The sequence below is a fragment of the Trichosurus vulpecula genome, chromosome 4 (genome assembly GCF_011100635.1).
Source record: "Trichosurus vulpecula isolate mTriVul1 chromosome 4, mTriVul1.pri, whole genome shotgun sequence".
NCBI lineage: Eukaryota > Metazoa > Chordata > Mammalia > Diprotodontia > Phalangeridae > Trichosurus > Trichosurus vulpecula.
This window is the reverse complement of record NC_050576.1, coordinates 16,692,634-16,824,371: the sequence shown is the minus strand read 5'-3', so window position 1 is coordinate 16,824,371 and position 131,738 is coordinate 16,692,634. Positions and strand designations below refer to the sequence as shown.

Genomic DNA, 131,738 nt, shown 5'->3' with positions numbered 1-131,738 from the left:
TGGGATACAGTTTGCTATAAAAAAGCCTGTAAAGTGACATTTAGTTCTACCAAATCAAATAACTTCCCATAATTGGCAAATAATAAGTACAACGGAACCTTCTATTCCCTATGTTGTTCAAGTAAATGTGAGACAGTAAAGATGTGGGCCATTGTTGACATCAGTTGTGGTTGTTTGCTTGCTCTTTACTCATAGAGCATCGTCATAGAGGATGCTCATCATTCATGGATAGATGACTCTCATTAAGATTTTGTACAGATGGAAGAGTAGGCATATAGGTTGGTAGTTATGATATTCTCTTGCTCACAATTTTTTGAGTGTTAGTAAGATTCCAGATTTGTCCAACATTTGGTATTTTCTCCTTGAGATACCTTCTATATCAGACCCTCAGTGACTTTATAATTGTTATCACCTCCACTATGGATCTCCTCTGAATATGTGCTCCAATGTGGTTGATTTTTCCATTTTTGTACTCTTTTCTGCCGTTTTTACATTCTCTATGAACACTGCAGGGTTTAGTCAAAATGTTTTTAATGGATATTTTCCATTCTTTTCTTCTGTTTGTAACCTTTCCATTTTTATCTTAGAATGCCCATTGGGATGATGGGGCTTAGTTGGCTCTCTTGTCAAGCTTTCTTTCAATTGATTTTTATGTTCTATTGTTTCTCTCTGCTTTATGGGATTATATTGCTTATAATCTTCCATCATCTTTCTTCATAAGATTTTACAGACAAGTTTACATTTGTACTTGGTATTGCCTTTGGCAGACATCTTCTTTTTTTTTTGTTTAGTAAGTCAGATGCTTGCTAAGACACTTTCTGAACTCATTTTTGTCCCCTTGTTATGGCAATTACTCTCTATTGGTTGAACTTATGGATAAAGCAATTATACTTAGTATTGATGTCATTTCTCTCATCCATTTCCCACTTTTGATTTTTTGTAACATTTGAATATTCATGGTTAATGTGTGTCACATTATTTTTTTAAAGTATTTTTAATCAGTAGTTTTTCAAACAAATTCTGATTTTAGCCCTGAGAAGTTGATGATCTATGAATAAATAGCTGCTGATTCAGGGATAACTTCTCAGCAATAATAAATATTTTCCTGTCTGTTAAAATGTAACCAACATTCTTCATGATTTTTGGGGGGTTTGCTTTATCTTTTTTTGAGGAAAGTGTTCATGATATAGACATATGAGGCTTCTCTATAATCTTCAACTCTTTAGCTTTTCTTATTTCTTTCTCCTGAACCATACTTTCACACATAATTCTCCTTATTCCCACCTTTTCCAAACTTTGCACTGAAATCACTGAGTATTTGAACATATATTGATTTAATTTGGAGGGTCGCTAAAAGTTTGTAATAGAATTTGTCTATGTTGATTTAATTTGGAGGGTCTTTAGGAGTTTATAATAAAATTTCTTTATCACTTTGTCTTCAGCAACTGATGTTGGTGCAAAAGTTGCAGCATTTTTTGAAAATACTTATCATTATTACTCAATACACGATGACCAAATATTCCATGAAATAACATTATGGGCATCCTTTTATTTAGCAGCAACTTTCTTCTTCCTTTTAGCTTTATTTATAGGAAGAATGTTAAGACTGGTATGATTCAGAGCCTCCACCAATATGTTTGTTAATTGGTCATTGGATGAGGTTATCATAATTAGAATACTGACAGCCACATGGAATGTTCTTGATGGTTTAACAGCCGTGTGATTCTTCCCATCCTCTCTCCTCTTTTCTGCCATGGTGTCACTATCACTGGTTACATAAGACCAAAGGACAAGCTTTATTTTTCTTCATTTCATGGGTTGCATACCCCCATCAGATGGCCAGCCTGTTGGTGATTTGCATCTCTGGAATTAGCTAGGTGGGTCCTTGTAAAAAGATGATCCGCTGAAGCCATACTCATAACCTTTCCAACAACACAGAAGGCTTCAGTGCTCCACTGGCATATCCCTTGTGAATCTGGGGGTGGAGGAGTCACCCCTATACCAAGGTAGGCACTAGAGTAGGATTTTGCAGAAGATCTTAGAAAAGCTGAAAGAAGTTGGGCAGCTGAAAAGGATCTCTTGTCAATTTGCCTTTTATTTACTAGTTTTAAACCCACAAATGAGAGGCAATATGATGTGATGTTTAGAGGACTGGATTCAGAGCCAGGAAGACGAGGTTTCTAGTCCTGCTTCTGATACATCCTGATTGGGAACCTCTCAGTGTTCTGGACAGCCATATATAGAGAAAGTGCTGAGCTACATTGACAGAAGAATCTTCCTCATATCAGTGACATCACACGTCCTATTCCTCTTCCCAATCAAACAAACAAAGAACTTGGAAAACATTGAAAAGGCTATGTCGCTAAGACCAAATAATGATCTGAATTCTTTTTCCGCCTTGGCTGCCCTGGCCATTATCACTAATCGATATTTTTGTAATGCTGAATGATAGTGAGCCATAGTTGGATCCAGAAGAAATAGAATGAGGGTAGTGATTCTTGAAAGAGAATGTAGTAAAGCTCCAGGGTTGCTGTCCTGCTACTTCGGCCTCCTTCCTCCACCTGACCTTCGGGGTGGCAGAGCTAAGCTGCCACATCCCCTGAGGGCTGTAGAGTTAGGGTTAGCCCTGATGAGTTAGAGGCCATTTTTTCTAAATGCCCCCAACAAGGTTCTCCCCACCTTTTTTGCTAGGTGATATCAATTAGTCAGCTAGAATGAGTTAACTTTAAGAAAAGGGGTATTGACTAAGGTGGAACTTAGTAAAAAGAGTTGGTACAAAACACCCCCCCAAAAATGGGTACACATTGTCCCATAAATACATATGGACTCCCAGGGAAAGCAGACCAAAATTTAGCACATATGGTAAGGCTGTAACTCCTGGTTCCCAAAGACCTTAATTTGTACTTCGTGGGGTACTCATGAAGCTTTCCTTAGTTATGGTGTAGCTTTTATTCGGGGTATTTGTTGAGCTGTAAGTCTGTATCCAGTCTGTCCTTGGCTCACAATGTAGACATTGCCAATTAGAAATATCTGGGGATATCACTAATATATTGATGGTAAGAAAATAGGAATTCTCCCTGACCTCTAAGGTTCATGAGATCCCCCTCTGGCCAAGTTATGAGATGGTGACTGAGACTAAGACCAGGTGGATCTGCCAAGCATTGTGCTTTCCTCCTACCTGCTCCAACCCCCCACCAATCAATTCTTTCTTATGGTTTTAGCTTCTTTCTGTTTGAATCTCTTTTGGACCTGAATTTTCTTGTCGCTTTATAGACAACCCACAAGTATAACCAAATTTCCTTGGTTCAGTCAGTAAGAATTCTCTTTACCGCCCTGCCCCCACCTCTGCCCATGTCTGTTCCAGGGCCAGGGTGAACATCTCAAATTGTTTTAGCTGGTCCTCATACAGCATGGTCTCCCATCTGCTCATTGTGATGGTTGCTCTCCTCTAGATATTCCCTGGTTTATCAATGTCTTTTCTAAAATGACACCCCCCAGAACTGAACACAATACTCCAGATGTTGACCAAAGGAGACCAGCTCCAATGCTCTCATTTTATAGATGAAGGCCCAGAGAAGAATGAGGCCTAGAAAAGTTTGATGATTTGGCTTTTCATAGCAACCAAGTGAGGGGCAATCTCGAAACATGTAGGGAGTAGGTGAGTGTGCAGCAGACCCAGTAGGTCAATCAAGAAGTCAACCTTGGCTCATTCCATGGAGAAATTCTATGTATAGCTGGACTAGGGCCAAGAACATAGCTAGCCCCAAAAGATTCAATAGGAATAGGTAGGGCCCTCATGGAGCCAAGGGGGAGCTCCGAAACTAAGTCCATAGTTTCTAATTATCTAATTATTCTAATTAAGTAAGCAGGAAGATTTGCCCCCATAGTGACACATTCTCTTCCTGTAGATCCTAAGGAGTGCTTCCCCAGGAAGTCTTCAGTCCCATGAGAGTACTCTACCACAAGTTCTGTCAGATGGCTAGCCTAAGGCCCCAGGGACCCTCTCTACTGTAAATGGGGCCAGGCAGGTTTAGGCTGGAAGGTTTCATCAATAAATATCTGAAAATGAGCCTGGCATCAGTTCTGTTACACAGATGTGAAATTTGAGAGTAGAACTAGGCAAGTAACTGGGATCAATTACCAAAAAGTAAGTACCAAGAAATCTGACCAAAGGAATGGGTAAGAGTGTGTTGGGGGCCAGGATGTAAAAGCAGGTGAAAAGAGAGTCAGGGGATCCTTAACATAGTAGGCCGCTTGGGTACGATGAGAAGAAGTCACAGGCAGACATCAATGCTAGGGAGATAATGTAAGCAACAGAATCAGGGTCAAGAGGGCAGGTTGGGCCACCTAAAGAACCTGAGAGAACAGAAAGGTGAGCCAAGGTCACAGGATTTAAAGCTGCAAGGGGGCTTGGAGATCACCTGGGTTAGCTCCTTTATTTTATACATGAGCAAGCAACGGTCCAGGAAGGACAGACAGCTTGCTCGAGGTCAGATATCTAGTAAGAAAGCAATGAGGTAGAACATTAAGGAACAGCTGCTGGCCCAGAGGGCTTGGGATACTGTGCCCACTCCATCACCACTAAGAGAACCATCTGCTCTGAACCCACACAGGCCATCTGGACCAGCTTCAGCACTTGAGTGCCTGGCCTCTAATGAAAATCAGTCTAGGATTTCTTCTCTCATAATCTTTGGCTTGTTAAATTACCACCCTGGCACCCATGGGACAAATTATTTAAAGCTTAGGGTTAGGGTCACATCTAGGGTTTCCCCAAAGTGGGAGAAGAAAGATTCTTACAATACAAATTAGGTGTTCATTTACTATGCTTAAAAGGAATGCTAAATACTCAAGCAGGCATTTGACAAATACTTCAAACAAGATTCAATAACTTAATTTATAACTGCCATTACAGTCTGCTATGAGGTTGATATTTAAACCTCATCAGCTCATAAAAGAATCTGTGGGATCGCTGATTAGGCATTCTACATTTCACCGTGACTTTGCTCTGTCCAAACAACTTCTAGTACGTGTCTGTTGGGCCAGTCAGTGGTGGTCCTCTCTAACAGCACTGGGGTAATTCCCCTTGGTGCTCTTTAGCTCTGACCTTATGGGAGGCAGGATCTCTCAGACTCCTAAGGTCATATCCGTCTTGGAAGAGAAACTTAGTCCCTCAGCTCAGGGAAGTACAAACACAAGAGGGGCAGCCCAAACCTGGGTCAGGTTTCCCTAGGCAGGATGTGTAACTCAGCTGCGATATTGTGGAGGCCTCATGGAGGACCACGCAAGGGGAGGGAGCGAGTTGCTCTTCCACCAGCCTCTCTCTGAAAGTGCCTGGAGACAGTTTGGACATAATTCACGGCCAGCGTGGAAGAGAGAACTGATAGTGGTGTCTTTTCATCGTATGCTGAATCATCAGCTCTCCGGCCAAAAATAAAAATGGTGTCCTCTGTCAGGTCAAAGCCTTTTAGCCCTGAGTCGCACATGGTCAGAAGCAGGACCCAAAGTTCCCATGTGGACTCCTGGGGCCAGGGATGTCAGTTCTCTGCGGGCTCCCCATAGGAGCAAGAGGTCTCATGCCATGTCCCCTAGAGGTCAACTCAGCCTCTGCTACAGTAGGGTCAGAGCATCAGAGGTTGGGAGGTGGAGAGATCTCAGAGGCCATCTAATCCAGCCCTCTCATTACAGATAAGGAGGAGACTGAAGCACAGGGAGGTCAGGTGGCTGGCACACAATGGGTAATAAGTGGCAAAATAAGGATTTGAATTCAGGTCCTGTGACTCTAAGTTCAGCATTCTAAAGAATGAATGAGAATTTATATTGCCTTCTATGTGCCAGGCACTGTGCTAAGCCCTTTGTAACTATTATCTTCTTGGATCCTCACAACAACCCAGTTAGGTAGGTGCTGTTACATTTTACAGCTGAGGAAACTGAGGCATATTAGTGAAGTGACTTGGCCAGGGCAACATCGATATTAAGTATCTAAGGCTGGATTTGAGCTCAGTTCTTCCTGACTCCAGGCCCAGTACTCTTTACTGTGCTGTCTACTGGGAGTATGGAGCCTTGGATTTGAATCCTGCCCCCTATGCTCAAGGGTGTGCTTCTACATCATTCATTTTGTTTAGAACTAATCCTTCCCTTAATATACCCTCTCTCTAATTCCTTGCACCCTTATCCCCCTTTCCTTCTATTTTCCTGTTAAATGGGATGGATTTTTGAACCCGACAGTGTGTGCATGCATGTGCATGTGGGTGCATGTGTATTCTTCCTTCTTTCGACTAGCTCAGATGAGACGAGTATCAGCCACTCCTGTTTACCTTCTTCTTCTCGTTTGTATAGATGTCCATTTGTGCACCCCGGTTATGAGGTGATTTTCCGTAAGCTTCCTTTCTTTTTCCCCCAATATAATTCTCTTCCCTTTCCTTTCCATTGTTTTCTTAAGATTATCAAGACATAATAGGACCACTCCCAGGCCTTGTCTACTTTGACTCTTTCTATGAATACTGATGATGAGTGGGGTCAGAGGGATCACATGAACCATTTTCCCATATCTGAATGTAAGCAGTTTATCCTTGTTTAGTCCTTCATCATGCTTCATTCACATTTACCTTTCAATGCTTCTCTGTACTCCTGTGTTTCCACTGCAAAGTTTCTACACAGCTCTGGTCTTTTCATCAGGCATGTTTGAAAGTCCTCTATTTCATTAAAGATCCATTTCCACCCCCATCACTCCTTTGCATTATATTCAGTTTTGCTGGGTAAGTTATTCTTGCCTATAAGCCCATATCTTTTTCCTTCTGGGATGTTGTATTCCAAATTCTATCCTTCTTTATAATGGTGGCCACTAAATCATGTGTGATCCTGACTGTGACTCCTCCACTCTTGAATTCTTTCTTTCTGGCTGCTTGAAGTCATTTGTTCTTGACTGGGAAACAATGGATTTTGGCTCTGATATTTCTGGGAGATTTCATTTTGGCATTTCTTTTAGAAGGTGAACAGTAGATTCTTTTTGTTTCTACTTTGCCTTCTAGTTTTAGGAAATCTTGGTAGTTTTCTTTTAAGATTCCCTAAAATAGTATGTCTAGGTTACTTTTTTGGTCATGGCGTTTTGGTAGTCCAGTGATTCTTAAATTTTTTTCTCCTTCTCTTTTTCCAGGTGAGTTGTTTTTTCTATGAGATACTTTATATCTTCTTTCGTTTTTTGAGCCTTTTGGACTTATGTTTCTCATTGCCTCATGAAGTCATTGGCTTCTATTTGGTCCATTCTAATTTTCAAGGAATTTGTTATTTGAGAAAGGTTTCGTACCTCTCGTGCCAAGCTGTTAATTTCTTTTCCATTTTTTTCTCCTCTAGCTTTTGTCTCTTTTTAAGTTTCTCCTCTAGCACTCTCATTCCATTAAATTTTTAAAAAGCCATTTTAAATTCTTTTAAAAATACTCACTCCATCTCCTCCAGGAATTCTTGCTGAATTTGTGCCCCAACTGTGTTTTCTCTGAGGCTTTGCTCACAGACATTTTAGTCGTTCTCATCTTCTGGGTTTGCGCCTTGAGCGTCCCTGCCGCCATGATAGCTCATCATGGTAGGGTTCTTTTTTTGTTTGCCTAGTTTTCCAGTCTCCTTCTAGACTTTGCACTTGACATGGGGGCTGGGCTCTGCCACATTTCTGGAGGGAAGGCCTGGGGGGGTCCCGTTGCTGCTTCATGGGAGTATTGAATGTTGTCTCATTCCAGGATCCCAGGGACCCGCTGGGGATTTTCAAACCTTCTTCAGTGTTCCCAAAGAGGTCTGATCCAGGAGCAAATCTGATTGCTGTACCTCCCCTTCCCCCATTTGTGTTCTGCAAGTTCCTAACCTGGGTTTGGGTCTGTGAGAGCTTAAAGTTCTGCAGGACTCTGCCTCTATCAGTAAGATTGAAAGCTCAGTTGGCTGAAAGTGGCAGAATTGTAAGATACCCTTTGGTCTGGGTTTCCTGCCCTGGTTATTCCTCTGTAGGCTGGGATCTGAACCACATCACTGTTACTGCTGGCTTCTGAACTTCTTTTTTCTAGGTACGCTGCCCAGGATCTCTCTACCTTGGAAAGGTAACACAATTGCCTAGCTGTGCCATGTACAGGTCCCTTTCTTACTCTGCTCTGGATCTGTGTCCCAGGATTGGGTAGTAGGAAACAAGGACACCACTTGGCACCTGTCCTCATTGCAGAGCCCTAGTATGGGTTTACTGGTGCCCCAGTGGGGATCTGGGACCCCCTTTGTGTTAGTGTACAGATTCTTCCTGGGTATTGGCATGTTCTACACACCATTGTGGGCCTGCCCTGACTGTCACCAGTGTCTACAAACCTCTCTGTCTGTATTCTTGTGCCAACTTGGGTTGAACAATGGACTCAGGTGGAATCATATTCCCCTCTTCAAGGACTGAGTGAAATTCCCAAAAGGCCTTTCCTTTCCCCAACTTCTCCTCCCCATGCTTGTCCAGTAGCAGATGCTGCAATATATTCTGTTTACTTCTTTTACCTCTGTTTCCTGTATCTTTATTTTTACTTCACATATCGAAGAGCCAGGGGTTAACTGGAGATACACAGAAATATAAATTTGGGCAGAGATCCAAATTTCTGTTTGAATGTTAGGAAATTTTCCCCTCTGGGGGCTATGAGCTATTGTGATTATACCAATAACTATTCATTTGATATAAAGTCCATAAATAGCAAAGGACCAAGTGAAACAGAAGGCCTTCCCCCCGTCCCCCAGCACCCAAATGAGCTGCTGTAATAGAGAGTGCTTCTCTAGAGAGAAAGGAGGTCAGGATCCTAAATCATTTCCCAAGGAAAGGTTATATGCAAGACCTGAGAAAGATTCAGTTCTATCGCCGTCCAAGAGGAGGAAGGAGGAGAAAGGATCAAGTGCTGGCCAGCCGGTTCTACTCTCCACAGCAACACTCAGCACTATTATAGTTTGATGATGAAGTCATGGCTATTTTTCCCTCCACTGAACTTCATACAAACATTCCCCACCATGCTTCTTCCCTATGGTTCCTGGATTTCCTTATGACAGTATAGTTTCTTAATATATAAAGTTATACCAATATTTCCCTTTACCTATCCTTACTCTTTTAAAAAATTTTCATATTTTATTTTTCCCCAGTTACATGTATATTTTTAACTTTCGTTTTTAAAACTTTGAGTTCCATATTCTCTCCCTTCCTCCTTCCTCACCCTATTCTTTCTCTTTAGAAAAAAGTATACCCTTCCAAAGCCACATCTTGGTCATTGATTTGATCCCACTGAATCTCAATGATACCTGCCTCCTTTGGTTAGAACCTCTAGTTTTTATTGCATAAGCTTTGGGGAATTTACCTGTAGACATATAAGGCAAAGGGTTTTATTTCTGCCTACTTTCTTGAATTGTGTCTCCTATGAATTTTTGAGTGTCTCAAATATTATTAGTCTTTATTCACTATAACAACCCTATATAGTATTTAGTTTGGGTCTTAGATATGCAGTCTTTTCCTTAGTCTCTTCCATGACCTATGGGAACAGGTAGCATGGGATTCTCTTACCCTTCTCTCTCTTCAAAAGATCAGGAGGGTGAGCAGTGGGAAGTTAGGAGATACTTGGGTAAATGCTCCATAAGATAGGACACTTTACAGTTTTGTTGCAATTTTATTTTATTGTGTTAATTACACAATGTGACCAAAGAAAAATTAATTGCCTATGAATTACTTATATGATTGGTCAACAACAGGAAATTTCCTAGAGGTGGCATAGGGGCTAGTACCATAGAGATTTCCATATTTTAATAATCATTGGCCGTATTTCATAGCTAGATTTGTTCAGAACCCAGGTCAGTAAATATTTCTCTTTGCCCAGCTCTTTGAAGCTGAGGGGCTCAGCTGTGTAGCTTGGGCAGGCACCAAGCTAGCTGGGTTATTTTGCACCGAGTCAGGGCAGACAGGACCTTGGGATGGTGGTTGGAGTAGCATGCCATCTGCTGGGGAAAATTATAAATTAAACTCTCCTGCTGGTTAATGGTAAAGTGACATTCTTTCTTTGTATAGGTCTATAGAAGGCAAGATACTGACTACTGTGGCCTGCTCCCACCAGCACAGGGCCCCAGGTAACTCCTGCACATGCAGCTCATAAGGCAGCCACAAAAGAGATGGTAGCTGTTTCCTACACTCAGTTCCCAGGCCTGAACTTGAGGTCATAGGTCTTCTGCCCTGTCCACCTTCTTCCTTCCTCTTCTGGGTCGATCTGTTGCCTCTAAGCTCTTCTTTTGGCCTTTAGAGAAATCAAGGTCTTTCCTTCGTGGGGTTCTAGGTAGAGCCTTTCACCTTTTGGTTGCAGCTGCCCTGGGTTCAAGAGTCAAATCAACAAGTATTTATTAAGCTCTACTATGTGCCAGGTGCTGCGCTAAGCATTGGAGAGACACAGAAAAGAAAAAACAATATTTCCTGTCCTTGAGGAGCTCGCAGTCTAATGGTGGAAGGGGATGGCGGGGGGGGGGGGGGGGGTGGAAGGTGAAACCATGGAAACAATTATGAAAAGGCAAGATATAAAAAGATAAATGGAGATAATCATAACTAACTCCATCATCAACTTCAATCAATAAAGGAGCATTTCTTGACTTCCTCCCCTGTGTTGGGCAGTGGGAGTACAAACACAAAAGTGAAATAGCCCCCGACCCCAGGGAGCTTCAACTCTACCCCAGGACAAGACTTCTTAACCTGGGCTCCAAGAACCAACCCTTCCTCCCTCTCTCCCTCCCTCTCCCCCATTCCCTCCTTCCCTTTCTCTCTCTCCATTGATACAGATTTTACACATACTGTCCAACTCTCTGTGACCCCATTCAGGGTTTTCTTGACAGAGATGCTGGAGTGGTTTTGCCATTTCTTTCTCCAGCTCATTTTACAGATGAGGAAACTGAGGCAAACAGGGTGAAGTGACTTGCCCAGGGTCACACAGCTAGGAAGTGTCCGAGGCCACATTTGAACTCAGAAGAGGGATCTTCCTGACTCCAGGCTCAGTGTTCTACCCACTGCACCACCTAGCTGCCTTAAATAATATAACATATATAATATTGCATGTAGATTTATATATATATATATACATATATATATATATACTGTACATAAATTTGTATGGATTTTATAGGTCATATATTATACACATCATATATATAAAATCCATACAAATTTATATGTCTTAAAAAAGAAGTTTTATATATGTTATATATATATATATATATGAAACTATTTCAATACAGTTCATTTCCTTTGTAATCCTACGTATTTTATTTTATGTCTTTAAACACAATTCTGAGGAAGGCTCCATAGGTTTCACCAGACTCCAAAGAGTTCCATGACATAAAAAAAGATTAAGAACCCCTGTACTGAGATACACTATATTAAAAACAAATAAAATACAGTATAAATACAAAATAAGTGTACACTAATTGGAGGGTACTCTCAACAGGGGAACCAAAAAAGGCCTCTTAATTGGCTGAAAATTAAAGACTTACATAGGATAATAGAAAACGGCTCTATTTCCATCAAATACGTCTACATACCTGACAGAAATTTTAAGTTTAATGATATTAGTGGAGAATGATTCAACTTCCTAATTTCCTTTTGGAAATGACTTTGAGTTCTTGAGACAAATGATATTATGTATGTACAATGTATATACAACTAAGCAACAAATTCTCTTATGTTGAATGGATAGAGCCTGGGACATTATGGTTATTCAAATAGTTGGTTTTTTTTTTTTGTTTGTTTGTTTTGTAGAGGGGGAAGGCAGGGCAATTGCCCAAGGTCACACAGCTAGTAAGTGTGTCAAGTGTCTGAGGCTAGATTTGAACTCAGGTCCTCCTGACTCCAGGGCCAGTGCTGTACTCACTGCACCACCTAGCTGCTCTTTATTCAAATACTTGTTTACGGTGAATCATTAGTTATTGGCAGACTCTACCTAACCTGGTTAATTGGTCCATTGAAAATATAACATTTTAGGTGAAACAACATCATAGGGGGCAGTTATTTTCACAGTAATAATGTTATAAATGGGAGATAAGTTTATAGGCAATCACAGTTCCTAGGACAATGGTTTTAAATTTATCTTTACAGGAAGCTAAGTGTTTCAGAAGGAGCATGCAGCTGGGTGAGGGGGAGGTGGCTCTCTCATAGGCAACAAGCCTTGTGAACTTACCCGAGAATCCTTGAGGTTTGCAGTGTTCCAATGGGCATCTGTATAGTATGATTTGCGAAGTTCTTCAGATCTGTAGTGCCTGGGGATATCCTTAGCTCCCACGGCAGGGACAAAGGACAGCTCCTCCAGGCTCCATGCACAGTGTGGGTTTGCACCCCCTAACACTGTGGTGCAGGAGCTCCCGCTTATTCACTTACCATTAATAGTGGGAGAATACAATTAGTTCCAAACAAAGGCATTTCATTTTTTTTTTGGAGGGGGAAGGCAAGGCAGTTGGGGTTAAGTGACTTGCCCAAGGTCACACAGCTAGTAGGTGTCAGGTGTCTGAGGAATTTCTTGAAATTGCTCAATAAGAAAAGCACCAGTAAAATCTTTTCTAGCAACATTTCCCCCAGAAATCTAGAGCTCGTTCTCCAAAAAATTCATCCAGCCGCAGAGGAAGAGTGAGCACCCAAAGAGACCACATGCAGAGAGATGTCTACATGTAGGGAACATGTATGAGCCAGGTGCACACAGACAGGGTCACACGCATGGATGGCCATGGCCAGGGCAAACATGGTCAATGTCACATTTCCAAGGCTTCAGGGACCCTCCTGTCTTCTAGTGACATTGGAACACGCAACTTCTGCTCCCCGCTGGTCTCCACCAGATGTTGCCCTGTTGCTTCTAAATGCTGCTTGGCTCAAGTCTCTACTGGCTCCAGTTTGGCTGGGTTGGAATCCTTGACCTTTTCCTTGCGGGAGGGGCTGCCATGCTCCCAACTCCTCCATAGCTGAGAGCTCAGCTCTTTTATAAGATTAAGAAAAAAGTTTGCTTTGCCACCAGGAGAAGATTCCCCCCTCTTCCTCCCTCAGAGGCTCAGCTACTGCTCCTTCTTCATTTTTCCAGTGGGATCTTCCCAGCACCTGACACTAACCTCTTTAAAAAAAAATAGTGTTATTCCAGCTGCCCATGCTACTTCCCACCCTCCCCACCCTTGACCCCTTGTATTTGTACATGTTTTGCATATGTCTATATAACCATGGGGGCTGCTCCTGTGAGCAAGGCCAGGAGCCCTCTGCTCCTAGATCAATGGCAACCAGCCAGCCATGGCCTGGGAAAGCTCTTCTGAGCATAATCAGAGGCTTCTGAGCACTGCCCACTAGTCCCTCATAGTTTTAGTAAAGCCCCACCCCTAGGCTACTGCATCAGCCTCAGCCACATCACAGGAAGCCTGAGGGTGCAAATGTGTCCACAGACACAAGAGACACCTTTGTGATTCGCTCTACAGTGTATCTTTCTGGCTCAGTTTATGTGATACTCAGGGTTAAAGGAATCCTTAATCTATCACAAAAAAATTCATAGGGTCTTTCTCATTCTCTAATTGTCTTTGACCTCCACCCCCACACCCCTCCAGCTTGAACTGATGGAGAACATCTCTTATTCCTTTTTTGGGAAGGTTAGGCTCCATGTTACCATACATGTTGTTCTCCTATTAGAATGTAAAAGCTTTGAGAGTAAAGGCCATTTTGCTTTTGCCTTTGTATCTCCAGTGGCGGCACACAACAGATACTTAATTCTTATTAATTGATCTATGAATTGTTTCCTCTCCCTAGTCCAGGGTTTGGGCCCCTTGTTCAAGGACCTCACACACCTTGTGGTGATTATTCCATATACTTCCCATTTTCAGTCTTTGAAGGTTAGATTACAAACAGGCAAAAGCTATTTGCCTAATAATTACCAAATAGCTCTGGAGGTTTCTCAGTTTTTAAATCTCAAGTCATTTTAATTCTCCCATGTATTAGATAAGTGGGTAGAGAAAAAAGTGAGCCAGCAAGTCATTGTCCCTGCTACTTTCTCTCTGCCCTTTCAGAGGCAGATTTGGCCAAAGTCAGAAATGTTCTTTGCTCCACATTTGGACATCCGTTATCTCATTTGGACCTTATGACCACCATGTGAAGTGTTAGAAATATTGGGGTCATCTCCAGTTATCCTGATCTATATCTGGCCATTGGACCCAAATGGTGTGTTGGTAAACAAAATGGGCTCTTAGCACTCAGTTCAACCAAGTGCCCTTGAAGAGTTTGGCCTTTGTTTCTTTGATTAGATTTGGGAGTCCTTGGAGTCTTCTTTGCCTCAGGGAAGGGCCTAGTTTACACACGAGTTTGAGTGACATGTTTGGGACATCAGAGGCTTTTAGACCACATGGATTTAAGTCGCCTCTTTGTGAGGATTCTGGGTCACGTGGGTGAGTCGCATGTGTGACTCACCCTTGACCCTGAAAAAGATATAAAACCAGGGGTTGGCTTTCTCTTATTGGGAGCTCTTACCCACAGCAGTGGTGGTGCGCATGACTCTGGGACAGCCCTTGTTATGAGCTCCCGGGCTGAACCTAGATGTTGGTAACTATGAACTGTATTTGGTCTGTCTGTCGATGTTTGTAATTTGTTTGTATTTGTTCTGAAGTTCAGGGTGCTGGCTTTTTCCCCTGAACTAAGTGAATGGTATTTGTATGCTGAATTAAAGTAAGCTTGTCAACCCCTTAACATTGCTTTCCTTACTAAAGCAGATCAAAAGAACCTGGGCTTTTGCAGCATTCTTGTTGTTGGGCTTGTGTTGGTCTTTCACCCCCACAACAGCTGCTAGCCGGATTGTTGAAACAGATGGCTCTGGAGGAAAAAGTGAGGTTGGTGACTTTGCACAGTACTACCTTACCCAAGTCCAATTCAATTGCAAGTCATGTTATCATCTCCCTGATGTCATGGTCCTCTTCAATAACGAAGGACAAACCATTTTTGAGCTACAAATGTTATCCTTCCTAGTTTAGAGATGAGGAATTGGCACTCAGACTTGTTAAGTGATTTGGCCAGGGTCACACAAGAGCAATTGCTGGAGGAAGGATTCAGGGCCACCGATCTCTTCATTTTCCTCCTGTTTCTAAGCACAGCACACCTTCTATTATGCTTTACTGGCAGGGTTTGTTGTTGAGTAGTTTCAGTGTCTGATGATTCTTCATGACCCTATTTGGGGGTTTTCTTGGAGTGGTTTGCCATTCATTTTCTTTTCCAGATCATTTTATTGACAAGGAAACTGAGGCAGACAGAGATTAAATGACTTGCCCAGGGTCACACAGCTCCTGACTCCAGGCCCAGTGCCTTATCCACTTTGCCACCTGGGGAGCTGGTAGTGGAGAATAGGGTATTTCAGCTGCATAGCGCAACTTGGGGATCTGGAGGGTAGTAGCCACCAGCTTTTGCACAAGAGAGTGACATGAACAAGGTCTTTCAAAGGTGCTTGCTGAAACTAAGTCTAAAAGGTAAAGAATCCAGTAATATTCCAGAAGGCAGTTGGGAAGAGGGGCTACCTTGGTGTTTCCCTTGAGAATTCTCTGAGAGAAATTATTATTTTCTATTATATTAATAAACAGTTGTTAATTAGGATCCAGGTTTTTATTTCCTCCTTTAGGGCCCAGCCCCTGTAGAAAGTCAGTCTCTGAAGGACGAGATCTGTCTCTAATGGATGATTAGGATTGACCTAATCATTGGGGAACCCATTCCTCCAGGTTGGGCAGGATCACACCCAACTAGGAGACGGTTTTCTGTTTAGATGGTAAACAGAATCTAGATGAATCTTGCCCTTAGGGAATAAGCCCATGTCCTTGCACCCCTCCACTGGAGGTTAGGGTGACCCAGCACATGAAGGAATGAGTCTGGGAGGAAATGGATTCCTCTGTTCAGACCACTGGAGGTGGCTGAGTCTCATGTTCAAGCCACATTCTCAGCAGTAGGAGCCGAAGACTTTTAACCCACCTTCTCATTTAAATGTCCACCAATCAGGGTTAATTTCTCTTGTCAGGGGCATTCTTTTTCAAAACAATATTTAAGACATTCATTGTCTCTGTTAGGGGTCTTTGGTTACCAAGAAAAACCATTGACCATCAATTTATTGATTATTAGCTAGCCTAATTAATAAATTGATTATTAATTACCCAGAAACTGTCTCTTCGGCTTTTTGTTCATCACACCTGCAGCCTCTAATTTAAAATATTGTTAGAGATGAGGATTCACACATCAATTTGGATGTTGATTTTCAAATATATCTATTTCTCTATATCTATGCCTGTGTCTTTATGTATATTTATATCCATGTTTATATCTATTTCCCTTTTCAGTGGGTCACTGGATTTTTTTGTTTCCAGTTATTTACTCTTACAAAATAGCTATAAATACTATTTGCACAAAGAAGTTCTTTCTTTCCTTTCATGGCATCTTAGCATTGGGGAAAGAGTCCAGGAGCTATTAGTGTTCCCAGGCCCTGACGATATCACCTAAGTCTTCTGTCTAATAGCCAGCACTTATAAGAAAAAATACTGCACAGGGAAACACCACCTGGCTTAGGCTGAGCTTGAGCCAAGTTCTTTTCACATGTGATCAAAGTTTTGCCTTGAGACCCTATTTAAACTCCAGCTCAAGGGCAGCCGTAGCAAGGGACCAGGTTCCTCTGTTCCAACAGAAGTACCAGTTTACATAGAACAAATTCCTGGTGCCATCTGTGAAATTCCCAGGGAACTGACACATTCTGTTGGGTGGGATCCCAGGATGCAGACCCCATTCATGTCATCCTGTACTCAATTCATCTCCCCATGTTCCACCTCCAGGCAAAATCCCCAGTTCCAGAGACAGTGAGTGGTTGAGCTGGGACTCTAAGATCTTCTGACTGCAAACTTAGGTCCCCTGTACCCAATTCCTCAAGCTGTTTTTTTTTTTAAAATTTCAACTCTTACCCCTTTTCCTTTATGTTTTAGGAACTAAAAGAGGTGTGGGGTAGCCAGGTGGCCCAGTGGTTGGAGCACTGAGCCTGGAATCAATATAACCTGAGTTCAAATCTGGCCTCAGACACTTAGTAGCTGCATGAGCCTGGGCAAGTGTAGCCAGAATGGACTTTGTTTTCTTTGAATGACTCAGCTCGCCTCGTTGAGCTTCCCTGGACACTGGAGCTTGCTCTTCCGGGGCAGGACCAGAGCTTCCTGTGTGATGAGTCGTGGCGCTGGCTGAGGGGAGGTGTGTTAACGTGGTCTACGGCGGGGGAGGGGCCAAGTCAAGAACCAATCGGCCCTGGTCGTTCAGGCGGCGCTTGATGATGTCAAAAACTCTATAAGAGGGGAGAGGACAGCTTGAAGATCCTCCTTTCCTTTTCCGGTTGGAGCCAGAGACGCCTACAGCCGAAGCTGAGCTGCCGGTAGCAGAGCTGACTAGAGGCTAGTGGGTAATCTTCTTACCGTAGAGGGGAAGCATGTATACGATTTTGCCTTATACCATCTCGCTTCTCTGTGGCCTCCTGGTTACCCTTGTAAGGCGGACTTATTGGGCCTGGAAGCTTTTGATGAAAATATCAAAATGGGGATGCTGGTTTGTGGGCTTGTTATTGTGGAGTGTAAATACATGCTTTAGTTCTCCTGCCTTCTGCCTAGAGAATTCCTTATATCCTGCGGTTCCGGACCTTTTAGGCACATAAGAGATTCTCTTTGAAATCATAAATTCTGCCTTCCTAATATAGCAAGTTACCTAACCTCTGTTTTAATCCACTGGAGAAGCAAACCACTCCGGTATCTTTGCTAAGAAATCCCCCACAGACAGTATGGTCCATGGAGTCATGAAGAGTCAGACACAACTAAACAACAACAAAGACAGGCTGTATTCATCAATTCAGTGCCTGCGTGGGATCTGGGGCTGCTCTGATATAGGTGTCCCCATATCCCTTAGCATCTCTGTGCTGAGAGCTAACCAGGGAGCAAAGAGGAAAAGCTCCTCCCCTCCCTTCCCCCTACCTGGGTTTTCACCAAAGAGCTTTCAAGGGCTTAGTTTTAAAGTGACTTGGCAGGAGCAACTTTGTATGGGTCATTCATGCATTTCATGTGTGGTTTTGAATGTTTAAAGAATTAGAAAACAGTAAATTACAATTTGATCTGCATAGTTTATGTTTAACCTGTATCACACGTAATGTAATGCTTTTTGGGTCACTAGAAGGGACTTCTACTCAACATGCATTTTTTTCTTTTTCTTTTTAAAAAACTTTTATTGATATTTTTTGTTTCTTACATCACCATGATATTTTAAGTATTCCTTCCCATCTCCCTCTCAGAGAGCCATCTCATATGACAAATAATATTTCTAGGAGAGAAAAAAATCAGTGCAACTGATTGATACATGTGCAATGTCTAACACCTCAACAAGCATTTATTGACCACCCTCTCTGTGTAGGACATTGCAGCATGTAGACACTAAGGTTACATGAGAGATGAAACAGGTCTCGCCTTCAAGTAGCTTATAGTCTAAGGATGCCAAGAATACACAGAAACTCAAGGCCCCAGATTCTAAGTCTACATGGAGTTACTCCACTGTGGCTAAGGCAAAGTGCTTGTTATTAGTGACTCCTAGCTGATGGAACCCTGGGTAATGCACAACTTGCTGTGTTATTAGACACATTCTCTTCTTCCTCATTTCACCCTCCTGCTGATTTCTTGTTTCTCTCCTAAGTCTTTCTGAATTATCAGGGGTTTCTCTGATTTTGGAAGAGCTTTTTAATTCCAACTCAGGTTGTGTGAATGGCTAAGCTGGAAAACTCAAAGACCCCACTGGGGCCAGGGACACCGTCTTTGTCCATCCTGCCGCTGTCAGAATCTATTTTTAAAAGTCCATGGCGTAACTCACATCAACTTTAAAGTCATATTCAGGTTCATTTACACTATGGATAATTGAAAGGACTATTAAATATTTAGCATATTTATAAAGCTGCTCTAACAAATCACTAATAAAAGGATGAAAAAAAATGGAACCTACTTACTGCCAACTTTGAGCAATAGAAGACAAGTTAATTACAGGTTATGGGCATTAACTTTGAATCACTCCAAAGGCAGCGCTCTGTCTTGTTGCGTTAGGATTGTTTTTGTGTGTTCATATGAAATGCAGTAGATCATTTTAAATGAACTGAGATTTTAAATATTTACACGATTGTGCTGCATAATTTAGCACAAATTACTGGCTGCTTCCCCTAGATGACGTTTTCTATCTCTGGCCTCCAGGCCTTTGCTATCCCTGACTCTTCACCTCTGCCTTTCAGAACTCGGAGCTCTCCTCAAGGCTCAGGTCAAAGGTCCGCTCCTGCCAGAAGTCTCTCCTGATTTCTCGGTGGTTGGAGCTCTATCTTCCATCACTGATTTTGGATTTAGCTCCCGTTTGCTTATCTGTAAACGTGTTCTGTGTCTCTAGTTGAATGTAAGCCCCTTGAGGGCAGGAACTGTCATTCTCATCTTTGTGTCTGTGGCGCCTAGCACAGGGCCACTACTAGCAGGCATGTGAGAAATGCTTCCTGACCAAGAGCAGTTAGTTTGTGCAATAGCTAATGTTACTGACCAATTGGCCAATCAAAAAGCATTTCTTAAGGAACTCTTCTAGGCACTGGGCTTGGCCATGAGCGTACAAAGACAAAAGAGAAATGGCCTTTGACCTTATAGCGCTTACAATCTAGCTGGGGAGGGGGAGGGGACAATAGGTACACATAGAGATAGATGATGATGATGATGATGATGACGACAACTACGACTAGCATTTTGTTGTTATTTAGTCCCGAACGCTCTGTGATCCCATTTGGGGTTTTCTTGACAAAGACACTGGAGTGGTTGACCATTTCCTTCTCCAGCTCATTTTACAGATGAAGAAACTGAGGCAAACAGGGTTCCGTGACTTGCCCAGGGTCCCACGGCTAGTAGGCGTCTGAGGCCAGATTTGAACTCAGGAAGATGAGCCCTCCTGACCCCAGGCCTAGTGCTCTGTGCACTACGGCGCCCCCTAGCAGCCCCTCAAAAATGCCTTTACTAAAAGCTGATGAAGTCTACTGGCTGATTATTAAGGTGAAGAATCTCAGTAGGGGCTCAGAAGAACCTCAAAGTAGGAGCCCCTTGGGGATCTGCCCCGCAATTCTGAAGCATGGGTGTAAGTTTAGGGGGCTGGTGGGGAGGGGGCCGTGTAGGCAATATATTTTTCTCTCCCTTTCACCATTAAAAAAAATGCCTGCCCCCTCCTCCTGCATATTTGTCTACAAATATGTGCTCCATTCTACATCCTGGGATTTCCAATCTCAGTGAACAATCCCAAGGTCCTGGTGCCCTCCTGACTTCTTCCAGGGCTTGCTGGCTACTGGAGATGAGGCAGGGCCTGGCCGCGCTGCATGCTGGGCCTTGTAGTCCCTGAGTTGTTGGCGGTGCCGAACGACCTAGGTCGCGAGGCATGCTGGTGTTCGAAGTCAAGGCGCACTGCATGCTGGGCCTTTTAGTCTCTGTTGGTGCAGGCGAAGTGACTCCGTCACGGAGCATACTGGGACTTGAAGTCAGGGCGCACTGCCTGCTGGATCTTGGAGTCCTTGTATTGGTCCCGCCTTGGAGGGAACGAGCCTTCGCGGGGCATGCTGGGATTTGAAGTCAGGCCGTTTACAAAGGGACGACTTATTCGTCCTTCAGAAATACTTCGCTGGACCGGATTCTTTTGCTTGGGCAAGGGTATAAAGAATGGGATGAAATGGCCCAGGGAGGAAAGAAGGAAGGATGTGGGTGGGACCGTTGTCATGGCAGCAGTCCTAGAAGAGCGTCCCCCTAGTACCGGAAGGGGAAGTGTCGTCTGGAAGGTTGTCAGCCTTTCTGAGGAGCGAGGCTGGGAGGGGCGGAGCGAGGCCGGGAGGGGCGGAGCGAGGCCGGGAAGGGCGGGCCCCTCTGCATACGGTGGCCTGGAAGGTATTGCGAAAGGTATTGCGAAACGTGTTCTCTCTTCTGGAGAGCGCGGCAGGGAGGGCCCTTCTGTCTACGGTGGCTCGGAAGGCGTTGGTGAAGGGTGTCCGCTCCTCTGGGGAGCGAGGGCCGGAGGGGGCGGAGCGAGGCCTGGAGGGGCGGAGCGAGGCCTGGAGGGGCGGGCCCTTCTGCCTACGGTGGCCCGAAGGCGGTGGCTTCCTTAGGACAGACCGGTGGCTGAGAGGACCGTGGCGGCGGCGGTGGCGGGTTAGTGCCTCACTCTGTTCCTCTTCCCTGGGCCCCGGCCGCGCCCCTGAGGGGCAGACTCGGCCTCGCCAGGGCGGGCGAGGTTGGGGCTGAGGGAGGGAGTCGGCTTGGGAATTCCTGGACTCCAGTCCCCTCCCTTTTACGGATGGGGAAACTGAGGCCGGCGGGGGGGAGTGGCTTTCCCTAGGCCAGAGGCGGGATTTGAACCCAGGACCTCGCTTCGCCCTTTGGGTCCGGTCCTCAGACTTCCTGACTCCTCACTGCCTGGCGGGTTGGTGGCGGAGGAAGAAGCATTTATACGGCGCCTGCTGTGTGCCGGGCACCGGACTAAGCGCTTTACAGGCGTCGAGTAGGAACTGTTGTCCCCCTTCTAGAGATGAGGACACCGAGGCAGAGGGAGGGTCGGTGACTGGTCCAAGGACATCCAGCTAGCTGGTGGTGCCTGGAGCAGGACTTGAATTCAAGACTTCCTGCCCTGTGCTCCACCCTCCCACTCCCTCCCCCATCAGGTCATAGGGTGGGTGCAGATTGTGAGGCTGCAATTATTGAGCACCTGCTGAATGCTGAGGATTCCCCGCCCCTCCCCAGTCTCACGGGGGCTCGAGGCCATCCTTTGATAGACTGGGAAACTGAGGTCCAGGGATGGATCCCAAGAGGGGCCATGGGAGCTCCTGGGCATGGAGGGGCACTCCTCGGGATAAATGGGGAGGGGGTCTCAGGGCTTCTGGAGGGAGGGGGGGAGGAGGAAGAAGTGGTAGGCTGCCCCAGCGTGGTCAGAGCTGAGCCTTAGGAGAGGGGTGGGGGATGGGCTGGAGGGGGGCAGCATCTCGGCAGGGGCCACGGTCTGGGGTGGGGGCAGGGTCAGAGCAGAAGGGAAGGGGCCGAGGCTGGGGGGTGGGTGACCTCTGGCTGATTCGGGCTGTCCAGCATCCTCTGAAAACAGTCCAGAGACCCCCAATGCCCCTCCCCAGGACCCCTCCCTGTTCAGGGTCTTTGGGGACCCACGGCCTTGTCACTGTTACAGTTTCTGGTCTGGGCTGGCACCTCCTGGCTCCTCTGCACCTCGGGTCTTTACAACGTGGTGAGGACGCTAAGGGACTCACCCATGGTCCTACAGCCTTGGGCGGGAATGGGGAGTGGGTGGCCCAGGTAGTGCAGCCTCAGAGGCCCATCCCCTGCTCCTGCATGGGGGTGTGGGGCAGGGCTGGGAGATTGTGGGTTGCCATGTTGGAGGGCAGATTGGCCTTGTCTTCCTTGGCTCCTAATGTGAGCTCTCCTGAAGCAGGCCAGATCTGGTCATTTGAGAGTCTACAGGCAGAGGCTGGGCTGGTGGTAGGTGCCCTATGGTGGGTGTCTGGTCATCGCAGGTTTTTGGGCAGAGGCTGGGTTGGTGGTGGGTGCCCCATGGTGGGCATCCTGTGGTGGGCATCCAGTCATCACAGGTCTTCAGGTAGAGGCTGGGCTGGTGGTGGGCACCCCATGGTGGGCATCTGGTCATTGCAGGTCTTTGGGCAGAGGCTGGACTGGTGGTGGGCGCCCTGTGGTGGGCGTCTGGTCATTGCAGGTCTTCGGGCAGAGGCTGGGTGGCTGGTGGTGGGCTTCCCGTGGTGGGTTTCCTGTCATCATGGGTCTTCAAGCAGAGGCTGGGTGACCGCTTCTGGCAGAGGCTTGCGAGGGCTTTCCCATCCAGCTCCCATCAGGCTGGCTGGTTTCAGGGCCTCTGCCATCCCGAGGGTTTGGTCATGTCTGAGCCAGCGTTGGTGGTCTCTCCCTAAGCATGTTCTGTCCACGTATGATTTGGTGTTTCTGAGGTTTCTCCCTGGGGAACATGACCCTTCCTCCTCTGTCCTCCCATCTGTGCTTGTTCTTGGCCCAGAGTGCGAAGGAATGCCAGACTTCCCCGAGGTCCCCTCACCCTTCACAACACCCGCTCTCCTCCCTTCACGCCAACCCCTGTGCCTTGAAACCCTTTGGCTCTCATTCTTCTTCAATCTACAGGTGCTTAAGTGCCTACTGTGTGCCAGGCATGGTACTGAGCCAAACATTGGGGAAATGAAGATGAAAGCCACAGTCCCTGGAGTCCAGCTGGCAGAGACAGCGGGCATGTACCATGAGTGTACAGAAGAGATGGAAAGTCAGGGTGGTAGACTGAGTGGCAAGGGTGTGCCCTAGCATGAGGCTTAGCATGAAAGACTTCATTTGAGTCTGACAGTAAAGGAAGCTGACACTAGGAGGGGGTGCCTTCCAGGCACCAGGTCCAGCAGGGCAAAGACCTGAATTGGGAGAGGGGCCAGAATGGCAAGGGGGCCCCTAGGTCTGGTCTGGAGAGGGGAGGAAGAGATAGGGAGACCGGGAAGGGCAGAAGAGCTTCAGAGGAGTATCTGTTTAGATACCAGGGCAATGCTTGGGTTTATTGAGGAGGGGGTGACTTTGGCTGGATGGATGACGTGTGTGGGAGGGGCAGAGACCTGGGGTTAGAAGACCAAGGAGGAAGCTCTTGTGGGAATCCAGGCGAGCAGTGATGGTGGTCTGGGCCGAGCCAGGGTGAATGGGGCGAGTGCCGTGGATGGGTCATATTGGAGGGCTGTGGGGATGGACAAGGTTTGGCAGCTGATCGAGTGTGGAAAGGGAGGGGTCCAGGATGACACCAAGTTTGTAAGTCTGGGGGGCTGGAAGAGCTGTGGGACCTCTGACTGCCACGATGAGGTTGGGTAGTGGGAGGGCTTGGCGATGAAAAGATCAAGCTCTTTTGGGGGCTTGTGGAATTTGAGGTTCCTATGGAACGTCTCTGGGAGTGAACAGGAGGCTGTTGGTGATGTGGGGTCTGGGAGAATAGGGCCAGAGAGTCGGCCAGTGAGGTCACTGAGGGAGCGAGGGTAGTTAATAATTTAGGATGGAGAAGGGCGTGCTTCCGCTGGCTTGACTTGCTTGTGACCTGATTATAAAGGACGGCAGGGGCTAGAAGCGACTGGGAAATCCTGTCTTTGAAAGGCAAAGTCATTGTATTTGCTAAGTTACCTGCATTCTTCAAGGCCAAAGAAGGCTAGTAGATTCTTTAAAACTTTAGGGATTGTTTAAAATTAAGTAGAATTTTAAAAAATAAAAAATATCGTTTAGATTTAGTGCAATTTTCAAATTTGTGACCATTTTTCCTATTCTGCAAAATTGTTAGCGCATAGTTTAAAAATTAGAGATAATGTGAGCCAATATGTCATCCGTATGTTTCCCCCTCTGGCCCCCACCCACTCAGTCCCCCCAAACAGTTTTGATAAACACGTCACCGTGTCTCCACCCTTCCCGGGCTGGTTTCATATGCTTCCCCTTCACACGTTCCTGGCCCAGCGCCTGAGCCACCTTCTTGCTGTTCCCCTCACTCAGCCTTCCACAGTCACCTCTGTGCCTTTCCATTGGCTGTGCCCCCCGCCTGGAGCACAATCCCTCCTCACATCGGCCCCCGAGAATGCCAGGTTTCCTTCTGAGAGGACACGGCAGGCAGGGCCTCTCTTTCCCTCAAGGGATCACGGGGGTGCCCATCTTTCATCTCTGTGTGGGTTCAGATCCTGGCTCTGCTCTCGCTAGGTCTGTGCCCCTGGGTAAGAAGTATAACAGTGATGACGGTGAGGAGGCTGGTGATCTAGCTAGTAAGAGTCACCATTTGTAGAGTGCGTGAAGGTTGTCAAAGCAGTGACATTCATGATCCCTGCTGATCCTCGCGACAACCCTGAGGGTAGATGGCGTTTTTATCCCCATTTCATAGCTATGAGGACGCCCAGCTTGAGAGAAGTCGGGTGCCCTGCCCATAGGCACACAGCTCCTTCTGTTTCTTCATCTGTAAAACTGTAAAGTGAGGGCTTGGACTCCATAGACCCTGAGATCTCTTTCGGCTCTGAATCTGTGATCTGCTTTCCTCTTTTGTAGAGACAAAGACCGCACCGTCTTCAGCTCCTTAAAAATTATTAATTCTCTTAAAAATCCTCGATCAGTGCTTCTTTATTAATTAGATACTGCTGTTGTCCATTATCCATTTATGAGCTGAATAACGGGAGATCCTTATTCCTGCAGCCTAATTTGGAATTGAGAATATGCTGAATATGAAATCGATTCAGTCCTGTTTGATACATGGAATTCCAGTGTATTGTGACCTCTTTGGGAAATGTGGTTATTAAGAGGTACGGGTTCTTTTTTGGGTTTCCTTTCATTCATTCATTCAGTAAATAGTTTTTAAATACGTATAATCGGTGAACCACTGAGTTCCTTGTGTGAAGATGTATTAAATCCATTCCCAGCTTCTCAGCTTATAGTGTGTGATCTACATGACTAAGAACTTGGCCTGCAAACAACTCTGATGGGGGGGGGCAGAATGAAGGAATGGCACATCATTTATCAAGGGCATTCTGTGTGCCACTCACGGTGCCAAGGCCCAGTCCCTGGTCTCAGGGAGCTCCCATTCCAGTGGAAGGCTCAACAGCTAAGATGTTTCAGTGCAGGTCTGATGAACTGGTTCCTTAGGGTACAGCGGCATGGGAGGGGCTCAGGTATCTTCCTTAGTGTCATTTCTGATGTTAAATAACTTTTTAGGACCTGGGGGGTGAGAACATTCTTTTCTGGGTCTTTTGTGGCTGAAGTAATTCAGAAATAAGTCACTGGTACGGCTGTAGTACCAGGCAGTGTGTGAGTGCTGCATAAAAGCTTGAAGTGACAGAGGACTTCCCAGGCCTCGCTTCTAATAGGGAGAGACCTGGTGGGCCTTTGAGGAGGGGGTGGTATGGCCAATGCTAGGCATTCGAGGTAGTTATGGTTCATCAAATTGCCACGAGCACTGAATTAGCCAACAGTGAATCATTGCTCCTACAAGACAGAGAGGCTAGCTTCCTGCAAGCCTCGGGTCACAGTGTTTACTGGACAACCTCCCTCCAGATCAGTGAATTTCCTCTTCCTTTTTCTGGACGTCCCCTCTGCAGTGTTGATTCGTGAACATGGAACTCATGGCCAACAGTGCTACGACTCGTGCCTGAGCAAGCTTATTCAATGTGTGTTTTTTTCCGTAAGGCACCTTACAGCCTTCTAGGCGTGGTTACATGGAGGCCATTTTAAATAGCAAAATCACCCAAAAAGCACAAAAATGCAAAAAACATGGCATTAAATGGAGCATGGAAAGGACTCTTGCTTACAGTCAGAGAGATGAAACAAGGCAGAACGTGGTGGCTTTGGTAGGCCCCAGCTGGGATTACTCATGTCAGGTGACTCATCTTCTGCGCTGCATAAATACCGTGAAAGTACCTTGAGTATTGATATCGGGGTGAAAATACATTTTGGTGAGTCTATGAATCTGCAGGTTCAGAATCCGTGAATAGTGAAGGTTGTCTGCAGAGCCTTGGAGGATGGCGGGGCCTTTGGTTGTAGGAGATTGGTGAAGAGGGCCTTATAGGAGGAGACGATGGGATGAACAGAGGTTCACTCCTTCAGCCTCCACAGAGACTTGAATTCAGGGAAGTAGGTCTCATTCTTTTGCACTGGGGGATTTGGGTAGTGGTTCGATCTGTGTCACTGATGGGTTGAATTTTTTGTCCTTGTTTCTAGCTCACTTTCAGTGAATGTTGTATGTACAGTTGTTTTCTTTACAACACCTCTTGTAGATAGTGATAAAGAGATGGAACAGATATCGGAACTTGAAGTTTAGGGTTCTTACTGACTTTGGCACGCCAGAGACTGTTGGTTGTTCGGACGGCTTCCCCTTCCTTAGCCCATTTGGCTTTAGCTGAATGAAATGAGGGATGACACTGCAGGTTTTGGAATAGTTTCTTGAAGACACCAAACCTTCCAAATAGAATCAAACTGTTATTTTCCTTAGTGGTTATTTAGTTAATAGTGCATTAATGACGTGCTTTATAATTCTTCTTATTCCTTAAAGTTGCTCTTGTGAGGTTGTCATTTTCTGCATTTTATAGGTAGAAAAGCTAATCTCCTCCCAGGTCAAGAAGGAATCTCCTGGAGTGGGTGAGAATGTCCCCAGCTGCCCTTGGGAGGGCAGGTTCCAAGGGAACTTAAAAAACTGGCAGGCAGGATTGATGAGATGAGAAGCGTCCTGGAAGATTTTGTAGGATTAGAGAAGAGCAAATGTCATGGTTTTCAGAGAAGGGATGAGACTGGGATCTGTGACCTCTGCCAGTGAGCTGGATTTATAGCGATCCTTGCCCAGACCTGAGAATATGCTACTAAAGAGGTGGCTGGGGAACTCTTAGGGAAGGGAGTAATTGTCTCGAAAGCCAGAGAGTGTGTTATTCCAGCTTGACCTCACTTCCTTTTTGACAGGGTCACTGACCTGGTAGATTGGGGAACAGGGCAGCTATAATTTACCTTTATTTCAGCCAGGCAGAAATGTCGACTAGATTAGCCTCAGTTTTGGGTCTCAGGACCCTTCGACACTCTTAATTATTGAGGACCTCCACAAAGATGTTTTGATTAATAATATTTACCATCTTAGAAACGTAAACATTTTACTATTATTGTGAAACTAGTTTTGACCTCATGAACCCCCCGAAAGGGTTTTGGGGACTCCTGGGATCCTTTGACCACACTTTGAGAATCACTGGACTAGACAATACTGGGATCATAACATCATAGATCCTGAATCTGGAGACTGGATTTGACCTTGGGTCTTCCTAAAACAAGGCCCAGTGCACTATCCGCTGTATCACCTGACTGCTTGGTGACCCAGATCGATATCACAACCATGCGAGATAAAAGTAAAACTGAGGATGTTTGGCCTAGGGAAGGCCTACCAAAAAGACGTGACTGTTATCTTCAGATATTTGAAGAGATGTTAAATAAATAAGAGATAGATTTGTCCTCAAACCCAGAGGTTAAAATTAGAACTAATGGGTAGAAGTTATAGGGTAGAAGAATAATTTCCCAAGATTTGAAGTTTCTAACTTTTGTTGCCTTGTCAGATAGTGAGCTCCCTGTGACTGGAGGTATTCCATCATGGGCTGGGGTGTTGTAGAAGGGATTCATATGTACGACAAGGTCCCTTCTAGTTCAGTCTTTTATTTCAAATGACCAGCCTCATCTGTATAATGAAAACCCCTGAGGTCCCTGTCAGCTCTCGAAGTATGGGCCTCTGACTTGGCTGAAACGTCCAGTGCGACCTGAGAGATGGCCTTCTCAGTAGTGATGGAATTGAAAGCCAGATCAAGGAGTGAGGCGATAGTGGGCACTCGGCTTGTTCAAGCATTGGCTGTTGCTTGGCTGTCAGGGACCCAGCAGCTAGTGTTCTTATCCTTGGAAAGTGTGGGGAAGCTGGTTTTTGAACATAGAGATCTCTCCTCAGTAGACTCGCTGCTTCTGCCCTCACAATGGCAGCTTCCTGCACGATGTCGAGACAACCTCTGCTGCTCATCCCGAGCTGGCGTGGCATTGGCCTGCTGCCATCTGAGTTCCAGCCTGGCTAAATCGGAGACCCATTGCCAAATGTATTGTTGGCTGCTGCAGCTCCTCAGCTCTATCTCTGAAGTCACAGTGGGGCTGGGGTCTGCTTCCGGAGAGAGAGGATGCACAAGGAAGCCCCAGGTGTTTTAAGTGCCCTCATTTGGTGTGTGTGTTATTTAGAAATTGTAGAGGTTCTCTTTAACTGAGCCTTCATAAAAGCTCAAATTTCCATGATGCCCCAAGGGTTATAAAGCACTGTGCTTACCACAGCCTGTGAGATGGATGGTACAAGGTGATTTGTGCCCAAGTGGGGAGACTGAGCCAGTTCAGTGTTGGAGTCTATGTCTTCTGAGGCTGATGTTCTTTCCACTGCTCCTTGTTCTCATCATGCCAGGCACCAATGTGGCCAAAGGATTAGGAATGTTCAGTGTGGAAGAAGGTCAGAAAGTAGAGAACCATGCCTGCAGATTTGTGCAGGGTTCTAAGATAAACATCGACATTTTCCATCAGCTTCCTTGAGCTTGATGGAGGTAGTTTTAGGATAAGTAAAAGGAAACTCATCTTGAGGCAGAAGCGAGCAAACATTGAATTTAATACCCCAGGTTGCCGTGCAAGATGAAGATTTAAGTGGCCTGAAGAGGGCTTGCAGAGCTGGATGGATTCTTAATGAGGCAGTGAGGTGAAGTTAGGGGGGTTGGGTTGTGTTCTCAGAACGGCATCGTCCAGCATTGCTACCACACTCTCCTCCCAAATGTGGCAAACACCCCTTGGATTCTGCCTGCCTGCCCCACCCAGTCCTATTAATAATAATGAGCTGGCATTTGGAGAGCCCTTTAAGGTTTGCAAAGTGAGCATCACCTACGTGGTCTCACTGGATTCTGGCTCCCTCAAGACCTGGCCCTGAAGATGCTCTCAAGGCCTCAGCGAACTCACTTCTACGGACCTCTTCTGTAAAGATTTACTTGGTGATTCCTGCTGAGCGAGCAGCAAGGGGCATGGTAAGATGGCAGAGTAGTATGTGTAGCACCAGGAGCCCTGGATTCCAAGCAGAACTCGGCCTCAAGACAGCCATGTAACATCAGAGAAGTTGACCTATGAGACCTCCATTTCCTCATTTGTGAAACAAGGATGTTGATATCTGGTTGTGTCCAAAGTTTCTTCCAGTTCTAAAATTCTCTGATAGCGTCTCAGACTCACAGAATTTCAACTTTGGAAGAGACCTCAGGGAGAGCCAGTGTCACCTATATTTGAACAGAAACCTCTCTGCCACATATTAGCCTTGTCTGAAGAGCTCTCGTTGAGAGGCAGCCCCCAGCCTCCCCAGGCAGCCTGCTGTGGTGCTCTAGGCTCCCCCCACCCTTGCCTTCCATACAGCTCACCGAGCGCTTCTCATTAACCTGCCGTTATTGTTAATGATCATTTTCTGTGTTTGCCTTCTTTCTATCTAGACTAAGTTTCTTGAGGAGAAGCATTGGGCTTTAAATACTTTAAACAAAAATTCTCCTTCAGGGCGTACCTAGTGCCCTCCACATGGGAGGTGGGCAGTAAATGACTCGGCTGGATGGCTGTGGTGAGAACGCACCCTGAGTTGTGTGATGTGAACAAGTCTTTTCATCTCTCTGAACTCCAGTCTCCTTGTCTGTAAAATGAGGACAGTCCTTGTGGTACTGACTTTATTAAGGTTGTTGTGGCAGTCAGATGAGATGATGTATGTAAACTCTTGTAGACTTTAGTGCTGTGTAACTGTCAGATACTCCCTGATCCATGATGGCGGTCCTCCTAGAAAGACTGTTGTGGTGAAGGCCACCTTCACTGAAAGGATTCATTTGAGTAGATGGAGGTCCCTCTCCCTCCATCTGCAATCTGGGTGGGTCCCCCACAGAGCTAAGCTCATCGGAGCTTCTTGGTGTCCAAGGATGTGCTCACCCGCCTTCTCAGATGATTAAAATTTCTGCATCAAACCAGAAGAAATATTACTTTTCTTTGAAAGAGAATATTGATAAAACTTAGCTAAGACAGCCAAATCTTAGCCTCTCTCTAAATGATTGTATTATTTAAATCGTTTTTATTACCTTTTATCTCAGTGTCCCTACACTGATAAGATTACAGGTCTGTGGAAAGCGTCCAAGTTTTCTTTCTTGTTAGTGTTCCTTAGGGTATCGACTTCATTGTATGTTTCATGTGGCACAAAGAATCCCTGCCCCTAAGGATTAGTTGGATTTGATGGATCGTGATTTCATCAATATGGAAATCACAGCCCTTTTGTGCCTTACCATGTGCGATTCCTATCTCTGTATTTCCCTGAATCCCTTTTACGGTATTGAGCCAACACACTAGAGAGGCCTTTGTCCGGCTCTTTTTATATCATCAAGGAGGCAACTTGGACTTTTCTCTTGTTGTCTCTAATTGTCAGCGAAAGATCAGCCCACCTACTTTTCTGGGTCTACAGGTCATAATACTATCTTTTTTTTTTTTTAAAACCACTTTTTCCCACCAGGCTGAAAATGCACTCATGGGGCCACTCCCACTGCCAATTGGCACAGAAGTTTTGATCACTGTATTTGACGTGGGCCAGTTTGTCCCTCCTTAGGCAACCCGGTGGCTTCCTACCCTCCTGGGCACTGCTGTCAGACTTGCTGTAGACACTGTATCAGCTTTCCCTACAGCTCAGAACTCCTGAAGGCTCCCAAAGGCCATGCCTGCTATGTGTGCATTCTTGTCTTTTGTAGCCCTTAAGGGTTGTCGTCCTTGATATCATGAGTTTTCACCTTGCTGGTTGTTCTTTCTGCCTCATGTCCCTTCCCGCACCATCCATCTTGTACTCAGGCACCAAAGTGATCATCCTAAAGCCATACCTTCCCCCTCTTAATAAGCTCCCAGGGGCTTCCTATTGCCTCCAGGGTCACATACAAATTTTCCATTTGCAATTCAAAGCTTAGCTTTCCAGGCTTATCATACTTTTATCCTTTCTGTGCTCTGGGATCCAGTGACTGGGACCTGTGTCCCTCCAACAAGACCCTCCATCTCCTCTTCTGGTCATTTTCTCTGACTGCCCTTCAGGTCTCCCTTTCTGCCTTCTGGTGGTTTCCCTGGCTTACTTCAAGTCCCAGCTAAAACCCCACCTTCTGCAAGAAGCCTTTCTTGCTCCCCCTTGATCTTGGTGCCTAACTTCTGTTAATTATCTCCAATTTGTCCTGTAGATGTTCTTTGTCCATGTTGCATGTTGATCTCCCCATTAGACTGGGAGCTCCTTGAGAACATGTTCTAGTTTTTGCCTTGCCTGGCTCTCAGTACACGGCCTGGCCCACAGTAGCCACTCAATAAATGCTTGTTGACTGACTTTTTAAATGGCTGGAACACTCTTATTTTGTACTGCTGTGAATTTTACCGGGGGAACTTTGTAGTGTTGGGTGCAGTTAGTATAATGTTGAGTATGGATAGGAGCATTAGAAGAGCTTTACCATTGATAGTGAATCCTAATATCCTGACACTGTGAGTAGCATGCATTCTGTGACGTTATGACTGAGCACATTTTCCCTTTTTACACCCAACTTGAAGTCAGCGTTCACTTATTTGCTGACTTACATCAGTTTTGAAGGCTGGGATACTTTTATTAAGTTTGGGAGGCAGGTTGGTAGAGAAGCATCTCCAAGGCTTAGTTTTTTTTTCTACTGCATCAAATGCGTAACAAAGCAGTGAGAGAACCGGTAGACCTGGTGAGATCTTTAACTCTGTACCTTTGTTGGTCATGTGACTGTAAACACGTGAACTATAGGAAATCCCCACAGCGGCCTGCGTGTTCCCTATCATTTTCATCCAGGACACTCTGGCTGGTTATGCTGACCATTCTCACAAGGGTTTTACAGCTGTTCTCAAGAGACAGACATATGGCTTGGTAGCCTTTATGGCTTTCATAAAACAGCATTTGCAGGTACTGTTTTTGTCATCTCTGTTTTTCAGATGAGGACATCAAGGCTCCAGAAAGCACAATGATCTTCCCGGAGTCATGCAGCCATTAAGCGTTGGGTCAGGGTGTGGATCTGGATCTTTCTGGACTCTTCCATTTGGTGCGTTCCCATGACATCTTCTGCCTGCTTTGGGACTGACAGTAAAGACAGGCCTCAGTTCCTTGGTTAGTGAACGTGTGACCTTGTTCGTTGTTGGGAAAACAGTCCATGTTAAGAGTTCCAAAAATTAAATCACTATTTGAAGGCTCTCTAAAAATCACATGGCTCCTAGGGCCTCTGACCTTTCTCCTGCTGCTTTGTCCCTGTCACAGTGGACACGAAGGGTCAAGGCCCTTTTTGACTTTTGCCTCTTTCAGAGCATCCTTGGCCTTCACAGCACCTGGGGCCAAATTTCTTGGTGACAAAATTTAGTGAGGCTGTTGCTTGGACAGGGGATGCTGTCTATCTTTGGCACCATCCTCGAGGCCTTCGGTTCAGTCTACCAAGTGTTTAAGTGTTTGCCATATACTAAGCACCAAGAATAGGAAGGTGAAAGAGACAGGACCTTCATTCTCCTGGCGCGTCACCCCTTCCATCCTGTTAGAACCTGCCGGAGACGGCGTTCCACAGGTGTAACCTTTGTCCATGGGGATTTCTAACCAGCATTTATTTCCTTATTTTTATTATAAGAAATTTAAATATTGAAACTTAAATGCAGGATAAGAAGAGGAAAAAAAGCATATCGTACACACAGCAGAACATGAGGGAGGATTCAAGATATACAGCAATAAGTTTCCATTTCATGAAAGCCTGTTACAAATACCACGCATTGTGTTGAGAGCTGTCCATCTTTTCTTTGCTTCCTTGTTGGTTTTCTTTTGTTCTCTGTTTCCCTTTTCTTAGAAAGTTTTCACACTGATTTGTCTGTCTTGTCCTCACTCTTCATCCTGTTCCTTGTCAGAGACTCCCAGTCATCAACTTCCTGACTGGAAGCTTTAGTTTGCTAATTGCCCGTGTAGTGTAGATGAGAAAAGAAAGGAATAATGTTAGTGATCTTTCCTTATTTTTCTCGAATGGAAATTCCTCATTAGCACCCCCATGGTGCCCCTTGTTTGCAATTTGATTTTTTTTGGAGTAGGTTGTTCTTCAGGGTTTGCACGGTAGTCAGAAAGGGTTCTGGACTGAAAATTTTTAGATATCAGTTTAATAGGTAAGGGACAGGTCAGAAGATTGTCAGATGTGGAAGAATGTAGCATGACACAGAGTAGAAAAAGAAGGTAATTGGCATTTCTGGAAACAATCAACCATGGGGGCTGAAGGCCTTCAAGGTCGGGAGAGGAATTGACATTTGTTACTAAAAATGCAAGCATGCAGAAAGGGTTCCAGCGGATATAAAACTTTGTGGCAGAATTCACCGTATATTTTATTTGAGCGTGTAGCTAAAAGCACATCAGAAATTCTAGATCAATATCTATATTTCACCTTGCCATGGAATACCGTTGGGGAGTGTGCTTAAAGCAGTAGCAAGTCCCGGAAGTCTGCAGTGTTTCATGTCCATTGTGCTAGGTGACTGAGAACTGGCGGGTAGAATTAGGGCCTCCTGCCTTCAACTCCAGGGGCCGTGATAAGGAGGGCATAGACCCAGCTCCTAAAAGGTTAGTCTGTCAAGGGGTTTGGCTCGGCATTAAATCTTAAATGGAGGAAACCTCCTGTCTCCTACTACCAGAAGAAAAAGCTGATTTCCTTCTCCTGGTCCTCAAGGACGTTGCCTTGAACACCCTACACACTGATCGATTCCTAATTTACTGACTCCCTTAATGGGTGGTTGTCATTAGAAAACTGATTCTATAAAAATGGGCCCAAGCACTGATTTCCATATCAAATTTTCCAGCTGGAGTCTCTGGCTCCTCCTTGGAGTCGATTCCGCTTCCTGGCTCTCTAATGATAAGGTTTGAGGAGTCAGCACTTAGCTGGCTGCCTTCTCTGTCAGTGCTGAGGCAAGAGAGAATCCAGTTTGCTCAGCTCTAACTGCACGATCTTCTGCTTAAAAACAGAGTTGTCAGAACGTAAATGTGGCTCTGTGCGGCGAGCAAAGAGGACAAAGATGAGATGTGGCTATTTTAGTTGATAAGAGTTTTTGAAGTGCGCATTACCAAAGGTGTCCTTGATCCTCTGCTTCTTCTTATTATTTTAAGACGGGAATGTCACTACAATTGTGGAGAGTTCTGGCACAGTGATGCTTCCTGTGAAGTAATTTGGAAATTGTGAACAATATGCCTTACATTCTTTTCAGGTTATTTTAGGTCTACACTGCACAAAATGGACTAAAGCCTTGGCAGTTATGAAATCAGCTTGGTCAGTGTATCAAGTCCAGCCAGATAATTTAGATGCTAAAAGACTGAAATTGAGTAGATAATGGTCAGTCAGATCCTTACTTTGTGATTTATAAGCAAAACAAGTTAAAGATAGGGTAGACATTTGGAAGGAAGTTCTCAGGGCTCAGCCTGAGTTTGGAATTTTGTAATGAGACCATCCTCCTTGCCGTGTAGATGACTGTGGTTTCTTTTGTACTTGCTGTATTCAGCTCAGCTGCTTTTAATGGAAGATAGTGGTCGCCTTGAGGGACTTTTCTTAACTTCATCTCCAAATAAAGATAAAGGAAATGCAGTAAGAGGCGAAGTGTGTGAGTTACAGCAGTAACTCCTTCCAGATTCTACCACATTTCTTCTAAAATGAAACAAAAGTGGTGGATCATCAAGTATTCTGTGTCACTTTGTTTGACCAGAGTGTCCTTAATTGAGGAACTTGAGTTTTCCACATGACTGCACCATTGAACCACATATCTTTAAATGTTAGGAGAATACCATTTTTGTCGTTAAAAAGAGGGAAGAAGCCCCTCTGTCTCAGCAATTTTTCTTTTTCCACAGCTTGGTTAGAAATTTTTGAATGCAATATTGTCATAAAATATTTTCTTAATAACAGTTCTAGAGTAATGATTTGTATATAGTTATAATTTGGCATGCTTAAGCAATGGGACATATCTCTTTTTAAAACTATTGCAATTTCCTGTGTTTGTTGACTAAAGATATGCCCATAGTGTTGAGAGGACACCTGTTTAGTTCTAAGTCATTGACTCTCAGCTTTAGGATTTTCAGAAGAGTTAATTTCTTTCTGCTGGGAAAATAAAGTAGGAAGTTTCACTTAGCCTTCTTAGAGTGAGTTGGAGTTAGAGTTCTGTTGCAGGAGACCTGGTTTGTACTGAATTACCAGTTACCAGAATGGCTGCTGTGTTTCCTTAGCTTGGCTTTTCAGGTGGAATATTACAGGCTTACATAAAGTTTGCAGGGTAAACCATTGTGGTCCTCTTACTTAGCATAGCCAAATACATGTACGTAACAGAGCCAAAAGAATTTGTTTTGGATTGATGGCTAGTCACATTACTACCGAAATGTAGGGCTGGACATTTTCTTTGATCCTCATGACCTCTCAAAGCTCCAAAGTAGGAATTACGCACAAGAGATAAAACAATTTCAGCTACCTCTGGGGTCTAGGATAGCCAAAACCCTAATGATACAGCAGTCTAATGAACGAAGAGCAGAGAAGGTTAGGCTCTAATCTCTAGCACACATATGCCCTAACCCCTCATCCACCACCCCCCATAGTTCAGCAGGTCTGCACAAGTGGGTTTGCAACAGAACTCAGTTCTGTCCTCTCCCTCTCCCCGTTGCTGTCCTCACCACCCCCCCTCCCCAGCTAAATGCTAGGGAAACAGAAAGAGGCAAAAGACAGTCCCTGCCCTCAAGGGGCTGCAAAGATTTCTGGAGACAGAAAATTCATTTAAAGACCTTGAGCATAAGTAGATAAACCATTAGGGAAAATGCAAATAACAGAAGGGAATAGGGCCTCCAGATCAGCTAAAAGACTCGAGACATTTCTGAATAAATATTGCAGTGTAACAACTCAGGAGGCAGCAGACCCTGTGGATTCCTAAGAGAGCATGGAACCACATCGGGATGTTGCTGAATGGTTTAAAAGAGAAATAAGAATTGTAAAACCAGGATTTATGACCTGCATAACAGAAATACTTGGCAGAACAGAATAACTTGAATCCACAGTGGCAAGTCTCACTAAAGAAGCAAAAGGGAGAAAAAATCAATTGGGAATTCAAATACACAGAAGTGAAGGACACTTGAAGAAGAGAAGCAAAAAACAAGAATGCAAAGCTAAAACATGATCTCTGCTAGCAAAACATATTGGTCTCAAAGACAGGATACATAGAGACATTTGAGGACTGTAGGTCTCCCAGAAGAACACATCAGGTCAAAAATCTGAACATCCCAATGCAAGATATAATGTGCCAATCAAAAAAAATCCACAGATTGCCTCCAGAATAAAACAAACCTTTGTGTTGCAAACTTTAAGACACAGAGTGGTTAAACTGAACAGTTCTTCTGACACACAACAAGTCCTGCAAATGTTTTGGAGAAATTCCCTCAAATGTAGAAGAAAGAAAACTTGCATAACACAAGACTCTTCTGTACCCAAGAGAACTGTGGGAGGATTTGGAATAATGTGTTCTGAAGTTCAAGAAGCATTCCAAGGTGACAAGGTGACTGCAAACCTGAACCTAACTGTTAATGAACAAAGATGAATGTTAAATAAAACGAGGCATTTGAAGTGTTCCTAGAAAGAAAATGAAGCCTAAATACGTTATTTGCTTTTCAAACACCCCAAACAATGGAATACGAGAGAGGTGAACGATTCACTTTAGTAAAAAATTTTTAAGCGTCTACTATGTGCCAGGCTCTGTGTCAATCACTAGGGATATAAAAATAGACAAAAGACAGTGTCTCCCTCAAGGAGCTTACAATCTAATGAAGGAGACAACAAGCAAAGAAATATATACAAAACAGGCTATGTACGGGATAAAAGCAAAATAGTTAAAGGGAAAGCACTGGAATTAAGAAGGGTTAGGTAGGGCTTCCTGTAGAACATGGGGTTTCAGTTGGGTCTTCAAGGAAGCCAAGGAGGTCAATAGTTGGAGTAGAAGAAGGAAAGCATTCCAGGCCCAGAGGAGAGCCAGAGAAAATGCCCAGATCTGAGAGGCGGAGCATCCTGTTGATGGAACATCCTGAAGGCCAGGGTCACTGGATTGAAGAGTACGTGTGGGATATAAGGCATAAGAAATTTAGAAAGATGGGAGGGGGCTAGGTGATGAAGGGCTTTGGATGCCCTTCACACAGCGACCAAGGACAACAACCAAATAAGAGAGAGACCGTTGAGAGAAGTCTTCATAAAAGTACACAAGGAGATGAGGGTTGAAAGCAAAAGCCAAATGGAAATGATGGTATAGAAATAGGCTTGAACTATCATGAACTAAGCCCCTTGCTTACTGGTGAATCAGCGTTTTTGTGAGAGGGGACAGGAAAGATGAGAGGGGAGGAGGTTGTGATAGAACTTAATGAAGCCAAAGTTTGACAGTGCAGGGAAAATAACTCCTGTTTCTCAGGAAGAAGAGAACCCACAAGAAAATGAGTGAGGAGGCAAAGGAGGGATTGAAACAGGAAGAAAGAAGAAGGGTCATCTTGATCCAGTGGTGGGAGGGGATACCATTGATGAATGTCAAGGGAAATGGGGGCCTTAACAATGAGTGTAGCCTTCAGGGATCTTGTGCTTACAGAGGCTGCCTCAGGTAGAGAAGAGTGGGTAGGCATGGACCTAGAGAGGAAACTTAATGGCAAATGGAGAAAAAAATGATGATGGGGAAGGAAAAGATTGATAATGATGTATATTATCATGGGATGTAGGAGAATTCCTGTCATAAGACAATATCCTTTCTATCACCTGCAGGAATTAGTGTTTCTAAGAGTGAAGCACAACAGAAAGTAGGACCCGGGGGCAAAATCTATAGGATGGTATCATGGAAACTGTTTAGAAGAGGTACGAACTCAGAATTGGGACCTTAGAAGCTTTAATTCTATGGGGAATGAAGAGATCAAAGAAGGAATAAATAAGCATAATGACCATAAATCCATGAATAAAAGTCTAGAATAGACAGAAAGGAAAGAATGAAGAGCATGGAGTGGAATGGAAGAGAAAGGAATCCTTTTTTAAGGAAAAGGTCCAGAAAATTAAATTAAGAAAAAATTTAATGAGCACAAAGAGTTGAAAGGGAGGAGAGGAAGGGACATATTACTTCACTACTTACCTGGAAGGAGGTAAAAAAGGGGGAAGAATTAATTAGACACAAAGAAGAAAGAAATGTGAGCTAATAAGCTAAGCAAAACTAGAAAACTAGGGAAAGGTGAATGGGACTTGAGGATGAAGGAAAGGGAGCAGTGGAAATAGGCTTGCCTTAAGGTAGACTAAGCTAAACTGATGAAAGAGACAAAGTACTATGTTTTCAGAGGAAAAGGAAAACTCTTAATTTGGAAAAAATAATCAACCAATATTCAAGGTAAATGGAGAAAAATCTAAACCCAGCTCGCATAACTTTAAATGTGAATGGACTTAACAATCCAATAAAATGAAAAAAATAAAGATTGGATAAGAAAAGAAAACAAAGCCCTATATTCTGTTGCTTACAAGGAACATTTTAATGAAACCCCAAGATACACATAATAAAAATGAGGAGTGGGAAAAATTATATTATGCATCCGATAAATCCAAAAAAGCAAGAGTTGCAATTCTGCTATCAGACAGAGCAAAAACAAATATTCACAACTAAAAGGGATAAGCAAGGAAATTACATTTTGCTGAAAGGAAGAATGGACAACAAATGAGGACGAATACTAATATTAAACTTACATGCTACAAATGCCTTAGCATCTAAATTTTTAAAAGAAAGAACAAAAAGGCGCAGAGTAATGTAATTGTGGTAGGAAGTTTCAGTGTCCCTCTCTCAGTACTGGTCAAGTTTAAAAGAAAGTGAAACAAAGGGAAAAATATGGAATTGAACAAATTGGTGGAGAAACTAGAGCTAAAATGGGACAGTTAAAGAATATATAGCTTAGTACCATGTGGAACTTTTGCAGAAATTGACTCTGATTAGGGCACAGAGATATTGCAAGCAAATTTAAAAGGTAGAACTAGTAAACATATCCATTACAGGCTCTAATTATAATTAAAAATAGTAATTGGCTCAGGGAACATAAACAAAAGACAGACCCAAATGGAAACTTAACAATGAAATCCTAAATAATGAATAAGTCAAAAAACAAATAGGAATAATAATTATGTTAAAGAGAATGATAATGATGGAAGAATATACAGAGTTTTGGGGTTGTAGCTAAAACAGTCCTTGGGAAAAAGCATAGCTCTACAAACAGATATTAGCAAAATAGAAAAAGAACGGATTAATTAACTGGATAACCTAAAATAAGCACCAAACTGGAGATGTTAAAAATTATAGGGGAAATAAATTGTAAACCAAAAAACTATAGGAAGAAGTAAAACCAAAACCTGATTCTTTGAAAAGACTAATGAAGTTCGTAAACCTTTAACCAATAAAAAAACGACAAAGATCAGATCAATAAAATGGCAGACAAGGTGAATGGACTTAATGCTCCAATAAAATGAAAATGTTATATACTAACAAGACCAAGAACACAACTTAGAGGACTACCTTAAAAATATAAAACACTTTAGCTAAGAGAAAACCAAGCAGAGGTCTTAAGTAATCCAGGCTCAGAAAAGGAAAACTAGCTATGAAGGACCACCAGAGTGGGGAATCAAAGCTCCCCTTCCTGATGCATTGACAGTAGAATCCTTTTAAAGAGCAGGTAGTACCAGTGCTATACAAGTCACTCTCAAAAATTGAGAAAGAAAGCGCTGCACTAGATTCCTCTTATGAGACAAAGATAGCCCTGATACCCAGACCGAGGAAAGACAAAACACAGTATCATGAATGAATATTGATTTAAAATATTTAAACAAAATTCTATCAAACAGGCTACGGTGATTCATTCCAGAAATCATTCATCGTGGCCAACTTAGATTTATACTAGTGATCCAAGGACAGTTCAACATTAGGAAAATGATCAACGTAATTGTATTAAAAAGGAAAAAAATCTAAAACTACGCGATTATCTCAATAGATACAGAAAAAGCCTTTAACAAAATACAGCCCTCATTTATGATAAAAACCCTACATAATGTAGGCATAGAGGGACCTTTTTTATATTTAATTTTTTTATTTTTAGTTTACAACACTCAGTTCCACAGGTTTTTGAGTTCCAAATTTTCTTCCCCTCCCCCCAAGACGGCATGGAATCTGATATATGTTCTATATGTACCCTTGCATTAAACATTTACACAATAGTCAAGTCGTAAAGAAGAACCATGATCAATGGAGTGAGTCATGAGAAAGAAGAAACAAAACCCCCCAAAAGATATAGAAAACAAAAGAGAGAGCAGATAGTTTCCTTCAGTCTGCACTCATACTCCATAGTTCTTTATCTGGATGTAGAAGCTCTTTCCATCATGAGCCCTTTGGGGTTGTCTTTGAACCTTGTATTGCTGAGAAGAGCCAAGTCTGCCTATCAGAGTTAGTCATCACAGAATCAATGTGTCTGGTTGTGTACAGTGTTCTCCTGGTTCATAGAAAGTACTCAAACCAAAAACATGTATCATATGCAAGGAGGACACACTAGGACCTTTTCTAGTACCACATAGATTCCATATACAAGTAAATTCCATATAGAGAGCACAAAGGTGCCTACACTCCCTGCTATCACTTGATACAGTTCTGGAAATGCTAGCAATAGCAATAAGATGAGAGAAAGAAATTAAAGATAGAGGTTCTCTTTACAGGTCCTGGCTCTGTCCTCTGGCCTTTAGGCGGCAGAGTGCCTAATCTGGCATCAGGAAGAACTGAGTTTGAGTCTCACTCGTTGGGCAAGCCATTTAACCTCTCTGCCTCAGTTTCTCTATCTGTAAAATGGAAACAATAGCACCTGCCTCACAGAGTTATCGTGGAATGAGTTAATATATGCAGAGCCCTTTGCAAACCTCAGCATTCTCTATACATGCCGTTTATTATTATTCTCATTAGAATATGTCATTATCCTCTAACATTTACCTAGTATGAATCATTATGTAATTATCTGGTTATGTAAGTGGAGAATTGGCTATTTATAGGATGATTTCTGTGAATCGGTTCTTTGGTTTTGGTTATTTTTTCCCTTTTGCCCCCTTTCTCCTCTATCACTCAGTAAAATAGCTTTTGAAAATATGTATCGGGAGAGAGCCAAGGCAGGGGCTGCCCTTGCTGACATTTGTAAAGTGACTAGAAGGAACAACTTTATTACAAAACGGATGGCTTATTTTAAGGCCAAGAAGAAGGAACTTTATGACAAAACAAAAAGCCTAATTAGTAGCATTTTAAAATGCACGTTGTAAAGTAGAATGTGGATTGCTAGAAAAGTAATTTTATCAATAGGAGATCTTTACAATTTGAAAGGTTAATGTTCTGTGAAATATTCTTTCGTGGAAAGTAAACTATGTATTATTGCAAAGAACTGCAAGTATTTTCGGGTTTAACTTATTTTCCCTTCCAGATAGATCCCTCACTCTGAGTTTTGCCCCTGACTTGCCTCTGAAAGCCCTGAGAGGTCCTGTTTCCAAGCCACAGACTGTGGTGTGTTGTGCAGTTAGATCTGCTCCATGTTAAACATCTGTTTCAGCGATGGAGAGTTTGGGAATGGGAGGAAATGCCTTCATTAAAAAAATGTTTCAAATTCATATGAAAACAGTGATCTATTTCATATAAGTAAATGGTTCCATTCTGAAAAATATCCTATTTTTTATGGGGATTCCAGTAAGCTTCTCTAAATACAAATAAAATCAGAGTGAGGGTAGCTCATGAGCCCCTGAGTGGGGGTGTACACTTCTAGCCAGGTTTGTTGTACAGTCGAGAGCGATTGGAAGAGATTTTTTGTTTGCCTTTATGTGATAATTTTATTGTTGTGTATTTGGAATTAAATGTTTTCATTACTTAAATATTCATAGAACATATGATCACTTTCTGTTTCTATAAATTGAAGCTTTGCATAGCCCCTTCCTCCTCACTGTGTTCACCATTTAAGTATCATGAGAACAGTTGGCATCATCCACGTGCTCGTATGTGTGTTTGTATGCAGAGCTATGTCTGTATTTGTGCGTATGTTAGATGTATGTTTATGAGCATTTTTGATCTTTTGTGTTTGTGTATGTGTGAAGGAAGATGAGCAAGCTGCACTGGAAGAATGCAAGCAAGGCATGGCTTTGTCTCTAGTTGAATATGGAGGCCGCAGGGACGGATGAAGTCGACAAGCTAAAAACTAAATTTATGTCAGCATGGAACAACATGAAATACAGTAAGTGTCATTTTCACTGCAGTGACATTATTTAAACCAAAAGGAAATCTTTGATGCCATTTGTAACTCTCTGAACAAGTCAGTGAGTGGACGAAGGGCCGGACTCTCTGTCAGGAAGAAATGGAGTTTGAGTCTTTCCTCAGACAGTTATGAGCTGTGTGAGATGGAAGGCCTCCCATCCTCAGTTTCCCCATCTGTAAAGTGATGATCATAATAGCACCAGCCTCCCAGGGTGGTTGTGAGAACCAAATGAGATAATATATGTAAAGAGTGTGTTTTAGAAACCTTAAAGTGCTGTGGAAATGTTTGCTGCTGTTTGGCCGAGGTTGCGGTTCAGGGCATTTTCCTCTGAGGTTCACTGTTCTGTAAGTTTCCAGGGCAGCATCATAGTGGTGTTCCTCTGATCATCCATGACCAGTGTTTCACACTGTTAACCTGTGAGAGTGTGGCGACTTTCACAATGAGTGAATTCTTTAAGGAAAGGCTGGGAGGTAATAGTGAAGAGTTAACATTTGTCTAGATGTTACAGTTTCAGATAGGGGCACATGGGTTGCTGAAGAGCCTGGAGTCCATTCCGTGTCAAGACCAGTTGAATGAGCTACAGCTGTTTAGCCAGGAGGAGGGAACGCCTTAGGGGAGGGCAGCTGTGGGGGGATGGTGGAGTAGAGTGGGGAGAGACTTGAGGCGGGGAGACCGATGAGGAGGCCATTGGAATGGCCAGGGAGGAATGATGGCGGCTGAGCTAAGGACTGTGTGAGTAAATAGAAGGGAGATTGTAGAGGTGGAAATGGTGCGCCTTGGCAGTCGATGAATAACATGGCACCTGCCAACCTGGGAGCGTCGAAGAATGGTGCCTTTGACAGATCTAGGGATATTTGGAGGGAGTGGAGGAACTCAGCTTTGGGACATGTTGAGTTTGGGATGCCTTTGGGACCTTAGGGGAGAGACCCGGCGCTAGATGTGCAGCTCAGTGAGTCATCACTTTGCGATGAATAGAGCCAGAACAGATGAGGGTCCTGGATGCAGCCTGGGGGCATGCACACAGTAGGGCTGAGGAGGCAGATGGAGGAGGAGAAGCTGAGCAGAGCAGTGTTATAAAAGCCCAGGGAGGAGAGAGTCTTCGGGAGGAGAGGGTGGTCAGCCGGGTCAGCTGCAGTGTAGAGGCTTGCAGTTAAGAGATCGCTGGTGACTCCGAGATGCACGTTATAAAATGCTGAGGAATGAGAGGAAAGAAGCGGAGGCAGTGAGGGTGGGTAGCTTTTTCCTAGGAGTTTGGCCAACAAATGGAGAAGAAAGAGAGAATGGGGCAGCAGGGACTATGGAAGGTTGTGTTAGAATCGAGGAGGCTCGAACACATTTATAGGGAAGGCAGCTGCAGCAGTAAAGACCCAGGGCAGAGGGCTAAAAGGAGGGCCAGGCAGAGCGAGAAGGGCCGCCTCCTTATCAGACTGACGGCAATAAAGCGGGGTGACTTCAAAGAGTTTTGAGTGCCTGGCACATAGTAGGCATTTGATAAATGCTTGTTGATTGTTGGGGAAAAGAAGGGGAGAAGGAACTCGTGGATGGTCTCACTGTTCTCAGAAAAGCGGGAAGCAGGTCGTCAGTGGAAAGGGAGATGGATAGGCGGCTCGAGGAGAGAAGAGAATGCTCGGAAGACTCCTGTGGGGTATGATTGAGGGGATCAGTTGGGAGAAATAAAAGTGCTGCCTTGAGAGTTCAGGGGAGGTGAAATAGCAGTTTTGTATTGTCCCTAGTGAGCATGCTTATGTGACTTCCTCCAGGTCAGTTTAGTGACTCGTGAGCTGGACCAGAGGAGGTCGAGAGTGGCTGTCATCCAGGGCTGGTGCTGGCGAGGGCTCAGCTGTGATGGGCAAAGGCTCTAGGGATGTGGAAGTAGAAGAGAGCATGGAGCTGACCTGGGTAATTCCAGGGTTGAGATTATAAAGGGAAGAAAGTGCAATCCAAAGGGAGAGAGGTTTCAGGAGGTGATGGTGGAGGGAGAGGCTGAGGAGGGGTCAGGCACAGGGAGAGGTTGGGGTCAGATAGATGAGCATCAGAGACTTTCATCAGGGCATGGAGTCCTTGTGAGGATTGGCAGACTCTAGGGTGTCAAATGGCTGAGATGGTGAGGAGTAATTGCTTGTGGGATTGAGAAGATTGAGGAGCTGGGAGGGCTGGACTGTTTGAGTCCCACAGCATTGGTGAAGGGCAGGGATGGGGAGGCTCCTGGAGGCAGCAGCCACCGTGCTCTGGTAGGGTCAAGCATTTTTGTAGCGTGAGCGTCGGAGGAGGAGAGGCTTTTAAGGGATGGTAGCAAGAGGTGAGTCTGGAAGTGACATGAGGACACCAGTGTGCTGGGGCCATGGGAGCAAAGGCACAGCTAGGGCTGGAGAGGATGGCCGGGGATGCAGTGAGAGCCAGCCGATGGGAAGAGGAGCACTCAGTGGGTGAGCGTTTACGACGTGCTTCCTCTGTGCCACTGATACACAGAAAGCCTGAAGCAGCCCCTGCCCTCGGGGGGCTTACATTCTAAGGGGATACACAAACCAGATAGAGGAAAAGGAGCGTTGGGCGCCCACAGCTGGGCCAGGAAAGAGACTATGGGGGCTGGGAAGGCCTCCCACCAAGGGGAGGTTTCAAAGGAAGCTGAGGGAGAAGGGAAAAGGGAGGGTGTTCAAGGCACGGGGGGCAGTCTGTGCAGGTCTGTGAGGAGGAGGAGGCTCGTCTCAGGCCAATATGGCTGCATCCTAAAGGGAGGAGAGGAGAGGCAAGAGGAAGAGGGCCAAGGCCCAGCATGATGGGAAGGCTGTTCATTGTGGAGCAGGAACTCCGGAGGTGTTGGTGGAGAGGGTGGGGAGAGCTGGTGAGGGACCTGGTGGGTCATGTTGAGGTAGTACAGGGATGGGGCAGTGATGCTTACAGTCGCTGTGGGGGATGGCCTCGTGGGCACCCTCGGGTGGGGGCTTGGCAGGCCGTGCTGCAGGGGGAGAAGAGCGTGCCCCGACTAGGAGACTGGTGCTGCCTGTTTGTCTTGGACAGGTTGTTCAATCCCTTTGTTCCCCTGAGATACTGCATTGGAACGTGGCTTAGTCGAGAATTCGCCCGAGTTCTGCGGCCCTTTCTACAGAAGGCACATTTATTTGTCCCCTGTTTTCCCTTTGTTGATACAATGTGGCTTTCTTTAGAACGCTTGATTTTAGTGAAAATGAACGAGCATAAAAGACCTTTGTTTTGATTTGTGTTCAAATATTTTCCCTCCTTCTCACACATACAGTGATAATTGTCAATTAGTATTGTGGAGTTGGGCAGAGAAAAATGCTTTTGTAATTTTTCACTTGCCATCTTTTTGTGATGAAGCATTCTCTTTTTTCTTTCTTTAGGCTGGGTGTTGAAAACAAAGACCTATTTCAGCAGAAATTCACCAGTATTATTGCTGGGGAAATGTTATCATTTCAAGTCTGAAGGTAAGAGTCTGAAATTTGTAAACAGCTTCGAAATTTTTTCTAGAAATTCATAGTCAATCTTTGCTTATTTTAGATTATTTTAATTGTCGCATGATTTGGTTTTGGCCCATCTTCTTCAGTATTTACACTCATCAACAATAACTTGCCCTTAATAACATGCTGCCTTCTTCTGTTTGCTTCCATTTCAAAAGTGTTCTCTTTTCTCTCCACCCGGACGACAGTCTATGAGGCAGCAGCCAAGTTTTGTTTCCTTTACATCCTTCAGGCACCTCGTCTGTTTCTGGAGACCAGTAGTCAGTAGTCAATAAACATTTATTAAGCACCTACGGTGTTCCAGGTGTTGTGCCAAGTGCTGGAAATACAAACAGGAAAAAGAAAGAGTGCCTGCCCTCAAGGAGCTCCCAGTCTAAGGGGGAAGACAATAGACAAAAAGAAGCCAGGTTGGGATTAGAGTGTTTCAGAGAGTCGCCTAGTATGAGGGCTTGGAGCAAAGGAGAGGGGGGTGTGCAGGGGATGTTGTGACGGGCCGGTGAGATGGCTTTGATTGACTTCTTGAACCTCTGCAATCTGGCTTCCAATCTTATCATTCATTTCAAACTCCAGAATCGCCAATTACCTCCCGATCGCCCACTCACATGGCCTCTTCTGCCATTGACTTCTCTGCAGCATTTGAGCCTGTTGACCGCCATCCGCCTTCCCATAGTTCTGCGGGATCCCCAGCCATTGAGTGTTCCTTGGGGAGCTCTGGTGTTAATGAGAAGGGGCTTTGTGGGAGCTGGCCCGTCAGAGTCATTGGAAGTACTTTAGGATTTCCCTGGTGAAGTCAAGCCGGATGGCCTTTCCTACTCAGTGCTGGACTCAGTTTATTCTCCATCTGGAGTGCTTATCCAAGAGACATACATATTGATGGACTAATTAGATGGGCCCTTGTCCAACTGCACGTCATCATCGGAGCATTATGCATTTTAATTGACTAGTTTTTGCAGCGGCTTCACCAGTCTCTTTTATGTTTCTGTGGATTCTATCAAGGAGGTTTTGTATTGTTGAATTCAACAACTTAAATTAACAGATTTATGAAGTACCTACTGTGTGCCAGACAGTATGCTAGGTGCTGGGGATACACAGGTGAAAACCGAGGAGCCTTTGTGTACCTGGAGTGGACAGTGTGTAGACAGATAAGTCACTTATACAAGGGCTGGGATGGGAAGGAGGGCCTAATAACTGGGGCCTGGGTCCTGGAAAAATCACCCTGTGGGAGGTAACACTTGAACTGAGCTAGAAATGGAGTGAGGGATTCCTAGAAGTGGAAATGAGTGGAGGGACAAAAGCAAAAGCAAAAGGAAGAGCCTACTATGGGCCTAGCAAACACGTGCCAAGCCCTGAGGCTACAAATACAAAAGCAAAGGCAGGTCTTACCCTGCCAGGGTGACATTCTTGTTGGAACTGAGTGGGGAATGTAGACAGTGAAGGAGACTGAGCCACAAAAATCACAGAGATGAGAGACAGTTTGTCTAGGAGAGCGTGGCCAAGAAGGGCCCTTTGGTGTAGAAAGTAATGGGGATGGTGAGCCGGGTCCTAGGGGAGTAGACGGACGCAGCCCTTCCTGGAGCAGTGGCAGATTTGATCTGATCGTGCTTCTGGGGAAGGGTGTGTACCTGGTAGACTCGAATTGGGCAGTGAGGAGAGAGAGCATGTCAAGTATTGGGGGAGGAGAGCGTGGTGGTGGGTACAGGAACCGGAAGGAAGCCCATTTGACTGGATTAAGGCGGTGGGGGAGGGGGAGGAGGAGGGAGTCATGGATGCTCAGGGCAATTAGTCTCTTGTCCTCTGCAGGTAGAACTGTTTGGAGAAGGAGCAGGAAATCCTTTGTGTTTAGATTTTACACAGGTCCTCTCCCATCCTTCTTTTTGGAGGACTTACGACTTAGGACAGCTTGACTTCACCGGGGAAATCCTAAAGTACTTCCAATGACTCTGACGGGCCAGCTCCCACAAAGCCCCTTCTCATTAACACCAGAGCTCCCCAAGGAACACTCAATGGCTGGGGATCCCGCAGAACTATATGAAGGCGGATGGCGGTCAACAGGCTCAAATGCCTCCTTCCCTAACAGACATAACCTTGTTTCATGCCGGTGCTCAGTAGGTTGTTGAACAAAGGTAGAGTGCTGTCTGTGGTCGGGTCTGCCTTGGAATCTGGTATAATTTTCACAAACAGCTAAGAGGTCCCTTGTCTCAGGAGACTCTTGAGGGCTATTGCCAATGCAGCAGATCATTGTTCGATACCACAGAATGGCAAGGACTTGGCATTACTCATCTCACACGGTAGCCCACCAGGATGGATTTTTAAAACCGTAGTATCCATCCCTGACATGAGCAGAGTGCGAGCCATTGAAAGCTTCCTCTGTTTCATTTACAAACAGCTTATCAGGGCACTTCAGTTTCTGTGTCATGAACCAATGACTGAGATGACTTCCTGTCACACCTTAGAGTTGGTGATATGTAAAATGAAGTGTCATAATCACTACTGGTAATGAAATCCATGGTAATGTTTCGTGTTTGTCTAATGCGCTTTTGTTTACAGCATCTCACTGGGCCCTTACAACAGTCTTGTGCAGTCAGAAGGGCAGATGATGTACTGGTTCTATAGAGGGTACCTGACTTCCTGATAGTCCACACTTACTCAGTGTTGGCCGTGGGGAAGAGCCCCACTGGACCAGTAGTGGTCTTGCTGGCATGCTCTGCTGTCTGTGCCGAGGCCCCAGTGGTCCCCATCACGAGGTGGTCGCCTGCGTGGAGCCTGAGCCTCGTGCTTTTGTCTTACAGAAGAAAATGAAACGGCACCTGTCAGATCGAGATGGCCAGCAGAAAATGACCACGTCGTCATTTCTGGGAATGTAGAAGAATTTCGTAGAGATTTCATTTCTAGAATCTGGCTGACCTACAGAGAAGAATTTCCCCAGATTGAGGGCTCTGCGTTGACCACAGACTGCGGGTGGGGCTGCACCTTGAGAACTGGCCAGATGCTCTTGGCCCAAGGGCTCATTCTCCATTTTCTTGGCCGAGGTAAAGCCATCCCTCTTTAATTGTTCCTGTTCTTGTGTGAGCTCCCTAGACTTTCTAGACAGGGCATAAACATTCCCTGATGGTTATTTCCTGGACTCTCCCTGCTGCAAATTGAATTTACTAGCAAGCCTGTGGCAAGTAACACCTGGGCTCAGGTAAGTTCAATTGGTGGTATTCCTTGTCTCTACTGCCTTCCTCTTAAAATTTTTTTATCTAAGCCTTTTAAAAAAATTCATTGTATTTCTGGTTAACCCTCCCCTCTCCCCAACAGTTTTCCTGGTAATAAAGAAAATTTTTTTTAGCATATGTAGCATTTCTCCCCCACAGTCCCCCACCCCCTCTTTCTGTCTGTCTGTGTCTCTCTCTGTCTCTCTCTTTCTTTGTCTCCTTTCTGTCTCTGTCTCTTCTCTGTCTCCTCTCTCTTCTTTTTCTCTCTCTGTCTCTTGTCTGTCTTCTCTCTCTTCTTTTTCTCTCTGTCTCTGTCTCCCTCTCCTTCTCCCTTCCCTGTCTACTCTCTCTCTGTCCCCTCCCCACCTATCTCTTCTCTTCTCCCCTCCCTTCCTCTCCCCTCCCCCTCCCCTCCCCTTTTCTCTTCCTCTTCCTCTTCTTCCTCTCTGTCTTTCATCCCTGAGTGTATGATTTTCCTGATTCTGCTTCCTTCAGTCCATACAAAGTTTCTGGCTTCCTCTTTGGCCACATGGGCCCCGAGGGCTTGAGCCAAGCCCAGGTCTCCTAGTCGGACCCATCCCCCTCTCTTTTCTGCTCCCCGGTGCCCAGGTGCTGGGAGAGCAGCAGAGATGCTGAGCAGGAAGGCACTTGGCTTTTGCTGCTCCACACTTTCCATTATTGTTGTTGAGCTTAATCAGATTGCTAGTCAGGAGTTATCACTAATAGACTCTCAGAACTTATCCTCTCATGCGGCCCGCTGTGTCATCGCTCAGCTGATGGATGGCAGTTTTTCAGTCCTTCCTTGTGTCTGTGATGGGTGTGTCCTCCCACTTCTTGTGTGGATAGCAGCCCATGCCTGGCTCTTGGCCCTGTGCTGGGGCCTGCCTCGGGGACCCTGGCATGGCCCTCAGGCTCACCATCCTTCCTGCCTGACTGGCTGTGTCCTCTTCAGATTGTACATTTCCTGGACGTTATCTTGTGTGCCAGGCCTCTTTGGTTATGGGCAGCTGCCAGCTCATGTCCCTTATGCGCCTCCTTTGGCTTTGCTCTCTCATCTCGTTTTTCCAAACAGTTACTTGCCTTTTTTTTTAATGAAAGAGGGACTTTGTGAGAGTGGCCAGAGAGACCTGGCTACAGAGTCGGAAAGATGTGGGCTCAAGCCCTGCCTCTGACCATCCTGGCTGTGTGCTCATGGGCAAGTCCCTCAAGACACTCTATAAATATAAACTGTAGAGAAAGGATGGGTACTCCTGCCTCTCCTGTGAAGCCCTGGGACCACTGCCTCTTCCTGTCTGTCCTCCATTGGTGTCTGATCATTGCTGTTTTTGCAACACATTTACTTTTAAGTGATTTTCATTTTTCTTGTTAATTGTATGTAAAGATGCTTTAATCATCCGCCTTTTCACTATTAAATTCCTACCCATCTTCGAGATTTAGGAAGCCTCTATGATTCGCAGTGACTTTCAAGGATGTCACATGCAAGTCTGACTTTAAAGTCTTTTTTCCTATGACACTTTAGCTAGTTCAGAATCTTTCCTACCTAAACAATGAGCTGTATTTTGGATTTTTTTCATAATTACCTACTCTAATATTTATTTTTTTGTTTTTTACTATTAAACTTTGAGAAACAATTCATGGGTTAGTCATGAGCTTAGTTAGTCATGAGCTGCATAATCAGATAATGTGGTTATCCTAACTACATCGTCTGATTATGTAGCTCTAATACTTACTTAACACAGCATGGATTGGTGAACTGAGTTTTGAAACTTTTAAATTCTGTGTGTCTATAAACTGTGTTTGTGTAAACATATGTATGTATCATAAGGCTTCAGTGTAAAGAATACTTTCTATGATTTTGCTAATAGAAGGTTTTTAGAAAAATATAATAGCTTATGAAAGGAAGTGGTAAAATGATTTTCTTTGAAAATCTTTTTATTTTTCTGAGGCAGTTTATAGTCTATGTGTGATAGTGGGCCAGTACTGAATGATTTCTTAAGGTCTTGGTGGGTTGACTTTCTGCTTCCGTGATTCATTTTGTCAACTTAGAATGGAACATATGCTTGCTGCTGTACCATAGCCTGTCACGGCTAAGTTTGTATGTGTTGTATTTAGGCCTTTGCAGACTTAGTATTTTTTAATGTGTTTTTCGCACTACAATCACTTCCTCCAACCTCCTTGCCCACACATGCCTACTGTATAGGAAGGTAGGTAACCCCCCTGAGGTGCCTGTGTCTGACAGCTTGTGTAACATTCCATGTTTGTTGTCTGAGGAGAGTGAGGCCTGTTTCATTATCTGTATTCTACAACCAAGATCAAAGACTTTCACAAAGAAATGCAGAGTTACTCTGTTCTCCAGATGGGAGTTATTAGAACACATCACACATGGGAATGAGCTTGGGGAGCATTTAGTCCAGGGGTGCTTATCCTTTTCTGTGGCATGGGCCCCTTTGGCAGTTTGGTGAAGCCTATGGTCCTGTGCTCAGAACTGGGCTTTTAGTTAATAGAAGGAAATGCTAAACATCATTTTTTCCCATCTGAGTTCATGGATGCTGTCAAATCCCAGATTAAGAACCCCTGATCTGGTCCATTCCCCTAACTGAGACCCAGAGAGATTGTGACTCACTCAGGGTCAAACATTGGAGGTAGAGTTGGAACACACATGACTAGAACTCAGATCTCCCACTCCTGGCCAGGCTCTTTCAAGTTTACCTCATCATGATGGCTCTATAATTTTTTTCTGAAAAAAGAAAATCTTATAGAAAAAAAACCGTTAAGTCTAATCTATAAGTCAGAAAAATCTCAGTCTTTTACAACTGTTTTGCTGTTTGCAGATATCATAAATGTTGTTATATTCTCTTGCTAAATCTGCTTTGCTTTTTGATAGAAAAAACTAGAGATAGTTGTAAGTATAATTTGAAAATTTTGACCTACTCAATCCAAGGTATCGGTACTGGCTTTGATAGGCTTAGTTTCTGTTTAGTCTTGTTAAAGTCTGGTTGTTTAAAAAAAATGAACACTTCCTTTTGAAACTGCTATAGCCTGGACCTGGCCAGATGCATTGGACATTGAAAACTCAGATTCCGAATCATGGACTTCTCATACTGTAAAAAAACTCACAGCATCATTTGAAGCATCCCTTGCGGGAGAAAGAGTACCCAAAGGCCCGTCGTCTGTTCTTAAGGAAGCGTGCAGGAGGAGCTCTGATGAGGAAGGCGGAAATGAGGTCTGCCACAGGAAGATCATCTCGTGGTTCGGTGACTCTCCATTGGCCTGCTTTGGCTTGCATCAGCTAATTGAATATGGGAAGAAGTCTGGGAAAACAGCTGGAGATTGGTATGGCCCAGCTGTTGTTGCACACATTCTGAGGTAAAGTACTCTTAAAATTCTCATCACAAGCTATATAGCTTGTCAGATAGACAAGACAGCTGAGGGGGTGAGAAGGAGAGATGGGGAGGAGAAGGGAGGGAGATATAGAGAGATATGGAGGGGAGAGGATGTTAAGAGTTTTCCTCTAGATCACAGGTGAGGAACCTGCAGCTTCAAGGCCACATGTGGCCCTCTAGGTCCTCAAGTGCAGCCCTTTGACTGAATCCAAACTTCACAGAACAAATCCCCTTAATAAAAGGATTTGTTCAGTAAAACTTGGACTGTGCCCGAGGACCTAGAAGGCCACATGTGGCCTTGAGGCTTCAGGTTCCCCGTCCCTGCTCGAGATGTAGTAGAGCTTTTAATTTTTAACTGTTATAAGACATTACTATAAAGAATTCTTTTTATTTGCAGAGCAGAGAAAGCTCAGTTGAGTTGCAGCCTAGCATGTCAGCTCCTGCCGTGCTCAGTTTATTTACTGAGACAGGCCCCTTTCCCCCTTGTTGGTTGCAAATGGCCAAGGTCTCTTTAAAGCTCAGGCTTTCAGTCGATAGAGCACCTTATTGAAATGTTCTAAAAACTAACAACTCCTTCAACCTTGGAACATGCATAACATTATAGATTTTTTTTTAATCCTGTAACCTGGGGGCTGTAATGTACTGATAGTGTAATGAAATGTCAGAGCTAAAATTGATGTTTTCAGCATTTCTTTGCACACATCAAATTCTTGTGAACTGTAAATGTATGGGACTATTAATATTATAATTATATCATAGTAAAAGTAAAGGGTCTGTGACATTCAATGTGGGCGGAAAAAAAGTCGAAAGTCAAATTTCACTCTACTTTGCCTTTTTATGTGCCATTTATTTGGATACTACTTGATTTTTTGTTTTTTATGGTCTCAGGTGTTCTGTGCATGTCCCAGTATTGTCATAAACTGAATCATTAATACATCGTCCAAGTATAAGAGGTCAAGGTGCAGATGTAAATTATCCCTGTTAGACGCATCGATCAATTTAAAATTTTTCTTAAGTCTTGACTCATGCCTTCTTACACTTAGACATTTTATAAACCAAACCATTAAAATGGGAGGATTAGCTTCTGTTGTCTAGTTTTTGTTTCATCAGCATAATAAGTGATATTTATTATTCCCAAGTTGGCATAGGATTTATGAAAAGTATAGTAATTCATAAGGCTCATTTCACCCCTCCATTGTGACACCATAGACTGGAGCACAGATCTCTTAGGACCTAATTTAATCTATAGAAAATAAGAATAACCTAGGAAACGTCCCTAGAAATACTTTTGGGGAGTTGACCCAGTCTCTCTTGGTGGTTATTTTCTGTATGAATCTTGTCACAGCTTGTATACCTTCACTTGAAAACTTGCCTCTTCAGGTTATAATGGTTCCTGAATAAATTTTAAAAATACTGTTGCTGTTAAAAGAGCTTTGGGAAAAGACTGCAGAGATAATGTGGATATGTACTCCCTGTGAACGCATATTTCCCTTCCTGCTTCCATTCCTCACAGATCTCTGATGCCATTGGAATGGGTGCTCCCTGAGTGGGGTTAGAGAGAGATTGCCCTGTAGCCACCCTAGTAAGAAGGCTGTCAGCACTCAGCCAGGCTGGTCCTCAGGCAGCACCCACAGCCACAGCCACATACATTGTGCCATTCCTGGTCCCAAGGCTGGAGCCTTTGGAGCTTGGGAGCAATTGGTAGACTTTCCTCTCTGCTGGCTGGGCATTGATAAACCAGAACCATCAGGAGAACCATCAGATTCACCTGGAATCAAACTGATTGTTGGATTAATAAGTTTGTTCTCCGTCCTTCTCCCCCTCCCTTCTCCTTTCTCCCTCTTCTCTCCCTTCTCACTCCCTTCCATTCTCCCTCCCACTCTCACTGTCCCTCCCCCTTCTCTCCTCCCTTCCTTCTCCTTCCTGGCCCCTTCTGGTTCCCTTTCCTCATTCTCTTCTGTCCCCTCCTCCCTTCTTCCCATCCCCTGCCCTTTCCCCCTCCCCCCTGTCTTTATCAATCTATATTCCTGATGTAGTGACCTAAAGCTTCCGGATCTTCTATGCTGCTTTTGAGTCTCTCATTCATTATTTTTGACTATGCTTCTGATATATTTTTTGCCATCTTTGCTTATTTCCATATTTGTATTGAAGTCATCAAGTATCAAAGTTTATGTTAATTTGGAGGGTCTTTTGAAGTTTGTCGTAGAATTTTCCTACCAATAGTTCTTAAACACTTCATAGCTGTGTGACCCTGGGCAAGTGACTTCACCACTATCTGCCTCAGTTTCCTCATCTGTAAATGGTAACGATAGTCCTTACTTCCCAAGATGGTTGTGAGAATTAAAGGAGATCATATTTTTAGGGCTATCTTTGAATTGTTCTACAGATTGACAGCCACTTTAAAGTTTATAGCTGGCACAACAACGGGGGTTCTTAGCACCCTCTGACCTCTTCTCTGCCATCACGTCACCTTCAATGGTGGCAAAGGGAGCCATAGCCGCTCATTTTTATTGGTCTTTGGTTCATGGGCTGTTCTGGCCGAAGCGTTCAGCACCAAAGCCAGCACCTGGGCTCTGGCTCTTGGGAAGCAGATCTGATCTTCGGCCAGGACCGTACACAAGATGGAGCCTCCCAGGGTTCATGTTCTGTTGGCAGAGCCTTTAAGAACCTACGCTCATCTCTGTGCCGAAAGTTTTTGGAGCAGGACTTGGTCTCATTAGTGTATGAAATTAGATCGGTTGTTGCTGTTCTTTGAATAGTTTAATGTAGTATTTTAACTCCTTTGAAATGAATTCTGGTATTGTTCACCCTGTATAGAATAAGAACTTAAAAATGCTTTTGTTGAATTTGAATTCATTGGGATGGTAACTTAAAATGACCAGCAGGTGTTTGCAACGTGCTTGATGTGTTATTGGCCCCTCATCACAACACTGGGAGGTGAGTTCTGTTGTTATCTTTACTTTGCCGATGAAGACACCATGGCCGAGAGAGGTCTCATACAGCTAGCAGTCCAGCACTCTGTGCTAGAAATAAAAACTCCGGATTGGTCGTGGTTAAGTGGCCTTTGATTACTGCATGAAAATTCTATTTAATATTTTAAAAGAGAGTCATATGTTTGCTCTTATTTTATAGAAAAGCAGTTGAAGAGGCGAGACACCCCGATTTACGAGGAATAACAATTTATGTTGCTCAGGATTGTACAGGTGGGTAGGATGGTTAATTCTGGCCTTTGTCAAATTTGCTTATTCAGTTTTTCATGTGTTTTAAAGCTGGAGTTCCCAGTAGCATTTGTAGGCTCTTTGAGGGAAGGGAGGCTGTGCCTTAGTGTTTCACACATAGTAGACATTCAGGAAATTTTTATTGATTAAAAAAGTCAATATTGTAACAATTTCTCTCATAAAACGTTAACATTAAAATATGTTTATTATATGTCTCGAAAGAACATTTGCCAGGTAACTTTTCACCACGATAATGATTTTTATCATCTATCATGTGGTATAGCAGTAAAATCTTGCCGTCTGTGACTCTATATATGCTTCTTGTTGTCTGTGTTATTTTTTATTTAGTTGTTATTCAATAAACATATTTTGGAACTTTATTGGGGTTGAAGTCGAGGCCTTGATTTCCTGAGAAAATAAAAAAACGTGTCCAACTGTGGATGCCCCATAGAGGTTAGTTCTAATGGCTTCAATACATTTGAATATCCTAGAAGCTCAGTATTATTTGTCCTCTGTCATATTTGAGTGCTTGGGGTGTGCTTCTTTGTGTTTTGAGTAGAGCAGATGTGGGCCTGAGGCCCGTAGGTAGGATGTTGGAGGGGTCTGATGGGTAAACTCCCTGTGCAGTGTCCTCAGCAAGGTCATGCACACTCTGCTTTAAACCTTCCCGTGATTCCTGAAGCAGTCAGTCACATTTTCGGACAGGTCGTCTTTACAGTGAGCTAAAATCTGCCTCTCTATGAATCCCACTGATTGTGCCAAACAGAAGGAATCTGATTATTTCTCCTTTATGTGATAAATATTTAGAGGGAGAATTGCGTCCCCTTGTTGCTTCAGCCAGGCCTCTTATGGTGTCACCATCCTGGGTACGTGGGCGTGTTCCATCCTGTGATACAAGATGGTGATTGTGCCCTCACCAGAGCAGTCTGCCACAGCCCTGTTGTCTCCCTCCTTTTGGATTCTAGATATGCGTGAGTGCAGGCCAAAGTGGAATAGGAGCTGCTCCATCTGCTCCACTGCACTGCTCACTAAATGCTCTTACGGTTTCCTTCCTTGGCTCTGGAGCTCTCTGACTTCCCCCTCATTAGAATCAGGAAGATCACTCTTGGTCCTTCAGAAGACTGCTTTCATCTGATTTGTCCTCTGCTAGGTTGGCCTTGGTTCCCTTCCTCTCCTTCCCTCCAAAGGACTGTCATGATGTTGGTATTCAACATTCTCACAAGACCCATTCTCAGTCATTCTCTTAGTTTCTAGCTGTTCTGTGTCCTTTTAAAATCCAAGCTTGTCTCGGTGTTACTTCTGTAGGCCACTCTGTCTCTTTAGATGCCTCCCTCTTTTCATCTTCCTTAGAATCCTCAGTGATTGTGTGGGATTTGTTCTTAAACATTTTTCCTTCATCCAGCTTCCTTTTTAGAGACTCAGGCCACAAGAATCCTTGGTTTTCTTAGGTCTATCCTGTATCTTGGATTACTGAGGGAAGATCAGCAAACCTGTGGTTTTTGGTTTGGTCTTGTAGAAAGACTTATTTGTTGTTTTTTAAAATTTTTAATTCATTTTGAACTTAAGTACAAAAAGACAAAAAATATTTCCATGTATACACCACAGCACAAAGAGAAGATTCAGTGAAACCATGAATGGTTTACTTTTTTTTGAAAAACTTGTAATAAACATCATTTATCAAAGCTGCTCTGCTTTTCTGTGCTTCTTTCTGAGTTTTCTTTTCTCCCGTGTTGTGCACTTTTCATTTTTTCTCCCCCTTGCTCCCCAGCCGGCACTAGAGAAGGCTGCCATTGGACACAGATGTGTGTATATATGTAAAACCTTACTATACATATTTCTGTTTGCCAGTTCTTTCTCTGGAGGTGGATGGCATCTTCCTTCATAGTTGACTTGAATATTTACAGTACTGAAAATAACATAATCGTTCACGGTTGTTCTTTGAACAGTATTGCTGTTGTACACAGTCTTCTCTTGGTTATTTCCTACTAGTCTTTCCATGTTTTTCTGCAGTCAGCCTGCTCGTCATTTCTTACAGCGCACCAGCATTCCATCACAGTGGTACACCATGATGTGTTCAGCCATTTCCCAGTTGAGGGGCATCCCCTCAATTTCTGGTTCTTTGCCACCACAAAGAGAGCTGCTATAAATACTTTGGAAGCTATAAGTACTTTTCCTTTTTCCCTGATCACTTTGGGAAACAGACTTGGTAGTAGCCAAAGGGTATACACAGTTTTATGACTCTTTGGGCGTAATTACTGATTACTCTCCAAAATGGATCAGTTCAGAGTTTCTCCAACAGTGTATTGATTTCCCAATTTTTCCATATTGCCTCCAAAATTTGTCATTTTCCTCTTCTATCATTTTAGCCAATCTGATAGGTATGAGATGATATCTCAAAGTTGTTTTAATATGCATTTCTTTAATCAGTAATGATTTATGCATTTTTTATGGCTAGTTTTAATTTCTTCATCAAAAAACTTCCTGTTCATATCCTTTGACCATTTGTCAATTGGGGAATGACTTATATCCTTATAAATTTGACAAATTTCCCTATGTATTTGAAATATGAGACCTTTATCTGAGAAACTTATCTATAAAATTTTCCCCCAATTTTCTGCTTTCCTTCTAATCTTGACCACATTGGTTTTATTTGTACAAACCCTTTGAAATTTAATATAATCAAAATTATCCATTTTGCATCTCACAATGCTCTCCATCTCCTGTTTAATTGATAAATTCCTTCTTATCCATCAGTCTAATAGATAATATGTTCCATGTTCTAATTTTCTTATATCTCCCTTTATATCTAGGTCATATATCCATTTTGACCTTATCTTGGTAAATGGTGATGTTGGTCTGTGCTCAATTTCTGCCAGACTATTTTTTAGTTTTCCCAACAATTTTTACCAAATAATGAATTTTTACCCCCAAAGCTTGAATCTTTATATTTGTTGAACACAGGGTTACCATAATAATTTTTTACTGTGTATTGTATGTCCACTGTGTTCCACTGATCTACTTTTCTTTTTCTTAGCCAGTACTAGATAGTTTTGATAACTACTACCATATTATATAGTTTAAGATCTGGTAATGCTAAACCTCCTTCTTTATATTTTTTCATTAATTCCTTTGATAGTCTTAATCTTTTGTTTTTCCAAATAAATTTTGTTATTTTTTTTGCAGCTCAACAAAATAATTTTTTTTTTGTAATTTAATTGGAATGGCATTGAATAAGTAGATTAGTTTAGGTAGAATTGTAATTTTTATTATATTGGCTCTGCCTACCCATGAACAATATTTACCCAGTTATTTAAATCTGACTTTTTTTGTATAGAAAATGTTTCATAATTATGTTTATGTAGTTCCTGGGTTTGTCTTGGCAGTTATATTCCCAGGTATTTTATATTCCCTACAGTTATTTTAAATGGGGTATCTCTTACTATCTCTTCTTGCAGGGTTTTGCTGGCAATATATAGAAATGCTGATGATTTATGTGGGTTTATCCTGTTACTTTGCTAAAATTATTAATTATTTCCACTGACTTTTTAGTTGACTCTCTGGGATTTTCCAAGTATATCATCTTATCTTCTGCAAAAAGAGGTAGTTTTATTACCTCATTGCCCATTCTGATTCCTTCGATTTCTTATTTTTCTCCTTATTGCTATTGCTAGCATTTCTGATACAGTATTGAATAATGTTGGTGACAGTGGGCATCCTTCACTCCTGATCTTATTGAGAAGGCTTCTAGCTTATCACCATTACAAATAATGCTTGCCGATGGTTTTAGGTAGATATTTCTTATCATTTAAAGGAAAAATCCATTTATACCTGTGCTTTCAAGTGTTTTTAATAGGAATGAGTGTTGTATTTTGTCAAAAGCTTTTTCTGCATTTATTGATATAATCACATGATTTTTATCACTTTTGTTGTCAATATAATCAATTATGTTAATAGTTTTCCTTATGTTAAACCATCCCTGCATTCCTGGTATAAATCTCACTTGGTCACAATGTATAATCTTTGTGATATATTGCTGTAGTCTTCTAGCTAGTATATTATTTAGCATTTTTGCATGCATATTCATTAATGGAATTGGTCTATAATTTTCTTTCTCTGTTTTTGCTTTTCCTGGCATAGGTATCAGTACCATATTTGTTTCATAAAAGGAGTTTGGTAGGACTCCTTCTTTGCTTATTATTACAAATCAATTAATTTGATTTAATTTAACAATCTTTAAATGTTTGGTAGAATTCGCTTGTAAATCCATCTGATCCTTATGCTTTTTTTGATCCTTATGCTTTTTTCTTAGGAAGCTCATTTATGGCCTGTTCAATTTCTTTTTCTAAAATAGGCTTATTTATTTTATTTTATTTTATTTTTTTGCTTTTTGGCAGGGCGATCGGGGTTAAGTGACTTGCCCAAGGTCACACAGCTAGTACATGTGTCAAGTGTCTGAGGCCGGATTTGAACTCAGGTCCTCCTGACTCCAGGGCCGGTGCTCTACTCACTGTGCCACCTAGCTGCCCCTAAAATAGGCTTATTTAGATATTCTATTTCCTCTGTTGTTAATCTGGGCAGTTTATAATTTTGTAAGTATTCTTCCATTTCACTTAAATTGTTAAATTTATTGGCATTTAATTGGGCAAAATAACTCCTTATTGTTTTGATTTCATCTTCATTAGTAGTATATTCACCCTTTTCATTTTTGATACTAGTGATTTGATTTTCTTCTCTTTTTAAAATCTTGTTAACCAGTGGTTTACCTATTTTATTGGTTTTTGCCTAAAACCAACTCTTTATTAATTTGATAGTTTTCTTACATTCAATTTTATTGATCTTACCTTTAATTTTTAGGATTTCCAATTTGATAATTAGTTGGAGATTTTAAATTTTTTCTTTTTCCAGATTTTTAAATTGCATACCCAATTTATTGGTTTACTCTTTCTCTATTTTATTGATATAGGCATTTAGAGATAAATATTTTTCCTCTGATTACTGCTTTTGCTGCATCCTATAGGTTTTGGTATGTTTTCTCAATATTATCATTCTCTATAATGAAATTATTGATTATTTCTATAATTTCTTCTTTAACCCACTCATTCTTTAAGATTAGGTTGTTTAGTCTTCAGTTAATTTTTAATGTGTTTCCATGGTCTTTATTAAGCAGAATTTTTGTTGCAATGTGATCTGAAAAGGATGCATTTAATATTTCTGCATTTCTGCATTTAACTACAGTTTTTTATGCCCTAGCTTGTGGTCAGTTTTTGTAAAGGTACCATGTACCACTGGGAAAAAGGTATATTCCTTTCTATTCACATTTGGTTCTTTCCAGAAGTCTGTCATATCTAGTTTATCTAAGATTTTATTAGTCTCCTTGATTTCTTGTTTATTTTCTGGTTATATTTAACTAGTTCTGAGAGGGGAAGGTTGAAGTCCCCCACTATTATAGTTTTGCTATTTATTTCCACCTGTAATTCATTTAGCATTCCTTTAAAAATTTGGATGCTATATAGCATTGGGTGCATATAGGTTTGGTGTTGATATTACTTCATTATCTATAGTACTTTTTATCATGATGTAGTTTCCCTGTTTATCTCTTTTAATTACATCTATTTTAACTTTAACTTTATCTGAGATCATGATAACCACCCTTGCTTTTTTTGTATCAACTGAAGCATAATACATCCTACTTTAGCCCTTTATTTTTACTCTGTGTATCTCTCATTTTTAAATATGTTTCTTATAAACAGTATGTTGTTGGATTTTGGTTTTTAATCCATCCTGCTGTTTCTGTTTTATGGGTGAGTTCATCCCATTCACATTCAAAGTTATAATTACTAGTTATGTATTTCTTTCCATCCTATTTTTTCTCATTGTCCTTCTCTCCCTCTTTTTTTACCCTATCCCTCCTCAAAGTTCTAATTTACTTGTAACCACAGCTTCCCCCCAGTCCACAGCCCTTCTAAGAATCCCTCCCTTATCCTCTTCCCTTACCCTCCTATTTCTTGATCTGCACACCCTTTTAAGAGTCCCTCCCTTATCCTATCCCCTTGCCCTCCTATTTCTTCATAAGTTAAGACTTTTATATTTTATACCATTTTAGATGTATTGTTCTTCCATCTTTAATTATTTAATTAATTGATTTATTTAGTTGTTCTTCTGAGAATAAGTTTCTAGCACTACCAGCCCTCTACCTCCTCTTGCCTTCACTGTAACAGTTCTTCCATTCAAGCCTTTTTGTATGAGATAATTGCTCTATTTTACATCTCCCAATTTTATTTTTTAGGATCATCTCATCATACTCAACTCAACCCCAAACCTTCTGTCTATGTATGCTATTTCACATTACCCAAGTAATGATATCATTCTTAAAAAGTAAACAGTTTGACCTTATTAAATCCCTTATAATTGGTCTTTAAAGTTTATGTTCTTATGTTTCTCAGGCATGTACACTACTCCATCTTGTTAATATAATTTTTCTAATGAGTTGGTCAGACTTTATTACTCTTCTGCTCAAAACCATTCAGTGGCTTTCTGTTGCCAACTAAGTAAAGTACAGACATGGCCTTGGCCTTCCAGAACTTGATCATTTCCTACTTTTTTGGCCCCACTTTAGAATGTTTCCCTTCATTCCAGCTCAAATGGAATAATCACTCTTTTTCTGATCTCACCCCCTGTGCTGTGCATGAGGCCCTCCACACATGGAATGGATGCCCCTCACAGCTTTCTTTCATTTCTGTCTCTGCTGCCGACCTCCTCCTTCATGGCCTGCCAGATCCTGGCTCCTTCATAATTGTATTTCCCACATTCACGGAGGAGCAATCCATACCACATCTCAGGCTACTCTAGCTGGGCTCTCCAAGGGACCTGTTTTCTAATTTTACATAGCGTTATTTTTGTGTTTCATCCTCATATTAGATTGTAAATTCGTGGATCATCATAGACTGTGCCATTTGTTACTTTTGTAACCCCAGTTCCTGACATAATAAGTTAATAGAGACAGATGGTGGCCCAGTACACAGAGCACTGGACCTGAAGTTAGGAAGATCCGAGTTCAAATCCTGCCTTAGATTCATACTAACAGCGTGACTCTAGGCAAGTTCCTTGACCTTTATCTGGCCCAGTTTCCTCATCTGTGTAAGAGTAGCTACCTTGATGGGTTGTTGTGATGATAAAATGAGCCCCTATTTGTGAAGTGCTTATTAGCGCAGTGCCTGGCGCTTAGTAGGTGCTTAGTAAATACTTCTTTCTTCCCTCCTTAGCAGATGTTCATTGAATTTGAATTTATGTAAGTTCTTTTTCTTTACTTGAAATAGGTTTTAAAGATTTTGCTATCGAAGCCTGTGAATCTCATAGGAACAATGTTTATTGCTGGTGCTGAGGCAATTGAAAATGTCAGTGAAGTTGGAGAAAAACCAGCGGTGTTTTCTCTGCCACTCTTTGTTGGCATGCCAGTAGAACTTTAGTTTGTCTTATTAATTGGAATGCTAGTTTGTAGAGACAATAGAAGCCTCTTAGAAATGGAGATTCATTTGACTGGAATGAGTTGGAAGGATGGAGCCCTTAGAAAGCCAGAATAAATCGTTTTGAATTTGACGGGATAAGAAACCATCATAGCATCACAGATTTAGAACTGGAAAGGGCTTTGGAACTCAGCTAGTCTGGCCTCTTCATCAATCTGATGAGGAAGCCAGGACCCAGAGCAGGAGGTCAGAGAAGGGAGTTAGCCCAGGCACTCTTCACTCCAAACCCAGCGTTCTTTCCATTATGCTGTTATGTTCAGCGAGCACCTCTGAGAAAGCGAGGTGAGGTGGAAGAAGCCAAAGGCTGGGAATCCCCTAGTGTGTGTCTCAGCCTCCTCGTGGGTAAGGGCACGGAACTGGAAAGGCCGTGGAGTAGGTCTCTGTAGTCTCGATCTGAGATGAGGGGTTTGGTCTTCAGCAGTTAGGCTCTGGAAGAGCCCAGGTGTTTAGTCAAGGTAAACTGATCATGGTGTTGCATACCAAGGAGTCTTCGGGGGACACTTGAGGATCTTACCATATTTAGCTTAAAAGGAGGTTGAGATGTTATTGTCACTGTCTTGGAGGATGGAGGGAGGCATTTAACTGGGCAGTAAAAAGAAGTCCAGAGAAAAATGATCTTGGAGTCATTTGTGTGGAAATCTAATGAATACTAATTGTATTTTTTCCAGTTTACAAGGCTGATGTCATTGACAAACAGTGCCTTTCTATGGGTTCGGAGAACACAGAAGACAAAGCTGTTATTATCTTAGTTCCTGTACGACTCGGAGGAGAGAGAACCAACACGGACTACTTAGAATTTGTAAAGGTAGGAGAGAAGAGTTCTAGCATTTTTTAAAACAGCCATGCTGGCCAATAGGAGAGAATATGAAGGTTGGCAGTCTTCTTTCTAGTAAATGTATAGTGATGATTTTATAGATCTAAGTTGTAAAGTTTGACTTGAGAGACTTTAAATTTCAGTATTATGAGATCAGACATAATTGAAGAGCACACCGTGTTCTGTAGTAAAGTGGAAATATCTACTTTATTTTCTTCGGAGCTGCCTGAGGAGAAGCAATAATTACAAACAAATTCTAGTTACAGTTCAGATGGCCTGCCTTGGTGACTTTTAAAGGTGTAGATACACGCCTTTGTGGATAACTCCAGTCTAAATTAAACCACCTGAAAATGATCAGATATTGAAACACAGACTTTTCTGTTGACATCAAATTATTTTTTCTTACTATTGATTTGTTTTCTGGTGCTACCATGAGGTCAATAAGAAAGATCAGAATGACTTTTTACAGAGGTAGATGTGATGAGGTGAGCTAGCAGCCAAGGTTGATGCCAGGGAGAAATGCTTAGTGAGAGGGAAAGAAAAAATATCTGAAAAAAGCTACATTTAACTTTAATTATTCAAGTTTAATGTTCTGAGTTTTCAGTGTGATTTTAAACATCATCATTTAAAGTAGTGGTGTCTAGGTCAAATAGAAATGGGCCACCAAACTACATGTAGGGATCCCTGTGGGTTGGCTGCATATTGACTCAGAAAACCACAAGTGAACCTTACCTGTGTTCTGTGGCATTTTTATTCACTTTGTTAAATATTCCCCAGTGATATTTCAGTGTGGTTCTGGGGCCACACAGGCATGCTTGACACATACATCTGCTTGAACGTTACTCAGTCTCCCATTAAAGCCTTGTCCTGATGCCCTTTGGGGTACAGAAGTGACCCTGGAGTTTGGGCAGCTTTTCCTGGAGTGTTCTCCAGTTTGTGACCCTGGCTTTGTGTTTCTTGTCTGAGGCCTTGCCTTTGTGAGGCCCAGAAGCCCCCTGCCCAGGTTGGCTGTGGGGACTGGGGAGTGGAGGGGCCATGCCCTGGGCTGTGTGGAAGCCTCACCTGGAGGGCAGTGGCTCTTCCAGGGTCCATGTTTAATTCTTTCTTCTTCCACCGAGAGCATTGGTCCAGTTCCTTTCTCCAGCTCGTGGAGCATGACTTCTGTTTTCTTGACCACCCAGTGGGTTTTCAAGAATGGCGCTCACTGCTGTGCCTTACAGTCTTTCTCAGCCCTAATGAAGGTGTAGTGTAAACTTTCTCCCTCCTCTCGCTGCTGAATGTTCCCCCGGGGTTTGTGAGATTTTCTTTTTCTAAACCTTCAGATCTTTCTAAGAGCCTGGAAGGCATTATTCAGTATGTATCTTTGGCTGTGGCTATGCACCCTTTTTCCTGTTATTTTCCCATAACACAGAAGGCCCACTCACTTGTTCACTATGGTGAAGGGGATCTCTGCACACTGTTGGCCTCACAGTGAGGGCTCCCCTCCTCTGCAGTGGGTTTTTCTTCCTGTACAGTTCTTGCCTTGGTCTTTCTGTGACTCTTCTATCCAGGATGGACTCAGTGCTCTAGAGGGGCGTCTGGGTCTTTTCCCCCGTTGTGGTACCAGCGCTGCACCCACTGTGTATGTCCCAGGTTACTGGTGCCCGCCGTGCGTGTGGATTCAGGATTGGAGCTGGGCGTGCTTTCTGCGAAGTCAGACTCTGCCGTATAGAAACTTTTTAGAAAGAAAGTTTTGGCCTTTTTCTGATGAAACAGTAACTTTTTTTGCCCTTCGGGGAGTATAGTGTCCCCAGTGATCACATGTTAGACATCACAGGGCTGAAACCCATACTTCAATGTAGGCTGAACCTAGGGCATCCTTAGTCCATACTCATAGGAGAGTAACTGTGGGGTGTTCTTGGAGAGATCTGGAGGAGGACAGCATTTTGACTTCTAGGGTATGCCATCAGAAGGCAACTCAGCTGAGTCTCCAGTGGTCCTCTCCCACCAGGAGAGGGTTGGGATCTGGACCAGCTCCTGCCCATGCCCATGCCCAGCTAGCATGGTGTGTGGGGACCTTGGAGTCATTGGGATGGCAAGGGACCATGTGCTTTATTTTGAACTGGGTGTCCCATAGATATCTTAAACTCAGCGTGTCCAAAACTGGACTTGTCTTTCCTTTCAAACTCTCCCCTCTTCCTGACCTTGTTACGACGATCAAAGGGACCACCATCCTCCAAGTCACCCAGGCTTGAAACCTAGGTGTCATCCTTGACTCCCTCACCCTACTTATTCCACTTGTTGCTAAGGCCTGTTGATTTTGCCTTCACAACATCTCTTCAGTAGCCCCCTCTTCTCCTCTGACTCTGCCCCCACTGTGGTGCAGACTCTCATCACCTCCTGCCTGGACCACTGCAATAGCTGCTGGTGGGAACACCTGCCTCGAGTCTCTGCCTACTCCAGGCCATCTGCCCTTCCCAAGGGGTCTTTGTAAAGCATAGTCTGACTGTGGACCCTCCTCCCCTGCCCCACTGTACACATATACACTCTGTAAGCTCTGTTGGCTCCCTACTATCACTTAAATAGAGCTGGTAAGTAGCACAGTCAGAACTCCAATCCCATACTCCATCTCTCACACTGAAGAAGTAAGAATAAAAGCTCCCGTGTATTTATACAGAGCTTGCACAGAATCACAGAGTTTTGGAATTTGGGAGTCAGAAGGGATCTCGGTGGCCATCTTGGTCAATTCATACCTTAAGGGAGTTACTGCCATAACATGGTCAGCTCTGCTTTAACGATGTTTTGGAAACACAGATTTGTTCCACTGTGATTGATATATTAGGGTCCAATTTGAGCACAATGTGAATTTTGAACTTTGCATTTTCTTGTACTCAATTCTGTCCTCAAGAAACAGCAAGAACACAGAAAACTCTACCACTTTACAATAACTCACAAGCGGCCACCTGTCTCATGCCCACTTCTCCAAGCAAACTTGAGATCTTTTTCAAGATAAAGTGCCACACTAATTGTATATCTTCTGGCATAGTGGGAGCTGTGGGCAGAGTAGGCCTGGTCTGCGCCCATGCACTTTGCCCCTCCACCCAGGGAGGTCGCCCCCAGCCTATAGCCATGGACTTTGCCAGCCTGGCCCTTGGGAACTGGGGTACAGGCCGAGCATCAGCCCAAGCCACAGACACTGCCACTCCTTATGTTAGCATTTCTATATTTTAGCCATTTAACATGTATAAGACTCTGCTACTGTTTTTTATTGGGTTCCTATTTTTTTTTAAATATGTGCCTGACAAAAAATGTGAGCCTGTGGTTTGTGTTTCCTGCTTTTGCTCATGTTGCTGCGTAGCTGAACTGATGGTACTTGGTATTTGTCCGTTCACCCTCTGCTTGCTGACCTCCTGAGGGCATCCCCGCCCCTCTGAGAGCCTCCTCCTCTTACTCCTGAGGAAGTGTTTACTGAGGTGGAGCTTCCATTGGCCTCTGCCCTCTGGGGCCTCCGTCCATGTGACAGCCCTTCTCATGCCTGAACATGGCTATTCTGTTCCCTCCTGAGCTGGCCCTCACAGATCACGGACTCAAGCTTGTCACTGTCCTGGGGGCCCATCTCTGGGCACTTTCAGTCTATTCCCATCCTCATTAAACTGTGGCACCCATTTCCAAGCCCAGGGCTTCAGACTTGGTCTGACTAGGGCAGAATACAGAGGGATTGTTGCCTTCTTGTTTTTGGAAGGCAGTGTTAAGTACCTACTGTGTACCAGGCCCTATACTAAGCATTGGGGATACAAAGAAAGTAAAAACAACCCTCCTTGCTCTCAAGGTGCTCTCAGGCTAATGGGGAAGACAACATGCAAATGGCTGTGTGCAGTGAAGATATAGACAGGAGACAATCCACTGAAATGCGCAGGACTTTCCCAGGTAGACTGGCATAGAACCAAGTCTTCTCTGGTCTGTATTTGTGAGGCTGAGTTTTTGGAAACCATGTAAGACCGCACTTACTGATGTAAAATTTCAGCATCTGAGATCTAGACCAAGGCTGTCATCTCTGAAGGTATTTGTGCGTCCTGACTCCATCATCCACCGAGTTGGCTGTCCCTGCCAGCTTTGTATCAGCTCCACATGTAGTGAGGGTGCCCTCTGTATTTTACTCAAGTCACTGACAGATGTGATAAACCCTGCAGGCCCAGCATGCAGCCTGGAGTGCACCACTGGAAAACTCCGGCCATCTTGATTTTGGACCTGTCACTCATCCTCTGTGCATCGAGGCTTTCTGCCAGCTCCCAAAGCCATCCAGTTCTATTGCCACACAGTCCGCATCTCGGCATCTTTTCCCCAGAAAAAGAGTGTGACGTATTTTATCAAATACTTGGCTAAAATCTGGGAAAACTGTATCTACAGGACTTGATGGTTTAGTAGAGTGTTGATCTTGAAATCAGAAAGATCTGAGTTCAAATCCCACTGCAGACAGTTCCCAGCTGTGGGACCCTGGGCAAGTCACCTAACTGTTCTCATCCTCAGTTTCCTAATCTGTAAAATGGGGTAATAACAGGGCTTCCTAGGGTTGTCATGAAGGTCAAATGGGATGACACATATACAATGCTTGGCAAACCTTGAGGTGCAGTGTCCGTGCCGGCTGCTTGGGCCTTCTCCACTGCTAGTTTGGTAACCCATGATCTGACTTTGATGGAAAGCTGGCGGTGCTTTGTGGTCCCTGGTTCCTTTTCTAGGACCAGATACCCCTTTAATGAACGTCCCTCAGAACCAGGAGTAGGAGGGGGGGGGTTACAGCAGAGAAGACTCGTCCGTCATTTGAGCTGTCCCAGAGTGGAGTGAGTCCCTCTTCGAGGCTGCGAGTTCCTGATCCTCGGGGGGGCTTCAGCAGAAGCCAGGGGGCTGCTTGTCATCAGGCACGTTATGAGGGGACTCCTTGGACCCAGGGGCTTCAGAGGTTCTGTCTTATTTTCAGCTTCTGGGTGTCACGATCACCAGCCCCTTTCTGTGCAAAGGTGAATAATTTGGTGCCTTTAGCTGTTTTTCCACATCCTTTCTTCAAGTCTCCTGATACCTGTACCCGTAATCGATTACTTTCTAATTGGCCTGCCCAGAAGCTGATTGATAACCCATAAGTTGGTTATATTGTTTGAAGTTGTGCTGTCCAGGATGACAAGGAAGCTGATTAAAAAACATCCATTAAATTTTGGGGAAGAGACTCTTTCTTTCATCTGTTCAGCCTAACACGCCTATCCATTAGATTGTAAGCTCCTTGAGGGCAGGGTCTATCATCTTTTTTTATATTCCTGTTGCTTAGCACAGTGTCTGGCACACAGTAGGTGCTTAATTAGCATTTACTGATTAATTGATTAACTTTACCTTCTGCTCTTAAAACCTACAAAACATTGACTGTTGAGAGATTTCCATTTGAAATTAAAAAATGACTTTGATGCCTGGGTAAGTTGAGTTTATGTGCTGTCTCAGAGTTTAAAAACCAGCATTAGAGTATGAAAGAAAAAGGTGCGTTGGAAACAAAAGTAACCATAGAGTTCAGTGCATTTGACATAATGAGTTTTTTTTTTTTTTGCAGGGGGGAAGGCAGGGCAATTGTGGTTAAGTGACTTGTCCAAGGTCACACAGCTAGTAAGTGTGTCAAGTGTCTGAGGCTGGATTTGAACTCAGGTCCTCCTGACTCCAGGGCTGGTGCTTTACTCACTGTACCACCTAGCTGCCCCGATATCATGAGTTCTTGCCAGTAGCTTGAGGATAGTCATGTTCATAGCCATTAACATCCATCTTCTTCCATTGACACCCTTCATCTTTTTGTGAAACACCAGACCACTTTAGGAAAAAAGAGAAGAGATTTGACTTCAGCAGCTGTCTTGTTCCCTGTGGGCAGCCAGGCATTGCGTGGGGCTTTCTTGGCTGTCACCCATGGCGGGATGTCCAACGTGTTGTTTTCATGCAGCACAATGCATGAGGCCTCTCCTTCTTCACTGATGACTTCATCCTTATCTACAGCCTCCTGCATGTGGCTCAGTGAATCCCTCCCACCTGGGAACAGGGAAGAGGCCTTTTCTTGGTGTGGAAGCCAGTCTTTGGAGTCTTCACAAAGGCAAGGTCCTGTGAATTCACAGGCCTTCTAGTTCCCGAACTGCTCTGATTTACTGCTGAATTTTCTCTGACTTGTTACAGAGGAAAGGTAAATGGGAATTAAGTTGTCCAGCGCCGTTGCTTTTCATCTCTCCATCTCTTAGAACCATTTGCTTTCTGCACAGGGTCACCAGGGACTCCTGGTGCTCATGTTCCTTCTCTTCTCTTTGTCAGTGAGGGACTGAGCATTCTCTCTACTTCATAGATTCCAATGTGAAAGAGAAGTGATTTGGAAGACCAAACTTTTCTAATCAAGCATAGAACCATTTATTAAGTGCCTGCTGTGTGCCAGGCACTCGCTTAAGCACTAGGGATACAAAAAGAGGCAAAAGACAGTCTCTGCCTTCCAAGGGCTCCCAGTCTAGTCTCACTTTCAAGTGAAAGGAAGAAAGTACTATGCAGATTTGCTGGGAAGCTGTGATTAGAGGGGAAAAAGAAGTTGGTAGTGTTAGTGAATCCTTCATGGTGAGTAACCCAGTTAGCAGAAAATAGTTTTGTCTAATGTGTAATTTTATCTAACTAAAAAAAACCACCTAATCCTATGATGTTATTAAACTTGCAATCTCATTTACTTTTCTTAATTATGGGATGATTAAGAAGATTCCTCTGATTTCACATAGTTGCCTTTCCAAAGGAAACTATTGTTTGGTTACTAGTTAAGACCTTTGAGCACATACTAAACTTATTTTCATTCCTCTTAAACCACAATGTCCCTTCTTTTGTTTGAAGCATGGTGGTTTAGATGACTGGTTAGTTCTCTTGGGGTTTGGTAGCACCTGACCTGGCACTAGTGGTATTCTGTAATAGACTGCAGACACTGAAATTTTTGAGACTCCTGTTTTAAAGAATGTAGGGTTTACTTACATGGTATGATTCTTTTATATAATAGGATCTTCCATGGATATCTTAAAGAATAAATTATATAGTAAACTGGAAGATCTTAGGTGGAATTCTACTATAAGTAGAGGGGGTATCTTGCATAATCTTTTGAGTTATTCCTGTGATTTAAAAACATTATTAGAAATTTAATAATCATTAAAATCATATAATCAAATAAAGAAAATGTTATATAAAACTCTTAACCTTGAACAAATTAGAGCCAAATGAATTGAAAGTAAACATTCAAAAAAAAAAACGTAGTCTTAAGTCCCTTTCCAAGTCTATCAGAAGTTCCTTTGCCTTTGACTTATTTACTTTTTAAAAATATAGTTGTCAAGAACATGCCTATGGTTTCTTTTATGCCAATTTCACTTTGCATCATTTCATAAAGATCTTCCCATATTTCTTCATAGTATTTATATGTTTGTATACCAACGTAATATTTCATTATATTGGCATGCCATAATTTATTCAATTACTTTCTAATCACTGTATGTATGTATGGATGTACAAATACTTTGTATTTATTATCTCTTTTTTCATGTTGCAAATAAAATACCTATGAATATTTTTGATACTGAGAGGGACTTTTCATGATTTTAGGAGTGTGTTCTAAGACTGTGAATTTCAGGGCCAAAAGATATGATCCATTTTGTGACTTGTGTTACATATTGTCCTAGTGCTCTCTGAAGTATTGGTCACTAGTCTTCAGTCCTACCAAAAACAGAATTATCATGCTTATTTTCCTGTTGCCCCAGCAACATCGAATTGTATAATTTTTTTGGTATTTTTGTCATTCTTATGGACATAAGCTGATATGTTAGAGTTGTCTTGGTTTGTGTTCTTCTGATTACTAGGAAATATCTTGTGGTTAACAGTTTCTTCTTTCATAAATAGCCTATTCATATACTTTGGCTATTACTCTATTGGGGAGTGTGTATTATTACTCTTGGAAATATCTGTCAAACAACCAGCCAGTCAATAGGCAGCTTTTAAATGCCTACCCTGTCCTAGTTTCTGGGAATACAGATACCAAGGATGACAGCAGTCTCTTATAGATTTTATATTGTCTGTTAATATTTACTGCAAATATTTTTTCCCAATCTCTTTCCTTTTCATTTTATGCCTTATGTTATGCAAAATTCTTTAAAAAAAAATTAAACCCATTGGTTTTGTCTCTAAAGCTTCCACTTGATTAACACTTTTCCTTCTTCCATAAGTGAAGCAAGTACATTCCTTTTCCTTCCAGTTTGAAATGAAAAAGTTAAACAAAAATTTAAATCATTTATCCAGTTAACATTTATTGTGTCATATAATATGAGAAATAGATCCGAATTATTATGTTTTTGTCCATATGACTATCCAGTTCCCCCCATTTATTTTTGGCTAATGATTTTCAAACACAGGTTTTTTATCAGATGCTAACATTGCACACATTGGCACTGGAAAAGTGGGGAAATCGCCCGACGGAACAGGATTTAGGATCCAGGGAGTTTTAAAATCATTGCTTTATTTTGAAACTAGTTGATCTGGTTCCACTCATTCTAAGAAATGACCTGTTGTTATTTTGGTTGGTACTGTGTGAAACCTAAAGACTTGCCCGGTAAGCGTTGACGTTTTTTCTCTGTTTACTTAATCTAATGTGAGGTTGGGAGCACTGGGCCCACTTGGGGTCGTCAGGGGAGAGGTAGGGATCTCTCTGTGCCTCAGTTTTGTTATCTGTAAAATAAAGAAGTTGGGCTCGGTGGCCTCTCGTGGCCCTTCCAGTTCTTCCTTTATGATCCTGTGAGTCCCTGGGTTTTTAGGATTGGTAGGACAAAATATATTTAAGTGGAGTCGATAAATGAAATGATACTCCTAATTATTAAAATAAATACATCCATTTATTTTTCATTCTTGATTCTTACCTCAAATGATTCAGTGTAAACAATATTTGCATAATGAACATAGCACTGATTAAAATCTTGGTAGAAACATCTTTGTTACCTTAAAAAATTAACTTTCATTTTTTCCATTGACTTGCATTAAATATGAATTAATTTTTGTTGGCAGGGAATTTTAAGCCTTGAATATTGTGTGGGCATCATTGGTGGAAAACCCAAGCAGTCCTATTACTTTGCTGGATTTCAAGGTTAGTGATTTAATAAGATTATGTTTCTTCACAGTTTTCTTTAAAAACCCAGGAAGTTATTACGGGATCACTTGGAAACAAGATGATTAAAATAGCAAGACGAGAGCCTTATTAATTCATCAGCTCCACTAAAGTCCACTCATTTGTCATTTGCCCCACAAAGTAATTGGATTCTGTAAAATGTATGTTTAATTTCAGTTGTTGCATAAACAAGGCAGAATTGATGGTTTCACAAAACTTTCGAAGCCGTTGCTGTTCCAGTCTGGCGGTCGTTACTTACAGATTTACTTTTAGCACTTTTTAGTGGTGCTAGTTGATGTTAAAATGACAAGCAATATGAGCTTCCTGTCAGGATAACGTAGTACAATACATTTTTCATATGCAAACTCTAGAATATAATTGTGTGTTTGTAAAAGTAATTTTATCACCAAAAATTAAATGACAGTCTCATCAGTTTATAAAAATTCTGCTTATACAAGCATATTTGATTATGCAAAAGTTAATCTGGCCTGTGAAAACCTATGTTTCAGTCAATGAGTATCAGTCTGGCAAGCTGTTACTTGTAGGAGGTTTAAAAAAAAAACTGTTCTACATAGAAATTGGATTGTAAGCAGTGTAATAATAAGGTGTTTTTTGAATTACTTGTCTTCTGTTTTGTCCTTGTAGATGACAGTTTGATATACATGGACCCTCATTACTGCCAGTCTTTTGTAGATGTCAGCATAAAGGATTTCCCTCTTGAGGTACTACAGATAAAGACTTGGTCCTGCTTTCCTTCCATATGAATCAAATGCTAATTATTTAGAGATGTTCCAGGGAGTGGTGTGTTGATGGCATTAGGTTACCCATGTTCATTGCTGCTTTACTCCTCAGAAAACCATAATAAACAAAAATGACCAAAGGTTAAATACTCGATGCAGAATTTTAATTTATGATATACTTAAGACTTCATTTATCTCTGTCTCTTTCTTGTGGATACCGGAACCTCCCTGCTCCCCTACCTCCCCCCAATCCCCTAATATAAATGATCAAGACTCCAAGTAATTTTCTTGAAAAGACAGCTGGGTTGTACCAAAGACCTTACAGTGTTAGGCAGATTTAAAGAAAAAAAAAAGGAAAAACATAAAAAGAACAAAAGTGGGGGACGGTATGTGATGATAGATTGAGGGAGGAAAATGTTGTTAAGTAACAGGCATGTTGGTTTAATTAGTTTTAGATGTAATATGTTAATTAGAATTTGGTTTCTTTTTAAAAGAAAATTTTAAGGTTTTAAATTGTTAGTTTTGGTTATTTGCTCTAGTCTGGGGGTTCTTTGCCTTTTTCTGTGTCCTGGACACTTCTGGCGGGCAGTCTGGGGAAGCCTCTGTGGACCTTTCCTTAGAATAATATTTTTAAATGCATAAAATAAAATTAGTAAAGGAAATCTGTTCTATTGAAATCATTATCCAAATATTTAAAAAGCAAGTTTGTGTAGTCCAAGTTAAGGATTCATGTTCTGTAGTGTTTTTTTTCTGCCTCTGTCATTCTGTCTAGGACCATGAATTAGTAATTTTGGTGTGTATGTAAATGAGGCACCTGGTTATTGTTGTCGTCAGAGTTGCTACTATTGGAAGGTTTAAAAAATTTTTGAGATACATTTTATTGATTTTTTAAATATCACTATTTTTTAATATTTAATAGTAGTATTTTTTAATATCACTAATCACTAATGTCACCAAAATTTCCCCCAATTTCTTTTTCCCTCTCTCTTCCCAGAGAGTCAGCCCATATAACAAATAATGTTTTCAAAGAAAAAGAAGAGAAAAAATCAGCCAAACTGATCCATATATTCAAAAATGCTGCAAATGTGTGCAGTGTTCCACAGCCAGGGACACCCCCTTCAGCAGAGCGGTGGGATAGTGGTGTCTTCCCAGATGACTTTCGGAGCCGGGCTTGTTCTCTTTTCACTGTTTTGTGGCTGCTCTTTCCGTTTATATTGTTGAAGTCGTATCGTTTTCTTGGCTCTAATAGGTTTTTTTTAAAAATTCTTTTTAACCACATTATCTGAATGGATCAGGGAATTCCAAGGGCCTGATGTGAAGCTGGAAAGGGCGTATTTAGTACTCATATTTCTGTACTTCTGGCATGCTGGCTAATAATGATGCCTGGTGATGTTTGTGCTTGACTGCATTGGGCTTTCCACGGTGTCATTGTTTTTCTCTTTCCAAAATAAGTTTTATTTTTTTTAAACCTTGTTTCACTCCTCAAAACCACTGCCCTGTCAGAACCATCCCTTGTGATAATAAGTGAAACAAACGCACCTCTTAACCACGTCTGGGAGAATGTGCCTACTTCTACGTGTGGTCCAGTTTCTGTGCAGAGAAGAGGGAGGTACGTTTCATCATCACTTCCCTGGAGGCCAGACTGGTTAACCGGTCATTGTATTGATCAGAGTTTGGATGTTTTTAGCCTTGTTTTCTTTTTTTCTTACGTTTGTTTCAATCAATAAAAATTTACCTTTTCTACCTCCCATAACCTGTCTTCCCCCCAGTTTGACCTCTTTTATAACCTCTTTCATAAACATATATTGTCAGGAAACACTAATTCCTAAATTGGCCATGTCCAAAAGTATATGTCTTAGTAACTGACCCTCGAGTGCATCAGCCGTCTGTCAGAAAGTGAATAGCACGTTTCATCATGAGTCCTCTGCAGTCGTGGCTGATCATTCCATTGATCAGAGTTCCAAAGTTTTTCAAAGTTGTGCATCTTTACAGTTTTGTTATTGTATAAATTGTTCTCCAGGTTCTGCTGACCTCCCTGTTCATCAGTTCATTCAAGTCTTCCCAGGTTTCTTTGAAACCATCTCTTTCATCACTTCTTACAGCACAATACGCTGTCACATTTACATTCCATTTCTTGTTCAGCTGTTCTTTAATTGGTGGACACCCCGTCAGTTTCCAGTTGTTTTCTACCACAAAAAGAACTAACTGCTATAAATATTTTTGCACATCCTTTAGAGTTTGCTTTCCTTAGGACTAATCGCTCCTTTAATCTGCTTGCCCTCTTATTCTCCCCTTTCCTTTCTGTTTCTGTCTTGAGTGAAATGTGTTTCTGTCCCAAACTCTGTCTTTGTATGTTTGTGTACTTTTCCCTCCTTTGACCAATTTAGATGAATTAGGGTCAAGTATCAGTTAATCCCTAAACGTTTTCCTCCTTGATTGTATATAATTCTTATTGGGTACTCCTTTATGTGATTATTTTCCCCATACTTCCTCTCCCTTCCACTCCACCCTCCCTCCAGTGTGTTTCTCTTCTCTTCCCCTTCCATTCTTCATGTAAGATCATGATAACATATCATTCCCAGGCCTGCTGTCAAATTAGTCTCCTTCTCTGCTTCGATAATGCTACAGTTCAGAGGTGACACATGTATCATCTCGTAAACATGCATTTGTTTAGTCCTTTGTGATGCTTGCTCATGTTTCACTTTTCTGTGTTTCTCTTGAATCCTGTGCTTGTCCTTCAAAGTTCCTATGCAGCTCTAATCTTTTCGTCAGTAATGCTTAGAAATCTTCCATTTCATTAAAATTCCATTTTTTTTCCATTGGTACTTGAATTCTTTCTGGCTGTTTGCATTGTTATTATTTTTTTTTAACTTGGAAGCTCTGGATTTTGGCTGTAATGTTCTGGAGAGTTTTCATTTTGGGGCTTCTTTCAGGGAGTGACTGGTAGATTCTTGCTATTTCTACTTTGCCCTCTGGTTCCAAGAGATGGGCAGTTTGAGATTTCTTGAAATCCAGTGTCTAGGCTCTTTTTGGTCATGGTGTTCAGATTGTCTGATTCTTACATTTTTCTCCTTGACCTCTTTTACAAGTCAGTTGTTTTTGTTAGGAGGAGATACTTTACATTTTCATACACACACACACACACACACACATACACATATTTTTTCAGTCTTTTGATTTTGTATTAATATTGCTTGTCTCATAGAGTTCATAACTTCTATTTGGTCAGTTTTAATTTTCAGGGAGTTGGTTGCTTGGGTAAAGTTTTGTATTTCTTGCACCAAACTATCAATTTCCTTTTTAATTCTTCCTTCCATAGCTTTCATTTCTTTTCTATTTTTTCCTTCAGTCTTCTAATTTCATTTATAAGAACTTTTTTTTAACTCTTAAAAAAACCAAACAAACAATTCTTGCTTCATCTCTTCCAGGAATTCGAGTTGAATTTGTGTCCAAGCTCAGTTTGTCTTTGAGGTATTGCTTGTAGATGTTTTGGAGCCATTCTCTTCTTCTGGGTTGGTGTCTTAAGCATCTCTGTCACCATAATAGATTTTTATGGTGAGGTTCTTTTTTTGTTTGCTTTTTCTTCTAGCCTCCTTCCTGACTGTACTTTTTGTTAGGACCAGGCTGTGCATTTCTGGAGGGAATGCAACACTAGAAAGATAGCTTTAAATTTTCCCAACCTTTATTGGCACCAAATGCTTCATATTTAATATAATTTCGTGACTTTCCTGTGGATAGAAGAACAGAGGAGACCCAATGTGTTTTGTCCTGTCGACATGCTGTACTGATTCCTGAGGAAATGCCACTTGACATCTCTAGCTTTCCCTACTAGGCAAGCATAGCATTTCTAATTGGTATCTGATACAGTCAGGTTTTTTGGTGACCTGAGACAAATACCTGGTCCATCCTGAAGTAGGCATAGGGCCCAGGGCCATCTGTACCTTGGGTGAGTGGGCCCAGGTTATATCCCACGGTGTGCCCTCCACCCTGTGTTTATTAACAGTCATTAGGATTGACCTGGAAGGGAAGAAGAAGCTCTGTAAGGACTGGGGAAGGGTGTAAAAGCTCTTGGGAGAGCCCCAGCTATGGGGATATGAGCCTTGGTGCTGCTAATGAAGAGGTGGAGGTGGCCAGGGGAGTCAGTGACAGGCGTCCAGAGCAGGGGTGACATTGCTGTGGATGAGTCTGTGGTGAGTCAGCTGCTCTAATGTTGGGGACAGTGCATCCTTCGAGTGGCAATATCTGGCCTTCCACCCAAGTTCTGAGAGACGATGGACAGATGGGATCGTGTGACACCTCGTCCCTCATCTTGTCCCTAGGCTGGACGGTAAGTTCCTCTAGTCCTTAGTTCCAGGGCTGAAAATGTTGGCCGTGGGAGATGTTTGTGAGTGTAGTGGGTCTGGAGCCGTGATCTCTGGTTTACATGCCAGGTCTTCTACTTTCCACCTGTGTGTCCTTGGGTGGGTCACTTATGTGATGCCCTCTCTGTCCTCAGGTTCCTCATCAATACAAGGATGAGAACCATAGTTGCACCACCTGTTTCATAGGCTTGTTGTGAGGACAAAGCTTGGTAAGCCTGAAGGTGCTCTATTAATGGGAATTAATATTCTCACCCAAAGGACAGTGGGGGTAAATATTGGTGGACTCTGTGGTAGAAATAAATGAGGAGGCAGATGCAGATACTTGCTAGTAAAAATGACAGATGTCAGTAACACTCCAGAGTATCAAAGCTGTAGCACCTCAGGGTGTGTAAATCGGTGTGCTTTTGGTAGGATTCTTAGAAAGTTTCATACCAATCAGTTGTATAAATGTATTAACAAAAAGTATGTTTTTGAGTGGGAGTGCGACAAGCAAGCGAGTCCCCACTCCATAGAAATGAGCAGGAGCTGTTCAAATCCAGGGCAGCTTTTAATTTTAATTTTAACTAAATAAAAAAGCAATAGAGGAGGGATTACATTTTGGACATTAATGCTCTTAAAATGTGAGATAGAAGCTTTTAAAAAATGGAGCTTCCTGGAACCTGACTGCCAGTGATATAATCCATCTTGATTTAAGTCAGCAGCCAGGGACTGTAGGGTTGTGTCTAAACATAGTGTGGTGAGTTTCTTATGGTTGATTGGACAGTGTTTTGAGAACTGACTTGGCCTGCAATAAATGGAAATCAGTCTGAATTATAAATTGGTCTTGTTTTCTTTGAGTTAAGAATCTGCTTGAATGAAAAGAACCTGTACATACAGCCTCAAGTTGGAAGTGTTTCAATCAAGACCTGGTGTTGAATTAATGATGCCCCGTAATACTTTGAAAGTAATTTTAATTTTAATGTTTATGTAATTATTTCTGTAATCAGAACAATCATATAGAAAAATTTAGTGTTTGACATTCCTCTGGGTGATAGTAGGTCAGTCTAAGGAGCAAGGAGGGCATTGAAACAGACCAAAGAACATCGTATGTCATTTCTCCCAGTGTAAATCCTTGGGCAGCACAAGGGTTCTGCTCTCTGAATTAGAATTTACCTTGTGAGTAAATACAAACAATATTGACCTAGACCACTTTTTGTCCCCAATGGAATTTAATCCAGCAATTGTATCTTAAGCACCACCTGTGTGCAAGGCACTCCAGCAACAAAGACCCAATCAAAGACTCCCGGCCTTCCAGGATCAGTCGTTCTGATTGAGGTTACAGTAAGAAAGAGGATGAGCCTGAGCAAGCTTGGACTGGGAAAGTACCCTCACATGTGAGCAGAACTTTGAAGGACATGGGAGATTCTAAGAGGGGAAGATGAGGGGAGGGAGGGCATTCCAGGGATGGGCCGCAGCCTGTGCCAAGGCAGGGCATCTGAAGCTGGGCCACAGATCTGTTCTCCTGGAATGTGGATGATGTGAAAGAGGAGTCTAAAACAGGGCTAGCGTGGGGGCTTTTTTTACCCCTTCCTCTTTTCTTCTCTGCCTCCTTCCCTCCTTCCCTCCCTCCCTTCCTTCTGTCCTGTTGGGCCCTGGGATTTCTTTGGAGCATGGTAGCTCTCCAGGAGGACCTCCCTCTGCTAAGATCAGACAGGCACCAGGCATTGCCCAGCTGGTTTCAGATAAGCTGCTTTTTGAATGAAAATGGAAATCTTTCTCTTCATTCTGTGACTTGATCTCTTGACACTTTTTCCTTGAAGTCAGCCCTGATTCCCTCAGCTGAAAGCTATTCCTTCTCACAGTGTTGCATGTTGGATAAGCCTGTCTTCTCCACTGAGGACAGTCTGCTTCCACAAATCCTGCCTCTTCACATGCATAGCATAGGAGAGAGGCAAGGCCTGGAATGTCTGGCACTAGGAACTTCTGAAGGAGGAACCTTCCTCCAACATGCAGGGTGGCGCCTTCTTGGCAGCTTAGAATCTTAGGGATTTCCTTGGAGGAACCCAGAAATTTGGTGACTTGCCAGGTTCACATGGTAGAACTTGAACCCATGTCATCATGGCCTTCTCCCCACCATGCCAGGCAGCTTCTCAAGTAGTCCATAGGTAGGAAAGTGAGTTAAATGGAAAGGCCTTATTATTGTCTCTCCAGTGAGTTGTACAGGTGGTGATTTCCATGGCTGGGTGCAAGTCGAATGGTCAGCAGGACCTGGTGGTGTATAGAAGAAATGTCAAGCCGGGTGGTACTGCCAAGGCAGTGTGGAAGCATGGAGTGAACATCTTGGGATAATTTTATTTAATTTCTGTACTTCACAGATCTGCTTTTTAACAGCTTTACAGCTTTTCTTATTGAGAAAGCTGGGGCCATTTTAGGATGCTTCCATTGATCAAATCACTGGGTGTTCCCTGGTCCTCTGGAAGCTGCTCTTGCCCTGCCAGAAGACCCAGGTTGGGTTTCGTTGCACGGTGGCGATCTTCGCAAAGCTTCCTGCCAAAACCAGGATTGTTTGCATGGTCTCTGCTGCTGTCTTTTGACAAGGCATGTGATCAGAGTCTTAACAAATAACTGAAGTGATTTAACCAAAAAAAGCATTTGTATTTGTGTGTTTTGCCCTTAGAATGTGGCATGGGCTACTCATTAGACCAGAAGGAAGGGTGGCTCACAAGCCTTGTAGCATCCGGTGGTGCCTCTGACTACTGGGTATCTAAGGGCCGAGAATTTCAAACATTTTAATGATTGATTTTAACACCCAGGTATTAGGCTCTTAAACAGGCCTCACTGAGTGTGTGGTCTTGTTGCTCGTTGAGTTTGTGAGTTTAAAGATAGCCCAGGTTCATTCTTAACTAGGTTAATTCTTTGGCTAAGGGAAATTAACTTGGTATTTTTAGGGAAAGGTATCTGTACATTAAAATTCACCATTTGGAATGATTTCAGATAATTTGAGCAAACGGCTAACACTTAAAGTTGAGAGACAGTCTGGTGAGGTGAAGAGTGTTACACCTGGAGTCAGGAGAGAGAACCGAGTTCAGATTTTGGCTGTGATACTGTCCGTAAACCCAGGTGGCAAATCACGTAACCTTGCTGAGTCTGTGTCTCTCACCCTGTAAAACTAGAGCTCATATGTGCACCACGTATTTCAGGGGCTCTTGGGAGCAAAAGTACTTTGTGAATCTTCAGGTGCTTAGTACTACAACCACAGAAGCAGTTGGAATGATTGTCTTTTCTGTCTGCCCCCTGGGCCATGGATTGAATTAGAGTCTGTATCATTACCCATTGCCTACCAAGAAAATCCTGTAGCACCCAGGACAGGGACCCCAGGACAGTTTCCTGCAGACCAGCTTGGCAAGAAGGTGAGGTGAACTCCTGTCACCCTGGGACTGGTCTTCAAAGAAGGGTGAGAGGAGAGGAGGTGTGTGAAGGGAAGCGTTTTTCTCTTTCTGTTCCTTCTCTCCCTCCATCCCTAGGCCTCTGCTGGCATCCACAAAGAGCCTGAAATTCCTCAAATGTATTTTGAGCTCAGGAAGAGCTTGGGCTGGCTTGTGTAGAAACTGTCGATTTAGGAAAACTAATTGGTTTCCTTGGGACCAGTATAACATGGAGACTCGTTAAATAAATCCATCAATAAATTAGGTGCTGTTGAGAATTTTTGTTTTATGTCTGCCTCTATGCTTTACCAAAGGGCTTTCAAACTTTCCAGCTTTGTACCATGGAATGAAATGTCTCAGATTTTTACCTAACATAATCTAACTTGGTTGCAAACCAGGTGATTTAAATACAGGGTATCCCAAAAGTCTTAGTGCAGCATTAAACTACTGAGGTGGAAAACAGCACTAAGACTTTTGGGACACCCTGTTCTTGACTAGTTATGTGCACATGTGGTCTGTAGTCTTGCATAGTTGTTCCTCCTGCAGATGTAATTCAATGTAACCAGTATTTACTGAGTGCCTAATTGATGGGAAGTGGAGGAGGAATCAGAGTAATCAGAGGAAAAAGAAGAGGAGGAGGAGAAGGGGGAGGGAGAGGGGGAGAAGGAGGAAGATAGAGAGGAAGAAGAGGGGGAGGAAGGAGAGGGAGAGGAGGAGATGGAAAGAAGAGGAGGAGGAAGAGGGGGAGGAAGAGGGCTTTCCAGGCAGCAGGGACAGAGCTTGTGTGAAAGGTGTTGAGGAATAGCAGTAGGTAGTGTTAGGACTGCACACCTTTTTGGGGGGCTACACTTCCCTCCTTCTGCAAGATGATACTAATAATAATGAACGAAGTAGACCTGTGTGGAATTGAATCTGCATACAGTGTTAGCTGTGCAGTTTTGTGCTTTGGAGAAAGCAGGAGCCTGAATGGGACAGGTTCAGAAAGGTTCAGTTGCTTTGAATTTAGGTCTGAGAAACAGGAAGCGTTGGCCGTGTTAACCAGCCTAAATGACGGTGTCATGTAAAACCCATAAGAAGAAAACGTCGCTGCAATCTCCTAAAGGAGTTTTTTCTTCCATTGCAGTCATTTCATTGTCCTTCTCCAAAAAAGATGTCGTTCAGAAAAATGGACCCTAGTTGTACGGTGGGATTTTACTGCAGAAACGTCCAAGACTTTGAGCGAGCTTCAGAAGAAATCACGAAGGTAACGGTGAACATTCGTTCGAGACCTGTCCCGGCTCCAACTGCCGCAGCGACCGAAGTGAATGATTATGGGGTTTTTGGAGGGATCACTTGTTGAAAGATGGCGGCCTATACATTTGGGAAATTTTTATGTTATTGAACTATTCTGTCTGCGTTTATGTACACGACATATGTGTATACACACACACGTGTATATATGTGTGTGTGCCCACATATACATACCATATGCATATGTACACACATATATTTACATATACATACATATACATATATATAATATACATATATATGCACATATTTAACAATATTGATGGAACCCAGTCATGAATCTCAAAAAACAAATGAAGAAATATGGACTAAAGAAGGTTTTTTTCAGGTGGAGCCCAGTAAAGCCACCTAGAGTGACTGACTGGGGACCCAGCAGGCCACTAGGTGGCACTGTTGAAATAGAAATCCTTCTGCAAACTGCTGCCTTGTGCAAGCAATTCGATTCTGTTCTATTTGAAGAGGATTTTAAAAGGGCAGTCCCGTAGGGGTAGAGGAAAAAACTAATGAAGGATTTGATCCAACCAAATTGTGCATTATTTGTTGTTAGTGCAAGCGCTGCTTTGATTTTTAAAAGAGAAAATGGTATTTTTGGATTCTGACTAAGTAGTTGGCTTCCAGTAAACTTCCAGATCTGTTTCGTTTAAAGGATATCTAAGTTAGGTTGATCTAAATCCTTCTCATTCTCTTCACACTTGTGCATTTTCCTGGTTTCTCTGAGGACCGCTACAACATTTCCTGAGCTCTCCTGGCCAGTGGTACTCAGACTACCGAGCATCAAGAGAATTAGCACGGTGGGAGCCAGGGGCTTTGAGAACCAGCCGCCTCCATTGTCATTCGATGCCAGGTCTTCGCTTGGCTTTTTCAAAAAACAAGACACGATGATGTTTTTAAACTTGAGCTTAGACACAGTGGTCAATAGCTTATCACTAATTTTTATTGCCAATTCATTTTTAAGCTGAAAGTTGGCTCTAAGAATACAAACCCATTTTTCAGCAGCAAGAAAAATCAAATGACTGAAGTGAAATCAAAAGTTTCCTGTAAGTTATGTTTAGTTTACATGACCTGCCATGTAAAAGAAGAAATTTAACGGGTCCATGACAGAAAAATGAATGAGGAGAGAAGAAAATGAGATATGTGAGAACCTTTTCTTGGGCTTCATTTTTCAGTTGTCTTCCCCTTCAGCCAGGAATGCTGAAATGTCTATTTTCCTGGTTTTGGCGTCTACTGTTTGACAGTAGTAGCTAAAACCTCTTTTGAAAACTATTAGTGAATAGGACTGGGCCTTGTTTTGGTCTCAAGAACTGTAAAGCAGATGCTAACACAGACGGAAACAGATGATGATAGTCATCATAATACAGGCTGGCATTCATGTAGTACTTCAGGTTTGCAAAGTACTTGTCAAAGGTGATCTCTTGTATTATTATTCATCTTTTACAGATGAGGAAACCGAGGCAGACAGTTACGTGACTTGCCCAGGGTCATGCAGATTTGAGCACAAGCCTTTTGAACTCCAGGCCCAGTGCTCTGTGCACCATGGCACCCCCTTGCTGCTGCCAGTGTAGATACCAATGTTTAGATAGCTCTGTGGTTATATCAATATTGTCTGTGTATCTCTATCTATATGTATATATATATACATACATATATATATGTGTATGTGTATACATACACACACACACACACACACACACACACACACACACACACATAGAAAATCCTTTAACTCCCTAGTTTCTGCAAATTATGTTCTCACTTGGTAGATGTAACCTGAAATAAAGAGAGCCCTGGACATGAACTCAGAAGGCCTGGGTCAAAGGGTGTGTGTCCACTGTCCCTTACTAGGCCTGTGACGTCAGGCATGCTATTTGACCCTTCTCAGTCTCAGTTTCTTCACCTGTAAAATGGGGTTAATAGTCTCTATTGCCTCTACCACATAGGAGAGTTGTATGGATCAAACGAAATAATGTTTGTAAGAATGTTTTGAAAGTTGTGAAACTCTTCTAGTTGGGGTCTCTTGGCACCGTGGGCAGAGTCCAAGGACCTAGGCTTGACATTTCCCTTGGCTGCTTCCCTGGGGAGCCCCTGCCCCCACCAAGACCCTTCTAGTTTTCTCTGCCTTCGTGTCCTGATCTGTAAAGAGAAGGGTTGGACTTAATGACCTCTACGATCCTTTACAGCTTGAAATCTATACTTCTGTAAAATGCAATACTTATACAGCAAAACACGAAGGAGTGTTTTTAAGACCATCCAACAAACTCTGTCTGATTTCTGGGGTAGAAACAAGTAAGAAACCTGATGCGAGAAGGAACTGTGTACTGTGGCTCTCTCCGCTCTGGCTCAGAGATCTGGCTGCAAGGCCAATGGCTTGAGGTTCTATAATAACAAGCAGTTGTGGTCTTTCTGGAGGGGAGAGCATTGGATTGCATCACTTTTTAAAGATCATTTTTACCTTTGCTTTTGCATCACATTGATTTCTGAATTATCCCTTTCCAGAAGAACAATCCCTTATAAAAAAATAATTCAGAAAAAACCCCTAGTTCAGCCAAGTCTGACATTTTGTGTAATGTTCCACACCCCCTACCTCTGCAAAGGAGGGAGAGCCATGCATTCTCATATTTGTTTTGGGGGTATCAAGCTTGGTTATTCTAATTTCATGGCTGTGTCTGTTGTTTCATGATTCTGTTTATTCTACTTCGCATCAGTTCATAGAAGTCTTCCCCTGGTTCTCTGCACTTTTATTACTTGGCTTTGCACCTAGTAGGTGCTTAATAAATTTTTTTTCATTCAGCCATAGTTCTTAAAAGTTCAATAGCATTCAATTTCATTCACATACCACATTTTATTCAGCCATTTCCCCATTAATGGGCATCTCTTTTATTTCCAGTTCTTGCTATTATAAAAATGCAGCAATAAGTATTTTGGTATATGTGACTTTTCTTTTTATTATTCCTCTCCTTGGGGTACATGCCTTATTTGGGATCTTTGGATCAAATGGATGGACATTTCAAATTACTTTCTTAGCATCATACCAATCGAGAATGTCTTATTTTTAGCATTTGGGCTAATGCTTATTTACTATTAGGGAAAATTGGAGAAAGGAAGGAAGCAAATGAAGGCATCTCTTGAAAGGAGTTATTCTTTCTCTAGAAGCAGCTAACTTCTATTAAGTAATAATATTGTTAAATTGTAATTAATGGCTTTTGAGAATGATGCTAAAAATCCATTGTCAGTTAATAACTTGATCATTCAAAATAGAAATTTTGTAACCCAAGCACTTTATAGAGTCATAGAATCTCAGGGTTGGAAAGTACCCCAGAGATCACCTGATCCAAACTCCTTTAAAGCAGGTATCTTTTCCACAAAAGTCTTTGACGAGTGGTCATAGCATTTGTTCATGTAGGCATCTATTGTTGAAACTTGCCACCTATAGAGCCAGTCTATTCCTGCAGTGGTTTGTACCACTTCTCATGATGTATGGGGTACTGGTAGCAGACAATCTGAGAAACTGGAAGTACTCTTATTTTGCTTCTGTTTTCTTTGTTAAGGAGAAAGGTTCCTGTACTATAAAGTACAGCAAAACAAGAGTGGTTAATATAGAGTTGAATCTCAAGATAAATGAGAATATAATTAGAGAACTTAGCCAGCCATGACTTAGCCAGCCCAAACCACTGCTCCAGACAGACTCCCTCGTGTGTGTGTGTGTGTGATTGCTAATGGGAGGGGGAGAATGGCACTTGCAAACTGTAGCCCAATGAGGTTGACTTCCAGCTGTTGTCAAAATTCTAGACTCTATTATTGTGGGATAGTCAGTGACCACCTGGACGATCGCATCTGAGACCACAAAACTCAACTGGCGTCATCAAGAAGTCATGCTCAGCAAACCTCACTCTTTTTGACAAGGTCACTAGATGCTAGTTAAGGGGACTCTGGTAGATTGTTGATAACATCTATCATGCTTTGTGGACAAAATGGAGAGGTGTGGGCTATGTATAGATGTTAATTAGGTATATTCAAACCTGATTGAAAGAGTGACGATTCATGGTGTGATTCCGACTTGGGGCTTCTGGTGGAGAGCCTTCAGGAATTGTTCTTGTTGTGGGGTGCTTTGCCATCTCATCAGTAATAAAGGCATCGGGGTGTGCTTATCATGGGTCACCCACTCCTATGGTAGGGTGACACAGAGATGGGAAACATTGTTACCAGTTCAGTTAAATGTTTGTCCCAAAAGTGGGAAGAAGAATCCCAAGAGTCACCGTTAGCCAGAATGGAAAGGTGAGCTAAATCTGATACAGTGAAATTTAATAGGGATTGGGGGGGGGTGGGTATAAAATATGCGTTTATGTGGTACCTACTGTGTGTCAGCTATGGGCAGCTAGGTGGTGCGGTGGATAGAACACCTGGCCTGAAGTCAGGAAGACCTGAGTTCAAATCTGGTCCCAGACACTCACTGTGTGACCCTGGGCAAGTCACTTCTCCCCTATTTGCCTCCGTTCCTCCTCTGTAAAATGGGAACACATTGGAGAAGGAAATGGCAAGCACTCCAGTATCTTTGCCAGGAAAACTCCATAGACAAAGTCCTCGAGGCCGTGTATGGTCAGACACGACTGAACAGCAATGTGCACCGAGCACTCCACAGACATCTCGTTGGATCCTCACAAGAGCCCTGAAGTTTAGTCGCTAATATCCCCATTTTACAGTTGAGGAAGCAGAGGCAGATGGGTCACACAGCTAGGAAGTATCTGCTCCAGATTCGAATTCTGGTCTTCCTGACTCCAGCCCCAGGGCTCTGGACTCTTGTGCTCAGTGCTGGCTTCTGAGTTTAGGAAGGATGTCAACCAGCTGGTGAGCATCTGGAGGAGGCCTGCAGGCCTTGGCAGAGGAGCCGCAGCTGAAGGCCTGGGGGGTGATGATTAAGGGAAAGGAGGTGACTTGGGGGGAGCTTGAGAGTTGTCCTCTGCATGAAGGCCCTGGAGGGCTGAGCCGGGGGCCAGGGGCGGGGGATGATGGTGTGTGTCAGAAAAGAAGATTTTAGCTTGACAGAAGGAAAAGTATTCGAGGCTTCCCTAAGGGCAGTGGCTCCCCAGAAGGCTGTCTCTCATCAGAAGTCTGGGGCTCCCCAGAGGGAGTTCTTAGGGGGCAGGGCTGATCCGGTGGCTCCTGCAGGTGTTTGCAGTGGGCCGTCCTAGGCACCCTTCTGGGATTGTCTGCCTTCCTAACATTGTGGACTCACAGGCCTGGGCATGTCATAAGGTTCCCAAGAGTGTCACAGCGTTTTATGTTCTCAGTCACATCCTTCATTACCCCCGCCTCCTCCTGTAGGATTTTACAAAGGAGTTTCTCTTCCCCACTCAGGGGGCTCTGGAAGCCTTGTTTCTGTACTTTCAGAGTGAGTTATGTCCTGGCCCAAGTGGTCTACATGCCTTTGGCCTCCTGATTGTGGCCATGCTCAGGTTGTGTGAGATTCCTTTGGAGATGTCACAAGAAAATGCATGTGGGAGGTGTGTCCTTGCCCTCACTGTCATGGAGGGCATACACCCGGAATCCAGATATGTGCAGAGTCAGCACCAGGGCAACCTTGGGCAAATAAGCTAACCTTTCTGAGCCTCGGTCTCCTCATCTGTAAAAAGGGCCTCTGAGGGCCCTTTGCATCCCTAAATCGATAATCTGATGGTCTGGATGATACTGTTTTCAGAGGACATTGGGCTCATTGCATCAAATCCCAGAACATTGTAGAGATTCCTAAATAACATCCAGGAACAGACACAAATCCAGGCCAACAACACACGTTGGCAAAACCAAGGGGAAGCAGACTATGTCATGATTGAGGGTCGGATGGACTTTGCAGTGGTCTTTGAGCTGGTCTGTAAGTACTTCTATCTCAGGTGGGCGGTGAGCAGTTGGGAAGTGGTGCAAGGCTTTCAGCAACTATTTACTGTGTAGCAGGCCCGTGCCAAGGGCTGGAGATGTAAAGAAGGGTGCCAGCAGCCCCTGTCCCCCAAGGAGCTCACATTCCAATGAGGAAGACGCAGGTGAACATCTGGGCCATACAAGGTCCATGCAGAGGAGGTGGAAGGAAGCCTCCAGGGAGAAGCTGCTGGCAGCTAGGGAAGGGGGAACGTCCTAGAAGGCGTTTGACCTGCATCTTGAAGGAAGTCAAGGAGACCAGATGGCGGAGGTGAGGAAGGGATGAAGGGCAGCCATCATGGAGGCAGACATGGGAGACTGAGCGCAGCAGTGGGCAGGCCAGCTTTGTAGAGTACATAGAAGGGAGTGGAGTGGAATGAGTCTTGGAACAAGCCAAAGTAGCCAGGATTTAAGCTGCCAAACAGAGGACTGTATGTTTGATCTGGGAGATACCCAGGAGCTTCTTGGGCGTGTATGGTGTGCAGGGGAGGAGGCTGGCACGGTCACATTGGCAGCTTCTCCTCTAGTTGGAGGACAATCAGATGTCAAGAGATGATCAGGGCCTGACCTAGGGACATCTGGGTGAGCAGAGGATAGGCTTGTGTAAGAGAGCTTGTAAGGGTAGAAACCATAAGCTTTGTCACTTGATTGGTTATGAGGGGAGAGGGAGAGGTGAGCAATTGAACATAATGTTGAACCTGTTGGATTGAGATGATGGGCTCTTCCACAGTAATAGGGAATTTGGGAAGAGGGAGAAAAGATATTAAGTTCTATTTTGGATCCCCCTGATAACCTGAAATTTATCCTTGAAATAAACTTTTTTAATACCAGTCTTTTTAATACCAGTATTCCAGTGACACTGTAAATCATGGACTGTGATAATATTTGAGGAATTAAAATGGTGGGTTCCCCAAAAGGCAATGGACAAAGGACGTAGTATATGTCTGGTGATGAAGAAGCTGCTGAAATAGACCTTGAAAGAGCTGCATGATCATAGAAACAAGAGTGTGGGATTATAGAGGGAAGCCCAGGGGCTTAGAGCAGCACCTGTGTAATGTTGGGGGACTGAGAGGAGGATCCAGCCCAGCCTTTGGTCAGGAGTTATACAGGATGAGAAGGCATAGAGGCTGGGCTGGGATCAGCTCTGTTGGAAGGAAAACCAACATTGGCGAAATGGCCTCTCCCCTGGAGGAAGCTTTGGCTGATGGAGGTTTTTGTTTGTCACAGTCTGTCTTCCACTGTGTTATCTGTCCCTCTCTTTGGTCCAGGGGTAAATCTAGAACTTTGCTGCCCCGTTTGGATCCAGTGCCCTGGGCTGAAGTCCCTCGTCACGACGACGGCACCCTTCTACAGCTTTGGGATCCTGATTGGGGATTCGTTGTCCAATTCCTCTGACCTGGTTCGTTCGGTTCAATTCAGCGCACGTTTATTAAGCACCTTCTTTGTTTTAAGCTTTTTTTTTCTTTTAAATTTATTTATTTTTAGTTTACAATATTCAGTTCCATAAGTTTTTAGTTTTCAAATTTTCTCCTTCTCTCTCTCTCTCCCCCCTCCCCACCCAAGATGAAGTGTAGTGTGATATAGGTTCTACATATACCTTCACACTAAACATTTTCACAGTAGTCAAGTTGTAAGGGAGAATTATAATCAATGGAATGAAATAAAACAGAAACCAAAAAAAGGAGAGAAATCACATAGTTTGCTTCAATCTGCATTCAGACTTTGTAATTCTTTCTCTGGATGTGGATTGTTTTTTCCATCATGAGTCTTTTGGAGTTGTCTTAGAACCTTGGATTGCTGAGAAGAGCCGAGCCTATCAAAGTTAGTCATCACAGATACACTGTGTCTGTAATTGTGTACAATGTTCTCCTGGTTTTGCTTCCCTCGCTTGGCATCAGATCATGTAGGTCTTTCCAGGTTATTTTGAAGTCCGTCTGCTCCTCATTTCTTATAGCACAATGGTATTCCACTACCTTCGTATACCACAACTTGTTTAGCCATTCCCCAATTTAATGGGCATCCTCTTGATTTCCAGTTCTTTGCTACCACAGAAAGAGCTGCTATAAATATTTTTGTACATATGGATCCTTTCCCCGTTGTGTGATCTCTTTGGGATACAGCCCTAGAAGTGGTATTGCTGGGTCAAAGGGGATGCACATTTTTATAGCTCTTTGGGCAAAGTTCCAAATTTAAGCACCTACTTTGTGTGAAGTTCTGAGAATTCAAGGAAAAAAATGAAATCATTCCTGCTGTGCAGGAATTAATGTTCTACAGCAGGGCTGTCCAAAATACTGCCCACAGTACTATTTTATGCGGCCTGGCTGGGGGTTTTAATTTTCATGAGCAAAAAAATAAAAGAATAATTTGCATGGAATGCATATTAGATTTTTTAAATTCCATCACTAATAAATAATCTTGTTGATGGTAATTTTCTTTGATGTTTTTAAGCAGTATTATGGATGGAACATATCGCACAGAATTTTCAGTTGACCTGTGGGATGCGTTCTGTCTGTACGATGCCGACTAGTCAGTATGCACCTACCTTTATACTGCTGTGTTGTCACTTTGTCGTTTTGTGTTTGCTTTGGTGCTTCACGGCTTCTCCTGCTGTATTGATGATGCACTTTCTCCCACTTTCTATTAGTGTACTGTATTTTTTATTCTGGGTGCGGCCCTCGAATAATTATTTTATTTTAACGCGGCCCTAAGATAACCTAAGGTTGAACAGCCCTCTTCTACAGGGTGGACGGAAAAGCAAAGCACAAAGTGACTTCGGGATGGAGAGGGCACCAACAATGGCATTGCCTCTGGGTGCTTCTGCTACCACCGCTTTTTCTCTCATCCTCCTTCCTTCTTCACTCTGATGCTCCCCAGCTCCACCTCTTCCATGTTCATGCCAGTGCTCTCCGCCCCCATCCCTTTCATCCTCACTCTCATGCTCTCCACCTCCATCCCTTCCCATCTGAGTTCTGAGCTCTTCTTCCAGTGTTGCCCTTCCATGGCTGGATTCTGTCTCACCAAATCTTTGCTATTTATACATAGGAATTTTATCTCTGAGAGACAGAAAGGGAGCTCATCCTGAGGGGGTTTCCCATGGATAGCTCAGGCCTCAAAGCCAGCATTTCCTGTCTCTTCAATAGCTCTCCCTTTTTCTCCTTTGTCCTTCATTACATAACAAGCTCCTTAAGGTTAATGGCCATGTGAATACCCCACAGACTTAATATTAAATGTTTAACAAATGATGTTGGTGAACTCATGGGAACTTGCTTTTTTTTTTTTTTTTAACCATGGAGCTTAGGGTCTTTCATACATATTTCGCTTGTTCTCAGACTAACGTTCACATTTTACAATGCAGAATAATTTTACTTTGCATGGTATAATCATTTACTAATTTGTACCTGAGTTTAGATATTCAAAAATAGAAAATGAAAGTTTGAGATTAATCATTTGATGATAGAATGGATCATGGTTTAAATAATGTTACATGTGACCTATGTTTCTGGAGTCATAAAATTTATTATTGAATCAATAGATCTTAGATATGAAATGGAACTCAGGTCATGTAGTGTGATCTCTTATGCGGTGTGGGAATCCAGAGCATTCCGAGCAGATGGTCACTTGGCCTCCATTTGAATACTTAGAGTGATTTCGAGCTCTCTCTGTCCTAAATTGATTGGTCTTTGCCATTGTTGAGGAGGTGATTCACCAGAGTTCTTTACATGGAGGCCAAGTTTGTTTCCTTGTACTTTTTTCCATTGGTCCTAGAGCGCTAACTGTCCTTTAGAGTAACTTAGGACAAGGGTACTCGCTCTTAGTCACTTATAGACAGTTGTCAAGGTTCTTTTGTTTTCTCTTGTCTCGGCTGGAATGTCAGTTTCCTCAGTCATGCTGCCTGTGGCATTTCCCCCAGACCTTTCTCTGTTCTCTTGCCTTCTTCTAGGTGACTCTTGCCCAGAGATCATGCAACTCCCTAGTGATGGTTCTGCATGTAGCTTTCATAGCTAGGCTCATCTTGCTTGTCTTCACATAGCCCCCTTCTTCCTTTGTCTTTCCTGGCCGTGAGTTCTGCTGTGCCACAAACCCATTTTCTGAGGATATGTCCAAGTGTCGACTTATTTGAAGGCACTGTTTAGGCTCTTTGGGGGCTCCCTTCTAGCTTTACCTGAGATTTTGAGAAAATTCTGTAATAGCATGGCATCTTTTTGGCCCTCCATTCATTTTCTTCTCTTAGGACTAGATAGTCTGTGAGGCTGTCCAACTCTAAAATCCTGTAATCTTGTGAGTGAAGACTGAAGTTTATTGATTTCACATCAGGACAGTGATGGAGGCAAAAGCCACGTTGCAGGGGGTCCAAGGGTAAGTGGGTGGTAATAACATGGTGTGTCTGGTTTGAACGGTTTCATGCTGGGTACGGCTCTGGTGGAGGGTGACCTGGTCCTGTGGAAAGCACAGTGTTCTGGAGGTGACAGCTGTTGAACAAAACTGGGTCGTTCTGGTCACCTCTTTACTACTAATTAGCTGTGTGGCTTTTGAGTGAGTGATTTTAATTCTGGGATCCTGATTCTGTACCTATAAATCTTTAGATTTTACTTGCCAACCCTGTTCTTCAAAGATGTGTTGTAAAGAATATGTGATAAAAATGTATCATTTTGATAATAAATCTACTCTTACAAATTTAAGAAAAAACAGCATCAAAGTACATAATTGAAACTATATATTATGAAGATAGTTTTAGGAGTAAAAAGCTAGACAGCAAAGAAGGGGAAAGCTTAAATCCTATTTCTAGAGTGATGAAATTATTGAAATTCGATCTGAAAAGCCGCTGAGATCCTAGTGTGGTGCAGCAGAATTGAATCAGGATATCGGGGTTGGAGTCAGGGGTCAGCTCACCATTGGGCCAGCCATTGAACTGTGCTGAGTCTCGCTTATTTGGGGCTTCAGTTCATATTTTTCATAGATGTAGAGCTGGACATTAGAGGTTGTCGTATCAATTCTTGTCATTTTACAGATGAGGGAACGGAGTCTTCCACAGAGTCAGATGCTGACTAGTCGTACTGATAGCTAACATTTATAGCGTGCTTTAAGGCTCATGCAGAGTTTTGTTTTGTTTTTTTTTCAATTTAAAAATTTTTTTTATTATTTCTCCCCATTTCTACCCTCCCCCCCACTCCAAGATGGCATATATTCTGATTGCCCCATTCCCCAGTCAGCCCTCCCTTCTGTCACCCAACTCCCCTCCCATCCCCTTTTCCCTTCCTTTCTTGTAGGGCAAGATAAATTTCTATGCCCCATTGCCTATGTATCTTATTTCCCAGTTGCATGCAAAAACAACTTTTTTTTTGAACATCTGCTTTTAAAACTTTGAGTTCCAAATTCTCTCCCCCTCTTCCCTCCTCACCCACCTTCCCTAAGAAGGCAAGCAATTCAACATAGGCCACACGTGTATCATTATGCAAAACCCTTCCACAATACTCATGTTGTGAAAGAGTAACTATATTTTGCTCCCTCCTATCCTGTCCTCCTTTATTCAATTTTCTCTCTTAACCCTGTCCCTTTTCGAAAGTGTTTGCTTTTGATTACCTCCTCCCCCTATCTGCCCTCCCTTCTATCATCCCCCCCTTTTTATTCCCTTTCCCCCTTCTTTCCTGTGGGGTGAGATACCCAACTGAGTGTGTATGTTATTCCCTCCTCAAGTCTAATCCAGTGAGAGCAAGATTCACTCATTCCCCCTCACCTGTCCCCTCTTCCCTTCCAACAGAAGTGCTTTTTTCTTGCCACTTTTATGTGAGTTAATTTACCCCATTCTATCTCTCCCTTTCTCCCTCTCTCAATATATTCTTCTCTCATCCCTTAATTTGGTTTTATTTTTTTAGATATCATCCCTTCATATTCAACTCACCCTCTGCCCTCTGTCTATATCTTCCCTTCAGCTCCCTAATACTGAGAAAGGTCTCATGAATTACACACATCATCTTTCCATGTAGGAATGTACACAAGACAGTTCAACTTTAGTAAGTCCCTTATGATTTCTCTTTCTTGTTTACCTTTTCATACTTCTCTTGATTCTTGTGTTTGAAAGTCAGATTTTCTATTCAGCTCTAGTGTTTTCACTGAGAAAGATTGAAAGTCTATATTTTGCCTTGGAGCATTATACTCAGTTTTGCTGGGTAGGTGATTCTTGGTTTTAATTCTAATTCCTTTGACCTCTGGAATATCATCTTCCAAGCCCTTCTATCCCTTAATGTGGAAGTTGCTAGATGCTGTGTTATCCTGATTGAATTTCCACAATACTCAACTTGTTTCTTTCTGGCTGCTTGCAGTATTTTCTTCTTGATCTGGGAACTCTGGAATTTGGCAACAATATCCCTAGGAATTTTCTTTTTGGGATCTTTTTCAGGAGGCAGTTGGTGGATTCTTTCCATTTCTGTTTTACCCTCTGGCTCTAGAATATCAGGGCAGTTTTCCTTGATAATTTCTTGAAAGATGATATCTAGGCTCTTTTTTTGATCATGGCTTTCAGGTAGTCCAATAATTTTTAAATTATCTTTCCTGCATCTATTTTCTAGGTTAGTGGTTTTTCCAATGAGATATTTCACATTGTCTTCCACTTTTTCATTCCTTTGGTTCTGTTTTATAATATCTTGATTTCTCATAAAGTCACTAGCTTCCACTTGCTCCAATCTCATTTTTAAGGTAGTATTTTCTTCAGTGGTCTTTTGGACCTCCTTCTCCATTTAGCTAATTCTGTTTTTCAAGGCATTCTTCTCCTCATTGGCTTTTTGCAGCTCTTTTGCCATTTGAGTTAGTCTATTTTTTAAGGTGTTATTTTCTTCAGTATATTTTTGGGTCTCCTTTAGCAAGTTGTTGACTTGTTTTTCATGGTTTTCTTGCATCACTCTCATTTCTCTTCCCAATTTTTCCTCTACTTCTCTAACTTGCTTTTCCAGATCCTTTTTGAGCTCTTCCATGGCCTGAGACCAATTCATATTTTTCTTGGAGGCTTTTGATGTAGGCTCTTTGACTTTGTTGACTTCTTCTGGCTGTATGTTTTGTTCTTCTTTGTCACCAAAGAAAGATTCCAAAGTCTGAGACTGAATCTGAGTCTGTGTCCTTTGTCGCTGCCTGTTCACGTTCCCAGCCAAGTACTTGACCCTTGAACTTTTTGTCGGGGTATGACCGCTTGTAGAGTAGAGCGTACTTTGTCCCAAGCTTTAGGGGCTGTGCTGTTGTTTTCAGAGCTACTTGTACACAGCAGTCTCTGCCACACCGGCGCTCCTTCTCCCCCAAAAACCGTCAACTAAGATTGGGGCCCAGATCTAGGCAGGGCAAAGCCGGCTTTGCACTCCTGCCCTAATCCGCCACTTAATTCCTCCCACGTGGTGGGCCTGGGGCCAGAAGCAACTGCAGCTGTAGCTCTGGAAGCAGCCTCAGAGCCGCACCACCTCTGCCGCCCCTGGGGCTGGGGCCGACCATGCACTCCTTTCACTCTGTCCCAGCAGTTTTTCCCATTAACGTGCTCTGTTGTCTTTGGTGTTTGTGGGTTGAGAAGTCTGGTAACTGCCGCAGCTCACTGATTCAGGGCGCTACGGCCTGCTCCACCTGGCTCCCAGTCTGGTTGGTCCTGGTGTGGCCCACGGTGGGCTCTGCTCCACTCCGCTCCCAGCTCCATGCGATAGACCCTTCCCAGCGACCATCCAGGCTCTCCTGCCCTGCTTCCCTCTGCTACTTAGTGGGTTCTGCAGCTCTAGAGTTTGTTCAGAGCCATTTGTTAAAGGCATTTGGAAGGCCCTGTGGGAGAGCTTAAGCAAGTCTCTGCTTTCCAGCCGCCATCTTGGCTCCGCGCCGCCCCCCCCCCCCCCCCCCGAGTTTTATATACGTCTGGTTTGATTGTGACAACACTGTGATATGGGTGTTATTATTGTCCTTGCTTCACACAGCGAGTTCAGTGACTTCTTTAGGGTCACACAGCTGGTCATTGTCTGAGGCAGGATTTGAACCCACGCTTCCTGTCTCCATCCGCTCAAATGCTGAGGCAGGGACCCTGAGCCGTGTCTTCTGACTCCAAGTGGTCTTTACCCACTGAACCCACTGCAGCCTCATATGTGCTTTTCAAACAGAATTTCCACAGGTTTGGCCTGTTGTGTCGTTGAGAAATGGTAAAACTGTAAGATTCATGCTTGTTTGTCTGACTTGCAGGGTTGCGGAAGGGCAGGAGCCTTCTAAACTCCAGAGTGCTCCAAAAACGGAGTGACCTCCGTGGTGCTTAGGTTCATACCCAGCGCTTCCATCTAGCTTTTATTCAATGCAGAGAGGTCCTGAAGTGGCCACACGGTGTAGCTCAACCAGACAAGGGAGATTTTTCATTTTCAGTTACAGTGTGTGTATCCTGAGTAGGGCAAAAGTCTTGTAGGGTCACGGTGCTAGAGTCTTTCTAGGAATTATAATAATAATGAGACATTTTCACCTAGATGCCTTGGGGCCATCTCAAAGTTGCTTTTCAGTCTGTGGCCCCAGATGCTAGACCTGGAGAGGCCCTCCAGAAAGTTAGCTCAGCTTTGGTTCTTTTCATGGGGACCTAGGCTAGTTTGCTCATCAAATAGCCCCAGGGCTGTCCCTGAACATTTCCACTGTCATAGGCTGGATGGATTGTTGTCCGTAGGTCATATCAAAGAAGAAAACTTGCCTGCTGAGGTTTCACTAATCGATCATTGCAAGTAGTTTGAAGAGCAAGCTGGAATCATTGAGTATAATTTGCAGAGATGTTTGGGGTGACGTTAACAGAAGCTTGTTATAGATCTGGAACAAAACCTTTGGTGGAGTTGGGAGGCTGAATCTCCATCCCCACAGGGTGAGAATAATCTGGGTGACTGGCACCGGCGTGGTGGAGTCAGGATATGCTTTGGCGTGAGTGTGACCAGGAGGGAAGTGGGACCCACTTCCCCACCTTAACACGTCTCAGCATTGCCTCCTCCCACCCCCGTCCCACCTGAGCCATTTAGTACAAATGGCTGCTGCTGTTGTAGTTTTCATAGTTGGGGGTTTGTGTGTGTGTGTGTGTCTGTCTGTCCATTTGCTCTTTACCCGCCACCCCTATTCTGTAGGCTTCATTGGACCATCACAGGCGATTTTTCTCTAGCTCTCTCTCCAGAATCTAGATTCTATTGGGATAGGTTTTGTTATTCATTTGGGGAAAGCGAGGCACAGGGAAATGAAGAGACTTGTCCTCAAATAGGTAAGTGGGGGTTAAGCAGAAGGGGCGGAGTATGAAGCCAGGCCTCTCATGTCCCTACTCCCCTGTCCTTCTTTGCACCATATTGCCTCCTTGAAGAAAATGCTTAGAGCAAAGTTAAAACTTACAATAAAACAGGAATCCTGGGGCGATTATTTGCACTACAAAAAAGATTTCCTGTAATAGCAAGTTCTGTTAGCGAGTGTCCAAGTTCCATGGAGATGAAGGGGCATAAAGCTAAGAGTGCTTGATTCCTCTGACAATCGAAGATCAATCCAAAATGAGTAGAAGCTTATTGGAGATTCTGATGTCGGCCAAAAGGGAAATGTGATTTGATTTAAAAAAATAAGATTCCTTCTGGGGAACAGATCTCTGCATTCAGGGGAGCATCCAGGGTTGAGCACTGTATTCTACAGAATAATGAGGCTATAACTGGATTTCTGAGACCATGTGTTATGGTGGACGAGCCATATGGATGTGGGCAAGAGCAGGGGTGACCAAGTGAAACAGAACTGATAACCCCCCACAGGCCACATGTCAACTTAACCTTACATAAGATGTAGTGTTATCTGTCTCTCATTGTAGTTTTAGTTATTTTAAGAATTTCCTGATTATATTTTAATCTGATTTGGGCTGCTCTTGGCAGTGTTAGGGGCTGTGGTGGGGAGCGTTTTTGATTCTTGAGCACAGCATTTCATCTGAAAGAGACCTGGCTGTTTTGGTTGTGTGCAGAGTAATATGAGATGGGGGCCAGAAAAGGTGATGAGATCTTAGCTGGCACTGATAGAAGCGTGGCGTCCAGGATGAGGGTGGGAGAGAGGAAGAAGGGAGCACAGTCCCCCTGGCCTCTGTCCTGCTCAGACTGCTTGTAGAGTATCATGTGGCCTTCTGGAAGGGCATTCTCAGAAGGACTGAATGAGAGTTTCCAGAGGAGAAGACCTGGTGGATAGTGCCAGACTTGGAGGCAGAAACACTCGAATCCAAGCCTGCCTCCATCCTTATTTGCTGTGTCACCCTGATGGTGGACTGTAAACTCTCCCAGACTTAGAAATTATATTTGTGAGCCCAAGACTTTTCTTGAACTTGAAAGAAGTCCCGTAAGCATTGCTTGTTGCTGGCTTTCCCCCGACTGTCTCTGAACAAATAATGTGGATACCTGCCCATTAGATCCTGGATTTTTATCAATGCCATGAAATGTTCATAAAATGGCAATAACTTTGGGCAGAATCCCAGGCATATCCTTGGAATCAGTGGCCAGGAGGAGGAAGATCCGTGGTTAGTCACAAGTACTCATATCCACTGCCCCAGTATCTTATTTCTCAAACTTGTGCACATTTCCGGTCTTTCTCTTTGATTATTCACTTTCTTCCCCTTTCCTCTTTCTTTTGGTGGGATGTAATTAGAATAGATTAGACTAAAGTGTCAAATAGAAAAGCATTATAAAAAAGTATAGAATCTGATTTTTATTTCAACTTTGATTTTACGACACTTGATGGTTTTCTAAATAGCATTTAATTGCCTAAATTTCTATTTGGGTATCTTAGCATTTCATTGATCTCATCCAAGTTTTTTTTTTTAATTATGGATTACATATGTATGTTGCACTATGTGTATGTGTAATTAAATTTTAAAGGGAGTAGTAAACAAAATTTAAAAACATTGTTGAGGGTCCTCCACATAGGGATTTAATTTAAGGGATTTAATTTTATCCACTGAAGTGATTTTTTTTAAACAAATTACAATTGAGGTGATCATAGTCAGAACCTGCACAGTCAGTTTGCTTTCAATATTCTTTTCTCCTGCACAGAGAACCCATGCAGAACCTTTCTTTCAGTAGGGAGCGTGTTTTCTGTTGTTAATTGGGCTTTGATGGTTAGTCTTAATTCAAATCTTATCTCTTACACTCATGAAAGTTGATTGATTTTTCTAATGGAATTTGGTTTAACTTAGAAGGAGCTGCTGAATCAGTTAATGACTATTTCCAAGGTGGGTAGGTTATTGTCATAGGCTACTTGAGTTGTGAACAGTTAGAAAAAAAATTCTAGGAAGTACAAATCTGCTGTCCAAATGACACATGCCTCAGTAGGAGGCAGTCTGTGTAGGATGACTTCAGATGACTGTTTGAATGCACAAAGAAGATGACGTGTTATCCATTATAATCTACTAGCTTATGACAGGCATTGAATGAAAAATACTATCAAAGTTATAGAAATAACCATTCATTGACAAAGGGATTTCCTTATAGTGACCCCAGGAAGGGAGGCCACAGTAGCCTTCCTGTCCACCACGAGGCCGATTGCTTGATTCTGTCCCAATTAAGGGTGTGTTCTCTGTCTTTTCTGCAGGTACTGAAAGCTTCCTCCAGAGAGAAATACCCTTTATTTACTTTTGTCAAGGGTCATGCCAGAGATTATGATTTTACCTCCACTCCAACCAATGAAGAAGACCTTTTCTCAGAAGATGAAAAGAAAAGATTGAAAAGATTTAGCACAGAAGAGTTTGTCTTGCTTTGAGGACATTTTGCATTAGGGTATTTGTAGTTACTCAGAATACTCCTTTGAAAATAAAGAAAAAAATAAGAGAAACCTACAACACAGAAACTGATCTATTTTTGTAAATATTTTAGTGATTTTTTTTTACGTTCTTTCACAAAAGAACATTTAAAAATATACATTTTTAAAGATGTGTATATTTCTGAAAGTGACTGATTGAAAGAATCTTTGTTACTAATGAAAGTCTGATGGTCCTGGCTAACATTGCTGAGTAGGTGGTGGATGATCTGTGTATATGTTTTCCAAATGAATCCCCCACAGTCCCGTAGATCTTGGACCCGTTTACTGTGAGAGGCCTGGGGGTTTTGTTTTGTCCATCTGTGATCCTGGAGCCTGAGGCCACTAAGCACCATCCAGAATTTAAACTCGTCTTGCTGATGGACAAGACTGGACAATTAACCCCTGATGCCACCCAGCCTTCCCCTCCACATGTTAATACAACCAAAGGGTCTATCCAGGTGTTCCTTGTTCAATCCGAATACCAATTACTCACTGTAACGGGCGCAATTATATTGGCAGAATTGTGAATTAAGATACTACTTAGCGGTATGATTTCATAATGGCTGTTCCTTAAGCTTAACGTGGAATCTTCTTATGAGAAGTGACTGTGAAGCATTGGCTTTCCCCACATTTTTTAAAGCTGATGTTATTAATATTAACTGCAACCAATCAAGCCAGATAAAGGCAATTATTACCTGGGAACAATGTTTGTTTCCTGTCTCAACCATGTAATTTTATTAAGACTTGTGCTACCGTAGCATTACAATCTAGGCTGAAAACCTGGAGGGGGGAAGCCAGTAAATATCCTTGTTCAGGAGCTGTCCATCCTGCGGTCTCTCTGCTGCGACCGTAAATCAGCGTGCATTTGTGTGGGTGTTCAGTCACCGAGGCTATTTCCGAGGTAAATCTTCCTTAAGTTGTAGTATGCTTTCACTAAGAGCAAATTTGTGATTTAAAAGTACCAGAGCTATTATGGAGCCAGGATTGTAAAACAAATGCGTTAATAAAGATGTGAGAACGTTAAATGCCTTTGCTTTGCCTTTAATGTTGGGATTATTTTAGTCCTTTTATTTGAGAGAATCATTTCTGTTGATTTGTAATAAAGGCAAATAGTATTATTGCTCTACAAGCAAAATATTCACTTTTTTATGGAGCTTCCATGGCTCAGTGGGGAAGGGGGTGTATCTGTAAAGGCGCTTGTGCCTCCTCTGAAGTCATTGCCTTTTATCACAAAGGCGACTTTCGTTAGTGTACAGCAGCTGGAACACTGGCTGTATGGGGTGGATTGCCTTCTACTAAGACCAGTGCAACATTTTGGAGTGCAGATGGTTTACCGCAATCAAGAAAACTTCCTAATATCCCAGAAAATTAGGCCAAAGAACCATAGAATTTCAGAGTTGGGAGGGAGGTGGGTAGACGACTCATTTAATGCAAAAAGGAGTCCTTACTACCACAACCCAGCCAGCGGTTGTCCAGCCTGAGCTGGGGGATCTCCTTGAAGTAGAGCCCACCACTGCTTGAAGCAGCCCTTCCTCCTCCAGGGAGGTCTTTAAACAAAAGCTTGGTGACCATTTATCAGATGTGGTATGTCGGGGACTGGGTCAGACTAAAGGTCATTTGGGGGCCTTCCAACTTTAAAAATCCCAAGATTCTACTTTAGATCGCTCTAATTATTAGAAAGCTTTTCCCAATATGAAGCTTAAATTTGAGTCTTTTGAGTCTTCCCGTTGCTTCTCACTCTGTCCTACTTTCTGACACCAATCTGAAGGAGACTTATCTAGGTTCCACATCAGGACCCTTCAAGTCCTCAAAGGCAGCCATCATATCATCCCTGAGTCTTCTCTTTTCCAGGCCAAACAGCTACATTTCCTTCAGTGTTCTCATTTGGAACAGACTCAAGGCCCTTTGTAATTCTGCTTGCTCCGCTCTGGACACTCTCCATTTATCAAAGCCCTCCCTGAAGTACGCCACCTGTAGTTGAGCTCAATTACTATGGATTAAGCCCTTCTTGCATTTCAAAATCATAAACGATGTGTGATGCTCACTTTTAACAGAGCAGGGCACCCCTCCAAGTTTCCATTGCTTTTTGTTGTATTGCGGCTGTCCTGGTCACAGTCCTCAGCAGTAAACTCATCAAACGATGAGTGTATCTCTAGGAGGACTGGGACTGATTTTACGATTTCTCCATTAAAAAGTGCCCATGACTGTATAGTTCGAAGGAGTAGAAAGAGGATAAAAATATTGCAGTTTATCATAGTATTTAGGGGTTTAGAAGCAGATAACTTCAGTGTGAACAAAGCCATTCCATTTGTGTACTAATCTTCAACATCATCCCCTAGATAACTGAATATCAGCTGCATCGGACACTATGGACCGTATGTTCCTGCTGCTCCCTGGTTTTTGTGACGCTAAACTCTTGGTTCTGCCCCAGCTTGTCTTCAGTCTCCTCTCCTGGGCCACTATCCATGCCTGTACCCACAACTATGCCCCCGTACCTCAAAGCTGTATCTCCGCAGTCTCTTGAAGACTCATCAGCTCTCATAGGTTCAGATCTCAACTCTGTGCAGCTGACGCCCTAGTCCCTATGTCATATCCTGACCCCACTCTCGAATCATCAAATATTGGGCATTTTGAGTCCAGTCCACAATACAAATCTCAAACTTAACACGTGTGATCTGGAGCGAGTCACTGTCCGTGCCCAAGTTTTTCATCTATTAGATGATGGTGTTTGATTAGAAGGCTTCTAGTTTCCTTTTCAGCTTCAGTTCTATGAGCTCATGTCTAAATTTGAACTCATTTTTCCTGAAAGCAGCCTTTCTTCAGAATGTCTATTTCTCTCAAGGGCAACACCATTTTTCCAATCACCTGGTTGTTAACCTGGGAATTAACCTCAGCCTCTCAGTGTGATGCAGTAAAAAGAATATTTGCCATGGAGTCAGAGCACCTGGGTTCAAATCCTTCCTCTGGCACTTGCCAATGTGACCTTGGGCAAGTCCACAACCTAGAAGGGCTATTTTCTCATCTGTAAAGTAGGGGTGTTGTTCACACACTAGATCTCACCATTACTTCCCTAAAGAAAAACTCTTGACATTATATGATCCTAACTTCCTCTCATCCCTTCTTCCTGTACCTCACTCCTCCTGAATCCATTCTTAACCCTTGACACTGCTGATCTTTCCACCACTCAGTACCTTTTTAATCTCTTTACTTTTTCTCTGACTTCCCTGCCTCTCCAGCCTTTGCCTCATAGTTAGCAAATTTGCCTCTACCCTGGCCTCTGCCCAAATCCCTTGTCCCCTTATCCTGTCCCTTGACAAACCTGTCATCTGCCTCCTCTGCTCTTTTGCTGCTTAATGGAATGTCATTTAGGTCCTAAACACATTAACCAACTTCAATTGGGTCCTCACTATAGTGAATAAATCCTTTTATTTCTCCCTAATTCTCTCTCTCTCTCTCTCTCTCTCTCTCTCTCTCTCTCTCTCAAAGCTTTCCCAAATATTTTCTTCTTTCCTCAAGCCTCCCATACCTTCTCCTATCCTCTTTAACCTGAAGATCTCAACATTTTACCAAGAAAACTTAGGCCATTCAATGTGAGCTCCCACTTCTCCCCTTTTCATCTCAAAATCCCTTCACATCATTCCTCCCTCTTCCCTCCTCCCCCCCCCCACCTCTGACAATGAGGTGTCCCTTCTTGCAGAGGCTAAGCCATCTATATGTGCCAGTCAAACAATAAACAGTAACTACCTACTATGTGTCAAAAAGTGTGCTAAGAGCTAGGGATAGAAGTACAAAGGAGAAAGACAGCCCTGCCCTTGAGGAGCTTACAACATAACTGGAAGGGGGAAGGATACACGTGAAAGGAAGCTGAAAAGGGACAGGGAAAGGTACCCCCTGGGGCAAAGGGAGCCCAGGTAGGTCGGAAATGAAGAGATGGCAGACCTGGGTGCTCTTCTTAATGGAGGCATCATCTCTTCAAGCTGTCCTTTACTTCTCTTCCCTTTTCCAGACAAACCTGCTGCCTCTGTCCCTCTTCTCATTTCTCCGCCCTTTGCAATCTGACTTCTGGCATCATTTGCATGACCCTACTCTCTCCACAATTCCTAATGGTCTTTTAATTATGAAATCTGATGGCAATTTTGGGCTTCATCCTTCTGGACCTACCTCTGCATTTGGTACTTGTCCACCCTCTGACTGGTAGGTATTCCTCTGGTCACTTCTCTGCTGGTTCTCTTGGCTTTCAGACTACTCCTCAGTCTCCTTGGTGGTTACTCATTCCTATCACGCCCCACCCCCCAGATGTTTCCAAAGGCTTTTTCTTGGGCCATCTCCTCCCTCTTACAATTTTTTTTCTTGGTGACCTCATCCACTTTTAGGGGCATAATTATCATGGCTGGGCTAGTGACTCTCAGAACTGTGCGTCTGGCCCTCGTCTCTCCTCTCAGCTTCAATCCTTCATTATTAATGGCCCATTGGGTGTTTCAAACTGGCTTGGCCCATCAATGTTTTAAACTCAGAATGTCCAAAATAGAACTCATCATCCTTCTCCCCAAATCCTTTCCTCTTCCAGACTTTCTTATTTCTGTTGGAGGCCTGACCGTGCTAAGTCTTGCAGGTTTCTGATCTTGGTGTTGTCTGTAATTCCCTACATATTCAGTCACTTGCCAGATCTTGCTATTGCTACATACTTAACATCTCTAGGTCTCTTTTCTCCACTCACATGGCTGCTACCGGCTGAACCAATTGTTAAATTTTCAGTGTGAGCATTTACTTACTCCTTGGAAATCAGCAAATATTATAAATCAGGGCTTGGTATAGTGTTTTGTTGTTGGACTAGACTTAAGAAAATGTTAATAATCATGCAGATTAAATTTTTAAAGTTCATCTTGCTTTTCAGTGAGCCAGTTGTTAAATGTTTACTAGTATATCCTGGTCCAGGCCCTTATCACTTGTCCCCTACATCATTGCAATGACCTTCTAATTGAACTCTCTACCTTACTTCAGACCCTGGTGCCAAAGTAATTTTCCTTAAGCCTAAGCCTGGTTACCGAAGGCCTTTCCTCAACAAACTCCAATGCCTCCCCATTGCCTTGGGATCGGCATGAACTCCTCTGGTTAGCTTTCAAGGCCCTTCACAACCTGTCTTTGAGTCTAGCCTGGTGAGCTCCAGGCAAGTGGACCAATGTTTATTCAGCACTTACGTGCCTGGCACTGTGCTAATACTGGGGATACAAATATAAGAAATACAGTCCCCTGGCCTCAAGGAGTTCACCTTCCACTTGGGGACGTCAGAAGGGAGCTGAAAAGCAGAGGTATGGGGAGGGGACCCTGCAAGGGTAGAGGGCATTTCCAGTGTGTGAATTCCAGGAGTGGAGTGAGCTTCCAGGTCAAAGAGGGATCTGGGGCACTGTAGAGAAATACTAGAAGTCAGGCTTCCAGCCTGGAGAGAAGTTGTTGTTCAGGCATTTTTTAGGCATATCTGATTCTTCCTGATCCCATTTGGGGTTTTCTTGGCAAAGACACTGGAGCGGTTTGCCATTTCCTTCTCCAGCTCATTTTACAGATGAGGAAACTGAGGTAAACAAGGTAAAGTGACTTTCCCAGGGTCACACAGCTAGGAAGTATCCATACCTGAACTCAGGTCTTTCTGACTCTAGGTCTAGAGCTCTATCCACCATACCACCTAAGCTGACTTGAATCGGCAATGACAGTGGATGGTGAAGAAAAGACGGCACTCTAATTCTGTCTAACTCTTATTAATGTTTTCTCTGCCAAGGAGAATGACTTTTGACTTTGAAATGACCAAAACAAAAATAGATAACAGGTAGTTCATGCCAAAGATAGGTGACAAGAGTCAGAAAACACCTAACTACTTAAACCTGATGAGTTCAAATCACCAGGCCAAGATGAACAGCATCCTCAGGTATACAGCAGCGGCAGCGGCGGCAGCACCAACAGTATGGTGGAATGATTGAGTCCCTGTCAGGAACCTTTGAAAGATTCCGGACAGAGAAGGATCTTTGGCCCGAGTTTCCACAGGATTGAAGCCAGGGAAACGTCCTGATTTTATTTTATTTTGTAAAGAAGAAGAGCGGAGTGTCTAGCCTAGAGGTCAGTAGGCTGGACTTTGATTCCTGGCAACTCTCTAGACTGTGTTCTTGAAGGACTGGTTAGAGAACACATAGAAGATGTAGATTTGGTCGTGAATAGGTCACGGTGCACCTTGGCTTTAATGTCTTCTGGACAAGGTCACTAGCCTGGGGTAGAGAAATGTGGATAAAGTTTTCATAGATGTCAGCCCAGTATTTGACAATATCTCTGATGCTTTCTTTGTAGAAGGTCATAACAACACGGAGGTTGGATGGTGTTGTTAAGGGGACTCAGGACTGGTTGAATGCCAATGGTTCAATGCTATCTTTGAAGGTGCCTAGTGGGAGTGCACCAAAGGAGTCATGCTGGGCCTTGCCCTGTTTCACATTGTTATCAATTGCTAAGATAAAGGCATGGTTATCTCATTTGCTGATGACACCAGGCTGGGAGGGATCTTGGCAGGCTGGAGCATTGGGCTGAATTTAGTAAGATGAAATTTAATGTGGATAAATGTGAAGCATCACCTCTGGGTTCAAGAAATTACATTCACAAGTATTGTAGGAGGGGAGTGTGGTTAGGCAATGCTTTTTTTTTTCCTGAAAAAGATATATGGGGATTTTAGGGCACAAGTTTAATAGGAGTTAGTTGTGTGCTTTGATGTGTCACACTGATGGGCGTAGCACCCAAGACTCAGGAGGCGATGGATCGACCAGTCGGACAATAACTGCAGTGTTATGTTCAGTTCTGGGGGCCACCTTCTGGAAGAGCATCCACAGAAGGCAATCAGGGTGGGGAGGGGCCAAAGTAGATCAGTTAAAGGAACTGTGGGGTTCTAGCCAGGAGAACCGAAGGCTCGGAGAATGTGAGAGCTATTTTCCATTATCTAAAGGGAGACGATTAGATTTTTCCCACTCTGCCCAGAAGGCTGACCTACCTAGGAGCAGCAAGAGGACGTGGCAGAGAGGCAAGCTTCGTCTGCACATCAAGAAAAGCTTCCTGGGACGATGAGAGCCGTGTCAAAGTGGAATAGTCTTCTGGAGGGTGTGGGCCCCTCTTCCCTGGAGATCTCTCTTCTTTGTTGGATGTCTTTCATTCTATTTTTGAAGGTAATAGAGTTGAAGTGACTTGCCCAGGGTCATACTACTAATAATTGCTGGAGGCAGGGTTCAAACTCAGGTTTTTCTGACTCCAAGTCCAGTGTTCTCTCCACTGAGCCACTTAGCCGCCTACATAGGCCATAGTTGAATTTCTTCAAACAAGCCTACCCTTATCGATTCAAAAATGAAGAAATTGCCACTGTCTAGAAGTGTTCATGTTGCACTTAAACTGCCCTAGACCTCTTGCCTAGAGGAGCCGAGCTAAGCTGTTTGCATATTTGTTTTATGCTTTCAAAGTAAATATTTCATTGTAAAAGTGAACGAATCAGTCAGCCCTAACATGAAAAGGAAAAGAAAAAGACATTGCACAGGCAGCTCCCCGCGAGGGATTTCCTCTAGCAGTGCAGGGTGGCACCTCCTCTGCGATTTCATCTTAGTTGTCTAGAACGTGGAAAAATTAAGTGACTTACCCAGGGTCACCTAGCTAGTATGTGACACAGGGCAAGTCTTGAGCCCAGGTCTTAGCTTGGAGGCCGGCTTTCTAGCCACTATTTCCTGCTGCCCATATATGCTGTATTTTCATTTCTTCCAAATTTTTATACGGCTGGCCTTATTAATTTAAAAATTAACGAATTAACATGAAAGCACCTTTTAAAAAAGAAAAAAGGCAAGTACCCACTAGGTGGCGCCATACTGCACAGAACGCTGGTCCTGGAGTCAGGAAAACTCAATCTTCCTGAGTTCAAGTCTGACCTCAGACATTTACTAGCTGTGTCACCCTGGGCAAGTCACTTAATTCTGTTTGCCTCAGTTTCTTCATCTTGAAAATGAGATGGAGAGGGAAATAGCAAACCGCTCCAGTGTCTTTGCCAAGAAAACCCCAAATGAGGTCACAAAGACTTGGACACAATCAAAATGACTGAACAAAAACAAAAATTCATGTACTGTATTTATTCAGAGCCCTCCCAATAACCGAAGAACCTTTCCTCTCCCACCTGACCCTAAAGAAGTACATAGCATATTGCTTTAGGGGTTTCATATAGAGAGGTTTATTATCTTGCCAGAAATGTTGAGATTCCTACATGTTACGTAATGGAAAATGGGGAAGGTTTGTAATTGGAGGACCTGGGTTCACATCTTACTCCTGCTGCTTACTAACCACTTGTATGACCTCATGCCACCCTTTCTGGACTTCGGTTTTCCCGTAAGTTGGGAGGGTTAGATCTGATGATCTCTATGGTCTCTTCCATTTCCAAATTTACAATCCTGTGATTCCAAGTGATGGCTCTGGAGTATAATAGAGTGCAACACTGTCTTTAGGAAATACGAACCTGCATGATAATGGTTCATGCTTGTAGACAACTTCTCCACGGAGGGCCAACCAAATGTCGTGAAGATTGTGATAAAGGCACACTGTGGTTGGTTGTAGTTTTTCCTTCCTCTCGCTAGATTTAGAGGTACTGTATATTCTGGGTTTTGATTTTGTTTTGAACTCAGAGATTTTTTTTTCCTTCGGGTTCTGACAGTGGGTAAACTCAGTAAAACTGATGGATGGTCTCTTTCAGCTAGGAATCAAGGGAAGTCAGAAAGGACAGAAGTCTGAGACAGATGTGCTGTGAGAAATCACATCAGAAGAATCCTCAGCTTAAGCAACAATTGTGAGACTCAGGATCTGAGCATTAACATTTCAGAAATGAATTTTTAAAATTCTTAATGGGACTTTTGGATGGTTACGATTTCTCCTCTCGGTTCTTCATGAGATTTGATACTTTAAATTCCCTTTTGTCATGTGTTAACCACCAGCAGGCAACCTGGAGAGTTATCATTTACTGAGTGACTGAATGAAAAGATCCTTTATAGTATAAGTAATATCAAAAATTTTTTCCTGGAGGTATCCATTTTTCTGTCTTTACATTAACCAACCCCATTAAATCTGTGCTAGTGAAGAGCGAACTTCAGAGGGTTAAAAATTAAGGTCATTTCTATACTCTGTTCCCTGTAGGACTTAATATCATCTAAGAGCAAATGCACCTAGAAGTATATATATTTTATAAACTGTTAAGTTTACCCTGCTTTTATTGTTTTAAAATTAAAAGAACAACTTTCACCGGTTCATTTGATTGCTAGTCTCTTTTCCATCTTCTTTGGCATCTTATGACTTTGAAATAAAGAGAATGAATTCTGAATGCCTCCTCAGAAGGGAGGAGGAACATGTGTTTGCCACTGATGGTTGCCAATGACCCCAAGTCCAACGAAGTCTTCAGAATCACAGTGACTAAAAATGGTGATGTCCACTTGGAGATTTTCTTTTAAGCGTTAAAGAAACAAATTTCTGAACCTTTTTAGGCTCTTATCCACATAATCTACAAAGACAACGTCACTGCCTAACTGTAGATGTTTAGTAGCAGAGCTCGTGACTCGGCTGCCTTGTCTGTTTAGAGATATCCTGTTAGGATCTGTTCTACCTTGTGGAAAATACTTTGTATTTCTCCTGACTTCTCTGTGTGTATTATTTCTTCCCAGTAGAATGTAGTTCCTCAAAAGCAAGGATTATTTCATTTTTATGTTTGTATCTCTGGCACCCAGGAAAGTGCCCGGCACCATATACAATTTCCTCCTTTTATTTCCTATTATTTGCTATTCAGAGATGCTGCATACATAAGAATGTAATCATCCTGGTTTATCACAGGTCCACCACTGATAATGTGTGTGACGTGCTGTGTCTTAGATATGAAATAAGTAATAGCTGTTATATTCACCTATAAAGACCACACTAACTTTTAAAGGGAGCAAGAAAGAAAATAACAAAGTGTCCTATCTAGTAAGGACTTGCAAAAACTGGAGAAAAAGATGGGAGAGGTGAAAATGGAATAGACATGAGGTGAGGGGGAAATTGAGAATAAAAATAATGGAGAAATAGAAGTGGGCTATTCATGATGTCTTATTCAGGCAGTTATTAGGACAGAGAAGTGGAAATTACCATCCATGAAAAGAAAAGTACCTTTCTGTCTCAAAGAAATTATAGACAAATAAACATTTATCATTTGATATCCTCTCTGCCTTAATCCCGGCAATCAGCGATGATTGCATACTGTCGTTCACTTGAGCTGTTAGGCCAAGTCTGAATTTTCTCCTCAATGTTTCATAGGATCCCAGATTGAAAAGGTGACATAGCACATGGGGAGAAATTGGACACAGCCTCATAGTCCTGGAAAACAAATTCCTGTCATATTTTAGTTTGAATCCTAAGTCAGTTTAGAAAGCCTAAGCACTTTTGTGTGGTTTTCATAGTTATTTAAAGACTTTCTCCTAGCCTATAAACTTTGAAAAATATTATATTTAGAGCCAGTATTACAGATATGTTTCTGAGCTAGCATTTTCCTCTCTTTCCGTTTACAATCCTCTTCAACATTATTGGTGGCAAGCAATGGTCCAAAACATTCACAGCTGCAGTTATAAAATTTCACTTCTTCCCTCACCATGACAGGAAAAATTGGTTAGAAACTGATTATTTGGAAGGGATACATGGGTGTTATCAGTTCAGTAGAAACATTTCCTTTGATGCCCCTCACTCTTATACCTTGAAGAGCTTAGGAGCTAAGTGTCCCCTCAACAAAGGGCAAGTTCTGGGCCATGTCTCAGAGTTGATCGTAAAAGAAGAAATTCAACAAAGCATCATTTTTCAGGCTGACCATTGGAAAGCAGCCCAACCAAATTCACGACCAATGAGAATTCATTTTCAGGAAATGTTAAGGAGAAAAGCTAGCTCAGGGTGGAGATCCAAATAGAGTCCTGATAATAAAAAGATTAGAAAGCTGGCATCATCAGTTAGCAGTATGTGAGTGCCCACTGGGTACATGGTATCAATGTTGACTGTTACACAGGTCGGAAAGTGTGAATTAAAAGCCTCTTGGTGCTAATACTACCAACATTGGGAAGAGGAACTGAATGGAAGCAAACCTTCCTACTTGAATTCTCTAGAGTGGTTGTTCCAAAAGCCTTCTCTTTTCCTGAGGCCCCCAATTCATCTCTGCTTCCTAACTCACACTGAATAGATAATGCTTGATTCCTCTATTCCTGAGATTGTGAATACTCTCAACTTCCCTGGTCCTACCTTAATGTCTTTTACTATTTTCTCCCCCATTCTCCTCTTTGATTCCACTTCTGAAAGTGTTTCTTCTGAAAGATAATATTTACAAGAAGGGTTCTTTGAGCTGTGGATTTGATCCTTTTACCTCAATTTTCTTGAACTTTGTTCCATCAATTCTTATCTCCCCTTTCCTCTCCCCCCAACAATATCCCTCTTCAACTAATCGACTGGCTTCTCCCTCTGTGTTTACACATATGCTTAGGTTTCCCTCAGTCTTATCTTCCCTTAACTCCCTTCTAGAGGCAGTCTCCACCCACCATATTAGCTTCTTGACTGGCTGGCCTTTCCACCTTGTTGTTCCCCCCACGTCCAATTTGTCCCATCCATCACCACCAAGTTTCATATAATTTTCCTCTCAACAAATATTTATTAAACACCTATTATGTTCAAGGCAATATGTACTTCTCGAAGCACAGCTCTGGCCATATTTCTCTCCTATTCAAAATCTTTCAGTGACTCTGTTGACTATCAAATAAAATATGATCCTGACATCAAGGCCCCCTACAGTATCATTCCAATCTTATTTATATTTACATCCTTACAATATCCTAGCAGACTTGCCATTCTCTAAACATGACCTTTGTTTTCTTGCCTCCACACCTTGTTTTTACCTGGCACACAGTAGGTGTTTAATAAATGCTTGTTCCTTCCCCAGCCCTTGCTATCACCTGTGCCTGATGAAATCCTGTTCATCATTAAAAATCCAGTTTAAATGCTACTGTCTTCCTGATTTCCTCCTCAAGCCTTCCCTGATTTGATGTTCCTGTGCCCAAAGCTGGAAAGGATTTCTCCGTGTCTGAACTCATAGCTCTTGGTGTCATTCTTATATCACTTATCAGAAAGTTCCTTTTATTAGCATTACTTTGGTACCTTCCTTTCCCACTCTACTAGATAATTAGCTCCTTGAGGTCAAGAACTGTGTCTCATGCATCCTTGTCTTCCATATAATAGCTGGCTCTGTGTTGGTCAGATAGAAGATACTCAATAAAGTATCATATAAATGTGAGTTATTTTTGTTTGTTAAGGAGGTGCATAATGAGGAGGGAGAGGCAGGGGAAGGGGAAGAGGAAGAGGGGAGGGAGGAAAAGGAAGAAGAGAAAGATTGTTTTCTACAAAGACAATGAAGGAACTCAGATGCTCCCTACTGCTCTATCCTTTATAAGAGAAAAAAGGGTACAGATAGAGGGAGAGAGAGAATTTCAGAGTTGGAAAGGCCTCCAGTGCTATCTGGTCCAACTTGTACTGAAAAAGAATTCTCTCTACAACAGTGTGAGAAGTGGTTATCTGACTTTTGCTTTACACTCTCCCAGGGAAGGGGAACCTATCGTCTACTGAGGCATTCCCCCTTTGATCTGCTGTAATTGTTATTAAGATTCTCTTTCTATTAAGCCTAATGCTTCTCATTTCTGCCTCTTATCCCTCCACATGAAGGCCCTTCATATAACTGAACACCACCATCCTGTGTCCCAGGCTTCTCTCCTCCAGAGTGAACAAAGCATTATTTGCTCACAGGGCATAAACTGATGGCCTTCCACCACTCTGGCAAGCTCCTCTGGACATCCTCCAGCTTATAAATGTGCACCTTAAGCTTCTTTAAAGGGTTATTGTTTCTTTGACTTTGCATTTTAAAGGTTAAAACGTCCCTAAGTTTGAATCCTGGTTCTACCATTTCCTAACTGTGTGACCTTGGGACAAATAACTTCTCCTCTCTGGAACAGCTTCTTCATCTGTAAAATGAGGGGGTGGCCTTAGATCAGGAATCTTAACCTCTGCTCTGTGAACTTATTTAAATATCTATTTGTACACACACACACACACACACACACACACACATATATACACACACACATAGTTAACAGTACTTTGATAGAATTAATTTCCTTCATCATCCTTTGTCTTTTACTTTACTCATTTTAATATATTATTTCTAAGAAGGAGACCATAGGCTTCTAGAGACTGCCAAAGGGGTCCACAACACAAACCTTGTGAAGAACCCTCTGCCTGCTAGAGAAGAGATGAGAAAGGGGTGCCTAAGAAGACCATAATCTTCAAGCTCTATATACTCCTTGACCTGCTCTCTGCTAGGATCTACCCTTTTTCATGGGTGGAGGGCTTCCTGTGTGCATCTCAAGCTTGGTGGGGCACCGTTCATCCCCCCTGTTCCAAGGAGGGAGCCAGTTTTGAATCAAGGAGGTCTTGCTTTAATTATGGCACAAAGCCGAATCAACAAATTAGGAATCAACATAAAGTCGCATCACCAGGACTCCTGGGTGACTCTTGTTCTGAACAGTCTAGAGGGAGAAGGGCAAGGAATTATTTATCCCTCTCTTTCTAGTCCCCCAATTCTTCCAAATGGCCTGAGGGGCAGCAGCTATTAATTATGACACTGTCAAGGCTCAGGAGGCAGACTCCTAACCCCGTGTCAGTGGGGGGTGCTGTAGCAGAATCAATGTCATAATGAGGTGTGGGCAGGTCTTGGCACGCTTGCCCAGAGAATCCTCCCAAGGTGTCTTCGCACAGGTCCCCCTGGAAGGACCTCACATACAACACAATATTGGCTTGTGTTTGTGGGTTTTTTTCCCTATAAATGAAAACAGAGAAACTCTTAGGACTAGAAGCAGTGTGGTGCGGTGTAAAGAGTCAAAAGACCTGGGTTTGGATCCCAGCTTTTCCACTTACTGCTGTTCACATCACCTCAACGGGCCTCAGTTTTTTTATCTGTGAAATGGAGGGGGATTGGACTTAATGTCTTTTAAGATCTCTTCCAGTTCTATGATCCTATGACCCTGTCATCTTGGGACTATCCCTGTGAGAATGTGCTAACCACCCACTGAGTGAGAGGGTCTAGAGAATATTATTTTTGTCAAAGTTAAAAATATTGGAGAACCAACATGAAATGGTATTAAAACTGGTTCCAGGCTACAGAAAAATGCATTCTAATGACATCTAATGGCAGAGCAGATAACGCCCTGGTCTTGTAGTCAGAAAGACTTGGGTTCACTTCCCACCTTAGTCACTGCCTCATAGTGGGCCCAGAGGCAAGTCACTGAATGAGGGGCTTTGACTCAGTGACTCCTGACATCCCTGCGAGCTCAAAATCTATGATTGTTTTGTTAATCACCTTTTCCCCTATTGATACTTCCCCCTGTGTAGATGTATTGATGTTATCTTTATTATTACAATATCTAAATATTTCCAACCCAAACTGTTGGAAATATTTTGTGGTCTTACTCTGACGAGGATTTCTTTTTTGAACCTTCACCATTTGACATAAACTTCTTTCTTTCTTTCTTTCTTTCTTTCTTTCTTTCTTTCTTTCTTTCCTTTTCTTTCTTTCCTTTTCTTTCTTTCTTCCTTCCTTTCTTCCTCTCTCTCTCTCTCTCTCTCTCTCTCTCTCTCTCTTCCTTCCTTCTTTCCTTCCTTCCTTCCTTCTTTCCTTCCTTCCTTCCTTCCTTTCTTCCTTCCTTCTTTCCTTCCTTCCTTCCTCCCTCCCTCCTTCCCTCCCTCCTTTCTTTTTTCTTCCTTCCTTCCTTCCTTCCTTCTTTCTTTCTTTCTTTCTTTCTTTTTTCTTTCTTCCTTCCTTCCTTCCTCCCTCTCTCTCTCTCTCTCTCTCCCTTCCTTCCTTCCTTCCTTCCTTCCTTCCTTCCTTCCTTCCTTCCTTCCTTCCTTCCTCCCTCCCTCCTTCCCTCCCTCCTTTCTTTTTTCTTTCTTTCTTCCTTCCTTCCTTTTTTCTTTCTTTCTTTCTTTCCTTCTTTCTTTCTTGTGATTGACCATCTTAAGTGTCTTTCCTCACTGAAATGATGTTATAGGGAAAAAACAGTGCCCATACTGGCTGCATGTTTGTTTAGAGCTTCATGTTTGCTGGAGTCCTCTTTTCTTAGCACCTTCTCTAGAGCATATTATCCTGTCCTGAGCTAGAGAATCTGATGCCAGAGGCCCTTGGCCTTTCTGTTCCTTTGCAGGATGATTGACCCTCCTTAGGTCTCCAGCCCTTTCTTGTTCAGAGCCTCTAGTCAAGAGGGACCCTTTTGTTGCTTAACAATAGGTGTAAGACCCCATGAGCACAAAGCAGGTTGAAAACTTTGCAAAATATAGCAAGTTCCCAGCTGCAATTTGGGCAGCTCCATGGGCTTGCTTGGTCTGAGTAGTGGCTTGTTTTCATGCTAACACAAATTCTTGTATTAATAGTAGCCTGGCCCGAGCTTCCTTCAGCTGTATGGGAAAAAGTTACTGGTGAAATGGTAAACAGAGGGTAGAAGAATCGGTCCCCTGTCCTCCCTTTAAAAAAAGATGGGATGAAGCAATAGTGGAATCATTTTAATTGTAACCCTCTAACACTTGCGATCAGTAAGTACATTTGTGTCCTGTTTTTAGGAAATGGGGCACCAAAGAGGACATAGAGCATTAGAAATGCAAAACATGACTGCATGTTCCCCCGATTCTGTCAGCGCTCTATGAAAGGCTGCTTGTACTGAAGGATGCTGGGCTCTGAGGGTATTCTCTGTTCCGTGTGTATTTACAGAGATGTATGAATATTTGATTAATGAGTCATGGTCTCCGGAGAAATTTAATAACTGTACTGCCTTACAAAGCCTGCTCCTTAACTGTTAACACAGCGACCAGTAGGATTATTGACATTGCAGCCCCTTCGGAATCTAATACATTTGGGGGAATAAATTCCTTGGTTAAAATGGGATCTGTAAAGGACGTTATTCAGTTATCTGTTTTGAATTGTTGCAAGTACAATTTACAGGCTCTGATTTGTAAAGATTTTTCCAGTGGAAACAAGCAGGGATCGGGGGAGCTGTAAAACTGACTTTTTTTGGGGTTGTTTTTCCGAGAAGTTAGTTGAGAAGTCAGCTGTAAAGAAGGTGGGGGTGATGTGTGTGTGTGTGTGTAGGGGGGTAGGGTATTTTTCTGGAATGGGCGTATGTGACATAAAGGATTATTTCAGCATGATTGTGTAATATGTTTTCAAAACCATTTGGTTGATCAATTAAAGAAATAACTGCATTTTTAATCTAGCAAAATAGAAATCTAAAACAGTAAAATTTTTGTTGTGGGTGTGTTAACACCCCTCCCCCATCTCTCTTTGAATCCTACATTTGAGATTCATCATTACATTTGACTTAGTACATTTCCAGAAATAATTAGCTGCTAATTTACCCTAAATCTATCTCATTTTTGTATCTAATATCTATGAAGAGATCAATTCTCCCTTCCAAAGTTAGGCAGATATTTTAGTGATGTTACTCCAGTTAAACTGCTTAAGTAACAGGGGGAAATGTCAAAAAAAGATAAATTTAGTGCCAGAGCTTTCACTGGAAGCTATAACTGCAGGTTAGAATTATACATGCAATGCAGAATTTCCTGCAACCCTTCTCCTTTGGGCCACGATGCATTACAGCAGACGTATAATGAAGCTGCTATAAAACCTGGGGTAATTAAGGGGGATTTGACAGTAATTGCAACAGTGAATCAACTTAATTATTACCTGCTTCAAAGAGAGCTAACCTGATGTTATAATCTAACCTTTTCTACTTTTAAAATGAGAGATTAAACAAGTATTATATGTAGCATTTAAGAATTAAATCTGTTGAGATAGAATTGGATTAAGATACTTTTTATGTACATTTAATATAGGTGTATACAGCAGTATTGCCATGAGGTGCTGGCGTGATCGGTAATCCTTGAAGAGGGCTCCAAGCACTTCGAGAATTGAGCTGGGCCCTCATTTCTGATGCATGGTAGCTTCTTCCTAAGCTTTGCACAAATGTGCCTACGGTTTACCATACTGTTATAATTCCTAGGAGAAAGGCACAAGCTCCCAGCTGGCTCTCCTACTCCCATCCTGAGGCTGGGATTTCTGCCTGGTGAGGGTGCACCATATCTAGCCCTACCCAGGCCCACCATCTTGCTCAGTGGCCATCTTCCGGTCTAGCTCTGGGAACGGCTATCAGATCAGCACTACCATTACTAAAAAGCAAGTCCGTGAGCTGTCACATGCCTCCATTCACCATTCCTGCAATTTTCCAGACCCAAAGCTCCCTCCCTGGCTGTTACTTCCTTGTAAGGGTTATATTCCCTTAGTAGAATGTGAGCTTCTTGAGGGCAGGCACTGATTTTGGTGCTGATTTTGAATTTGTGTCCCTAGTGTTTGCCACTGAGCCTGGAAGGACAACCGTGGCTCACATTTACATGGATCCCTTTACAATACCTAAATACACCCAAATCTACAAGCTCAGATCGTTCTGGTCAGCTTAGTCATCTGGGTGTTCTGGGGCTGCCTGCTTTTGCTCAGTGGTGCTTGTGCCCAACGTGTGTCCCTCTATGCCTGCAGCTCCCTTCTTCCAGGGGTGAGTTTTTTCCCTGGGGAGGGGCCATCCCCTCCTCCTCCATCCCCTCCCATGTCTGCATCTTCTCTGGACTCTGTTACCATGAGTTCACTTCCCTTCTCTCTCTCTCTCCTTTCAGTTCCTCTTTATGTGTTGTACTGTCTCTAATGAGCATATATAAGCACCTTGAGGGCAGAGATTGTCTTGCTAGCTTATATTTGCAGTTCACACTGGGGTCATAGAAGAGAAAAAACAAACCAGCTATGAAGAAGTTCACTGCCCGATGGGGGGAGACAACACACAAACAACTATGTACAAACAAAAAAAATGTGTGGATAAATTCAAGATAATCTCAGAGAGAAGATGACTGGGAAAGGCTTTCATAGAAGGTAGGACTTTACCAAAGTCTTGGAGGAAGCCAAGGAAGCCAGGTGGCAGTTGAGGAGGGAGAAAATTCCAGGCACGGGGGGGCAGCCGGTGAGAATGCATAAAGCTGGAAGATGCAATGACATGTATGAGGAACAGCTAGGAGGCCAATGTCACTTGATGGCAGAATAAGTGAGGGGGACTAAGGTGTAAGAAGATTGGAAAAATGGGAAGTAGCCAGGTTATGAAGCCAAACAGAGGATTTTGTATTTGACCCTGGAGGAATAGGGAGGTGACACGATCAGACCAAGCCTTTAGGATGACCAGTTTGACAGCTGAGTGAAGAATGGCCTGGAGTTGTTGCTATCATAACCTTGAATAGGCTTTGTCACCTTTCTGTTGCATATTATATACCCCACTAGAATCTAAGTTTCATGAGGGCAGGATCTGGTCAGTGGCAGGATTCAGCCCGTTTGTACTGGTTTGCAAGAACTGGTACCTAATTTTAGGTTGAGTTTGGTGAACCTGCTGTTAGGGGGTGGGGCCTGCACTCACCACATTACTGGTGGCAGCGGTGCCTCAGCTTGGTTCTGTGGAGAGCCAGTTATTAATTTATTTGAATCCCACCACTGGATCTGGTTCATTCCCCCCCCACCCCTTGTATCCCCAAGAGCCTGGCACAGTGCCTGGCACACAGTAGGTACTTAATAAATATTTATTGAATTGGATTGCTTTTCTCTTCTTCCCACTGCCTGATTTTTATCCCCCATAACTTGAAAGGGTCTGAAGTGAAACTACTTGAAACCTGATGTTGCCATCTAGTTGCTACCTGTGTATATATGGATGCCATCTGCATGTATATTGTCAAGCATTTCTAGAATTCATTTCTAGGTTCTCTATCTTTTTTCTTCTGGTTTTTATTCTTAGAAATACCCCCTGCCTCAGATGACATATCTACACACAAACCTCTCTCTCTCTCTCTCTCTTTCTCTCTCCCCCTCCCTCTCCCCCCCCACTGATTTCATCATGGAACCTGGTCAATGGGATTGTGGGATTGGAGAAGCAGTTGATCACACATACCATGGTGGTGGTTTTTTGGGTTGGTTTCATTTTTTCATTACTTAGTATTTTAGTGCTCTTTAGCCATGGCCACTGAAGAGGCCATTCTCAGCTTGGCTATAGTTTGTTATCATTTCAGATTGTATAATTTCATCTAAAACCAACACTGGTCTTACTAGTAGTACATTCTGTATACCTTGAGCTGCATATTTGAATCAGCACTGGATCTACCACCTAGGCCCTTCCCTGTCACCGTCTCCTCCAGTTTTGATGGCAAGCTTGAAGATCATCTAAATGATGATCCCTAAACTCCAAATCTCATCAATCATCTCATCCAATCAGTATTTGTGCAGGAATCTCTTCTGTGGACATCCCTGACAAATGGGCATCTGGCCTTTGCTTGAAGGTCTCCAGAGACAAGGCGCTCATTAGGACTCAAAGCAATTCTATTTTTTGGAAAGCTCTAAATGTTGAACCAAAGCAACCTCCCTTATAACTTCCTTCCACTGTTTCTAGTTCTGCTTCTTGGACAAGCAAAGCAAATGTGTTCCATCTTCCATGTTAAGAACCCTTTAAAATTATACCAGTAATAATAATAGCTAACATTTATATACCTGTTTAAGCTTTGCAAAATGCTTTACATGTATTAGTTCACTTTATCCAACAACCCTATGAGGTATCTTCATTTTACAGATGAGGAAACTGAGGCTGAGAGATTAAGTGACTTTCCCAGGTCATGTTGGGAACTATCATAATTCCTTCCTTCCTTCCTTCCTTCCTTCCTTCCTTCCTTCCTTCCTTCCTTCCTTCCTTCCTTCCTTCCTTCCTTCCTTCCTTCCTTCCTTCCTTCCTTCCTTCCTGTTGGCTCCTAGGGTCTTTTCCTTGAGATCCTGTGATTTAGAACTGTAGGGAACCTTAGATACAATCTAGTGCTAGGAAATTTAAACCCAGAGAAACTGTGATTTGCCCAGAGATTACAAACATGGTGAATGGGAGGGTATGAGTACAGTTCCTCTGAATTCAAATTCAGGATTCTCTCCATCATAAATATCATGCTGGTTCCTAATATGTCAATGGAATTTACTAATCTTATAGCTGTATCAGAAAGAAAGAAAGAAAGAAAGAAAGAAAGAAAAAGGAGTGCTCCTAATGAGCCCAAGGCTAAGCCTTAATCTGCCTCTTTGCATCTCTTATAACCTACAATCATACAGATTTGTCAATATTGGAATATTCTAGTTCCAACTGATACAATGCCAAAAAAGAAGGTGAGAAGGGTTTTGGGCAGTAGAAACATGATTAGATGGAGGAGGTGGCCTTGCACTTTGAAGGGGAACAGATTCATCTGGACATATAAACTCTTGTTGTGTTTATTTATTTATTTTTAGATCAGTCATGTGGAAAGGGGAGGAAGAGAAAGAACCAGAGGAGAAGTCAGAGGAATATGCTTGTGGTCTTGGACAAGACACTGTCACTCCCTTATCTCAGCTTTCTCTTTTGACAAGGAATTGGACCTAAATCAGTGGTTTTGTAAATTTGTTTTTTTTTTTTTAATATTTTGATAAATGTTTCAATACAATTGGTTTTCTTTGTAAAATCCTAGGAATTTTATTTTATGCATTTATGTAGATTATTCAGAGAAGAGATCTATGGGCTTCACCAGATTTCCAAAGAGGGCCAGGACATAATAAGGGCTAAGAACTCCCCAGAGCAGGTGATCAAAGGGTCCTTCCAGCTCCAAATCCCATGAGAAGATGTGAAATTTGTTACTTGGTTTTGCTACTTGGACCCAGAGAGTAACAGTCTTAGTGGGAAGAGGTTGAATCTATTGACTAAAGTGAGGTTTGGGATTGCCAATGGATTTAAATTATTCATACTGTCCCTTTTCCTTGTACTATCTCATTTACTTATCTTAAAAATAAGATTTAGGGCCACCTTTTGTTTTAATATCTTTATCAAAAGGAGGGATATATACAGGAGTGTGGTGGTAAACATTTAACAAACAGCTGCTTAAAGAAAATGCATGGCTGATGCACTTTTAAGCCTGATCTATATTATTAACATTTCCTTATTGCTTTAAAAAATCTAGAAAATCACCAAAACAATAAATCAAGCCCTGATTTGTAGCATTTGCAGGCTTCTAAGGTGAATGGGATCACACTTCAAATTTAACAATCAGCTCTCACAAACCAGTCTGAGCTGACTCCAGCACACCCCTTGGGGGATGTTTCCTTATCCAGCTTCCGTGACTGTTATTTCTTTTTTCAGTTACTCAGAATTCACCTTTCTCCTAGTGATCTTTTTATTTACTTTGTTTTAGTCAGCGCTTCATAGAATGTTCCCTTGATCCTGTTCATTTCGCTTTGCATACAAATCTTCACGTGCTTCTCTCTCTCCAGAACATTTAGGGATATTCCATCACATTCTTCTACCATTGTTCAGCCGTGCCCCACCCAGGGGGCACCTCCTTCTCCAGTTCTCTGCTGTCACAGGAAGCACTGATGAGAAGTTTTTGCTCTATGTTAATCTTGTCATTTAAACTAAAACAGAGCAGGTCATGTGGCTGCATTGTAATAGATTCACATATTTCAGTAATAAGTCACTTTAGCATTGAACTCATGAGTCAGTAGGATGAATGCATAAATGAATGAATGAATGAAAAGGTGTTAAGCACTTAGTAGGTGCTATGTATTGGGGATACAAATAGAAAAAAGAAGACATTCCCAACTTGCCTTGGCGGCAGCCGCAGGTACAACAACAGCAGCATGTCCCACAGGAAGTTCTCCACTCCCAGGCATGGATCTCTGGGCTTCCTGCCTTGAAAGAGAAGCAGCAGGCGCTGGGGAAAGGTGAAGAGCTTCCCCGAAGATGACCCCACCAAGCCCATCCACCTGAAAGCCTTTCTGGGCTATAAGACAGGCATGATCTACATTGTATGAGAGGTGGACAGGCCTGGCTCAAAGGTTAACAAGAAGGAAGTGGTAGAGGCTGTCACCATTGTGGAGACCCCGCCATGGTCATTGTAGGCATTGTGGGCTATGTGCAAACCCCATGAGGCCTGTGGAACTTCAAAACCATCTTTGCCGAACACATCAGTGGTGAGTGTAAGAGGCGATTCTTTAAGAATTGGCCTAAGTCCAAGAAGAAGGCCTTCCCCAAGTACTTAAGAAGTGGCAAGACAATGATGGCAAAAGGCACCTGGAGAAAGACTTCAACAGTATGAAGAAGTACAGCCAGGTGATCTGCATCATTGCCCACACCCAGAGGCACCTGCTCCCTCTGAGGCAGAAGAAGTTTCAGCTGATGGAGATCCAGGTGAATGGCAGCAATGTGGCTGAGAAACGGACTGGGCCCGTGAGAAGCTGGAACAGCAGGTGCCTGTGTCCACCAGATTTGGGTAGGATGAGATGATTGATGTCATTGGAGTGACCAAGGGTAAGGGTTATAAAGGTATTAGCAGCCGCTGGCACACAAAGAAATGGCCCTCAAAACCCACTGAGGCCTGCATAAGGTGACGTGTATTGGAGCTTGGCATCCTGCCCATGTAGCCTTCTCTGTGGCTTGAGCTGGTCAGAAGGGCTACCACCATCGCACCAAGACCAACAAAAAGATCTACAAGATTGGCCAGGGCTACCAGATCAAGGATGGCAAGCTGATCAAAAACAAAGCATCCACCAATCATGATCTGTCTGACAAGAGCATCAACCCTTGGGAGGCTTTGGCCACTATGGTGAAGTGACCAAGGATTTTGTCATGCTGAAAGGCTGTGTCACTGGGACCAAGAAGCACGTCCTCACCCTGAGAAAGTCTCTGCTGGTATGGACCAAACATCGTGCCCTGGAGAAGATTGACCTGAAATTTATCGACACCACTTCCAAATTTGACCATGGTCGGTTCCAGACTGGAGGAGAAGAAAACTTTCATGAGACCACTCAAAAAAGACCATGTCCTCTTTCAGATCCGCCATCAGTGGGTGGACCCAGTGCCATGATGCAGATTTTTTGAAGACTTTGACAGGGAAGACCATCACCCTTGAGGTTGAGCTGTCCGATACTATTGAAAATGTCAAGGCCAAGATACAAGATAAGGAAGGTATTCCCCCGATCAACAAAGATTGATTTTTGCGGGCAAGCAACTGGAAGATGGGCATACTTTGTCTGACTATAACATTCAGAAGGAGCCTACCCTTCATCTTGTTCTGAGACTTCATGGTGGTGCCAAGAAAAGGAAGAAGTCTTACACCACTCCCAAAAAGAACAAGCACAAGAGAAAGAAGGTGAAGCTTGCTACTCTGAAGTACTATGAGAATGGCAAGATTAGTTGCCTTCGACGAGAGTGCCCTTCTGATGAATGTGGCGCTGGAGTCTTTATGGCTAACCATTTTGACAGACATTATTGTGGCAAGTGCTGTCTAACCTACTGCTTCAACAAGCCAGAAGACAAGTACATGTATATGTGTTAATAAAAAAAGTCAACTAAAAAAAGACCATGTTGTGAAAGAAGAAGCTGCCTAATGTTTCCAAACCAGCTTGGAGCTGGTGTATACTTAATAAATTTTTCAGAGCTAAAAAAAAGAGAGACAGTCCCTGCTCTCTAGGAGTTCACCACATATTTTGGGGAGACTCTACCCACATATAAGAGAGTTCAGCCACAGTGTAGTTGGAAAGGCCTGGTGGTCCTCAAGGTGCATCAGTGAATCAGATGTCAGTGCCCGAGGTCTGGAAAGACAGCAGTAGGACAGAGAGAGAGGAGCTTAGACTAGAGTGGCTGACCAGTGCCTGGTGTGCCTGTCTTACTGGCAGAATTGTAGCTGATGACTCTCATTTTAAATCTCTTCCCATCTGGAAGATGGGCTGGAAGGAGGTTGGAGGAGGGGGAAGGAAAGGGAAGAGGAAGGATGACTCTCACTGAGGTTCAATAACTTTCTCATGAAGAGCCCCCCTACTAAGTACAAAAGCCTTCTATCTTCAATGAGATGTGCAACACGGGAAGGCAAGATTTCTGAAGAGGCATTGCTTAGCTCTGCATCTACTCCTAATTGTTTGGTTCCCCTGAGTCCTTTCTCATGGTCAAAACACTCCATGACATTGACTGATTCTGTGGGTTTTAGAATTGGAAGTTTGAATTAAAGGGGGCTCCTGCCACGCATCTGCTAAGTTTTCATGGATGTCTACAGAAAACAATGAGAATCTATCTCACTTTTTTTATGGAAATGCACATGACTCTGGAGACTGCTGAGGGTGTGAAGGAGTGGGGAACTATTTTGGAATTCCTAATAGATGCTTATGTTGCCTGGGGCTAATCACGGAAGTGGAATAAAATATAAAAAACAGGAATAAGTACAAGTCAAATATGAATTGAGGTTATTAGGAAGTGGTATCAGATGGCTAAATGAGATTGGATAAATGAATGGAGAAACCAGGCAGAAGGGAGAGAAGTGGGAAAGAGGCAAGCTATGGGCCTGGGCTGGAAGTCAGGAGACCTGGTTTCCAGTCCTAAAGTTGTCGCTAGATCGCTCCTCTCTAGACTCAAGTTTCTTCATTGATAAAAGGAAGGTATTGGACTAGATTAGCAGCTCTTACCCTTGAATCCATGAACTTGGTTTTGGTAAGCATATTTCATTATAATTTGTTTCCTTTGTAATCACATGCATTTAAAAACACCATTCTATGAAGGGATCCTTAGGCTACCCCAGCCTCCCAGAGAGGTCCTCGATAGAAAAAGAAATGGTTAAGGATCATGGAATTAGATGATCTTGAATCTCTCATAGTTTATGAAAACCAAAGCAAATCCAGAAAAAAGAAGATAAAGTTTTGATTATGACATAAGCACATAAGAAAGACATGCTCGTTCTTATGCTTTTGGCGCATTATTTTGTATTCTCTTTAGTCTGTTGCCCAGTGGACAGGGAAGCTCCACAAGGGCAGGAAGTTTCCCGTGTCTAAACATCTGGGACAAAGTGATCCTTTGTATTTGTAACCACAGTGTCTTACAAAGTGCTGGCATATAGTAGGCACTTAATAAATGCTTGTTGAGTGATTGTGTTATCTCCAGTCTTATCTCTGTGGTGCCTGGCTCACAGTAGGAATTTGTTCAGTGCTTGTGGATTGATTGATCATAGTGGGAGATGAGGATGCAGAGTTCAGTTGGCCTTTGAACCAGCTGTTCACCCAAATCATTGTGCACATTTTTCTGCTAGCTCAGAGAAATCAGTTATTTTGGATGGTTGGTCTTTTCAACACCAACAATTTTTTGGTCATGTTCTATGCCTCTAGAATAGTTTCTGAAGAATAAAAGAAAAGACTCATCCAAAGGGCAATGGAAAGGAACACGGTGGGCATGATTAAGCTGCAACATGTTTCAGAGGGGGAATCACACAGAAAGGATCTAAAAGGATGCCACCAAAGAAGTGCTTAAATGAAAGAAAAGTTGGGCTTGTCACAGAGCAAGAGTGAAGGAGATCCGATGGCCAAGTGGGTCTGTCATTGTTATCCAGACAATCGTCATGAGAATGGAATGAAGGGCCCAGCACGTTGGGTTGCCATTAGGAGAACATGAATGAGACTCACAGGATGGGAAGGGGCGAATGGATTCTGAGGATTACCCACATTAATGAGACCACTGCTCTGTTGGAGCAATGGAGTACAGGAAGAGAGGAAACAAGCATTTATTAAGCACCTAGTATATGCCAGGCACTGTGCTGAGGGCTTTACCAATATCAAATCATTTGATTTTCATCATGACCATTTGAGGTGGGTGCTATTATTATCCCATGTTACAGTTGAGGAAACTGAGGCAGACTTGCCTAGAGTTATACAGGTAGTAAGTATCTCAGACTGGATTGGAAGCCAGGTCTTCCTGACTCCAGACCCAGCCTGCATTACCTAGTTACCTCTAGGAAAAGTGTTAGGATTATTGCAGTATAATTTAATTATACACATCTGCCAGTTATTTGGAAAGAAAGTCACCCTGAATTTTAGCTGGTTTTCAGCATCTCTTTGGAGCTTTGGTGGCAGATGCTTTTTTTTCCTTTTGGGGGGGCACCATGAAGCCTTGACATAGGTTTAGAAGCCCTGCTGAAGCTCCAAGAGTGCATTGGAGCAATGATTAATAGGAGGAATGATCCTGAATTTCTTTAGAATAAGACCTCTGACATTTGCTTTTTGGTTTGCTTTTTGGAGTCTCAAATCTCTGTAGAGCAGCTTAAGAAAAGTGATAAGCAATGCTGAATTCCATTGTGAGCAGCCATGTGGGGAGTGGGAGACAACGGGGAGCGGTTAGTCTGAGGAGATGGTGGGTTCACAGGTTGCCTCTGCTGCTGACCTCGCTGACCGGTGGAAGTGCCCGAGCCTGCTGGTCTTTAGGGTCCTTGTTTGGTGACTGACTCAAGGCTTCTAGGAGAGACTTTGTTTAACCTTCTTTGGGTCAGGGACACTTGGGGTAGTCTGGTGAAGCCTACAGACTACTCAGTCGTGTTGTTAAATGAATAAAATAAAACACATAGGATTGACAAAGGAAACTTTCAATTACATTGAAATATAGTCACCCAAATGTTAAAAAGGTCACGGTCTCCAGGTTACCAACTCATATTGATGGTCTCTTCCAGCTCTTAATATATGCTCCCTGAGGGCAAGGACAGTGTTGCCTTTCTGCATATCCTTAGCACCATGCTTGGCAATAGGATGCATTTAATCAATACTGTTGATTTACCGACATATACTAAGTGTGATGTGGGGAGGATCTGAGATGGAAAACCGCTCCTCCTTTAATTTTAAAAAATTCTCTGTTTTTCCCATGGATTTCAATATTTTTCATATTGTATAGACCTGAAGTCAGTTAGGTAGCAATGCGGATAGAGCATCGGCCCTAAGGTCAGGAGGATCTGAGTTAAAAATCCGGCCGCAGACACTTAATAGCTCTGTGACCCTGGGCAAATCACTTAACCCCAATTGTCTAAAAAAAAGATTTCATACAAACCTGATATATGCTAGAGAAGGTACCATCTGAAACTAAGTTATCTGACCTAGGCAAAGGGAATTTTCTCAGTACTTGGAATACTGCGAGGATTCATGTGGGTATTCCCTTTCTTGGTGTGGAACACAGTGATTTGACACCTGTTAGGTCATTTAAAGAGTTGCTATGGATGAGGAATCCATTTTTCTGCAGAGAAGCTGAGAATGAGCCTCTTGGAACTTAGTGGACCTGGTCGTCAGATGCTGGGCACATAGTCCAACGCTTGGCTTGAACTGGGAGCCTTTCCACTCTTCCATAAAGTTGACAAAGCCAGTGCTGCTCCTTGTCGAGTAGCCTTTGATAACCCAGGTCACTGTTTGCTACGTCATGAAACATTATCCAAGGAATACTGTAGTAGAAGAATATTTAAATGGCTGTCATGAATATTCAACCAACCCCAATATAGCATTAGTCTGATCAGTCATCCATTCAATTCAACAAATGTCTAAGCATTTACTGGACCATGAAAGCTGCGTGATACCTACAGTGAAGAGAATGCTGGATTTGAAATCTGAGGACCTGGGTTCGAATCCTAACCCTTCCACTGAAGTCACTTCCCTTGACTTCAGTGTCCTCACCTGTAATGTGAGGGGCTAAGACTAAGTCCCCTCCATCTTTGAAATCTGTGATCCTGTGATCACAGATTACAAGTCCTACAATACATTCCCTCACCCCTATTTCTCCAAAGAAGAGGCGACTCACAGGCATGACTGCCTCTGTAGAGAATGCTAAGAATGTAATCTCTGTGAAGCTCTAGATATTCAGAAATTAGAAAATAATTATGATACTTAAGTCTCTCTCCTTGGATGTTGTTGCTGATGTGTTTCCTAGTCTCTTTTATTGATATATATCTAAATCTATATACATATGTACATGTACATGGATATATATGTGTTTTAACATATATATTTATATTTTATAGTATAATTTGACTACCTATAAACACCAAACATACATATCTGACAATGATTTGGAAAAAAGTCACTCTACCTTTCAGGAGCCTTGGAATACACACACACATACATATCAACACATATACATATAATACATACATATGTGCACGCATTCACACACATATACTTAGCATTGGCCTAAATATTAGACTGAAATTTGAAAAGTGACAATAAGCCAAAGTTAGAACTTTTGCTGTGAATCTGGATTATTAGGCCTGCTTCAGCAAGAAATCCCAGTCTAGAACAAACAGGAAGAAAAAAAATCTATTTTCCACTTAGCTACTGCTTAGCGCTGCTTTGTCTAATGAAGTCTGAATTGGGAGGATTGTCTCATCTGAACACATCACCCTCTGCCAGGACAATAGACCATACCAAAGGCCTTGGCAGTCACTGCCGATTTAAGGTGAAAATTTTCACAAATAGGGCCAAAGTTTCAGCTTTGATTTTTCCCAGTCTCCCTCTTTTGATCTCTTAGAGGGAAATAGGCACGTGCAAGCGTCTTGTGCCCGTGTACACACCAGCGTACTTCTCTCTGGCTAAACATTCAGTCCTTGTACAGCTGGTGAGGCCCTGGTTAGACAATGATGGGAATCAGAGTCATGGGAGTGGATTACACAGTGAAGTCCGCCAGCCTTATGATTTCGCATCCCCCTTGTCCCCGAAGGCACCTGCAAAATCACCAAGAGGCAGCCCATCCCCCCTTGAAATAGCTCTAGCAGTTTATCATGTCAAACTGTGCTGGGGAGGGTTAAGGCTATAGGGCTTCTGGCTGTCAAGAGTGGGATTTCATCTTGGGGGCCCCTCAGGCCAAAGGGAAAGAGCCTAGAAAGTTCAGTCATGCTTTCCATTGTCTGACATCTCATCCTCTTCCTACTCCTACAAAGCTGTTTTAAAAATCAAAGACGTCTTTAACATTTTATCCTATCAATGATAAGAAATCAATCACAATAAAATTGTCTCCTTGGAGCAATAAAAAAAATCTACAAAATTCAAAGAAATTTGGTCAAAATAAATATCAGATGTATTGGGTATGTGGTTTTTTAATTTTGGGAAGCTTACAAAAGCTTTTGGGAATGGTTCTTTCTTAACCTTTGTGATAATTTTGTAAGGAGGATGTAGAAATGAGCTTCCTGAGCATATAGATATCATTCAGAGAGGCAGAGTCATAAGTGGAAAAAATACACATCCGTAATTCTTTTGTGGAGCCACAAGATTAAAATTCGCTTCACGGCTTCCCATTTGAGTTCATCACCACCTATTTCAGATTTTACGCAGAGTAATTGTTTCGATGTAAAATTCTTTGGTATCTATTTTCAGAATTGCTGTGTTGTCCGTAAATATTTGGTGCTAACTCATGATGGGGTTGTATTTACCCCTGTAGTTATGGATTACAAATGAAAAGACAGCATCTGCCGAAATTCAAAGTGGCCACATTTTCACGGGAGCTTAATGAAATGCCAAAATTTATCTACATTAACAACCAAGTAGTGAAATTTATTGATCAATTCGCATGATATAAGTTGACAAATGGCCTCGGCAATTTCCATAATTTTCTACACGTGTTAAAATTTGTAATGGAAAAGAATACTAGATTAACATGAAATGGGAAATGAGAGGGAGATTTTGTAATGGGGCCAGTGCCCCGGGGCAGTCCACTTTGTTTTCCATCCCCTGTCCGGCTCGCCTGCTTGTGCTGGCTACAGATGGGTCTCTGACAGCTCTACGGCTGTTCTCCTAATTGTCCATTAAGTGTTCTATTGATTCTCTGATTCCAAGTACATGTCTTTCAGCTCAAGCTATCGTGTAAAGTGGCAGGCACATTCCTTGTAGAATGACAGAGCTGCTCGGAACCTAAAAATGTGATCTGCCACTTCCAATTGAAGATCGTGCTTTCAAAGGCGAAGGCTTGGTTCAAGGAGCCCTGTGGAATAGCTGGTTAGGCTTTATTTTCTAAACTTTGAGCACCCTTCAATTAAAGCCACAGCAGCCTCAAAGAGTCTTAATTCCTTGTTAAGCACCTATGGATTGCAGCTGGGTGATGTGGGGCAGGGGGAATGGTTGCTGTTCTTGGTAACCAGGGATCTGCCTTGTTTAGCGAGATGCAGATATGTGTGTGTGTGTGTGTGTGTGTGTGTGTGTGTGTGTGTGTGTGTGTGCTTGTGTGCGCGCGCCTTTACACTCGACATGCGCAAAACCTATCTCATTTGACTTGCAAGTTCACTTTTAGCATTTTTTAAAAAATTGAGATCAGCAGCAATTCCAGATTATGCCAGTCAGAAGCCTGTTGAAAATCGCCTCCCTTTAATCTGAAGAGTGAGAGAGAAGATGCATATCGGTGGCGAGCCCCATAAATCTTCGAAGAAACAAATAACCATAGATAAAACTGTAAAAGTTATTTAGTTCTCCACCGAAAGAGGTTTATTAATCTAAAATTTCCAGTCCATTGTGTCATGATTT

The 131,738-nt window shown here is 42.9% G+C and overlaps 1 protein-coding gene and 2 pseudogenes across 3 annotated transcripts; all 3 read left to right on the top strand.

Moving 5' to 3' along the window:
* The first annotated feature begins 21,151 nt into the window (after window positions 1-21,151).
* ATG4C (autophagy related 4C cysteine peptidase) lies at window positions 21,152-102,253 on the top strand. Of its 3 annotated transcripts, none has more exons than XM_036757623.1 (12): window positions 21,152-21,219; window positions 32,608-32,714; window positions 42,813-42,949; window positions 46,330-46,413; window positions 49,236-49,475; window positions 52,682-53,009; window positions 56,159-56,229; window positions 64,436-64,572; window positions 73,645-73,723; window positions 74,390-74,466; window positions 83,373-83,492; window positions 101,018-102,253. In XM_036757623.1, the coding sequence occupies exons 3-12, from the start codon at window positions 42,874-42,876 to the stop codon at window positions 101,183-101,185; spliced, it is 1,380 nt and encodes a 459-aa protein (XP_036613518.1). In that variant the 5' UTR covers window positions 21,152-21,219; window positions 32,608-32,714; window positions 42,813-42,873; the 3' UTR covers window positions 101,186-102,253. The 3 variants fall into 3 exon arrangements, with proteins under 3 accessions (XP_036613518.1, XP_036613517.1, XP_036613519.1); XM_036757622.1 differs by having other exon boundaries at window positions 21,160-21,219; window positions 32,608-32,779; XM_036757624.1 differs by lacking the exon at window positions 32,608-32,714 and having other exon boundaries at window positions 21,183-21,219.
* A 20,827-nt stretch (window positions 102,254-123,080) lies between these two features.
* On the top strand, window positions 123,081-124,306 carry LOC118846089 (annotated as a pseudogene).
* Window positions 124,307-124,316: 10 nt separating this feature from the next.
* LOC118846084 lies at window positions 124,317-124,777 on the top strand (annotated as a pseudogene).
* Window positions 124,778-131,738: the final 6,961 nt, after the last annotated feature.

Excerpts from the sequence above, each read along its gene's own strand:
- ATG4C (XM_036757623.1), top strand. The coding sequence starts at position 42,874 with ATGGAGGCCGCAGGGACGGATGAAGTCGACAAGCTAAAAACTAAATTT. Across the intron at positions 46,414-49,235 it reads TTATCATTTCAAGTCTGAAG|AAGAAAATGAAACGGCACCT; the intron begins GTAAGAGTCTGA and ends TTTGTCTTACAG. Across the intron at positions 49,476-52,681 it reads TCTCCATTTTCTTGGCCGAG|CCTGGACCTGGCCAGATGCA; the intron begins GTAAAGCCATCC and ends AAACTGCTATAG.